General features: G+C 40.4%; 6 protein-coding genes across 6 annotated transcripts; 4 read left to right on the top strand and 2 right to left on the bottom strand.

The window, feature by feature from the left end:
• The first annotated feature begins 3,126 nt into the window (after nt 1-3,126).
• On the top strand, nt 3,127-6,392 carry LOC137274785 (uncharacterized). Its single transcript, XM_067808118.1, has 5 exons — nt 3,127-3,182; nt 4,158-4,315; nt 5,103-5,255; nt 6,169-6,215; nt 6,348-6,392. The coding sequence occupies exons 1-5, from the start codon at nt 3,127-3,129 to the stop codon at nt 6,390-6,392; spliced, it is 459 nt and encodes a 152-aa protein (XP_067664219.1).
• Nucleotides 6,393-17,455: 11,063 nt separating this feature from the next.
• Nucleotides 17,456-28,395, top strand: LOC137273083 (uncharacterized). Its single transcript, XM_067805532.1, has 4 exons — nt 17,456-17,537; nt 25,470-25,502; nt 26,029-26,191; nt 28,239-28,395. The coding sequence occupies exons 1-4, from the start codon at nt 17,456-17,458 to the stop codon at nt 28,393-28,395; spliced, it is 435 nt and encodes a 144-aa protein (XP_067661633.1).
• A 5,681-nt stretch (nt 28,396-34,076) lies between these two features.
• On the bottom strand, nt 34,077-41,186 carry LOC137272230 (surfeit locus protein 6 homolog). Its single transcript, XM_067804590.1, has 5 exons — nt 41,052-41,186; nt 38,658-38,842; nt 37,999-38,112; nt 37,463-37,588; nt 34,077-34,766 (listed from the first exon to the last, which is right to left on the bottom strand). Exons 2-5 carry the CDS (start codon nt 38,812-38,814, stop codon nt 34,123-34,125), a joined length of 1,041 nt encoding a protein of 346 aa, XP_067660691.1. The 5' UTR covers nt 38,815-38,842; nt 41,052-41,186; the 3' UTR covers nt 34,077-34,122.
• Nucleotides 41,187-42,452: 1,266 nt separating this feature from the next.
• On the top strand, nt 42,453-97,221 carry LOC137272231 (contactin-5-like). The gene is made up of 31 exons (XM_067804591.1): nt 42,453-42,637; nt 44,519-44,601; nt 45,239-45,505; nt 46,825-47,139; nt 53,024-53,305; nt 57,501-57,782; nt 58,015-58,168; nt 60,430-60,548; nt 63,195-63,308; nt 63,705-63,857; nt 64,338-64,453; nt 65,363-65,516; nt 66,385-66,591; nt 67,673-67,741; nt 68,668-68,797; nt 69,251-69,420; nt 70,169-70,318; nt 70,825-70,998; nt 71,269-71,339; nt 72,090-72,315; nt 73,079-73,149; nt 74,656-74,780; nt 79,295-79,407; nt 79,983-80,144; nt 87,835-88,005; nt 88,346-88,573; nt 92,175-92,232; nt 93,133-93,292; nt 93,592-93,694; nt 95,143-95,243; nt 95,873-97,221. The coding sequence occupies exons 2-31, from the start codon at nt 44,541-44,543 to the stop codon at nt 96,029-96,031; spliced, it is 4,665 nt and encodes a 1,554-aa protein (XP_067660692.1). The 5' UTR covers nt 42,453-42,637; nt 44,519-44,540; the 3' UTR covers nt 96,032-97,221.
• A 7,617-nt stretch (nt 97,222-104,838) lies between these two features.
• Nucleotides 104,839-109,794, bottom strand: LOC137272233 (BTB/POZ domain-containing protein 6-like). Its single transcript, XM_067804592.1, has 3 exons — nt 109,727-109,794; nt 107,928-108,185; nt 104,839-107,221 (listed from the first exon to the last, which is right to left on the bottom strand). The coding sequence occupies exons 1-3, from the start codon at nt 109,792-109,794 to the stop codon at nt 106,180-106,182; spliced, it is 1,368 nt and encodes a 455-aa protein (XP_067660693.1). The 3' UTR covers nt 104,839-106,179.
• A 24,291-nt stretch (nt 109,795-134,085) lies between these two features.
• LOC137274786 (uncharacterized) lies at nt 134,086-141,100 on the top strand. The gene is made up of 4 exons (XM_067808119.1): nt 134,086-134,149; nt 134,797-134,895; nt 138,233-138,367; nt 140,034-141,100. Exons 1-4 carry the CDS (start codon nt 134,086-134,088, stop codon nt 141,098-141,100), a joined length of 1,365 nt encoding a protein of 454 aa, XP_067664220.1.
• Nucleotides 141,101-144,179: the final 3,079 nt, after the last annotated feature.

Below are 144,179 nucleotides of genomic sequence, written 5' to 3' on the forward strand. Positions count from 1 at the left end.
TCAAGCTGCACCGAGCGACCACACACAAATATTGTTGTGCTATACGTCATTATCGTCAACTGGATTTGATGACGGGTTCAAGGTCATTTATCATGCATTTTACAACGACTTTGGGTGCTCTTAACTTACCTATTAAACTGTATCGGCTTACTATCTGAAACCCATTTGCGGAGATAGATGCTAATGATGTTGATCGCTGGTATGCCCAGAGAGTAGAGATTAGGTCACAAGTCACGTTAAGCAACGTAGGGACTGAAGAGTCCTGGAATAAGTGACTGTGTTTGGCAGCTTGAATGATGAGAGTTTGGGGGATTTCAGTCCTGCTCCACAACGAAGCACGTGTGGTCTCACTTCATTCAGGCAAGTGAGATTGTTCATAACTAGCTCTCTTCACCCAGCAGAAAATGGATACCCGGTGGGATACTATATGACTATAACCTACTAGCCTTTCACAGACAGAATGGTTATCTGGTGTAATACTGCATTAGCGATTTGAGCAAGCACAGGTGTGTTGGAACGGGCAGATTATGGATGGTCATTAAGATCATCTATTATTTATATACTACTACCAAAAAGTATTGGAACACCCTAAAACTTGATAGCCATATACAACCTTGATAGTGACGAGGTCTGCGCGATGGCGTGGTGGAGAAAGTGTGAGGTTTCAATACTGTCTGTAGTTTTGGTGGTTTTTTTTAGGGAAACATTGTCACAACCTGCATGGGAGGTCTGCGTCCCACATGCACTAGTCTGATGAATCAAACAGCACCCTTGTTTTGTGCTGTTTCTGACAATGTTTCGAACTCAACGAATATTGAATCGGTTGCTTAACTGCATGTTCTAGCGTGTCATTTAAAATGCCCATTAAGCACACAAAGCTTTGTATTTATATTAGAATATAAATGACCTCACCGCGAAGTTCCCATACTTTTTGTTTGCAGTATATTTGCTGAGCAAGGCCATATGACTGGAATACTGCTGAGTGCTGAGTGCTGAGTGTTAAACATCAACCAACCATCTGAAAACTCCGAAATGTTGCTTCATTCCAACACTAATCTGGATTTAAGAATACTCAGGCCTGTTTCTGAATTATGAGAACACTGACACATAACGCATTCCCGATGTTATCACTACACTACACCATCTTAACACAGACTTCGGAGGGCTATGGTCAATGCTCAAATTTTGCATTTCCATATACCGTTTTGTTTAATATCTGATTGGTTGGCTCGTTGAGCAAAAAAGCTCTAGCTTGCATTGTTTCCCACATGGTGAACTCATAGTCAGATGAAGAGAAATAGCTGTCCGTGGAGCACCTGAAATAGTGTTCCCAAGCAGTATAACTAGTTAGGTGATCTTCAGTAAACTATGCCTGACGTAAGAGGCGACTAACGAGATCGGATGGTCACTTTCGCTGAATTGGTTGACACTCGTCACCGCATCACGGTTCCGTAGATCGACGCTTATATTGTTGATCACTGGATTGTCTGGTCTTAATTACAGACCAACACCATATAATTTAGCTGGCATATTGCTGACTCACCCTCTCATTCTCCCGAGGTCAGACATGCGAGCGACCCGGAAGTCTAAGTTTTCGAACGTACGATATGGCCACACATGCGTGTGCTTTGGACATAACGACGACAGTCTCCAGTCTAGTTACGTTCTATATTTTACATCAGTATCGAATACCATCGAGGGTTGGTTGTTTGTTAATGCGGTTAGCAAAATTCTCACAAGAAGGATGCCGTCTGTATATATTTGAGTGACCACTGACGCTCTTCCTCAGTGAGGACAGAATGACGTTACGTCCCAGTGGTACTGACGCTCTACCATGAGACGCCATCAAGCAGGACTAGACCATTCGACTAACCTCGTCGCCTCCCGCGGCAGTTTGACACTGTTAAATTACTTACTTATAAAATAGACAGACTGGGGGACAGAATGTTTGTGTTGGTTCAAGGTAAATGGCCTTCACTTTCTTCGTCGTTTGAACGTTCCAGTCAATCCTCGATGATGTGAAGAAACTGGGATACACCAAGTGGTTGCTGATTTTAAATAAACGACTAACAACTGTTCAGATTTCTACAAAACACGTGCATCTTTTAAAATGGAATTCAGCATGACCCATGACAATCACATCACCAGTAACATGCGTTACTCAGCAAACATGAATTAAAGTACAGGTGTATAAATAAAGTCCTCCATGCACATGTCTGTATATGGGTTGTTTGGTCATGAGTCTTTTACTTACCTGGATTTACTTACCTGGATTACCATTTCGATTGATATTTTAAGGTTGGGTTTAAAATCTCTTATTTCAGTAAAAGCACCAAGCAACTGTACGTGATTTTCCCTTCTGTTTTAGCAAACTAAATAATAATTCAGGGGTTACACTGTATGTCCGGAAGGCCATGGTTGTGACAAAGGTTTTCGTGTTTTCCTTTAAAGACCGCAGACTGAAACATATCATGTCTGTAAATCACAGCCCGTCTTCGTCCCACAAAATGTACCGTTATTGTTGGACTGGCGTTCATAACATCTACCACTAGATTTCCAACAGCATTGTTGGCATTTTCTTGTAGGTCTTGCAGTTCACAAACTTACACAACCATTCTCCATTCCGACACCTGGCCAAAACCTACTCGTACGGCGACAGATAAAACTTTCACCTTCGTGGCACAGATTAAGGTCGACTGACAACCTGCTCATTACGTTTTTTGTCTGCCTTGTTTCCATACAGGACAGGTAGGATTTCCTGTATCAGTATATTCAACAAATCTCTATTCTCCCGATTTTTTGTTCAGAAAAATGATCAGTTTTAAGGAGTACATGGAATGTGAAACTACAAATTGTGATCCTGTTCCTGTGCTCGTTCCGGCGAATTGTCATGATTATGACCATAGGTTTGGTTTGAGCCAACTATAGTGATCCTTCAGAATGTGAATAGCAAGTATTAGAACACAGATACCATAAACATCACATGTTAGAACGTTAAAGTCAGTTATGACACACCTCATTGTACGTTGGTTTTTTTTGTTTTTTTTGTTTTGTTTTTGGGTGGGTGGGTGTTCTTTTGTTTTGTTTCTATTAACATATTGTCCTCATATCTGTCTTTCTTTCAGGATGTGGACGTCGTTGTGTCTCGTGGCTGGCCTCCTCCTCTGTGTGGGAGCAGCGAAGTATGTCATCTTCATCCCAGTAACTGTCACGTGTAGATCGACGGAAAAAACGCAATTGGCCATATTGAGGCTAACACATAGCTCTAGAAATAGAGTTAATTTGAACTAATTTTACAAGGACCCACTGGGTATCTTAAGGAACCGTCAAGTATCTTAATTTCAAGCATGAGCTAAAAAGGAGAAGCCCAGAAACTGTAAATGTTCTAGTGATCATACGCTCAGGTAAAGTAAGGGCCTACTGACTGGCCTGTCATTAGGCCTGCATGGTATGTGACTATAGGCACCGTCCTATACAAGTGGGTTAAGTTTCGGTAACGGTGACATTGTGCAGAACTGGAGTATCGAGCCTGATTCATCGTTATGACTAGAGAACAGTTCAACCACGAGGCTAATCAAACGTCCGTAATGGTTAGATTTCTTACTTCACACTTAAATGTCGTTTTCTGATTGGCTGAGCTCTCTTCTATTATTTTTAATGTAAATGTGGAAATTCATTTGGTACTTCCTGTCAGTACTTCTTTAACTCGAGTAATAACGTATGGTGTACGGAAATTCCGACGTTTTTCGAATGCAAATCGATGGATGGGAGATAACTCTAAACTTGGTGTTGGATAATAAATCCTTATCATGTACGATCCGGCACTCGAGCTTCGAAGAGTTCAAAATTAAGACTGAAGCGTTCAGCAGATAATACGCTGTTCACTGGCCCCTCGGGGAGCGGCTACTGATGCTGCCATCGTGAGCAGTGACCAACTTTTACTGTATTTTATATATCAATCCTCCTCTTCTCACTCCGACCCCTTCACATTCACCCGACGACGTGATACATCAAAATACCAGTGAATGCCATTTTGTGTTAATGGAAAGGAAAAACATAACCTAAATGGGCTGAATGCACAAAAATTGCATATTTGATACATTTATCACAAGGGGAAGAGGGTAACACCACTGATAAAATGTATTTATTTTGGGAAGACAACCCTCAACGACAACAAAACCAACAAAGCCGACGCCGACACCGTTGAGTCAGGAAAACTTCTACAGGATACTATTTCGCAGGGAGGACTGGAACGGTGATGGCGTACAAAGTCTGTCGGAGTTCGAGCGGCTGTGGAGACAGGCTGACCTGAATGGTAAAAACCACAGGGCCAGGTGTGGAAGCATTGGTGCACTGGCACAGGCATTAATTTGTCTTCTCTCTTCCTCATAGTAGTTATGAAATGATCCGGTGTGTGTCAGTATCATTCAGGTCCCATATTCTAACCTCCAGCTATGGTTCCACACTTAACTAAAACGATTTTTTTTAAATGTCCTATTAAAATCATCTTGGGTAAAGGGTTTTTCCAGGCTGAAAAATCATTGACATCACTGAAAAATCATACATCAAACTTGCTTGGCAGCAATACACGAATCTATATCGAAACGTTGCATAACCTGAAAACTACTACTGAACAGTGTGCGAATCTTATACAATCTAAATCTCAGTTTTTGAAAAATGATAGAAAAGAGTGCTGGATACTTCATGTCAACTTTACAGAACACTAAAGTCAAATGAGAGGCCACTGAGTGTAGCAGATGACAGCATGTTTTGAGGACATCTGTGTCGGTCCTACATTAAGTCCAAATTTGTCATTCAATATTGTGAACTATCACCATAATCTACTTTTGAAAATGTCTTCCAAGGAGACTAATCATCTTAATCAAATATCAAACATCTACACTGACAGTTGATGAGTAACAAAGATCTACTACAATTCTCCACAAAGAATTTCACCTTTCATAGCATAAAGGATGTAGTTTAACAAAATAGTTAAACCACTGAAATCTCCTTAGAAATGGTTCATCATTCATCCATAGTCCATGAAATATCTGTGTTAGTGATAAGAATTTGGGCAATGATGTTATTTCCCTTGGTTGAAGGTGATGGCTCTGTGAACCTGACAGAGTACACAAGCATAGGACCCTCCTCAAAGGTGTTGGCCATTGAGGTGTACAAATACCTGGACCATGATCATAATGGCGTCATCAGTCTGCAGGAAGTACCCAGGATGTTCACAGCGTTTGATACCAACTGTAAGTAAATGAATCACTCTCTGTCTTTAACAATTATATAAATAGTATTTCGATGTTGAAACAGTAAGGAGAAAAATATGTTTTGTTGGTAGAATTTGCATGTTTCTAAATCGAATGTGAACTCTCATAGATAGTTGGTCCCAATCTCATGATCACTCCTGGGGCGGTGGGGTGGTTAAGTGGTTAAAGCCTAGTGATGGCTACAATATGTGAAGACTATTTCTGATGTCCCTCCACGCGATATTGCTGGAATATTGATAAAAGCTCACTCACTCCCATAACCATTTTAATATACATGTACATCATTATTTGTTTTTGAGCACCATCTCATTTGCCTGGGGACGAAAGTCAAACTATATATGGTTGGTGTTTGTTTGTTATTCCTATTTATTTCTTTTTTTCTTTCGGAAGTGGTGTTCTTTGTTCATTCTACCTTCTTCCTTTTGGGTTTGTTTCTTTGTCGTTATTAATTGTTGTTTTTTGTTTGTATTTTATTGAAATTAGACAGACCAATTTACCGCTGTTACACTTTGTATCGTTAAAGATAACATTGGGATACTGTCAGGATTGAAAATATAAGACGATGAGTCAACAGTTTTCATCCTGGTTTCATTCTGTCATACGTGACACCGAATTTACTCATCGTCTACAAAACAGGTTTAAACTTTAACACAGCATAATGCCCGTGGAATGTCCAGTGCTGTATAATCAGAGGAAGGTTACCATAGTATCCTAGTAACAACGTGGGGCGATCCTAGGAAGAAATATTGGTTCAAAGTAGCTCCGTTTACGGGCAACGACAGTTGTGTACAGCCGTCATGTAGGTGGATTCTCTTTGAGATGCTGCTTAACCATAATTTATTTTTCTTACTAATAGTATGTTATACAATATCGCACATATTGTTATTTTCAGATGACGGCTCGATATCTGAACAAGAGTTTGTCAGGGAGAAGATGAGGGTTCGTATATAAACTGAAAACCAAATATCCACATATTTCATGTAGACATTGTTGTTTATATAAATGTTTTAACCATTTTGGCCAATCTAAATCTGTACTTCATTAACGATATATGTTTCTCTATACTTCCAGATATACAATCTCGTCAAGAAAGAGATAGGTCCGGACAAAAAATAATAAAATAATGGTGAGCCCAATGATAGTCCCCAAACTATTCAGTGAGACTTCTTTCGATGTGTACTCGTACATCCTTCTTGTTTCGGTGTGTACATCCTTCTTGATCTCGCGGATACAGCGTATGCACGGAGAGTGGGTAGGTCGACCACCCGCCACTGCGTTGTTTAATGCAACCGTATACCACCTTTTCCTTTACACACGTTTTCATAGCATCATCGCTCTAAAATGTTATATACGTGCTCACATATTCGTGTGTACTTCAATATGTATTTGAGTGCCACCATAATACGTTGATGATATAGATGACCTGATTCCTACAAAGCTCGTTTTTCTGCTCTAGTTAAATATTTATCAGCAATCATTCAGAGTAAAGACACAACAGGCCACTTTCGTCACTTTGGTTTGTGAATAATTCATGCCAGGTCAGTCACACTATGAACACGCTAGTTAGTTCTGTATGATGATCCAGATTACAAGGTGTTTCGGTTAGGCTGAATCATTCACTGTTGATTATCATGGAATGTTAGTAATGCTTAGCATAGCTTTTATTATATAAACATCACAATAATTGAAAAATGAAAATTCGGAACAGACCAGTAACAAAAAGGAAAAGATAAGACTCTTTCTTATCTCCTTTGTATTTCTATTTGTTTAACTGATATGGGAAACGGGACAATACATTTAACGATGTATTCATTCATATCAACTTGCTATATTGATCATGATTTACCATGAGACATTAACCGCAGAATAACAACGTGCTCTCATTGAATGTACACATTTATATATTAACCAATACATTTCAGGTATCCAGTGATTATGGTGAAATAAACGGCTTTGGAAACAGCGTTTTTATCACTTGTCAGTTTCGATCATCTTGTACGTGGTAAATACATAACGTCGTTGGCTAAACACCACCATCTTCACAATTTCATGCAAGCTTGACTCCACCGTTAAAGCAGTCAAACTGGACCAGACAAACCAGTGAATGATGTCATCCACATCGATCTACGGAAATTGATGGCGGTAACACACAACAACCAAGACATTAGGTATAACCCCTGTGCGACAAGTGCAGGCTGTCGAGGACCAAATCTGAACCGAATATCAACGGAAACGGTACCATATGGTCACAAGGCAGATGAAATGTTTTAAGTGTATTTGTAAGTGATTCAAATGATTGAAGCGCTGGTAAATGGTGTTTCTAGATTTGGACAGAGCGCTAACAGTAATGCATGCATCCCATATTTCACGCACATGGCAATATTTATAAACATTATTAAAAAAGTCTAATTGTATAGATCGATGCTATTGCTGTTGATCAACGGATGATGTGCATAGTGCTCGGGTCACAAATTAGTTGAAGTTAATGAAGGCTGGCTTGAAGAGTCCTTGAATGAGAGACTGTTTTGGTAGCTTGACACTTGAGAGTTTTCCACGAAGCTATGTGGTCTCACCTTGCGCATGTGAGTTCTTTCGTAACTGCCTCTGTTCATCCACACAGAAAATGGGTACCCAGGGGGATAAGTCACGTGATTATAACCTTCCTGCGATTCGAGCTCAGCTTGGTGATCCTGGCTAGTAGTGTGTTAGCGCTTTGAGCATGTACAAGTGTGTGGAAACAGGCGCTTTATAAATGGCCATTAATACTATTTATTATTATTATTATTTACAGACATCCGCCATGTAGCTCAAATACTGCTGAGTACGGCGTTAAAAAATAAACAACCAATCAGCTAACTGAAAACTCCGAATTGCTACCTCATTCCAACACTTATCGGAATTGAAGAATGCAGAAGCCTGTTTCTGAATAGTGTTGAGAACACATAACGCATTCATGCTGTTTTCACCACTCTACGTACGCCATCTTGACACAGACTTCGGAGGGAAAAGGTCACTTCTCAAATTTTACATGGGATAGATTGCTCCTTTAACCAACAATGCGGAAACTGCTTCATTGTGCTTCTCCCATGTAGTGAATTCCTCATATATAGTCAAATGTAGACAAAACCATCAATAGTTCTACGTGGGAAGCCAGAAATACTTAATCTATTGTATAAATTGTTTGCGTAACGACGCGGCTGAGATATTTGGCGATGTGACGTTAGATATTAACTCACTCACTAAAACTGAGGGACACATTTGGAGGACATTTCCAAATATTACAAAACAATATTCGAGGCAGTTCCCTGTTTTGAGAGTAGTACCATACATTGCAGTATTTCTTCAGGTGAATCATCGTCAGCCTTTGCATGTGTTTATGACGGGTGCCACGAGTGGAACAGGATACGCTCATCATTTTACGAAAACTACTTAATGTAATTAAACACATGAACTTTTGAAATATGTCTCAGAAGCCTGTCTACATTGCTCATTAAACTATACACTCATCTGATGATTCATACCATGCTGTTGACCGCTATGTTCCACATTAGTCAATTTTCCTTTTAGAGTCATTAGTCAGTTATTCATGAACTAGAACTATAGCATGGTCCCCTGACCTTGCAAGCAGAACGGTCATTCATTCATCAGCAATGATTCACTTATTCATGACCTGGTGCTGGAAAGATCTTGGTCTGACAATAGGGAAAACGGGTACCCTTAGGGAGAAGATTTCTCGACTGTACTACCTAAATTCGAGCGATCCAAAGATGGGATTGATTGGTAGGCTGGTTGACTGACCCTGCACTAAGCAATGTTCCAGCTATATGGCGGCGGTCCGTAAATAATCGAGTCTGGACAAGACAATCCAGTGATCAACATCATGAGTGTCGATGTACACAGTTGGGAACCGATGACATGTGTCATGCGAGTAAGCGATCCTGACCACCCGACCACCCATTAGTCGCCACTTATGACAAGCTTGGGTTCCTGAAGACCAATTCTAACCCGGACCTTCATGGGTCACGGTAGAAACGGAACGATATTTGAATTCGACTGCAGTAAGGTGGCAGGTTGTCGTCGTCACCAAGCAATGCCATGTGAGCAGTATATATATAAATCTGGACCAGCAACTCAAAGTGACTGATATTCTGAACAACTTCCTGAAGCACGGTGACACACAACTGTAAGTGTATTAGTCACATCAGTCCATATCTATAGCTTCTCCGAGCAATAGTTCATTCACTCAGCTCCCCATATATAAGTGAGTGAGTGAGTGACTTTACTTTTACGCCGCACTTAGCAATATTCCAGCTATATGGCGGCGGTCTTACATAATAGAGTCTGGACCAGACAATCCAGTGATCAACAGCATGACCATCGATCTGCGCAGTTGGATGCCGGACGTGTGTCAGCCAAGTCAGCGACTCTGACTCATATGTCATATATAGGTAGTACCAGGAGGTACTACTATTATCAAGAATGGTCGAAACCCAGCCTGGACCAGATAACCTCTCGATCTAAATCATGAGCAATGAACTACTTAACTAAGATTCGATGACATGAGGTCAACCAAGCCCACCCCATCTCGATCCCGTTAACTGCCGAAGACCAATTCTAAACAGGAACCTCAGGGATACCGCTTATTTGCCTGACCTATGCTCCATTATCTACAACACTGTGGCATACTTGGAAGAAGCCTATATGAGAATTTACTCGCTATTCTCCGGTAATAATTACAAAAGTTAATGGAAAACGAACATTTTCGAGTATTAGCCTTGGTTCCAGTAAACTAATAGAATTATAATGTGGTCAGTCTCTATATTCAGACATTAGCAGTAAATGTAAAGCTACGCAAAGTTAGTTGTGTTTATTCGTAAGCCAAACTACAATGTAGGGACCGGTGAGGTGACACTTTGACATGAACTTGCAATACATCTAACAAAGCCCTAAGACTAATGGTTGTGTTAATATCCCCTCCACGAACGATTCGAGTACGATCTGAACACGTATAACGTCTTCTCAGTACATTGATTGTCGTGTGTATTTTAACTAATACCTGACATCACTGGCTTCAAAGTGGTAATATAAATCCTGGGGACTTCAAGGTGGAAACGAAGCTGGGTCAGTGCAGATTATCACAAGATAGGTCGTCTTTTTCTGATACTGAGCGTCTATAATGGACCTTCACTTGATAAATCGGAGAATAAGGATGTGTCTTATTTTGACTTGTCATATATGTAATAAACTTTTAAGGTCATTTTCGAGAAGTATTGAGTAATACCTGGTTCCTTCTCATCGTTTTGCAATATGATGTATGGGAAGCGGTGGGCGAGCTGGCTAAAGCGCCAGGCCAGTGATCCAGCGAGGTTGAGGTGTCGAGATCGAGCCCACCTGTGACCAGTTGTAAAAACCTTGGAGTCAACTTTGTGTGCAGACTCTTTCCGTGTTGTCACAACCCCTAGTGTGCAGTACACAACCCTGCGCACTTACCCACGAATCCTTTGGTACATGACCAGATGGTGGTCACATGAATATATACATGTATTCACCTAGTTGCGGCTACAGTAGCATGCAGTAAACACGCTAGGATGAGAGAGCCACAATACACTCGGTGCGCCTAGTTGCATCAAGAGTTGGATACTCCCCAGGGAGGTGAGATTGATAATATGATGTGACGCTAAGACGGACATCCAATGATTGAGGGAAACAAATGCCAGCGCCTTGACCAAGCAATAGTTGCACTGATATGTGCGCTATATAAATATCCAATATTAAAATCAATAATAAAACTATTAATCACCCGTTAACTAATCTATTTAATAGGAGCGACAGAACTGTAAACGGCTAGCTAAACTTCCCAATAACAGACTTCACCTTTAAACCGGTATGTGCCATTTCAATACAAGACTTCGATCTGCCGAAAATGTCACAGTTGCCTAACCGTAAATGACCTATTGGTACCACTAGTGAACGGAGCGGAGTATAGGGACACATCGATCAGGCAGTCACGTGACTACTGTTACAGACAATTGATGTGCCACCAGCGGTTCGCTGCAGTGACAACATGAAACGTCTGTATTTTGTTTGCATCTCTTTGTCATGAGTGCGTACGAACCTGATTGATCGGAAAACTCGCGGATTGGTTGTGTGAATGCAAGGACGGGATTCAAAGACTTATGTCTGTACCAAGTTCAAGTGTAATCATTCTCGGCATATAGTTCAGAGACTTCAAGAGGTAGGGAATACATCATGGGATTTTTATAAATGCATCTGACTAAATGACACAGTGACTGTATGTGTGAGAGATGTGACTTTCGGTGCCTCTGCCAGATGCAATGGAAAACATGACGTCTTTCATCTCATTTGTGAACGTGGACACAACAAAGACGCCGCAGTCTCCAGGCCTCCTTGATCTCATCCTAGCAGTTGGCAGCACGACAGGTGATGCAGGTATGCTGGAATGGTTGGGCGGTGAGTACGTTTAACGCTGCTCGGACAATATTGTCCCAAGTGTTGCGGTAACCCTCCAATCTTGATTTGAAGGTTAATGCTAGATCTAATGCATCTATATGGAATAGGGAATCTAGCGAACAGCTGGGGCCTTGCAACACAAGCATATTATATGAGGAAGGTCTTGATTGTGTTGTTTGTCTTGTTCGTGTGCATGTTCATGTTCGTGTTTATGTTCTTGTTCTTCGTAGCACCCGCTCAGGGTTTTTTGGGTTTTTTTTGAAGAGGGCCAAAGTCAAAGACAGAGTCTTCCATCTAGAAACTCGAATATCGTGACATTATCAAATTGTGGCTAATCTATGTACCAATAGCGTCAGTTCATTATCTCATTACTGTGGTTGTAGCGATATATTTTCAATTGGCTCAGATCGGTTAATGTAGGACAAGGCCAGGCCAACTGTAGGTTTGCAAGAATTTCGTCTTCGGAGACAAGTTGATATAAGGACTTCCAAAGATCGTTATGTTGATCACTGGATGAACTGGTCCAGACTGAATTATTTACTGACTGCCTCGATATAGCAGAACGATTGCTATGTGCGGCTGTAAAGCAAAGCAAAGCAAAGAAACAAAGTTTACAAACATCTTCGTTGATATTCACGAATGCTGATCGATGACGGCCTCATTTGACAGGTTAACAAAAGCGATCATGAGGAAGACAAATTCCGCTATACCTAAAGTCAGGACCAGATCCCACCACCCCCGGTGCTCCATTGCCTACCAATGAACAACATCGTCTTTTGTGAAGGAAGTTATTCTCAGAATTTAATTACGTGACTTAATCTTTTTCATTGATTACAGGCTGAAAGCTGACCGTTTTATTAGGTATGTTGGTAACAGCTTTAAACATCAAATGAAGCGTTTTAAGTAATTACTGTTTTATTGCATAAGGGGGAATCACGGTGGCTGTGTTGGGCAGATACAGTCTATTTTCAGTTGTAGTGTCGCCCTTGTCTTCAGGCTGGTGTTGTGCTGGGCAGAAACAGCCCATCTCCAGTTACTGTCGCCCTTGTCTTCAGTTGCCTGTGTAGAGAATCCGTCAAGTCACTGGAGCTATAGACAGATGTAGATACAACACAACCCTTCTTGCAATCACCTTCAACAATATGAAAATTGACATAAAAATGAGAGTGTTGATTGTTCGTTGTCATATTTGTTTATACAGTCAAATCCTGATGACAATTTTATCATGACTTCATGCAAATTATATCTGAGAGAACTTACAAGAAGCAAATGAAGTGCAAATTAACATGAATCTTGATTAGCAGGAAACGGAATCGATTTCTGAGAATATACAAAAACTGGATGTTACGCTCTGACGTATCAAATTTACTTCATCTAGGTTTATGTTTGTTGGTGGAATGAAGACTCCTAGTTTCATTATAAGTTTAGAAGCAGTTAGTTATGTTGAGTCAGCCGCGAAGGAATCGACTGGTCTGAAAATTTAAATCTATATTTAAGACGTCCCTTGACTTCAGCGGAATCTCGACATCGAAGTTCTCTACCAGTCTTGACAATTGGATTTTCTAGCGTATCTGTCACTTGATCACAAGTTTTAGGCAAAACATGTGAATGGAGAGTGTTACCGGTAGTACAAGACGTGCGTACCCTTTCCATGAACACCTGGTGTCAAAACAGATTATCAGTGGTCGTTTGATGACAATTTTTCAGATGTCATGTCCTTGATTTACACCAAGCGGTTTATAAACTGACATGATTGTTATCTGGTATAGCACAATGTTACGAGTATGTACTTTCTGTATATTTTGTTATTAAGTAATTTTTGTTATTGGGTCACAATAATTGAAACTGAAAAAAGAGACCCGAGATTCAAATCTAAACCTGAGGAAATCTAGACTTGCTTCATTTAGGGCTTCAGCATTGCGGGAAGGGTTGGTAGTAGATTGAGCGACTGTGAGAAAGACTAGTTAGAGGACAAGACAAGCATTTAGAGTGAGTTACACTCCTACAACCTTCTGTTACACTCCTACAACCTTCTGTATGTATAAATATCAATCACCGGTCTGACACCGGTTTGTACATTGTCTCATAAACATGATCGCAACTTAAATAGAACCTACGGTAATTTTATATAAATATTTGTATCCGAGGTAAACAGTTCAAGGAGGTACAAGTGAACAATAATGTTTTTAACGTTCCCAAACCAGTTTTAAATGTTCCAGTTTGGGTTTTAGTTCAGTGTCCAATCCTCTTTGGAATTTACCGAATGCGAAATGAATTGTAAAAGAGTATGCAGTGTAGCAGTTAAAGGTCAGGTATTTTTTTTCAATTGATTGCCAGTGTCCTAAACTTGTATCACGGATGCGTCATCCTGTCGCTTACAATCCCAATATTGATCTTTCAAACACGTCGTCATCAGAGGACGAGACAGATTGTAGAGGGTTGTCGAAATTCGGAAGACCACGATCAGTTTCCAAATGTTTTCTCATGTCGAAAAAGACAGACACGTGTTAAAAATATCCATCTGAATACATCCGTCACGAAGGAAGGAAACTTGTTTGCGTCAGAAGCAGTGACCAAACACATCGTCATTTAAGGCGGTGATAGGATTGACCTATTAATTACAGCAGACGTCTGTTACTGTGAACACTATGAAGGCGGGAGTTGCGAGTTGAGTATTTTCAGTGGAATTATGCTTGACGTGCTGTCAGCAGCTGAATTATCATAAAAACGAACTTTATATTTTAATTTATTCATGTTAATTCTTAGGCACATCGTGTCACGTTTATTTTAGTAAGACAACCTGATATGTCTAGGCCTTCGTAAATCTGACACTTAAAGGTGAATTGTAGTGTTGAATGCCATTATCGCAGTAACATGGGCCATACAATATACAATATGTAGATTTCGAATAAATGGCACTCTACTAACGCTCAAAGGCTGTGGGCATATATCAAACTGATTCAACTGATCAAGAGATAGCCATGAGCAGTATGTTTAGTGGGTCTCAGTCTGTGGTTTGCAGACCTTAGAAATGACATACAAAAATCCGATTTTTCAATTCACTACAACTCTTTTCCATAGAAACGTTATTGAATCGCGAAATGCCTTTTCAGTTTGAAATGCAGAAGACACCCCCCCCCCCCTTCCCCCCCGCCAGCGCACTACTCCAACATTACAAGTCCAGACTCGGTAGAATCAGAGGTAGAATCAGAAACCAAGCTTTAAGAAACAGCGCATGAACCCAGTGTTTACCTGCGCCAGTCCACTTGGATGCCAGTAATTGCCCAGAATATTAGAAAGCTAATGTCTATATGTTCGGCCACCATGTGCTGTCTGAATGTTCACAAATCCGGACACTAGCAAGAGCAGCTGTTTTAAGGACAAGGACTGGTGGAGTCGGCGATGGTCTTGTGTGGTGGCCTTGTGTGACCAGAACAGATTCTCTCCAGCTTTAATGGACAGCTGTGACTGTTTCTGAAAACATTTCCTGAATAACGTCATGGGAACATCAACCGTCTGTGTAAGCTATGTTGTGAGTGATGAATGTCGGTGTGGATCCGCTACCATCTCACTGATGTGATTTGTTCCACATGAACGATCGTGAATGTTATCTATAGTGACATTAATGTCTATCATTTGAAGCGTATTTAAGATCACAAGCACACATTCCCAAAGGGAACTCAAAGTAAAAAATTTGGGTTGTATTGACTGTTCCCCTGTATTTTCTGAGCAGTTAAATTGTCCCTGCATGTGTTTTCGAACGCACGGTATAAACACTCTAGAGCTCATACGGATGAGTCCACGATAACGATGTTGAAAAAGGTTGGGAATAATTTATTTCAAGTAAACAAGTAAAACATGTGAACAGTACACCAGGTTCCGTCCCTCCTTTTCTCGCTCCGGACACTATTTTAACGATATGGTATGGGTCTGGACTGGTCCATATTGATTTATATGAGATAGATCTGTCTATCCTATGAACACAAGCTCAGAGGTGTATATCATATCATACACCCAAAATGACCAGCACATCTCATCAACAGGACCGGTAGACGACGTACTGCTCTGGATATTCATGGCCAGGGTACTTGGTGGTGATTTTGGAGATGACACAATCATATCATTATACGAATGATTAGTTGCATATGTAACCAGGCCTGGTCCAGATAATCGAATGCTTCTCCTAATGGGGATATTATGACTTCCGAACCAACAAGAGTGCAAAGTAGGGATTTCTGTTACGCTCCAAATCCTCCGTGGACCTTGATCAGCAATCAGACGTGTTATGTAAGTTGACCATGTAGGTCGACATGCACTCTCGTCCGGGCCAGTATAGAACGTATCCTCGAAGAGCTAAACGAAAGTAAATACTCGATGCACATACATAGATGTAAAACCGGGGAAAACCGCTGCAGTGACAACGCAAGTCTCACGTTTGTTTTTGTTTGGTTGGTTGATTAATACCTCACTCGGCAGCATTCCACCTTAATGGCGGCGGTCTGTAAATAATCGAGTCTTGATCAGACAATCCAGTGATCAACAGCATGAGCATCAATCTTTTTATTTAGTATACGATGACACGTGTCAACCAAGTCTGGCCACCCGATACCGTTAGTCTCGTCAATAATGGAGTATCATCATAGTATTTACTACAGGAAACACCTACATCATTGTTATCATAACATCGGCACACAGAGTAGGTTCATCACAATTACTTGCGAAATGGATGTAAATGACGGTTTAGTCAGCATGCCGGGTGCATACAGCTGCTTATGCACGAATAACAGCAAACATGGCAGTTTTGACAGAGTGAGTGAGTGAACTGCACATCCGTTATATCACCACGTGTCATCTTGTGGTAGAAAAGCCCGAAATGATGTGGTCTAAGAGGTTCACAATTTTGGAGCGGCCACCACAAATGTGACAACACGCGGGCATTGTGATGGAAAACCTCAAAATATAATATGTGTCAATCAGTATTCGAACTCAATCCCATGTGTCTAACCCGCGTTGGCTGGTGATGGACCACACGTGCCATCCGATAACAGCGGCAACTGCAAGTTGTTACCTATGTGACAACATCGCAGTATTTCCATTGTAGAATACAAGACGAAGTAGCAACTGACTATAAGCTGTCACTTCTTGTAGTAGCACACCCATTGATCAGTGCCATGATTGCCGGTCCTGTAAGTGGCAGTATTTATCGCAGCCGGGGTTCCACCACCGCTCCCCTCCCCTCCCTAGCCGAGGCTGTAGGTTTTAACTGACTCGCAGACAAGCTTGGCAATGGCTCGGCAACTGTCGCCACCACATACATCTGTAACTGTTAATTGTTTCTGCCTGCTGGTCTTACAGTTGCAGTTATCCTTCGGCTCATAATACTAAGAAAATCAATCCGAGATCCAAACGAGGTAATTGACTCAACAGAACGTTTGCTTGTGAAAAGCCGGTAAGTTGATAGCCTGGGAAACGTTGCGGTTGAGTAAGACGACAGATCTCAAACAACCAAGCGTCTGCACAGCGCTCAGGCAGTGTGATCTACGGGATTTCCAGTCGAACAGGTTGTTGTGCCTACAGTGTTGGTATCAATGGCAGACTATCAATGATAGCACCCATGCCTGAGGTTGGTATTGGTACTGGCGCATGACCGAGTATAGGACGATCCATGTGTACATCTGGGCTCATTCAGTAGGAGAGGTGTCGGTATCATGACTGGGAACTCGTCCACTTGGAACGCTAACTTTACAGTGGCGCATTTGGATATTCTCGGAATTATAAGCGGAGAAAGCGGTAAGTGGCTAATATATCTGATATGATTCATCGTCATGATCATCGTGAGGAGAGGCACCCGATGACCAGTCTCTATTGACCAGTCACTACATATTCCGTTTTGTATGTTGGCTTTTAGAATATATTTACTGGATATTGATGCTCCAAATCCTGCAGTATAGTTGTCGCTTGGTGTATAGATATAGTAACGATGTCGCGGGGTGGTGACCGTGGCATTGTGATATTTAGCTGTTTGTCGTGGCAACTACCATTTCACTAAATCGGCCGTTATATATAAAATTAGCACTCATTATATGTTCCAATGGGCATTTTGTGTCTGTAGAATGTAGTCATGTAATGACCTCGTGGGGTACACCATGACAACGTAGTTTATACATAATATGTTATGAATTCATGTAGTATTTTCGTTCTATGGTTTCACATATGACAAAAATGCGTGAACAAGGGGATATATTTTCAATTTGTGTTTGACAGTTGACAATGACTTAATATTGGATTCTATATTAATAATATTTCCGGTCCAGTGTTAGAGTCTCGTTTGGGTGATACGACGGCCGTCATGCGGACAACAGTATCTGCAATGTTGCAAGGATCATATACAGGATTGTACGTATCAAAACAATACAGATGATGGTTATTAATTTTAACACCTCACATGACTAATGACATCAAATGTCATCCGTCAGCGAAGTATATACATCGTTTGTTATAGTTATTAGTCAAATTACATGAGCCAAATTAAATTGAAAACAGCAGCTAATTAGACACATATGACAAACGTAGATATATGTTTGATCGGCATCACAGAGGTTGTGAGTCAATAACGAAGCATACTGCCTTAAGATGATACTAAGTGTAATGCTAATGTAATGTATGGTATGGCGTTCAACAACAAATAAACAAAGCAAACAAGCGAAAGAAAACCATCGCGGTGAAAAATGCAATTCACTTTTCACAAGTTGTATTGGCATTACATTATTTACCTGTCCATGTGTGAAAACAGCAAACATTACAGGTGAGCTACATGTATAGTAATAGGGATAGTTGACCGATATCAGACTAACGCTTAGTCTCTGAAGATATATATGTTGACAGGAACAAATAACCCATTTAAAATGAAAAAGGATCAGGGGCTGCGTGAATTTATTGGTCGAAGGCGCATACGATCGGAGTACCGATCTCTAATAGAAGCAAGTCTCTGACAGACTGAGGTATGGTCACCATGATGCACTTGAGATCAGCTTTACACCCGCACCCCTACCCCAACTCATCTCAAACCCTTCTAACTAAATTTCTTAATGTACTCAGGTATCTCCAACGCTGCCTTTTAAAAGGTTCTCCTTCTTTTAAACTTCACCCACGTCATTCTGAAGCTAACGAAAATTCGGGTGACAATACAGATCTGTTCGCGATCATCTTAATGGGAGACTACATGGATCAGTAGGCGATCAGATGACTCGATCTCCATATAACAAGCGTTGAAGTTTAGCGGTGGGGTAGCCTAGTGATAGCCAAAGGCCTGGGCTCCCAGATGGGTACATTGTGTGATGTCCATTCTATTGTCGCCCTTCCCCTCCTGGGTACAATATATGAAGCTTATTTCTGATAGGGTAGCCAAGTGACTAAAGCGTTGGCTCGTCAGGCAGGTTATTGGGGTTTGATTCACCCCCTGGGTACAACATGTGAAGATCATTTCTGATAGGGTAGCCAAGTGACTAAAGCGTTGGCTCGTCAGGCAGGTTATTGGGGTTTGATTCACCCCCTGGGTACAACATGTGAAGATCATTTCTGATAGGGTAGCCAAGTGACTAAAGCGTTGGCTCGTCAGGCAGGTTATTGGGGTTTGATTCACCTCCTGGGTACAACATGTGAAGATCATTTCTGATAGGGTAGCCAAGGGACTAAAGCGTTGGCTCGTCAGGCAGGTTATTGGGGTTTGATTCACCTCCTGGGTACAACATGTGAAGATCATTTCTGATAGGGTAGCCAAGTGACTAAAGCGTTGGCTCGTCAGGCAGGTTATTGGGGTTTGATTCACCTCCTGGGTACAACATGTGAAGATCATTTCTGATAGGGTAGCCAAGGGACTAAAGCGTTGGCTCGTCAGGCAGGTTATTGGGGTTTGATTCACCTCCTGGGTACAACATGTGAAGATCATTTCTGATAGGGTAGCCAAGTGACTAAAGCGTTGGCTCGTCAGGCAGGTTATTGGGGTTTGATTCACCTCCTGGGTACAATATGTGAAGATCATTTCTGATAGGGTAGCCAAGTGACTAAAGCGTTGGCTCGTCAGGCAGGTTATTGGGGTTTGATTCACCTCCTGGGTACAATATGTGAAGATCATTTCTGATAGGGTAGCCAAGTGACTAAAGCGTTGGCTCGTCAGGCAGGTTATTGGGGTTTGATTCACCTCCTGGGTACAACATGTGAAGATCATTTCTGATAGAGTAGCCAAGTGACTAAAGCGTTGGCTCGTCAGGCAGGTTATTGGGGTTTGATTCACCCCCTGGGTACAATATGTGGAGCCCATTTGTGATGTCCCCGTCGTGATGTTGCTGAAATATTGCTAAAAACTAAACTCACTCATCCCTGCTATTCTGAAGGGAGATATCAGGTATTGACTTCACACACCAAAGTGGCCTGATGATGAAACTTCAGCTTGGGGTGACGAAACGACCTTCCTGGTTGTAGGGCTAGCATCTGAAAGACAGCTCGAAAATCCCGTTAATCCCTTCATCCCCACAGTAGGAATGCACATCTCACCGGCTGACTCTAATGTAAGCCTGACCTGCATTCTCCACATGCAATGTCGGAGAGAAATATAAATTGAATTTAGGACAGATGTGAAAATCCCGACAGTCTTCTGAAGCAGCAGGCGTCCACATTTGTTTTGCGACTGACTGTGAAGGGCTTGCTGATCCGTGAGCGATCACACCAGCTTACTTACACAGTTAATCTGTTTCTAGCTACGCACATGGTCAATACAATGATTCCAAATGACAGCAGAATATTTCACAAAATTAGGATGGATTTCCTATTCATCAGACTGAATGCCACGGCGTTGGGGTAGCCTAGTGGTTAAAACGTTCGCTCATCCCACAGAGGATCCGGGTTCCATTCCCCAGTGGAGTACACTGAGTGGAGCCCATATCTGGTGTCTTTCACAATATAACTGGAATATTGCTAAAAGCGGCGTAAAACTAAACTCACTCACTCATCTGTATGGTACCACATAGTTCTACCTCTATTATATCGCTAACCAGGGGAATGCATTCGTGGTCGTATTGACATCATTGTACCGTATATATTGGAATATACATGGTCGCGTTATGCTATAAGAAGGTACTTGTTGTTGCGTAGCCTAGCGATTCCCTTTGAGAAGATGGAATGGCTGATTAGCTCGAGGTACTGTGTCTGAGTGGGGTACCTGTGTTCCGATGTGGTACCTCAGTGGACTATCACCATGGTATCAGCATTACCAGGAGCCCAGCCCTTTCCGCAATGCTAAATCCCTATATGAAGCATGGGTGGATTTCTGAATTCCCCATGTCACTGAGGTCACTTTTCAACTGAAAATGTTTAATTTTTTTTATTTTTTGCTGTTGTTTGTTTGTTTGTTTGTTTGTTTGTTTGTTTGAGACTACCCGAACATGCTTGCACGTCGCTGTTGTGCAACAATTATGAAACGCCATTTAAACTGGACTGACTTCAACCCACCTTATACCCTCGGTAGTTCAACCATCGTACTTGTTGTTGTCAATCCAGCTCTGACTCTCTCCATATGTCAAGACCGGAGAAACTCTTCCTATACACTGGGTACATCTACCTGGATATCTGCGGTACACTAGATGATATCAGCTCACCTGCAGTTAAACTCTCTTACGATAAGCATGGGTGGACGAAGATCAATTCTAAACCGTAATTAAGTAAAAATACGGAACAAAATATTAGGGGCACGATTATTATAAACATGACAATTTGTTGTTGGTACATAAGAAGGCCAAACCTGTTCAAAGTGACGTTTGAGGTGACAGTTCATAATCTGCATCCCAACACCCCATTGTATCTAGACAGCTATATAACATGTAACGGTCAACCTTGTGTCACACTTTACAATCTACTTATGTGATAAATACGCTCTCTAATTGTGTAACACCACACAATAACAATTACTCATACTTCGTTTTATTGCGCCAATAATTAACACTGACAGCTTTGTTACTGACACATTACTGGTCGTGAACTACAACGCTAAACGATTTCGTTGCAATGTGTATATCACTTGTGCGTGTGTACGATGGAGAAGTATATTTATTTGTATACTGTAACAGAAGCAATCTCCAGATAATATAACACAACGTTGAAAAAATATCTATAATCATATATAAGTGGCCAGATTTGGGTGAGTTAATACTGAACCGTGTATCGTCACTCGGCGAACGGAACAAATTTTTACACTGAAATAGTCATCTGTTCATAAAGTATGCAAAATACGATATGTCACTGACAAAGCAGATTTTTACTTCTGTTTATCACTGGAGCTATATGTCTCTGGAAAGAAATATTTTAAACCCTTGTAGGACTTAAAACGGAACAAAAGATTTAATGCCTGTCACTTGTCCATTTTCAGCAACATACACGCATCTGTTTCACTGAAATATCCTGAACTTATTATCTAAATGATTTAAAGATGGTTCCATTTTAAGCGTATAAGCGCTTTTGCTAAGATACCTGGGTGTCGTAGTGGAAATTAAGCTGAGAGTGATCTCAGCACTATGGTGGCCTTAACTCCAATACTTTAGCTTAGTCTTACGGACGACTTAATGCTAAGGATTATTTGTATAACGATACCCATGGCATAACGTATATATTTCTTTTTGTTAAACGGGCCACAAAAAATGTTAAAAATATAAAAAAATATAAAATATACACAGGAATTTGTGTGAACGTTTTCAAATTGCTTTATTGGTTTATTTATGCTCAAGCGCTGAATGATTCAAACTCCCAAAATATGGGACTTGTGCATGTCGATAAAAACGAGCGAAGTGGTTAGGGTCTGAGCTTAGGGTCAATCAGAAAAATAGCATATCTTATGTTTTTTCGTTACAGTCTAGCCAAGCGAACACATTAACCCACTTTACAAAATGATATGACAAAAACGACGCAACTGACAACCGAGGTTCTGTAATACGCCCTTACATCCTGACATGATGTAAATGAGATAATTCTTTCCTGGCGAATGTTATAACTGCAGCCATCCACCATGACCTTCACAGGAATAATTATGAAAAGTTATTCAGGAGAATATGCCACGTGAAAGGATCTGTCGCTACAAGCTTCTTTGTACCTCGTAGCACAACAATCCAAATAATCCGTTCGTATGCGTGGATTAAGCACGACCAGAGACCCCTTGAGAACAGTTCGTGCCAATTTCCAGGAGACGATACTCTATTGATCCAGTGTCTATCATGTCCTAATAATTACACAGAACATTTGTGTCCTCAAGTAAATTTGCCAGCTTTTGAACAAGGCTTTAGCTGGTAATTTGGATATCTTGATAAAAGCCAGATATTCAATTATCTCTTTCTGACACGGTTTCTTATCTTGTCTTGATGCCCTTTTTGCGACGATTCAAACCTGTTTGGTTTTTCTGCGTGATGCCATGTGGATGATTTCTTTGCTGTGAATCACATTATCCACGAAGGACGTAACTGGTAGTGCTGGATGTGTTCCTATGTATATGTATTCTATGTGTTCTATGGACCATCCATGTTGTGATCAGCTCTCAGAATCAGAAACATGTGTCGCAGTTTCGCTACTGAGTAGCGTCCAGGGATGACCGTTGGTTCGAATTTCAAATTCGACTCTTCTCTACTTGTCTTGATTATGATTCTTCTCATATTGTACCACTTCGCCCATGTCATGTAACAGCAGGAATGGAAGTGGCGGTCACTCACACAGTCCACCAGTGCACAGGCAAGATACATTTTTATTTGAGACATACGTGTTGCCTCGTCCCAGTAGCAACTGCAATAGTCTCTTCATAATACTAATTCCCTGAAGTATACATAGATTTGAACGTTTTTCAGATGTTACTTGTCCTTAACGGTGGGTCGACATTAACGATATTAAACCCAGCAAACAAGAGGCTACTAACTTGAGTGTTTATGGCACTGTGAGGATTTGTATAACACACAACCAGAGGAGCCACACAACATGTCCCTCATACACAAGGTGATCTCAGCTCTACCATATCCTCCATACGTTCACATAGACTTACAAGAGCCTTAGCGATATGACTACTTTGCACACTTGGGCCGTAAGAGCTATGTGGATGTCTCTTGTTAGCGAGACCTTCATGGAAGACAGAACTAAGGCTATTTGGCAATGAATTATTGAGTCGACCCCAACCGTTGGTTTGGATGGGGCTGAACGGACTTTGGGAGGCAGTATTCTTAAATGGAAGGGAAGGAATAAATCTGCCAGTATTTATATATTAGAGGAAGTCTAAATTGTGATGTAAATGATAATACGATCATGATGTGTAAAAGATGATACGATGATGATTGTAAATGATGATACGATGATGATACGTAAATGATGATACGATGATGATATGTAAATGATGATACGATGATGATATGTAAATGATGATACGATGATGATATGTAAATGATGATACGATGATGATATGTAAATGATGATACGATGATGATGTGTAAAAGATGATACGATGATGATACGTAAATGCTGATACGAACACGCTGCCACGTCACGTGTATTTCTATTTGTGTATGTTTTTTCTTCACACTGGTACAATAAATATCACGACGTCGTCTCTGTATCGGTCTTATTAGATTTAGATAGATGTAGCTCTACTCAACACTAGTACTCAACACTCTGGTAGGTGACATAGTGTTCGGATGCCAGTCTTTGACACTAACAAATCAGGAATCAAATGCAAGGGTCTCGAGATTCGAACCCTCAATCACATACATCATCCGGTATAAAGAAGGGATCCACATTTGTACATTAAAGACGGTTTTCTTGAAATATTTCTGGTAGTTATCATGGTTTGCCAGAAAATCAGTTCTGTCAGTAATTACAAGAATCTGACATACATATATGCTCGATAATCCTGACTTCCTTTCAGACCGTGAGTTATTTTCTCAGGAACGTCAACACCTACATTTAACCACATCACCCTCTGCAGCAACAGTAAATGATATCAGAGAATCACGAAGGTCGGCATTGTGCTCAACAGAATCCTGACTTATAGCCTACTCGGAAAGTTGGCATCAACAGGCCGTATTCTGTGAAGGACTGTATTGATCTGTGCCAGCATTCTAGTGCCAAGCGATATACCGGAAGTATCTAATGTCTTTGTGCCGTTGCACTTCTTGCAGCAATAATATATAGGTTCGATTTCCTCCTCGCAACAATTTTATATATTTGTGTGGAATTAAACGTGGTTGTCACTATTAGCCTTCGGTCCACAGGAACAAACAGGTTCTTGTCATCATGGTGCATCAATAGTTTGTATATACTAACTGGTAAAAACATTTGAGGCATTGTGAAAACATGTTTGTGCGTTCCCTTTGTTTGATTGTTTGTTTAAGATAATCTGAGATTATCAGTAGACATTTTATTTATTGCAATTGTAGTGAAATGCTTTAAGAAGCAAATATATTTTAAAAGGAGTCTAATATGCAGGTACTCAGGTTAATTTTGGGAGCCGTTTACCAGATATTTGCATACCTCGATCATTGCAAGGTAACGTGGTTATATTGTGGCTAACTACATAGTAAATGAATAGTATGGGACAAGGGCCAGATTGAATGTGACCTTCTCGAATATTATTTAAAATATGTATATTTTTTTAAAAAACTCCCCAGTTAAACAATCCTACTCAAGATCTCTTTTTGTTTTCAGGAGAAGGTGGTGGAAATCAGTCTACGATTACACGTAGGTATTTCTTAATCCCTCGCCTCCCATGTTGCATTAAACCTGGTTTGAATGCTTCTTGACCTATTCGTTTTCTCAACTATGAAATAGCTAGGGTTGATTTGGGTTCAAGTCGAATTGGGACATTTCAATTTAACGATGACATTCAACACCGCCTTCAACAATATTCATCAGTTTCAGGTGACAAAGATTATTAGTGGAGAACGGACTCACGCACACGCATGCGCACACGTTCAAACACACTGTCCCCAAACAATTTATTATCTATTCAATTTATTTATTATTTATTATCTATTTCCAAGACGTTCTTTGTATATTTCCTCTTTATCAGGTCATCAATGTCCTTGTACTGGCTACTTTCGCAGAGAGGCTGGGGACACCTCCAGAGGACCGACCAGCTACAAATGTAAATTATAAAGGCAGCACCAATAAACTGCTTTGCTGAATATTTTTTCCTTACTACTGCACCCACTCACGTAACTGGTAGGTTTAAAACATTCTAATACAGTACACTCGCTGATTGTAGTGTCCGACTTTAACCAACCCACCGCCGTCGCCAACTACATCATCATCCTCATCTTCCTCTTCCCAGTCGTCGTGATGTCCATCATGTGCTTTCTCCGGATCAGGTCCAACAGTATCAGTCGGAGGGACAAGGGCTACAGGAGTCGGATGGAATACCTGTACAGGTAAGAAGTGTTGGGGGTGGGTCGGTGGAGCTCAACGCGGAAAATCATCATTTCATGAGGGTAGGGATCCCGAGTCAACGCAGCCGTCAGTGAGGGTCGGAGGACATTGCTTAATGTTTGGGGAATGAGAATGGCCCGCATACCCCAAACAATTTTCACTCTGTCACCCAATATAATTTTCGGACATCGCTATGGACACTAAAGTCTGACCCGCTTTATAATGGCAATATAACGAGGGCTTTGTGTATTCCGAAAATGCCTGCAGAGACATCAATCACTACCTTAAGTGCCCCTGTGTCAGATGCCACAGGAACCACACAAGATATAAACACAACGACATCCTTTCATTGCTGCCTGATGTTTTGCGAAATTGAAAGAATTTTACTGTTAAGAAACTTGAACGGGGTATGGAAGTGGTTTTGGAGTCCTGGAATGTTATTCTGTCAAATTTGTAACGCGAATTGATACTGACTGTGATTGCAGTTTGCATACAATAAGTGCAACTGTACCACCGCTATATTCACGTCTACAGCTATATTAATGTCTCTTTGAATTTTAACCATAAGGGAACGGACGTACGATAGTGGTATAAAGTATATATGAAACTGGTTTGAGATACATTGTATATATTTGCAAATCGTGGACGATGGGATACTCAAGTGGTTGAGGTGTTCGCTCGTCACGGTAAGTATCTTACTCCCAACATGGGTAAACCCAATTCCTGTGTCCCCCGCTGTGATATTGATGCATAATTTGTTAAATGTGGCGTCAATCATAGTCATTCAGTATCGACATTATCATTATACGAATCATGCAAAAAACTGGAAATGATTAGATTCGCCAGATGGATGCTTCTTTCAGCAGACGCGTTGCAGTTTGTTGAATATGAGTGTCTCTGTTTTATTTGTTGAATATGAGTGTCTCTGTTTTGTTTGTTGAAAATGAGTGTCTCTGTTTTGTTTGTTGTTTTACTACGCACTCATCTGTTGAGCGACAGTCTGTAAATAATCGTGTCTGGACCGGACAAGCCACTGATCAAGTGTTTAACAGCATGAGGATCGGTCTCCGCAATTGGGATACGATGACACGTGTCAGCCAAGTCAGCGAACCGGACCACCGTAAGCCGCATCTTACGACAATCATTCGTTCCTTGAGACGAGGTTTACCATCATATCTTCACGGACAACTGCTTCCACAAGTGAAAGAAAAACCTAATACCTCGGATTCGAATCCCGGTCAGCCTTGGTTGAGTTTTCTAGGTTTGTCAGCGCAATATCACATAGGCCGCATGTAGGCTACCTCAATACCGCATAGGCCACACGTAGGCTGCCTCAATACCGCATAGGACGCACGTAGGCTGTCTCAATACCGCATTGGCAGCACTTAGGGTGCCTCAATACCGCATAGGTCTCTCGTAGGCTGCATCACGTGGTGCGCATTAGGAGTAACTATTGATGGGGAAAAGGCTATTTAGTTTATTGTGACGAACTATTGCAATAGTTTATTCGCCTTGAATTGTCTCACTTGGAACCATTCCCCCAAAGAAGGTACAGTATATATGAAACTAAAACAAGCTGGAGTCTTTTCAGTGTCTTTTAATAACTAATAAGAAACTTGAAACCCTGATCAAGTACTCGCTGAAAATATAAACATCTTCACACTTTCAAAGTCGGAGACGCGTGCCGTGTCTGCCACCATGGATATTTGGGAGGTAACAACTAACGAATCTGGTACTTCCTGTATTTTGCGCTGTGCATCTGCCAGCGTCAGTCAGTTACTAAACTATCGATATTATTGATAGTCATCAATATTATCGATTGCATCGATACAGTTGGTGTTGGGGTTTTTTTGTTTATTTGTTTTTTTTTATTTTTGTTTGTTATTCTGTCATGGATTAATTGCTATCGGTAACACATCCGCTGCACTGCAGAGGTAGTTCGAAGCATCATTACAGCACTAGTATATATTATATCACATTGGCCTTGTTTGCCAAAATTTAAATGACACGCCTTGATGCGTGTATAACCTAACTCACTCTATTTTTCAGAGTCCACTCTTTAGCCTCAGCAGCCCCGGTTGGCCCCGAGCTGTCCCAGCCACTGACCGATGGCCACGTGTCCAAGAGCGGATCCTGCAGTTCTCAGTTGTCGAAAAAATCCAAAGAATTGGAAAAGGTTGACGATGCTTCTATCAAATCTGTTTGATGAACACCTTGTGAAGATCCTACATGTATTCTCATGTGTGTAAATATTCTCAGCTGACATCACCATTCCTAGCGCCTCACTAAAACATGTCCTCAGCTGACATCACCATTCCTAGCGCCTCACTAAAACATGTCCTCAGCTGACATCGCCATTCCCAGCGCCTCACTAAAACATGTCCTCAGCTGACATCACCATTCCTAACGCCTCACTAAAACATGTCCTCAGCTGTCTTATGAAATGTAAACATGTTCTTAAATTTATACACTCACACGCAAAAGTAGCGCAAGTCAAGCCTAAATATATATGTGTGTAATTTTCAGCATTAAATACAAGGAATACAAACAGGGTCAAATTAACAAAAAATGAACATTTCATTGGCCACCAAGGCTGATGACATCATCACGTTTTCGAGAGGAAAAGGGGTTGACAAGAACAGATCTCGATGGTGCTGATTGGTAATATGATGATCGTGTCGAGAGGTGGTGACCCTAGAACAACCGCTTCGAGGAGGGCCATCTGTGGACTGTGAAGCCTTGTGTCGATTCTGGAGACGGCGAATCCTACTTATGTATGCGTCGAAATGATGGGCAACATCTTGGACAGACACCCCAGCCTCCAAACGTTCAATGGGCTGGTTTCTTTCAATTTGAGTTAAGAGTGGCATTGTTGAGCAAGGTGTGATAGGCTCATTTTTGTGCACAGTCTTATTCCAACTAAAGTTGGTGCATGTTCGATTTCACGATATGTGTGTGCACGATACCCATATTGTCATCGGCATGAGTTTAGGTGATCCCTTCTATCAACGTGTTTTTATTGGAGCCTTCCAAAACGCAACAAACCTTATCCATGCTTCTCTTCGGGGTTCAATCCCACACCAAGCAGACACGCTATGATGAACTGATCGTTAAAATTATGATAGTACTAAGTCAAATTCATTCACTATGTTGCATTTTGTTGACATACGTTGTGGAACTAAACAGTCAATCTTTGACTATATTAAGCAGTTTCGATAGGGTCGATGTAAACAGGTTCATCGCGAAATGAATTGTTTTCTATCATACGGACACAATCACACATGTTAAATGTGATCCTTCGTGTAGCAATCCTAGTCTGGAACTGCAAGTCATTTAACAACCCGTACGTGTGCTTTTCCTGGAGAATGCTGACTACCGCCTTGAATAGCCCACCATGACGAGCTGGCAGCTACGCGCGAGTCAATAGCAGAAAGGGTTATCTCCCTTACAATGTGTATGTATGAAATCCGTACGTTATCTACATAGTAGTACAGATGGACTCAAATGGCATTGACGATGCGGTTGTCTCGCAAGATTCCGGTCATTAAGATCTCTGTACTCTGGAAATAGTTGGCGAGACTCCAAAGGTAACTGCATGCGATGTGGATACGTTACACATAGAAACATGAAAAGAATTTGCCAGTACATTTTCTTGCTTTTTGGGCCAGTTACGCTTAACGAAACACGAATTAATCTATGGTATATCGAATGAAGTGTCGAGAAACGACTCAGTGCGAGAACTGCCTTTTGTCATGAATGGTAGAGACGTGGGATGAATATCCCTCAGATGACGGGGAGATTTACTCCGGCCATTGATAAGGTGTTGCTATCTGCAGTTAAAATGTTTCAGAATTGATTTCCAGTTTTACATCCATATCTGTGATAATCTAACTGTTTTACTGAGATGCTTTTAAAATGTGTTTTCAGTTACTATTAATCTATACCTTGCTATAGTCATGCTAGGGCTGAAATACTGCCGATGTGACTTCAAATGTTAACTCACTTCGTGAGTAAGGTCGGTGAGGTAGCATTGTGGTTAAAACGTTCGCTCGTCATGCCGAAGAGCCGGGTTCGATTCCCCACGTGGGTACAATGTGTAAAACCCATTTCTGGTGTCTCCCGCCGTGATATTGCTAAAGGCGGCGTAAACCTAAACCCGCCCACTCTCCATGTTGGTGATGTAAATATGTACATATTTGTTATCCATTTGTTCCACGAGTATGCTGGAACAGAGAAAATGGTACCTGTAGATTCAATGCATCAATGTTAATTCCTAATGTAAACTGACAGAAATGCGTTTGTACATTTACACGGCAGAGATTACAATGATCCATTTGAGTGACCCAAACCAACATTGTGTCACCTTCTTTCAATTTGTGTAAACACCCTTTGACCAAATAGTTCATATCTGTGGACTAAAACAGACCTACTTTGTCTCGTTCACGTTAATCTTGTACGATTTAGGGCGGCGAGGTAGCCTCGTGATTAAAGTGTTCGCTTCTCACGCCGAAAACCCGCGTTCGATTCCTCACGTGGGTACAATGTGTGAATCCCATTTCTGCTGTCCCCTGTGGTGATATTGCATGGATATTGCTGAAAGCAGTGTAAAACCCGACTCACTCACTCATTCAATCTTGCACGAGTCTGTGTGAGACTGCCAGTTTATTATCAGTGTTGACCTCTATAAATATAACTCACACAATATGGTTCACATAACATGTACATGTGGTGTTCATGCAAAATGCGCAATGTGAAATGCCTGTGTACAAGATGAAGGGCATGGCCTCATGTCAGGGAAATCAACAAATCAGAGAACATGCACATTTGTATATCAGCCTGCCAGAATGTGGTATCCCTGTTTGGAAATGACCCATATTATGATCTCTCTGCCTATGAACGACTAGAACCGTGGCCTCCCCGCCTATGGACGACCTACATTGTGGTCTCCGTGCCTATGAACGACTAGAACCGTGGTCTCCCTGCCAGGGAACGACCTACATTGTGGTCTCCCCGCCTATGAACGACCTACATTGTGGTCTCCATGCCTGTGAACGACCTAAACTGCGGTCTCCCTGCCAGGAAGAGAGCCAAGATTGTGATGTCCCTGTCGGTGAACGACTTAACCTTAAAGTCGCACTCAGCCTTGTAGATGATCACTTCAAGTACAGCAGCTGATATGTGCTGTACCGATGGCATGAATCAGTCAGGTCAGCGTGACTCACAACCCGATACCGTAAATCGCCACTTACGATAAGCGTACGTTACTGGAGATCTGTAACCCGGAAGTTCGCGGACTTCACAGTTCCGGGTGAGGAAAGCAGGGTATAAGGTGTAGGAGTATGACATTTTAGTTTTGTTTCCAATGGCCAGTTTTGGCAAATGTGAGAACAGGTGTCTTGCTACTGGAAAATACTCCAGTGTGTTTGTTTCAACATTTACTGATCAAGAATCTTGTAAATAGTTTCCTATTATTTTGTATTATGTACAAAAAACACTTCTGTACCGACTGAATAAAACATCCAGAATATTACTGAAACCTTTCCTTCATTGTAGATGATAATCTTTAGTTTGGTGGTAATCTGGTTACAACTTACACTGTGGTTTGTAAGCTCTGAGGGTGAAAAATCTCCAGTGAAGCAATCTTACACCTCCACAAACGGCGCGTAAGGATATGGTGCCGACAAACCATGAAACAAACATAGGAATGTTGGATTCTAGTGGACAAACACAGGTGCTTGGGTACTAAACGGACAGAGTGAAGGTGACTGAGCCACCATTGCAAGTCGGGGCGCAGTCCTCGGCACATTTACGGAATGAGAACTGGCCTATTGTTGTAATTGTTAATTACGTATTCTGCACATTTTTAATGTATTGCTAGTCTGGACTTTCGGAGCATAATTATCATATACAGTGAAAGCTATTCAAACCGGCATTCATCAGGACTGAAGAAATAGTCCGGTTTAGACAGCGTGCTGGATTGTAGAGCTGGTGATAAATGTACAAGTCACGGGTAGAATTGAGACTTTAAGCTGGTGTTGACAACTGTGCCATATTGGGGAGATACCGGTTCTGACGGCATCCAATCTGGATGCTGATCTCAGTGTTCCGACAGACACAAACCGTCATGGATTCACTCTCGTCTTATTATTACAAAATGACCCCCAAACAAAATTACTGAACTTGTGACAGAATTACGAATAGTAGGAGATACATACCTCTTAATTTTGTTTCTGGCCCCCCGGCCCATGTTTGAAAGGACAAATCATCTGACAGTTACTTGATGTTTTTTAAGACTAAGTTTGAATTGTTTCCATGGAATTCATGAAAAATATAAATGCCATATATCTGTAATCCGCAAAAGTCACCATTTCAAGATCTGTCTCATATATCTGCCAAGATCTGTTGAAAGATATGAAATGATTTTGGAGTTGTGCTCCGGAAACGAAGCCCATCCCTCCATTTTGAGACTAAGTCCGAAACGTTTCCATGGAAACCGAGAAAATAATAACTCACAAAAACCGATAAATACCAAAAGGCACCACTGTGTGGTCTGCCACAAATATCTACCAGGTTTTACTGACAGATATTAAGATGTTTTTGAGGTCTGCTCCGGAAACGAAAAACGCCTCTCACTTTTCATACTATGTCCGAAACGTTTCCATGGAAACGGAGAAAATAATAAATCACAAAAAATACCCCCAAAAAACTGTAAATAGCAAAAGGCACTACTTCAGGTTCTGATTGATATATCTACAAAGTTTTGCAGAAAAATATAGAATGGCTTTTGAGTTCTGCTCCGGAAACGAAACCCACCCCACCATTAGACTAACACCAAAATGTTCCATGAAAAAAAAAATAAATAAAAATGACAATACTCTGTAAATAGCAAAAGGCACAACTAAAGGCTGAGATTATTATGTCTATCATGTTTGGTCTAAAAATATTGAACGGTTTCTGAGTTAAACGCCAGAAACAAAATGATTATGGACAGGCTGACAGGCTGACAGACGGACAGACGAAGCGTCGACTATATCCCCCTGCATTACATGCCAGGGGGATAATAATGCAATCTGGACTAGACTTTCGATTGTGTGAAATCACGACCATTACTAAATCAAGTGCAACCACAATCCCTAATGAAACGTTGTGATTTACTGTAAAAATGTTGTCATCCATAATATTTGCCTTTTACACAATCTCTTGCTAAATTTATTCCCCAAGTGGTTGGTGAAGAATGTTTCTGTGTATGACCTTCATGAGGATCGTGATTAGTCAAACTAGTATCTGGCTGACAGCTGTCAAGGTTCAAATTATAGTTGCTGTTGTCTGATAGGCAGTGACAAGGACAGAAGAGTTATTTGCCAATGGTAATTTATCCAAGAACCATACAAACTCGTTCAAGTGTGAAAAGGTCCAGATTTTCCCTCATAACTAAAGGAAGGGTGGGGCAGCCTAGTGTTTAAGGGTTCGATTCCCTACACGAGTACGTCCGAAACTAGTGAAGACCAAAACCAAAATATACAAAGCATGGAGCAAAATATGACATCTTCGCACAAAAATATATCATGATATTCACTTCATCCAGTCTGCAGAATGTACAGACAAATACAACAATGCCAGTGTGTCTTCAAGTACTGACGAGAAATGTGGCATGGTCATAGCCAGCTGTCCAATATGGCAAGAAAGGCGGCCATATTGAAAATTGTATTCAACATACTTACAGATGAAGACATTCCTCATTTCTTGCACTGCTCACTAAAACAAAAGTGCCACTGTTTCTAGAAAATGTAAAAACACCATTATTTCCTTCACAGCCTAACAGAATGGGACTGACATTTCTGTTACATTTTACAGTTTCAAAAATAACAAACCAGAAACAGCTGAAAGTGAATATGTACAACTTATTTTTATTTTCATGTACAAATATACAATATCAAAACCCTGGAATGAGTCTGCCCTTCTTAACAGACTTTTTCTTTTTCTTTTCAAGCTTTTGTTTCTTCCTTGCGTCCAGATTGAACTTCCTCTTCTCTTGCCTCTTCTTCTTGTCCTGTTCCACCTGCTGTGTCCGTGACTCCCAGGATTTCTGACGTTTCTGTTTTTCTTTTTCTTTCCGTTTCACTGCTTTCTTCAGTAGTTTCTCACTGTCCTTAACTTTTTCCCCCTCTGCCTTCAACAAAGCAGTCTTCCACAATGTCTTGTCCTCCAATTTTTGGGCAGCATCAACACTTTTCTCACGCACCTCCTCCGCACTCTTTTTACGCTTTTCTAACTTTTCCAAAAGTCTTTTATAATTTTTGCCACGTAAATCTGTCTTTGGTTTTTCAACCTCCCCTGAATCAGTGAAATCAAACTTACTGAAGACAAGCTTCCCCTCCTTGTTATACACAGGTTTCTCAGAGACCATCACTGGTGCCGACAGGGATGGGGAGTCATCAGAGTTCGTCTGCTGTCTCTGTTCACCTTTGTGTTTATTCTGCTTCTGTGCATTTCTTAACTTGAGTTTCAACTTCTTATTCTTTTTCATGAGCCTTATCTTCTCCTTAGACTCATTGTCAGTCAGCTTGCTCTTCTTCCCTAAGGAAACAAGAACACAAAGTCAGTATTTCTGTAGGAAATATGTTACTGTATACATGAAAGGGAAGGAATATAGTGGTGTTTTCTTGGAAATTCATGTGTCATGAACTGTATCAGACATAGTGTTCACATGTCATGAGCATTCACAAAGTCTGTGTATAAACTTATTTGTCTCGTTTTTGAATTAACATTGAGTAAAAGTGGTGAAATTAGACAAAATGCTTTAAAATTCGTTTTGTTTTGATATTTGGTGCCAGGATTAAAGATTTAAGTATTATGATACACATCATATCACTGTTCCTACATCAAGATTCATATTGTATTGCAGCTTAAATGCACAATACTTTGGCAACATATCATAGTGATTAAAATTTTAGTATCCTGATATCACATCCCAGGTTGTATGACAATGGCAGCACTACTGGGTTTTATTGGAGGCAAAATAGTGCTTAATTTAGACTTTGGTGACACAAATTATATCATTAAACTTGAAACCATGTACACTTAAAGCAATACTAGTATACACAGCCAGCCTAGGGGGTCAAAACACTAGGTATAGGATACTCAACAATGAACAAATGTACTTGCAGTTTGTATTGCAGTTCGCATTTAAAATCAATACTTGTCAAAGTAAACACTTTAAAAATATGCATCTTCAATTCAGTATTTTTTAGAGACAGTGAGTGAGTGAGCTTAGTTTTAAGCCACACTCAGCAATATTCCAGCTATATGGCGGCGTTCTGTAAACAATCAAGTCTGGACAAGACAATCCCATGATCAACAACATGAGCATTGATCTGCGCAACTGGGAACCGATGACATGTGTCAACCAAGTTACCAAGCCTGACCACCCGGTCCCGTTAGTCACTTCTTATGACAAGCATAGACGCCTTTTATGGAAAGCATGGTTTGCTGAAGGCCTATTCTACCCCAGGTCCTTCATGGGTTTTAAGAGACAGGTACAATGTGACTATGAAACACATAGTTGAGTGAAAAGGAGATTAATGTCACACTTATACATTTCGCTTACAAGACCATATGCATGCATTTGTATGTGTCACAGCTTGAACAAGCCCAGATTTAAGCTGGTTTTATAATGATCGCTCACAGATACCATGCCACAGTTAAGCATGAGTGTTCCACCGAGACACATCCTAAAGATTCCATGCCGAACAAGGATACATTCCCTGACCCTACAGAATGGTGGACAAGGACACCTTCCCTGACCCTACAGAATGGTGGGCAAGGGCACATTCCCTGACCCTACAGAAAGGTGGACAAGGGCATCTTCCCTGACCCTACAGAATGGTGGACAAAGACATTTCCTGACCCTACAGAATGGTGGACAAGGGCACCTTCCATGACCCTACAGAATGGTGGACAAGGGCACCTTCCCTGACCCTATAAAATGGTGGGCAAGGACACCTTCCATGACCCTACAGAATGGTCCACAAGGACACCTTCCCTTACCCTACAGAATGATGGACAAGGACACATTTCATGACCCTACAGAATGGTGGACAAAAATACCTTCCCTGACCCTACAGAAAGGTGGACAATGACACCTTTCCTTACCCTACAGAATGGTGGACAAGGACACATTCCGTCATCCTACAAAATGGTGGACAAGGACACCTTCCATGACCCTATAGAATGGTGGGCAAGGACACCTTCCCTTACCCTACAGAATGGTGGGCAAGGGCACATTCCCTGACCCTATAGAATGGTGGGCAAGGACACCTTCCCTTACCCTACAGAATGGTGGACAAGGACACATTCCGTCATCCTACAAAATGGTGGACAAGGACACCTTCCATGACCCTATAGAATGGTGGGCAAGGACACCTTCCCTTACCCTACAGAATGGTGGGCAAGGGCACATTCCCTGACCCTATAGAATGGTGGGCAAGGACACCTTCCCTTACCCTACAAAATGGTGGACAAGGACACCTTCCATGACCCTACAGAATGGTGGACAAGGACACCTTCCCTTACCCTACAGAATGGTGGGCAAGGGCACATTCCCTGACCCTATAGAATGGTGGGCAAGGACACCTTCCGTCATCCTACAAAATGGTGGACAAGGACACCTTCCATGACCCTACAGAATGGTGGACAAGGACACCTTCCCTTACCCTACAGAATGGTGGGCAAGGGCACATTCCCTGACCCTATAGAATGGTGGACAAGGACACATTCCGTCATCCTACAAAATGGTGGACAAGGACACCTTCCATGACCCTACAGAATGGTGGACAAGGACACCTTCCATGACCCTACAGAATGGTGGACAAGGACACCTTCCCTTACCCTACAGAACGGTGGACAAGGACACCTTCCATGACCCTATAGAATGGTGGGCAAGGACACCTTCCATGACCCTATAGAATGGTGGGCAAGGACACCTTCCCTTACCCTACAGAACGGTGGACAAGGACACCTTCCATGACCCTATAGAATGGTGGACAAGGACACCTTCCATGACCCTATAGAATGGTGGGCAAGGACACCTTCCCTTACCCTACAGAATGGTGGACAAGGACACCTTCCCTGGCCCTTCAGAATGGTGGACATGGGCGTATTCCCTGACCCTAAAGAATGGTGGATAAGGACACATTCCATGACCCAACAGAATGGTGGACAAGGACACACCGGTGACGACTTTGCCCACACTCTGCAATAGAGGGATGCTGTACCTGAGAGTTCAGAGATACGAGCCTGCAGTCGTGATCTCAGCTCCTCAAGGTCATGGGTGATGCTCCGGAACTTTGGGTCAGTGCCTGGTTGCTTTTTCTTGTGTTTACTCTTTTTCAGCTTAGTGACTGCAAAATAGATTCAAAAATATATAACCTTTGACCCATGAGAGATTCACTAAGTGAATTACAAAAGAAATACTGAACATGACAAAGCTTCATCCAAAACAGTTCTGGAAGAATAAAACAAAATACATGTGTAGTGTACGTTCTAGGAATATACTCATTTCGCATAAGCAGCAATGTTTTGAGATAAAGTAACTTTCAAGCGGCATGTTTTCCGAAACTATTTTACATAGGATAACTACAAACAAGTGGTATTTGGCCCAGGAAAGGAAAATTCATTTTGGTCCTTTTATGCTTGTCATGACCTCTTGTCTTTATGTTCTTTTGTCATTCTAAAACTCCTTCATTAATTATTTCTCAACACTCCAAAGACTACATGAAAGCAAATCTGGATAAGGGGGAGTAACTCTTACATGACTGTCCTTCTCTCTGTTCCAGTTCTTCCTGCAGCTGGGTCACAGTTTTTCTCTGCAAAGGATCACATTTACTTTTCCTCCTTTTTTCCTGTTTCCCTTTCTTTTTTGATCCTATAAAAAAAGACATTGAAACTTCAACTTCCTCATATCCATTCTCCTTCAATAGTGTTTCAGATTTATGAAAAAGAATATTGCAGATACGCCTGCTGTGGAAAAGGACTTGTGGGTTTTAAATGAAGTACGTATCAGCATATGAAAGACCATGTATGTACTAATGGAAACTTTGACATCGTTTGGATTGAAAGCATGCATCTCATTGGTAAGGATAGTCTCACTGCACAATGCCTTAACTTCTCTGAGAGGCCTTGTGTCACTAATGCATTAATAATAACTTTTGTTTGGTGTTTAACACTGCACTTAGCAGCACTCCTGCTATATGAAATCAGTCTGCAAATAATTAAATTTGGACCAGATCATCCAGTGATCTACATGAACATTGACTACCTGGTTCACACCACCACATAATTAGAATGTTTCTGAGTGTAGCATAAACAAAAACATGCACTCAGGGTACTTATATTGATACTGAATGCTAAAGATAGTCCTGAGGCTTCATTTTTCATGTTTGTAGTTTTTAATTATACAGCAACACTGACCATGCTGACTTGAACTTTCCTCTTCATCCTCTTCCGTCTCTCCCCTTATCTTCCTCTTTGTTTCATCATCAAAAAGAACCCTGGCTGGTACCATATCCAACAAGTCCTTGAAGAACTTGTTGTCCTCCTCAAAACTGCCCATGGAACTCACAGCCATGATGCACAGTTAGAACATTTGCTGAACTCTGTAACAAATCAAACATGTTGTGTTCACACTCACAGTCTATTGAAACAAAATGTTCACACAATAGAGACCTAATGAAACAGTCAGTCAGTTTGGGTTGGCGAGTGAGTGAGTGAGTTTAGTTTTACACCACACTCAGCAGTATTTCAGCTATATATGTCGGCGGTCTATAACTAATCAAGTCTAGGCCAAACAATCCAACAGCATGAGCATCAATCTGCACAAACAGGAATATGACATCAACCAAATGAGTGAGTCTGACCACCTGATCCTGTTAGTTTCCTCTTATTACAAGCGTAGGTTTCTGAGGATCATTTCTAACCAAGTATTCACAGATCAATGAATACAGTAAAATGAGTATTACAATTAGTAACGAAGAACCTATTGGTGTGCTGTACAGTATCAAATCAGTGTCTGTTAAAATTGCATAGTGCCTTTCCCACCAAATTGGACAGCAATTCAAATAGTGCAATCACAGCTAAATCCAAATGGGCAATCTCCACCCATGAGAGATTGATGGTGAAGAAGACTAAAAATCATTCTGCTGTCAGATATTTATATTAGGGGTGAAACGGTGCGCTGTTATCACAGTACAGTATGTATTGCAGTACAATACCTTTGGTTTGGTCTGCTTCGGTATATAAAAACCTACTTCCGAAAAAAAACAGAAGCTGTCCAGCCAGGAAACAGATTTTTCTGTGTATTGGTCTCAATACTCATACCTTGGTTGGGCCTCTCATAGAAGCAACAAATAAATATGTGGCCGTCACACATTTCATCTGTGGATATTTGTATTTCAATACTATCAGACATATTCTACACAACCTTACCCATTTTTAAGAAATTACATGTTTTATTTTTAAGTTGAAATGAACAGAATTTTCAAAAACTTCATAAATAGCACTAAAACTTGAGTAACTTCACTGAAGAAAGCAGAAGAAACTTTCTAGTTAATCTAAGTAACAACAGAACAAGAACTGTCAACTGACATAACTGACAAGATGCAGCATAAATTTACTAAAGGCATAAATAAAACTTCTGATCATGTAAGTTGAAATGGTGAACACTGGTTACTCTGAATAGTCTGTTCTTATTCATGTCTTATCACATTTTATGTTAACTAAGCAGTTCAACCCTAAATACCAGGTTGGGGAAACCTACCAATCTGCCTATGATAGTCCAAACGGGATATAATAGGCAGTTCTGCCTATTTTGCTATAGGCCAATCGGACTATAGTTGGACTTGTTTCTAATTATTTCACAAACTACCAATTTCCGCACAATATGGCCCTATTTGATCACAGAGATGAGAAAACTTAATGGACCTGCTCAGCTTGAAAAAAAAAGGAATGTTTTGGAGCAAATTGAATATCGATGTCATTACGTTTCAGTGCAATTTCTCAGAAATATTGTATTTCTTACATTCATTTAGCAATATCCAAACTCCATTATTATCATGATTATGTGATGAAAATTCTAAAAAAAGTTTGAATGAAAGCTCTATCAAAATCTGAAACATATTAATGTCCTCAAGCGGAAATGCACCACTTCAAATTTGAGAAATCTCATAATTATCACTTGATCATTTTTTAGCAAAAATAGGCAGCACAGCCGTAACAGAATAACCTGTTTGGACTACTATAAGTCGATCGGTAGGTTTCCCCAACCTGTATACTGTGCTTAATTTGGGGGGCTTTTAGTCATTTATATGTGTCATCTGATAATTGTTATGTTAAGTTTTGATAATAATTCGAGTATATATCAGAAAATAAATATTTAGGATGGAGGAACGGGGGGAATTGTTACCCTCGGCAGTTCAGATATGACCTGACGTGACCATGTAATGATCAGTTTCACCACAATGCGGCGCTCGTCTGACAAGACAACCCGAACAGGGGCAGTTGGGCTCAAGTCTAGAGAGCAGCCTACAAACGCACGCTGTTCTATGATTTTTCTAAACGACACAAATGTGGTGCATACGTAACTTACTCAACGTGCAAGTCAGAATACTATTTCATTCACTGAAACGCTACAGTGTATTCAAACATTTAGGAAGATAAAAGGAAATCATGGCGAAATGTACGAGAAGCACGAGAACAAGGCAAGCCGAACGCATGGGTCATATGAGTCCGTGAAAGAAACATTTACATTCAACATTCCAAGATCATAAACACAAACTGGTACCGCCCTTTTTGTCCTCATGCCCTCACCTGCGTATTAGAGGCCGCTAATGCGGCAGTTTCTATATTCTGAAACACATTGCGAGAAAATGTCAACATCTGAAGAAATCGCACGTGGGGAATGCTGCCATGTTAACTCGGCTATTTCCAGTTCCGGTTTCCAAGAATATATTCGTCAGAACTATTTCCTATCATACAGACATGGTACAAAGTTGCTATCGTCTCATTCAATGGTGTTGTGGGTTTTTATTGCATGTCTGTGTGCCTTTACTATTCGGGATCTAATGCCTATTTCCTATCGTGCATTCAGATTGACCATTCAGATAATCCCAAGCACGTTTTAACTACTGAGTGACTGTTTTGACCGAATCACTAATAGAGATTATCAGTGACAGGGATTAAGAGACTTCATTAATCAACTTAAAATTTCGCTTGTAGACATTAGTATGGGTGAAGCCTTATTGTTGATGACGATGATGATTAACTGACCTCAGTTATAATTAACACATTTAGTATTTAGATATGTACACATTATTAACCACTTCAACTCACTGTCACAAAACAATACGCTTCATAAACTAAGTAGGCAGTAGCAGCCCACCATGGTGGTACTAAAGAATAACAAAGATGATGTCAGGTTAAGCTACGAGTATTGTTTATGTATGCACAGAAGAGCACTGGAAAGTCATGCATTACAGCGCAAATTAGTGCTCAAATTGTTATCTGCCCACTTTAGGTTAGTGGTCATTTTTTTGTCCTGAATTGTTCGGGTTATTCTCTTTTTTGTCATGGGGTCTCTTACCTACAGGGAGTTTTGTCTGCACACCGTGCAAGTTTATGTACTTGTTTAGAAATTTCGCCAATGACACTCATCATCAGTTAAACCATTTAACCAGCTTGTATGCCAGAAATGTAACTTGAATCTCACAGTAGATGAATATCATATATGATGTAACCTTTTTAAGGGTGTCCATTTTATATTTCGTTTAGACAAGAATTGATACCAAATAAATATCACATTTTCCCATCAAAAGAAAAATTCCACGCTCTTCTAAATGAAACAAGTTTTACTGTCATAAAAGTATTATGTATAATTTTAAACAGATGCCTTCGTTAATGTCACTATCGACCTTCAAGAGATTATCAGCTAATGTAGCTTTGATAGCTTTGTGTTCTCCACACATTGCTATTTTTGTAAAATTTGTTGTACTCTGGGCCACGAGGCCTTTAATTCTGGTTAAACAAATATACAGATGATGAAATGCACCCGAGTTGTACCGTCGTTTTCGACTTGCCATTGAATAATATTTACAAACGTCTGCTTAAAATTTTCCTAATAATAATCCTAATAATCCTTTGAAATAATTTCTCAGGAAAATAGCTTTGACCGGAATCCAACACTAAACGTCACAAATTGAGCGTATTATGAACATATCACGTGATACACACGGAAGGCGGTACCAAAATACATCACACATGGTACTGAAACCAGGTTGTAGATCATGCCTTCAGTGTAACTGTTGCCTAGGAAACGACATTTTCTGGTAGATGGACATTGTAAGCAAAACGTCAGTTTGAACGACAGTTTGATATGACTACCATGCATATACAAACTGGTAAGTATCTGTCATTTGTAGATCTACCTGTGCCTGCCTTCCTTCTTATTGATTGGATTGGTTGATTTAGGGGGAGGGTCTCTCCAAACACTCAGATGTTTCAACCATGTGTAAATTATTTCAATTTGCATCAGGGAATAAGCAAATTGATTCAACGGGCATCTTTAGATTGGACAAAACCTAATATTTGATCAATTGTTTATGTAATTTGAGTTTATAGACATGCATGCCAATATTAGACGACTAATTATGATAGAAGCTTGCATGACATAAAAGGAGAATGACGTAAGGTTCATAACTGTCATTTCATTTTTCACTGTGTAAGGTTAGGATAATACATATGTATCTTACAGGAAATATATTAAAGTGAGATTTTACTTTTATGCTCTAATTCCACATTTTCCATAAAGTATATATTTGTTTCAGCCAAATCAAATGTCTCATTAAGTTTAAATTATTAATTAATTTCATGTAGAAAAAATATTTTGCTGTGTTTTATGTTCTCATAATAGAAGATAATAAACATCCTTCTGTGTGATGCCATTTTTATTAAACAAGTTAATGAGTTTGATGCTACATCATTAACAAGTTTAATAAAAATGGTATTTCATGGAAGTGAGTTTAGTATTCTGTTTTTTGCTTGCCAACATACACTAATCGAAATTGCCTACAGTGTGAGGACTCTCAGCTTTCCGAGAGTCAAGCAAGGTCTAGTAAATTTGCGACAGCGACATTAGCATTGTGATGTCACAACTTTGAACCATTTTGACGTCACACGTCAAGCAGTATGTCACTACTGTAATATTGCCATGAAAATATTACTCTGCAGTACCTTCCATAATAATTATACTTATTATGTCCCTTTAAGTAAATAAGAAATATGAATGTGATGATGACATTTCCAAATATTTTTGAAGACTGAAAACTATTAATTTGTAGAAGAAGCATTTATTTGCTTAACAGTTGCCCTCTTTTGGTGCCACAGACATGTTTGAAGGATAGGAATGTTTGCTTTATGGATACACTCAACTTTTTCCATTTGTGAACCACTTTTTCAATGGTTATGATTTTCTTGTAATTCACAAGTGGGTATTTCCTGTTACCATGATTACATTGGAAATATGTGAATTTCAGGCAAATAGTATTAAAACTATGCATATTATATTTGATTTGTGAAGATCTATGCATGCTTTGATTGTTCACTCAACTCTCGTAGGCATAGCACACCTAGTGATGCTGAATAATTAATGGATGATGGAGCTCAGACTTGTGTAATTAATTTCCTGGGCAGATGTACTTATGAATCATTAAGGAGAGGAGAAGTATTGGCTTGATGGCAGATGGCCAGATGGACCCTGATTAATACTCTGTAGAAAGTTCCACAGTTTATTGATTGACTTTTAGCTTGTAACACCGGCACAGATTGTTCTCAGACTAACATTCTGTCATCATCCAGTGATTTTGTTTGGCACAATAAGTGCAAAATAATTTCAAAGTTTTGATCAACATTTGGTGGGGTGGTCTTCTGCTTCATTAGCATTCATCTTGAAGACATTTTCAAATGGCTGTAAGTAAATATCCTTCATCTGACTGCATGGTCATCAAGGCTTCTTTAATTACCTCATACAGGAAAGGACCAAGGTGGGATATATTTAGCATATGAATGAATAGGATTATTTCTTCATTTTGTTTGTATTTTATTGTACTGGTAAAACTATGAAAATATTGTAGATGTTTTACAGCAAATGAAAACCTTAAGCAAGAATGTTTTGAACAAAATACCCAGTTTCTCCGAATTTGTCTGCTGTGACTGTGTGAGGGCTTTTTTGAATGCAAAATAGTTAGCTCAATGTGTTTTGTTTATTGTCTTTGCCTTTACAGATTGCCAGGTAGTAAAGCGAGGATGAATCTTCAGTCAGCATTACTCCATCTTCTCCTGCTGCCAGTCGTTTCCTCTCAAATAGGTGAGTTAACAATAACATTAAGAGTCCCCGTGAAGATTCCAGTCAGAATAGATCCTCACTTGCTATGCTGGTGCCAGGGGCAAGGTCCCACGGGCAACCAAATGGATCGGGTGGTCAGGCTCAGTGCCTCGGTTGTACACACAAGGATCCAGGTTAGACTTGGACTTAAGCACCTCATGCTTGTCATGAGAGATAACTAATGGGATTGGATAGGCATAGATCAGTGGTCATGCTGTCGATCACTCGATTATCAGGTCCACTCTTGATTTTTTACTGACTGCTGACACATAGCTGTAATATTGCTGAGTTTGTTGTAAAAGAACATATAAACAAAATAGCTTGGTTTATTTGGTGATGGACAATGATGTTAGAATATCTGAGTCACTGTATTGTCTGGTCCAGACTTGTGTGTATACTGCTGTCGTATGGCCTTTATATTTCAGAATGCACCTTTGCTGAACAGTAAAAAGACAGCAAAGAAGACCAATGAGAGATGCATGTGCAATATTTTCTGGTTCACAGATTTTTTTCTTCTATAACTTAAGTAGAAATTAAACTGATTACTTGTAGTTCTCATTGATAAGGGTTGACATCTCTTGAATGTGTTTTTCTGATGGTTATTTTCCTGTTTGTGAAGAATGGCAGCACCGTCCACAGAGCCAGGCTGTGATAGAGGGCCATAATGTCCTCCTGGACTGTCAGGTCAAGGACCTACAGGGAAGGATTCTGGTCTATGAGTGGAGGTTCAATGGAAGCCAGATACAGACAAAAGCTGAAATATTTGGGAACAATTCACTGCTGATTCCCCAGTTTTCATCATCTGATGTTGGCCTTTATGATTGTGTCATCTCAAGCTCAAGAAATGTTTCACCTGTCTCACAAACCGCAACAGTCATTCTAGCTTGTAAGTATTATGTTTGTTGATACTGAAATGACCATGCTTTCACAGCACCAATGTCATAAGAATCAGATCTCACCCCTTTATGTGACTCCAAAAGGTCTAAGAACAATTCCACAGAAATCTGGAACAGGTCTACCAGTTAATCGGCCAATCAGGTCAACTTTTTGATCATACTGATAAGTCAAGGAATTTATGTCCAGGCTTCTAGAGTCTCATCTCAAAGACCAAACAGTGCTTGATTTGAGAGATGTTAACCTACCAGCAACCTCAGATAAAAACCTTGTTGCACTAGCCAAGTTTCAGTGTCGCTGCATTTGGTGCAATATATGAAAGAAATATGCAACTAAATTTTTGGAATTTTGGATGCTTCATTCTTAATTGACCGATTTATCTCTTCTCAGATTCATCACTGCTCCATGCTTGTTCTGTCTGTTCTGATTTAAGTATTTCTAAAAGTTCAAGCAATTTGGGGAAATGTGTAAAAGTTTTTTTCATTTTTTGCTGTCCAGTATGTCAACTTGATGTTCCAGCATTGTAGGAACTATCTTTTCCAATGGCATGGTTGTGCTAGTTCATGGGCCTCAGATGTGGGGTCAGCCTGACTAGTGTGATGGATTTCCATCACACTTAATCTTATAGACTTGCATCCACTCCGAAAAGAATTACTTCTTCCGCTTTTGTCATACTTTAGAGACATGCTATTTTCTATAAAAATGACTTGCAACTGGTACAAGTTAGACTAATAACTGTGTTGAACATTGTAATATTGGGTTGCACCTGGTGCAAGTTAGAGTAATAACTATGTCACACTTTGTAATTTTGGGTTGGACGTAACAAAGCACTAAATCTAGCCCTGCCAAAGCAGATCAGTGTTCATGATGTCAACCCCTGGTCCAGATTCAGATCTTACACTGAAAGTTAATGCAGTATAAACATGTCTTATTATGCTTATGTAAGTTGTCATGCCTGTGTGATAATTTAATTAATACACACATGTTTAAACCTTACTTATAAAAGATTTTGTTTCAACTTTTGTGTCTTCATTCATTTATACTTAGCAAAAATCTAGGCTTATCACATTTTGAAAGGCATTTTCCACATTCGCAATGTTCCAAGTCTCTGTCCATGACACTGGCCTGAATCACTGGTGTAATCATTGAAACATTTACAAGTGATGCCCATATAAGGAAAAATCTTTTGATATCAACTTTTGTATTAAGAGGAATGAGACATCATCTCATTGTGCATAAGTTCATACCCAAAGGTTTTCCTTTCTTTGTTTCTTTGATGTGATTTCAGAGATGTTTTGTTTTTAATTTTAGATATCAACAAGTTCCAGCTTAGCCCAGCATCAGTTGTAGTAGAAGTGAACACATCCGTGACGTTTGAGTGTGTCACAGGTTCAAGTGCCCCTTATCCTAGAGTGTATTGGGATCTCAATGGCAAGGAGTTCCTCGGTGGGGAACAGATAACTGCTTCCTATGGAGACTATGATACAACAGGTCTCAGTGCCCAGTACTCCATGAAGCTGATCCTCACAGTAGACAGGACCAATATTGGAATCATCCGATGCATGGCGCTAAACACGCTCTTGAAGCAGAATATCAGTAGCCGAGATGCATCAGTATTCCTGAAAGGTATGTGCTAGTATGTAATGTATACAAGTATAATTTGTTAATGTTCCAGCACTGATATAACTAGAACTGCTCAGGTTCTAATATTGAATACAAGAAATGTTTTATATAGGTTAACAACTTCTTGTTTATTCTTTATTATAGTTTATACAAAGTTTCAGAGCTAATTCTTACTCCGTCATCAGAAGAACTTCTAAATGCCTTTGAGCCCAATATTGGGCTCAAAGAAGTAAACGCGTTGTATAAGCATTATGATTGATTTATGACTTTATAAAGATGATGTAAAATTGTAATTTTTCCTTATCCTGACTCATGCTTATTTGCTTATTTCCTCCCTCTATGCGAAGATAGTGGAACACTTGAAATCCCTTGAAGTTCCTTTCTTTTGAAGAGGACATACAATCACACTCACCCACAGGAAACCTCCTCGTTTCCTGCCACATCGGTCACATGACCAGCCCTGTTTGTCACTCTCTCCTCCATTGCCCAACGAGACAGTTGGAGTCAACTTAGACCCTATAAGACGTTTGTTATCCTTTTACATTTCAGTTCTTTATACAAAATTTAGTGGTATACATTTTTATGAATGTATTAATTATTACGATATGTACATAAATTTACATATTTTTTTATGTTGTTGAACATGATTTTCATCATGTGAGATTATATTTTCACTGATGAAATCGTGCTCCTGGTGTAGGTTATGACTGTCTGTGGCTGTTACATATTATTATGTCCTGCTTGCACAATTGTTATTTTTTTCTTCCAGTGTTCATTGTGAACTTGTTAAGAATTTTGTTTGTATTTGTTTACTATTCAAATACGTGCTAAAACTTTATATGTAGGCTCTCTCAATTCACGAGTGGTAATTTGACTCTTATTGTGTCTGTGTGCTAACAGTACTACTGCTGATATTCAGGCTTATAGTGAATCACCTCAGGGGTGCCATCATGATAGCTTGGAGACTAGGACCTAGTCCCAGAAGAGGTTGTCGTCAGAATTGATGTCATCGCAACCAAAGAAGTTGAAGTCATCTACGTCCTCCAAGACTGTCCTCCAACTACTAGATACTGCTACATCACCACTGAAACAATGGACCAGCTCTTCTACGAAGTCCTACAGTGATGATATCGTCCCTCGTGACAAACAAGACATCTATGAAAAATCTCGTCTCCTACTACCTGAAATACAGACCTTCAGGGAATCAGCACTACAGCAACTTTCAGAGAGTCTACTTTCAACGCAGACATCAACAACGTCTACCCTTAACACGTGGATGCTTCTGCGATGCATCAGTCATCAACAACTATTACAGTTACCTTGTGTGACAATTCAACAGCTGCAACAGGTCTGTCGGATGAAGAAGATGCATACTTTGAGAATGCTCCCATTCACGAAGATCTTCACCATTAGCTGTATCATCTCAATGCAGTTAGAGGATGCACTGTGTGAACGCTTCGATTCATGTAGTTCTTCGCCTTTAGCTGCATTATTTCGACAGAGTTTAGAGGATGCACTGTGTGAACACGCCAGTTAATGAAGATGTTCACCTTTAGCTGTATTATCTTGACAAAGTTTAGAGGATGCACAGTGTGTACGCTCCAGTTCATGAAGATCTTCACCATCAGCTGTATCATCTCAACGCAGTTTAGAGGGTGCGCCCTTCCTCAACTCGTTGAGTGCACACATGCACGTATCCTGCTCCAGCTGCAAGGATTCACTGACTGCATCCCCCGATCCTCAAGTCGCCATCATTCATCATCTTCGCCGGATGTTGTCTGCATTGAAGCATTCATTGAATGACGACCACTCCACGGATGCATGCAGACATGAAGATCACTCCGATGTTCAGCGCTGGGATGATGCTCGCTGGGATGATGCCCTGTCGGACCACTTGGGAATGCATTTGCAGAAGAATAGAGATGACTCATCGGAGAGTTGCCGTCTTACATCAGAGGGACAAAGAAGTCATCTTCTAGGACTGAGATATTGCATCTTGTGTTACAATTGGACTAGACCTCACTTCACCATCGCAGGAGTCCAACAATGCCCTCACCTACAAGATGATCTACTTGACATCTTGACCTTCCTTCCAATTACGCTCATATCTATGGTACCAGACAACTCATCTGTGATTTCCCACACTGCAAAGAAGTATCAGCATCAATACATCCCTTCCTTCAACACTCAGGGACATGCCCTACAACTGACTCTGTGACTGCACTCAAGCACCTTAAGCATTTCAGCAGGAAGGGTTTCCCGCATGCTTCATCAGGATACTACAGTTTGAGAAACAGTTCGTTATCACCGTTGGAAATGGATCTTCATCCTTCACAGGGGCATGCTCTCATGCATGTCCAGATGCATTCTCAGGGAATGAGAACTATTCTGCTAGACCGAATCAGCATGCCATCATTTGCCATATAACGCCAGAAGTTTCCAACTTTGAAGAAGAAAAGATGATTTTATCAACTTACTTACTTCAAAGAGAGATCAACAATTCATCTGCAAGCATCTTGCACTAGCATCAGTTTTTTGTGCAGCAGCAGCGAAGGAATTCAACAAGATTTTTTTCGATGCTTCATGGAACCCAGTTACTAAAGTCAACCTGTACCAACATGGGGAAGCATGGGAATTTCTTCGCAACATCTGTACAAGCTGATAACGATGCAATAATCGTCAGTTGAAAAACACTGACACTGACACTAGATGGACAGTCTACCAAGTCAGTATTAAGTGGTGGAGTTTCACACACTTCTACTCAGTCATCTACACACATGCTTGCTCACATATCTCTGAGACAAGACTGAATGCTAGTCAGGGAATCACCGAATGCACAAGATTTCATTATGATCATTTGGCACCAACACCGGTGACGTCACATCTGGAATCTGATTGGACTTCGAAGGACAACACCTAGTGCAGAATGCGGCTAGTGTTCTTGTGTCAGGAGGTCATCTTCACCTATAAACAATCCTTCCAACTTGGGGAAGACGTTATTTACAACCCAGATAGCAGTCTACAGCAGCATTCAGTTGTTTGCAGTAGGCAGGAGGTCTTCTATCAGCAGATTCAACATTGTTTATCTGTAGGCTTGCAGCAATAGATAGCCGTTTTTTGCAGTGACAGCCAGCCAGCTATAAAGAGACTTCACATGAATGAAGGCTCGCTCACAACTTACAGTGCTGACGATCTGAAGACGAAGTGATTCCAGTACCAACATCTTCACTGCGGATGAAGCGTATGCATGTTTGTACTATCTCACTGACTGTCTTCATGTATATTCAGCTGATTGAAACGTTACTGCAGCTAAGACCATGGCATACACAGAACGGTATCACATGCCTGGAAGATTATTGATGAAGTCAGACTTGGATCTGATGCAAGTTCACAACACAAAAGTGTTGAGACCAGATTCAAGCAGTAATGCTGCAAGTTCTACTCTCTCTGTTACCATGACAGGAGTGGCAGTGTCATCTCGGCCTACTCACCTTAGCACAGCATTAGGCCTGAAGGAGAAGACTCCATTTACAATCATAACAACTTTCCACAGAGAATAATTTGACTGAGCTGAACTGCAACAGTCATCGCTATGTGGATGCATCGCTACAAGGTTGGGGTGCCCACCTGGACAACAAGGTTGCAGCAGGAAATTGTGCGAGCAACAAACTCATTCTAAAATCAACCTTCTGGAGATGAAAATTGTAATCAATACAGTTCAACACTGGTCTTCATCATTGAGGAACAAACTACTGAATGGTCCACATAGACAACTACACAACTTCAACATCGTCAGCTACTTGAATCTCTACATTTTAGGTTGCTCACTGGGCACAAGGGGTCGATGTACCCTCAATATTTGTTTAGCTTCCCTGAGGCTGAAGGGCAATAGGGAACATAAAAGAAAAACATCGAGGGTACATCAACCCATCGGCCTGAAGGGACCAGTGAAGAATGCTTTTATCTTATCAATCACCTCAGTATTAATTTTGAACTGTTTGAAGGATAGGTATCGGATCATGCACTTCAGTCAACCTGTGTGAATCAAACAATTCAAATCTGGCATCTTGATTTTTTCCCACAGATATTGTCTTAAAAAAGTCGCAAAATCCCCTTTTTAATATTCACAGGGACTAATTACATTTGAATGTTTCGTCAAGATTTGTTTATTGGAATGCGAGGCAAATCTTTTCGTAGCCATCCCTAGATTTTGCAGACAAAACAAGAAAACAAGTTTAGAGTTACCTCCCTTCCATCAATTTGCATTCACACAACATCAGTAATTTCCGTGTATCATGCATGATTCAATGTTATTCGAGACAAAGATGTATTACCACAAAGTACCGAATGAGTTGCCATTTGCAGCAGGGTACATTGCAATGTACCTCGCTTGTAAGTGGGGTACACTGAAAATAATAGAAGAGCGCTTAGCCAATCAGAAAGCAACATTTATGTGTGAAGTAAGATGAATAGGCATTCCACATCCTAGGTGCATGTAGCATCATGGCAGACACTATGTTCTGTCCTCTACAACCAACTTAAACAGAGTGGGGGAATGGTTTACTGTACTCTTCGAGGAACTGGGACAGTCATCTTTGAGACTCCAAGAGTGCAAGAACCTACTCGTCCATCCGCACATCAAACAAGCACTCGGCAAACAGACATCGTTCGAACTACACGCAAAAAATGATTGTGATTAGAGACATACACCAAGCAGAAGGGCTTCACTGCAGTGAAAACCACACATCCTCAAGTAGTGGACTACTTATGTCACTCATGGCGTACTAGGGGACTTAAAGGTTCTACGCTATCAACCTTTTTAGTGACTCTGAGCTTCGTCATCACCATGAGTTCTGGTATCAAGCTGAAGAAAATGCCAGAATTAATCACCCTACTATGCTAGTACAAGATGGAAATCCAACAACACAGATTAAAGGCAGCAGTTTGGGACATGAATGTTATTCGTAGCATTGACTGCAATTCTCATGTCGGGCTTATGGAATTACAAAGAGAGTGACAAACAGGGCTGGTCATGTGACCGATGTGGCAGGAAACGAGGAGGTTTCCTTTGGGTGAGTGTGATTGTACGTCCGTGTCAAAAGAAAGGAACTTCAAGGGATTTCAAGTGTTCCACTATCTTGGCAGAGAGGGAGGAGATAAGTAAATAACCATGAGTATAGGTATATGATATGTCTGGCAAGTATTCAATATGTTTTAAAACATTGTTTAACAGTGAGTTTTGAACTGACTTTTTAGTTAAAATGTTTTCAAATTTGTTGGTTACATCAGCTGCAGCAAATATATATTAGGAGACTGATGGAAACATGCAAAGAGTATTTACTCAGATTTGAAATATGTAATAAAACGTTTGGGTGAAGAAACATTGGCAAAGTAACATGAAACACAAAATGTGGTTTTCTTCTTTTTAATCATAATAGTGTAAAACAAACATAGCATCCTCTTTATCTTCATTGGTCCTGTTATCAGTGAAATCCAAGCCATGTTGACCAACCCATCACACAAATCAATAATACCACTGACCGAAGAATACAGTGTGATCCTTTGTTGCTTTTGGGAATTCTACTTGCACATGTTGTGGATCAGTTTGCAATTTCCAAGTAAGGCTAGATAACGCATGTTATATTTGGTGTTGAACATCCTGGTTCAGATTCTTGTGCTGTTATTGAAGTCCCAGTCAGACACCTAATCACCAGCACACAAAGTCGGATGCACATAAGGTATCATGATGCATTCTTGGTGATAGCATGACTCCTATCATTTAACATATACTTGCGACTGTTGTAGATCGCTACGTGAAATAAGCCCCTATTTAGTATAATTTATTATATATGTTGATTATAGATTGTGTGTTTTTCATCTGCTTCAGATGTTGCCACACTGCCAGTTCTGTTGGTTCCCCCTCCGACCGAAGTTGTTGCCCCCGTCAACACATCCCTGGTGTTGGACTGTCTCATACAGGGCAAAGGTGTTCTTGTTTTATGGTTCAGAAATGATGCCAGTATCAATGGAACTTCTACAAGTTACATATTTTACAATGGAAGCCTGATATTGACGCGAGTGTCACTAGAGGATGCTGGGATATATTACTGTCAAGGTGTTAACTCTGAGGGAACTGTCACATCACCCCCATCAAATGTTACGGTCACAGGTAGGTCATTTTATGTGTTTAATAGAATGTGTTGAGTCTTAGGGAAAGTCCAGTCATGCATATTTTGTGAGTAAATAGTATTTATCTATATTAAAGATGTCATGATACATAAGTTTCATGACTTCATACGTATCACAATACCTTTTTAAACAATGTTGTAATTAGTTATTTGTTCACAATATGCTAGTCAATAATTAGAGGTCAGAAATCAATAAATAATTGATCAATAGTCCATCAAGAATTTATTGTAGTCGTAACCCCATCACAAAACTCATGAGGACAGTAACGGGACACACTCATAACATTGTGCAAACGAAACAGGCACCAGTTAATACAGCTGAAGATACTCACAGTTTTATGAGTCAGAAAACTGCATCAGTTCATATCTTGAGTTATCAAACATTACAATGAGAAACATACCTTGTAGAAATTAATCTGATGTTTTTCTTTTGTAAATATCGATCAAACACGAGTTGTAATTGTGTTACATTATTTCTGTCAGGATTCAGCTCATGTATATATAACTAGCTCAAGTATATGTAACTATCCAGTGTGTACAGAGGTGTCGAAGTTGACGTATTTTCATCCTTTTGACATCAGGTAGCATTTCAAATTCAAGCAAAGGTAGAAACTATTTCTAAGTATTCATTTTATACTCTACAATGTAGAAATCCTGCAAAGTTACAATAATCATGAATCATTTTAATTGCATAGCTGATATATGATAGGAAATGCTGTATGTTTTATTTTGAAATGTCAAGGTGTGCGAGATTGTTATAAAGAAGCATCAGGCATCCATGGCATAGGAGTGTTAAAACTAATTTATGTGTTTGGCTACAGCTGGTTCTCCTATATTTGGTCAAAATTTCATTCATGTGACAGCCCTTCTCCCAAATGTGCTGTGTACAAGATAGACGTTTTTCCTCGGATCAGCAGATGTTAGCCAGTCTCCAGCTTTTGAGAAAATTCTCATATATTTTCTTGTTCCTCAAGTATTTAGAAATATTGAAAACCCTTCTGGCAGTCGGGTGCCAGCATTAGTTATTGTTTATTAATGCCTTTGTAATTCTTGTTTTGATGGGGACGGATTTATTACCACCAGCCTTCCACTCAGTGGGTTACCTCTATGTCCACTCGGTATGGCTTCTCCTTTTACAAATTTATAATTACCTCTAATTAAAAAAATATTCTTAAATTTCACTCTCAGATATGCTGTAGGAGAGAAACGCTTTGGGCTCCTCAAACGCATAGCCCAAGAATCTTGCGTGTTTGGGGGTTCAGGGTTATCCTACAAAATTGTGAAATTTAGACAGCATTTCCTTCTAATTTAGAGGATGTTGTCATCATTCTCAAATCAAATTAGTTGACAGAAATCTTTTTTCATTTTCTTTTTGCTGTAGGGAAAATATGTTTTTCAGTTACTTGTTCCCAGAAGACTAAATGCTTTGCATGTACAGACTATCATGCATGAAACAGTTGTATTTACATGAAACGCATGTTTTTGCATTAACATGAATACTTTTTTCAATAACTAAGAGGGTTTAAAATGACATAGAAATGTTTATGCAGAAATGTAGGGAATGTACTTCATTCCGAGAACACACAATAATACTTGTTGCACCTACAACTCATCAACAGCAGTAATTTGTTTCATGCTGTTTCATCCATCATGCATGACCATATATGTACATGATCACTGATTCATTGCAGCACTCTCGGATTCAGTATAAGAACCCTTAGAATTTATCATTCAGGGTCATCCTGACCTATAGTTTTGTACATCGTAGGACAACACAGAATGTGAAACATGAAAAACTATCATGAATCACAACAGGAAACAAACATTTATATTTGAAGGCAAATGTATTTATTTATATGTTTATCAACCAAGCCAAATATCTGTCATCCCCTCAAAAGAATAGGTCTGGCATGTTTCCCCTTTGAAGCCTAATCTTTGCTCCTATCACATCACATTAGATATTAAAGTTAGGGAACATACGGTTGAAATTATTTAGCATGAATTTAAAATTGGTAAAATTTTTAACTTGTCAGTGACATTTGAATCAGATTTAATCTTTTGCCTAAACATACTCATGGAAACAAATAAGGGAACACATGAAAGTACGAGTGTTCCTGTATTCCTTTCCAAGTTTCTTCACAAGGTTTGCATTGCACTGTGGCTGAAATTCTGGAAAGAAATGTGCTCGCTTATCTGTTTCCATGAGTATACATCCTAGTGATGAGTGACACTTGAGTTATAGAGGTTTCAGTGATATCAGCATTCGGTTTTGGATTTTATCAGTATAAAACATATTCAAATATCCTTGTTCAGCTTATCTCAGATGACAAATCATGCTTTGTAAAGGCGGTATATTGATCTTCAAAGGATGAAAAGTGGTCCACAGTGGATTGATTCATTATTCCCATGCTGCCTTCGGCAAGCTATATCTTGGAATCCACTAACATTGCATGAATGAAAGTCACTTGTCTATAAAGTACATATCAATAAAAAAGAAACATTATATGTTGTTCAGTGGTCATGAGGCAACCATGGGTTGATGTTAATTTTGAACTATTTGAATGAAGCCTGGGTATCAGATCATACACTTCAGCCAACCTGTGTGAATCAAATGATTCGAATCTTGCCTCTTGCTGTTTTGTTCCAGTAAGTATTGACTTCGTAAAGTCGCTACAACGTAATTATTCTTCTTAATATTCGTAGGGACTACATTTGAACGTTTTGTGAAAATTTAAGTATTGGAAAGAGAGTCAAATGTTTTCAGAGCCATCACTAGATTTTGCGGATGACACAAACAAAAAAACAGATTTAAAGTTATCTCCCTTCTATAGATTTGCATTCGCAATTTCTTTTCATCATGCATCATTTAATGTTATTTGAGATAACTACCACAAAGTACTGAATGAGTTGATATTGGCAATGGGGTGTATTGCAATGCACCTCGCTTGTACATGGGATACATTGAAAATAACAAAAGGGCGCTCAGCCAATCAGACAAAGACATTTATGTGTGAGGTAAGATACGGTGCCATATATCATTCTTGAACATCCATGGTTTAAGACACAGTGTCTAATCAGTCCAAGTAAACTTATCCTCAGTACTTTTCGTTACACTCCACTTTTGAGTCTATCAAACCTTTAATAATGGGAGGTCACATCAGGTAACCTTTGTGATTAACCAAACAGAACACAGCTTACCAAATCGCGAAAGCAGACATTCGCACATACCTTTTGAACTGTTTATCTCGAAAAGGTTCACACCCGAACAATTCCAAATGCTATGTAACGTATGATCACTTATGAGAGATGCACACTGCGCACGTTACAACCATGACAACAGTGAGTAAACAGTCGCTGAAAATAGTGTTCTTGACAATATTCAAGGATGTCATCTTGCGGAAATATTAGATAGTGGTTCTCATGTCAACAGAAACCCCAAAGCATATATACTGCAGGTCAAATAACTGTGTTATATGCAGATTTTCGTTTGTGGAGAGATCTGTGTCAGTGATCTGAATATTTTGTAAGTCCCTCTGATCCCTAAGTAGCAGCCGTTGTCTGATTGGTTAAATCTGTTTAACCATCTCACTATTGATTGGACGGTCATTGGTCACTTAAAGGTTCCTGATGCGACCTTCTACAAGGGTTTGTTAGACTCACTGGTGGAATGTAACGAATAACACTGAGACTAAGCTTACTTAGACTGAGTGTCTAATGGGCAAAATATTCTCTGAAACTACTAAAGTAACTGTTAGTTAATTAACTGAAAGTAACTAAGTAACTATGTAACTAAAATCGATTAGTGAAGCCTGTGGTGCAGAGAAAAGTTTCTAAATTTGGTAAAGACTGGTGTTGACATTCATAGCACTGAAATACCAGAAACTGTAAGTTATCGTAACATGAAGGATCATGGATGATTCCGGAACGCTAAGACAGCAAACAAATATGTGAAAGATTTTAGTTGAAAAAAGACATAGATAATTTACTGGATGCCACAATATATGAAACTGACTGCCTGATATAATAACAACCGGCGCTAGGCCTCTAGACCAGCGATTATTTCAAATGCTGAGAAGGGGCCGTTTTATATCGTTCATATTAGGATGTGAAGAAACTGAATTCTAATGTGACCAATGACAGGAAACAGAGACGTTTTCTTCTTCACTGTGATTTCAGTGTTGAATGTACACTTTCAAGCTGAGCCAAGTGATGCCACCATCTTTGCTGGTCAGTCCTTGACCTTGAAGTGTGTTCCACCAATCAGCATTCCTCCTGCACAAGTGACATGGTACAGGGACTATCAGCCATTACAGTCAATATCAGCCAGTGCTGGAGTGTGGGATCTACAACTTCAGTCTGTGCAAGCTGACGATGAGGGTGACTATTTCTGTGTGGCTGAGAACTCTCTCTCCGTCCCCACCAGTCGGACGTCCAGAGTGGCCACAGTTACAGTACAAGGTGTGTATAGATTTATGGTGTTTCTGGAGCAGGATCAGTCACCTTTCAACAAGCACCTAGTGTGTCTGCAAGTGAGTTGTGATGCATGAAAATATGATTATGATATGCATGATTTTGTCAGAACTACAGTAGTGGCTGACTGTATTGTGATTGCTGACATGCTGCTGGGATCCATGTGTGACTTTGCAACAATTAGAAATGTTCACTTTCTCTTGGTATACTTTATCCATAGGTGCACCAATATTCACTGAACCTCCATTGAACCAGAGAGTTATCAAGGGGAGACTACTGCAGTTGACCTGCAAAGTTCAAGGTTCGCCCACTCCGACAGTCTCTTGGCTGTTTGATGGAAGGAAACTGTCACCGTCCAGTCAGATTAGTTTCAGGTTAGTTTGTCATTCAGTATCATACTCAGGGATATTGCTCAGTCACTTGTTTGTCAGGACCGAATTTGTTATGTATACCTTGAACATACCTTCCATTTACTCATTTAGTGCTTCAAGGGCTCATTGTCTGCTGATGACGTACTTTCAAGAGGAGTGGTGAGACTGATTGATTTATTTGATAGCATGCAATCTTATCTGTCCTGACACAAATATTTAAGGACTTCCTTCTTGTGACTGGAATATCGTAACTAGTATCTCTCATTTTCTTGTCCACTACTGCCTCCATGCTTTAGTAGATAAAGCATCTGACTGTTTAGTGAATTGTCGTGGGTTCAATCCCCAGCAGCGTCGTACCATTAAAATATGGTATTTGCTGGTCCCTGTCTGGCGCTCATAGGTACATCAAGGACTGTCAGCTCAGAGTCAGTGTGATGTGTCTGAATGAGGTATTCATGGTATCTCACAGAGCTCACATACACATGCATGTGTAATGGCCATAAAATGTCCAAGTCCTGTGCTGGGATTCAAACCACTGACCTGATCCGAAGCTGGACACCTTGTCAACATGACCAAAGAGGTCAACCCCGTCAGCCGGCTGACAGGTGAGGTTGTATGAGCATAATGTTCTGATGTACATACGAGGGTTGGCTGAAAAGTTCTCAGCCTGAGTGGTTTTTCCCCACCAGGTAGAGACAGGTGGTTTCCACCAATGAGGACAATCATTTAGTGAATCATAGACACAAGAACTACAAACGTACTAATAGTTTTATCTCAACTACAGCTCTTTTGGTAAACCTACCCTCTGAAATCATCAGAAATGGACAAAACTGAATACAGGGCAGTCATCAAGTACTTGCAAAAGAAAGGGATGTCCCCAACACAGATACATGCTGACATGGTCTCCACTCTAGGGGATGATGCTCCTTCAATTTCCACAGTAAAGAAGTGGGCTGCAGAATTTAAGAGTGGCAGACAAAGCCTTGATGATGACCCACGCTCAGGAAGGCCTTCAACAGCAACCACTCCAGAAAACATCACGCGAGTGCTCAATATGTTGATGGATGATCGACGATTGACTACTCGACATATTGCTAGTGTAGTGGGCATCTCTCATGAGAGGGTTGAGCATATTATCACCAACGAATTAGGAATGACTAAAGTTTCTGCAAGATGGGTGCCAAAGCTCTTGACAGCAGAACAGAAACGTGTCAGGTTCCAGACGTCCCTTGACAATTTGCGTCGTTTTGAAGCAGATCCCGATGATTTTGTGGCACGATTTGTAACCATGGATGAGACCTTGATACATCACTTTCAACCACAAACAAAACTACAGTCAAAACAGTGGAAGCATCCTGATTCACCAGCTCCGAAGAAAGCCAAGTCTGTTCCTTCAGCTGGAAAGGTGATGGCATCAGTCGTTTGGGATTCCAGGGGTATTCTGCTCATTGATTATCTTGAAAAAGGTCAAACTATCAACGGCAGATACTATGCTGATCTACTGAACCAGTTGCGAGAAGCAATCAAAGCCAAACGACGAGGGATGATCCAGGGATGAGACATTTCCACGGATCCACGGAAATCCGCGTTTTTTTACATCCCCAGGGTCATTTTTCTGAAACGTCTAAATATATATACAGTGTTAATATTGATTTTAGAAGCCATAGTTAGTGTGTAAAATGCCAAAATCCCAGGAGCTTCCGGGGGGCTTCGCCCCCCTGGGCCCCCGACCAGGCTCCGCCCTGGACCTGGCTAGACCCCCGACTAGTTTTCAGCTGTAAATGAAAATTTCCATTCTCATCCCTGATGATCGCTAAAGGTGTCCTCTTCCACCAAGACAATGCGCCTGTTCACAAATCGGTGGTGGCCATGTCAACAATCCGCGATTGTGGCTTTGAACTCATTGACCATCCTCCTTATTCACCTGATTTGGCTCCTTCTGACTTCCACCTGTTCCTCAAAATGAGAAAGGAACTCGCCGGTCGCCATTTTGCAAGTAATGATGACGTCATTTCCGCTGTGACTGATTTTTTAGGGTAGCTGAAGAAGATTTCTTCCTGACCCGGATTCGGGCCTTGCAGCATCGCTGGCAAAAGTGTGTGAACTTGGAAGGGGACTATGTAGAAAAATAAATTACAAACGTGGACTTTGTAACTTTTTTTCACAGTGAGGCTTAGAACTTTTCAGCCAACCTTCGTAGTTTAACCCATTTCATCTTACTTGTCCACTCATTCACTTTCTCTCTTCTTTCTTTGTGGTTTCAGGGACAGTAATCAGGAACTATTCATCAGCAATGTTGACAAGTCCCATGAAGGAAGGTACACCTGCATCACACACAATATGTTCGGAACCAAGACTGTGAATGTTTCCATCAGTGTCACAGGTATGTATGTATACAGTTAGTAAGTCGTAGGCATACAATATATTATTACTTGCCCGTTGAAGATACTACAGTTACAGTGTAATATTTTTACGGCAATATTACGTAATACCGCTTGACATATGACGTCAAAATGGTTCAAAATTGTGACGTCACAATGCTGATGTTGCTACTAGACCTTGCTTGACATGCTGAAAGCTGAGAGTCCTCACACTGTAGGCAATTTCGCCACAGTTTCTGTTTCCATTTATGTTGGTGAGTAATAAACAGAATGCTATACTCGTTTCCGTGAAATATCTTGTTTATTAAGCTCATGAAAGATTTAGTGTCAAACTCACTTTTGCTTGCTTGATACCAAATCATTAACTCGTTTAATAAGAATGGTATTACACAGAAGGTTGTTTAGTATCCTCTGTATGTGTCAATGTGCAGTAGAAAACCCAACAGGTCCTGTTCCTTCACCGCCCTTATTACACACAGCCTACTACTGTATTAAAGTGTTCACCATGGTGCTTCAGTGACCTTCCACCTTCAGCAAATTTAAACTAATATCATGTCCTGCAACTATAAAATTTGGATTTACACATTAAATATGGAAATGAAAACTGAGGTTTCACCATTGTGGATAAATATTCTGATCTTTAGTCTAACCCTACACTGCAGTTAGGACATCTGTGTATGGTTAAACTGCTTGTATAGTGCAGTAAACTCCCTGGATCTTGAACCCCATGAAGACAGGTTCAAGATATTGTATCATTCGAGATTGAAACACATTGTATATTTGCACAGTGTGTACATATTACTACATACACTTTGACCCTGTATACGACAACACAAACAAAAAATCTCTAGTTTCATTTTTTTTCTCTTGACGGTAATCATCATAGCTATCATACACAAGATCCATAGATAGGGCGTAGATGGATGTTGGGTGGTATGACAAAATCTTCAGCGGCTTTATTCTGGTGTCCCCACTCTCGGCAGCTTTGATAGCAGCCAACTTATATCTACGGAATGCACTGTTGATTTTCTTTACCTTGTCCATGTCGATCTAGCAATCCTACTGTACGATTACTTAGACCTTTACCAGATTGCTCACAATCATCAACACTTGACATGATACAAGAAAATGACCGACATAACAAAGAGGGCACTTTTATAGCCCCAAAGGTGATTCTCAACCAACTGGCAGTTGACTTAATCCATATGTATCAGCGTATGTGTTTTTGATGTACCCATACACGGCGAATGAACCTGGTTAACTGCTCACGTGTCATAGCCTCACAACAAAGTGGCAGTGACACGGTGAACTCAATTTAACTAATCCTCACTTTATTTAACCATGTAAGTACAATTGTTTATGCAACTAATTGTTTGTTTACAATGCATTGAACGTGTCTACAAAATGTTTCTTATGGTGAGTACAGTTTGAGATTGAGATACAAAATTTATATGATTTGGTGATCTTGGGACTAATTTTCAGGTTCGAGATATCATGTGTACGTGCGTCTTGAACGTAGAGATACAAATACAAAAATAATGATAAATATATAAGAAGATGTCGGTCTGGAGATTAGGTTTCTGATATGTGGAGGATTTGAGATTCAGGGATTCAAGATCCAGGAAGTTATCTTTATATACAAGCTAGTATAGCAAAACAAAAACAACATAAAACCAGATAACATGTTCCAAGGTTATACGTAATGCATTAATAAACATCAATTACACACAAAAGACACAATGCATGCAGAAAATATATTCAGAGGGATGAACAGTGATATGTTTTATTCGTAATTCTTTACAGGCAGGATTTCTGGAAAGATTTCTGTGATTATACTAGTTACTAGAGTTTACAGTTTGGTACACAATACTATTGAACTAGTAGCAGTGGGTTATCTGGACCAATAGTTTGTAGGTCAACGTGAACACCTGGAGTTCAGAAGTGAAACACTCTAAACACTCTCACCTTAATCAGCTCTTCAGTCAGGAGAATGTATAAAGTGTTTCATACTTTCAGATACAAAAATATGTTGAAGTCAGTTGTTTTTACTCAACATAAACAATAACACCCCCATATGCTGCTTCTTTATCATTAATACGAAAACACTGGAGACAACAAGAGTAGACGAGGGTGATAATTAAAGATGGGCCTTGGCTATGAGTAGTATTCCATGATTAGGTGCAGCCTAATATAATTTTGTTCACGGAAATATATATGCAAAAATGCAAAAAAAATTCTTGGTTAGCCTATCAATGTCCTCTTCAATGGTTAAAAGGCAAAACTGAAGATCTGGGTTAAAATTAGTCTTTGACAACCCATGCTTGTCGTAAGAGACGACTAACAGGATCGGATGGTCAGGCTTGCTGACTTGGTTGACATAAGTCATGATATCCCAGTTGTGTACATAGATGATCTGCTGTTCATAACTGGATTATCTGGTCCAGACTCTATTGTTTGCAGACTGCCGCCATGTAGTTGGCATATTGCTGAGTGCGGCTTAAATCACGCCAAATCCAATGTTCAAGGCAGACATAACAGAATCAATAACAAATTGCTGGATCAGTTATTGTTCACACTATCGCTCAAATTCTTGTGTATTGTTTTGTTATTGTAATATTGTTTTTCAATTCAGAAGCTCTTTTTTCCAGTCCCACCCGTGACTTTGAAAGATTTTGGTACCATTGTTGTGACATCTGGTGACACAGCCATTTTGCCTTGTGAAGTGTATGGGGATCCCAGACCAGAAGCTCACTGGTTCACAGGTAGGTCAGACATACATCTTCAGGTAATATTACTGGTACATATTTACACTAGACAGAAGACCCCTTAGTTCAGAGACCCATGAAGGTCCCGGGGTAGAATAGGCCTTCAGCAACCCATGCTTGCCATAAAAGGCGACAATGCTTGTCGTAAGAGGCGACTAATGGGATCGGATGGTCAGGCTCGCTGACTTGGTTGACACATGTCATCGGTTCACAATTGTGCAGATCGATGCACATGTTGATCACTGGATTGTTTGGTCCAGATTTGATTATTTACTGACCGTCACCATATAGCTGGAATATTGCTGAGTGTGGCGAAAAACTAAACTCACTAACTCTCTTCGTTCAGAAATGAAAAACAAGGCAAATGTTAATTTTCTGGGATATTTGTTCCAGATGGGAAGCAGATTAAGGAGGATGATCGCAGGTCCATAGTGGACCTGTCACTCTACATAGAAAATGTGACGTCTGCCGACCAGGGTCACTATGCCTGCAGAGCTGAAAATGAAGCTGGTGCAACATGGGCTAACGGGACACTCTCTGTCCAGGGTAGGCCAGTTTTGTGAGATATTGATGTGTTTTGCATGCAGTTGTGATGTCTTTTAGATCTGTATATCATCAAAAACAAAATTTGGTGTCAGATTCCACCTATATGTTTAACTGTCCTTATGTGTCCTATTTTTGGTGTCCACTGCTTTGATACTTGTGAAATAAAAGCTTAATTGTCATAGAACCACACTCACTTACCTGAGGACTTGTAAGTATGAACCTCTTAAATCACAGACAGGGTCTAGCAAAGTAATGTGAATGGAGTTATGGCAGTTTGAATATATGACACGTTCAACAGCTTCTTTTTATCCTCAACATTTCAGAGCTAATTCGTGCTCCTTCCTCAGATGAATTTGATAAAATAAAAAGAAGTTGTTTTCCATAAAAACGTGTCATTTGTTCATGTTTGACAACTTCAAAATGCATTTCAAGAACTTCATGGCAGTTTGTCAATGGTGAAATACCTTCTTGATGCTCTAGTACCTCCCAAGATCACTGAAGGCCCTGTGGACAAGGTGGTGGTGATTGGTCAGCCCGTACTCCAATTTTGCAACACTCAAGGTGTGCCCTCCCCTGACATAAAGTGGTTGTTCAATGTGAGTATGTGAACATAGTGAATCTAGTGTATCATCATACATATGTCTTTACCAAAGAATGGGACTAATGGGGCTCAGAGGTAATCAGAGGTACTGTATGGTAATCAGAAGTACTGTATGGTAATCAGAGGTTCTGAGTGATAATTCAAGGTATACTGGCGTCTCCTATTCTCGCGGTACTTACGAATATCAGCTGAAAAAATAATATAAACAGTTCTTTTCGTATGTATGCCTGTTGTTTTAAAATGAAGAGATTCCCCCTCTAACATCTGCACCTATCAACTGCTTGATCCATCAAGTGTATTATCTCATTTGAGCTCGATGAAAAACATGGTCGTCTGCTGCTGACTTTTCGAGGCGTCTCCTATTCTCGTGGTACAACGAGAAAGTAACATTATTACGTGTAAGGACGGGGAATCTTATCGGGAAGGGCGGGGAAAAGTTATGATTTTTCCAAGTTGGTTAAAACTCACGAATATTGGTTACATTGCAAAATTTTGATAATTCACAGACTTGGGCCACTTCCTAGTTACTGGTCAATGATGTAAACAACCGCAAAGTATCACACATCGGCGACCTCGGCAGAAAATGTGTTTACCGCGAGAATAGGAAACCCTCGAGAATAGGAGACGGCCCTATACTGTGTGATAATCAGTGTATTTCATTTTCGTTCTATAAGGAAGGAATGAGGAAAGAATGTGACCTTGTCCCTATTTTTGTCATGCGTTGTAGTAAAGCTATATTAAATCAGCAAAAACTGTTTCAACATTCATCTGTCATGAGAATGATGTTATGAGATTAGTACCTCTAATATCATGATGATATTTACATTGCATAATTGAACTTAGCTAACAATCTGTGTATGTATCAAAAGCTGCCAATACAGGATTTATATTATTTATCACACAGTCTACAGGTAATCTGCCAGAGGGCGTGTCACTGTTGTCGGACCGTATCACTCTGAAGATATCCTATGTGGACTGGCTCCATGTAGGCACCTACGCCTGTGTGGCCACCAACAGTGTTGGTCTGGCAAGTAAATCTGGGACAATCAAGCTCAAAGGTGAGGGCATGCTGTATCACAAGACTCGGTATTAATATTCTTCGAATTCCTTGGCATTTATGATCATTTATGATGTTCTGTAATAGTTCTTTGCAGCTAATTTTGCAATCAATCTTATTTGAACACTCGCTTTGGGATGTCTTCCCAATTTATTCTGATTGGTCAGGAGTTATTATGCAATGATACATTGACCTCTACAGTGTTTATGCACCTCTGAAATTGTGAAAATAGTAACAGATTTACACCAGTTTTGTAATGTACTTGCAAACGCACAGATGAACTACAAGTGATGTTTACCAGATAGCTTCATCTACCTTTGTAGCATGATAATTTTTTTATTAAAATGTATTGTCAGAGCATGTATACAAGCTTGTATTTCATCCATGAACATACAGGGTCATCTTCACTAGCATTAAATAACCTATCATGCTTTTTCCTAGTAATGTGAGCAGAGCGGCCATATATGCTGAACAGCAAAAGAAATGCAACTCTGGCTTTTTGTCAAGTTTTTAAAAATACTGGAGAAAAGAATTTATGGATGTTGGTATTTTTATGATTGATATTTCATCAGTTTATCAGTGAATAAATAGATCATTATTTATAATTTCAAAATTTACATATATTTCTAACTATTTTTGTCCAGTATGGAAGACATAAACATGAACACTTACCTTTTTAAGATTTCTCTTTTTTTTAAAACTTGTGTTCCTTTTTTGTTGTTCAGTATATGTTCGAGCTTGATGAAGACAGTATTGTACACAAACCATCCACATTGGACAATTTTGAATGTTTTTTTTTACAGTAAGCTTCAAGGTTGTCAGTATTTTCATAAAACTTAACTACATCACCTAGTATGTATCTGCTGCAGTTCCTCCATCTATCAAGAACGTGACTGGCCAAAATGTAGTAGACAAAGGGGAGACAATCCTCCTGGACTGTGTAAATGATGGGACACCAACACCACAGGTTGAGTGGACTCACAAGGGGGAGGTAATCCAGGAAACTCTAGATGGGAGAGTTACTTTTCCTTCTCGACAAAGACTCAGGATAATGTTCTCAACAGTACAAGATGCAGGTAAGTAGACAGACAGATGTGATGGATGAAGAGTGAGTGAGTGAAAGTTGCTGCGTCAGCAATGTTACAACTGTCGGGGCATGATGGGAGAAGTAATTTGACCAGGGTTATGACTTCTTGTGTCATGATACCAGTGTTCGCGCTAATGCAGAAACCTGCGTTTTCATGCAACAAATAATAAAAAATCGCAAAAAATATTTTTCGGGTATGTTTTGGGTGCATAAATTCAAGAATTAAATTAATTTTAAACAGTACCATAAAACAAATAGATGTAGAAAAACAATAATTTTGAAATGATTCAGTATTGTAATGAAAATTGGTACAGAACCTACTGCGAACACTGGATAGCATGCATGGTTTTAGTTCCCTCAAAATAGGCTACTTCACAGTGCGAGCATCATGATGAAGCTAAAAATGAGACACAAAGCATTCAAGAGGATTTAAATTGGATAATCTAAAACAGCATTATTGAAAAAATCTATCAAATTCATTACCTTGCGTTTTGGGTTCTAAATGCAAGGAATTGTTTTGTTCAGTCTGGAAATATTTCAGTTGTTTTACAGTATTTATGAAAGTTTGTTTTCATCTTGCTCTAAATTAACAGAAAAGATATACTTAGGCAATGTGACTTTCCTTGGATTGGATCAGGTTTTGTTTATTTCAAGAGATTTTGATATGATAACATATCAGTAATGATTCAGAATGGTTTGATTGTCAGTGCCCACACCAGCTTTTTTCAAGTCTGTCTTTGTTGACATCTTAAATTGTTGACTACATTAGGAGGTCCATCCAAGTACCGATGATACATTTCTGTGCCACCAGTGTATAACTTGCCATGGCCCACAAATATATATGAATTAGATATATTTGCAATATACAAGAAATATTTTGTATGTTTGAGATAGGCAGAAGTCCACCAGAATCAAACTTTGGTTCCTTCACAATAACATGGAATCATTACAAACATTGGACATGGAAAACATAGTTAGACTGAGTATGTTTTGAATGTCCCCTCACAGTCTTTATTGTTGTTATTGAATGTTACAATGGTGACAAGACAAGTGATATATCCTCACTCCAGGGTTGTATGGCTGCCGTGTGAGCAACGATGTGGGCAATGTCACCAGGACACTTCACGTGTATGTTATAGGTAAGACCTGACACTGACTACACTTGTTTTGTGTTGTATTCTGCCTAGGGAGCTCATGAAAGAAAATTGCTTGAACACTGATAGTGAGTGAATGAGTGAGTATGTGAGATTAGTTTTGCACAGAGGACACCAGAAATGGGCTTCAGACACTGTACCTGGGGAATCAAACCTGACCTTTGGTGTGACGAGTGAATGCTTTAAGCACAAGGCTATACCATGGTCTCTAAACACTGAAACATTCACTGGGGTTAGTAGTAATGTTGTGTTTTCAACATGTCTTTTTTGTTTTGGAAACAAAGTGCTGTATGAATGTTGGTATTAGACATAGTAATCATCTCCAATGACTTTTCAGTGATAATTACTTATTAGAACTGGTCTCACAGGTTTTCATTAAGTGTATACCTGTGAAGATCTGGGTTAATAGCGGTCCTCAGTAACCAATGCTTGTCATCAGTCTTTCTGACTTGGTTGACACATGTAGTCGTATCCCACTTGTGTAGGTTGGTACTCATGATGTTGATCAATGAGTTGTCTGGTCCAGACTTGATTATATAAAGACCTTTGCCATATTGCTGGATTATTGCTGAGTGTGGCATTAAACATCAAACTGACCAACCAAAAATTATAAAGTCTTCTAGCTGGTGTTGGCAGATGATGAATAGTGGACACTGAGAAATATATGTATTTCCTTCCCCTGACTGATCACTGAATTACTGAATTGTTCTACTCCTGATACACCTGATCCCAAAAAACAGTTGTTACCAGGCCTTTGTGAATCAAAGACATTGCAGACCAAAACATAAACTTATATATACTTATGCATGAAATCCTACAAGTGTCAGTTTGGTCTGTATATTGAGCATCAAAACGTAAACAAACAAGGAATAGAATGATGTAGTGGTAATATCCCCCTTATGTTACATCAGAGCCCCCAAAGCCACCGGTGCTGTCAAATGCAGTTGCTCTGTCCAAGTCTTCTGTGGAGCTGCTCTGGATCCCCAACTCACAGGAGCCTCTCACCAACGTCACCAGCTATGCTGTCAATTATAAGAAAAGGTGGGGCCATCACCATCAATGATACAGGAGAATTAGAGGATAGTGTTGTCAAGAGTTAACTCTAGCTACAGCTAGCAACAGACTCTGATGACTAGTGAAATATGTTTCCAGTTGTCTTCTGGACTAGTTTTAGAAATCGGTAAAGCTAAGTAATATGATCTTTCACAAAGGTATTCTTTGGATGTGTGAATGTTTTCGATGGTCTGTTTTAGGAAATACTTGGAGAAAGTGTGAAATAGCCAGTAGTGTTCTGTGTTGCACACCAGTGAAATGTATCTGTCTTTTCTGAACTGTATGCTGGAGGTCCACTGTGCAAGTAAAATGATGAAAACGTTAGTTAATCTTGCAAGCTTATATTTTGACAGTTCACGGTCTTAAGGTGTAGCCAGGTATTTGATAAAACATTAGATTATTATACGACATTGATACAGTGATACTATACTTATTACTCAGACTGGAGACACAGTATGTGACATTCCCTGGACGACTGCCTTCAACCCTGAACCATTACGAGGTGGAGAACCTCCTGCCAGGCACTGAGTACACCTTCACCATCTCCGCTCAGAACTCGGCCGGCTTGGGGGTTCCCAGCAACGCACTAACCGTCACCACACTGGAAGCAGGTGAGAGTGGTCAGGGTCATTTATTTTGATAGGTTCAGTGGTTTATAACATTTTTCATTTCTGTTTGGTGGAAGAAAACAAAAACTGCTGCATATGAAAAGTCAGTCCATCACATTTCATGCAAATATATTTGTGTTGGCACACATTGTTAACCTAGATCAAGATATTATTTAAACATATTAGTAATTACTATGTCGGTCCTCTATTGGCCTTTGGTGAGATAGTATTTGGCCTGTCGGCCTATCCCTGTTTTCTCTGAGCTAATGTTGAAGTTGGTGACTTTAGAACTAAATTATCAACTGCTTTCTGAAGAGTTTTGCTTGGTGTGAATTGTTCCACATTTGGTAAATATTTCTGTCTGGAATCACATTTATGAAATGATAATGCTTCAGAATTATTCTGTCTGTTACAAAATATTGTTCTTATTGTTAAAATGGTTTTATTCTGTGATAGAAGGCTCTGTTTTGTACCTGTGTTTTGGTGTATTTTGAAACAGAGTCACAGTTTTAAAAAATTTCTCAAGTCTCAAGAAGAAGGATAAGTCCGCAGTGACTAGTAGTATCTGATGGTTGTTATTGTCTCATAAACATGTTTGTCTTCTCCAAGTAGGGCCAGAAACAAACTAGGATAATAACAATAGTCACACTAGATTTAAGTAAAATGATTTTCTCTGAGGCTGTGTAACAATTATTGTGAGAGAGATGTGGTAATCTTGTGCTAAGTTTGTACATTGGATGATCTGTGTCAGGGCCGTCTGCACCACTGAGGTTACGTCTGCTGTCAACGTCTGCTCATGGTGCCAGGTTGTCGTGGGAGGTGCCAGCACAGCAGAACGGGAATATCCGGAAATATCAAGTGCAGTACCGCGAAATGCTTGAGACAGATGCTGACATCACAGGTGAGTTGTTTGCATAATGACTGATGACCTTTTATATTGTCTGAATATGTGGATTCTAAGAATCTTGGTTTGAAGAATTGAGTCGGGTTTTATGCCTCGTTTAGCAACATTCCAGTAATATCATCATTGGGGGACACCAGCAGAGTGCTCCACACGTTGTATACTTGTGGAGAATTGATCCCAGGTCTTCAATGTGACGAACAAATGCTTAACCACTAGGCCATCCCACCGCCCCTGGTTTGAATGTGACTGAAACGAATGGTATTGATGTTTGACATTTGGGAATGAGGAAACCAACATATCTTGAACAGAGGATCAAAGATGTAATAATGAAGCAATTCAAGTTTAATTATCTTTCACCTTTTTTGCATGATTTCTCAAAAGTTGATATACACACCACACACTTGCTTAAAAGTGAAAATGCAAGTTTTTGTCCTCCAGCAGGCCAAATGAAGGTTAAGTCAAGCATAATTTTCAATAAACTGTGAAAATGTTGTTTTATTCAGAATATGATGTTCAGGAGATCTTAGACCCAAGCCTACCAAACCAAGAGTTTGATCTGCTTGACCTTCACCCCTACACCAAGTACGAGATCAGAGTGCGCGCAGCCAACCGTGAAGGGGAACAGGACCTATGGGGTCCCTTCTCTTCATCTCTCACTCTACAGACACACCCGGCGCGTATGGCTCTTTTCTGTACCTACCTGTTTTAAAGTAAACAGTTCCTGTTTTCAGACTTATGTCTTTCGAGTATTCGATGTCAGAGCCTGACATGTTCTTTTGAACCAACAGCATTAGCAGGAGATTTCCACCATTAAGTATCCTGTAATCAAATGCTAAGAAAAACCACCAAACTTTTGAGTGTTGGAATGTTATAAATTTTTCTTTTTCTCCATATTTACTATCCTCAAAACACATGACTGCAGATGGACATTGCTGTATGTGTTGTAGCTCCTGACTCAGGTCCTCGACACGTGTCTGCTGTAGCAGTTGGTTCCTGCATTGTAGAGGTCACCTGGCAGGTAAATGAAGAACAACATGGTCCTTTGGCATGTCATGATAATGTCTTTCCCATACAAGGTTTAATTATGCCCCACCCATACAAGGTTTAATTATGCCCCACCCATACAAGGTTTGATTATGCCCCACCCACACAAGGTTCATCTATGCCCCGCCAATAAAAGGTTTAGTTATGCCCTGCCCATGCAAGGTTCAATTATGCCCCACCCATACAATATTCAATTATGCCCCTGTTATACAAAGTTTCATGGGGGACCCATTGATCATCTCATTTAATGCCCTAACTCATAAATAGTTCAAAGATGCTTTATAAGACTTTCTACATGCATTGAACTTGTGTCTGCTTCTTTCTTTTTCTTAAAACAGCATTGCTTGAAGCACAGAAACCTATGCTGTAAGTTTAGAGACAAAGAAGTGATTTGGGTGGCCAGGCTGTCACATTTATGCAACTATTCAAACAAATTACCAGTGACATCAAGTTTCAGCTATGAAAAAATATTTAAAACTGTTTTCAGCATCATGTTTCTATTTTCATACACTTTAGAAATATTCCATCGTTATCATAGTGGATGACACAGGAAATGAGTTTCACACATTGTACCCTTGTGTGAAATAGAACCTTGGCTTTAAAGTGATGGGCAAACGCTTAACCTACAGGACTACCCACCAGCCTGAGCTGTCGTGGTGATAGGTTCCTGAGTAGTGATCATAGCAAGACATATCAGTGATGGTGATGAACTCCTGTGTTTTAGCCTCCCCCAGCTGGTGATGAGAATGGCCCTATCACCAGGTACACATTGAGGTACAGACAGCTGCTGTATCACACTCTGTACCTGGAAAAACACATCCTCAACTCCACCGCTGTCAACCTCACAGAGTTGTCTCCCTGGACAAACTACTCTCTGGTGATGGGGGCTGAAAACTCTGCTGGTCACAGTCCCTTGTCTGATCCTGTGTCTGTTCAGACACTTCCTGAAAGTAAGTGCTCTTAGCTCTGAATGTATACCAGACAAAAATAGTTAGGGATATATGCAAATTTTGACATTATGAATAAATATTAATCATAAAAACACCAATATCCTTAACTTATTTTGTCCAGCATAAATAACACTGATGCGATGCAAGACACTTGTTATGGATGTGCAACTTATTATTTACTGATGATGTTTCTGGGCTACTGCTTGTCGCTTAATCATTCACCTGAGGAAGGGGAAGTATTAGTCCACAAAAATCATGCATATTCATAACAAGTGTCTTGTTTTACCCTACCAACTTCTAAATGCCTGTCAAACATCTGAACATTGATGGGGTGTGACAAAATCAAACTAAAAAAGTACTGGGTACTGGTTTCATAGGTATGGTCATATTAAAATGTAAAGACAATAGGGAGCCTGGTCTGGTTTCTGGTCCTTGGTGCAATTTTCATTTCTCTGCGTCAAGCTGTTTTCATGTGACAAATGGCAGATAACTCTAAAGTGATTTCCCCAGAAAGGTTCAAAGTGCATATGACTTTGAGTCAGTATAATGTGTCTGCATAGTGTATACCTGTTCAACTACAACATGGTACCTCTGTGAGGTAGCGCCATAAACCAGCTTTGGTCCAGTATGTACCCACTCTTTATATATGTGCAGTAATCTTGAACATGATGCTGAACTGTTTTCTCTGTCACACAACCACAAAAGAACACAAAACTTATGTGTAGTAATAAGATTGTCACCAACTGTCATGTATGTTTTTCAGCTCCAACAAATTCTCCTGTAAACCTACAGGCTGTTGCCAAGACTTCTAAGCAAGTGGAGATCACTTGGGAGGTCAGTATGTGTCCGTTAAGGCATTTCATTTGTAGTCACGTTACAGTGACAGAATTGTTAGTAATACCCTTGAAGGTCTATGTTAGAGCTGGTCTTCAACATCCCATGCTTGTCTGCCAGTGAAGATCTGGGCTAGAACTGGTCTTCAACAGCCCATGCTTGTCTGCCAGTGAAGATCTGGGTTAGAACTGGTCTCCAGAAACCCATGCTTGTCTGCCAGTGAAGATCTGGGTTAGAACTGGTCTTCAACAGCCCATGCTTGTCTGCCAGTGAAGATCTGGGCTAGAACTGGTCTTCAACAGCCCATGCTTGTCTGCCAGTGAAGATCTTGGCTAGAACTGGTCTTCAACATCCCATGCTTGTCTGCCAGTGAAGATCTGGGCTAGAACTGGTCTTCAACATCCCATGCTTGTCTGCCAGTGAAGATCTGGGTTAGAACTGGTCTTCAACAGCCCATGCTTGTCTGCCAGTGAAGATCTGGGCTAGAACTGGTCTTCAACAGCCCATGCTTGTATGCCAGTGAAGATCTGGGCTAGAACTGGTCTTCAACAGCCCATGCTTGTCTGCCAGTGAAGATCTGGGTTAGAACTGGTCTCCAGGAACCTGTGTTTGTCTACTACCAGTGAAGAGCAGGGTTAGAACTGGTCTCCAGAAACCCATGTTTGTCTACCAGTGAAGATCTTGGTTAGAACTGGTCTCCAGAAGCCTCTGTTTGTCTACTACCAGTGAAGATCTGGGTTAGAACTGGTCTCCAGCAACCCATGTTTGTCTACTACCAGTGAAGATATGGGTTAGAACTGGTCTTCAGCATCCCTTTTGTCATAAGAAGCGAATAATGGGATTTGGAAGTCAGGTTGTGTAGATTGATGCTCATGATGTTGATCACTGGCTTGTAGGGTTCAGACTTAATTATTTTCATACTGCTGACATATAGTTGGAATACCTCTGACTGCAGAGGTAAATAACAAACAAACAAACCCCAATATGTTACTGAGAATTAATAGTATTGCTTACATTTTGCATAATCACAGACCCCAGAGCCCAGTGCTTGAAATATATTTACATTTGACATACTGCCATGATTACCCACAGATATTAGAAGTTTCAGGTCCTGACAAAACTCTGAAGACTCTCATTTGGAATGTTGCATGTTATGACAAACTGATCAGGATGTAAATTTACTGCAGTCCTTAGTCCTCTCAATGCTGCAGCCCAAACAACAGGAGAGTAGCATAATGACATCCTAAAATAAACTGAATGAAATCATCTACCTCAATTCAGCTGCGTCTTATGCTAAATGTAATTCACCAGACTAAAGGTTAAGCACCCATACAAATCTGAAGCAGATGGCAAGGACGTATGGACCTATTCAATTCAACCTAGATCCGACTGTCGATCTGATTACACCAGGCAATGTCACCATCAGTTCTGTATAGTATGTACCATGCAATAAATAATTAGCTGACTGATGCAGAATACTGATTGTGAATTGATGTTGAATGTCAGGCCCCTGGAGTGAGAGAGTGGAGTGCACCCTTGTCAGGTTGTGTGGTGCAGTACAAGGATTTGGCTTCAACAACGTGGAGGAACATCAACGTCACCAACATCTCCATCATCACAGTCAATATCAGGCTAGTTCAGTAGGATTTCCATGTATCTTAGTTTTCCTTATCCTGACTCATGCTAACTGCTTATCTCCTCTTCCTGTTGTAGGTAGTGGAACACCAGAAATCCCTTGAAGTTCCCTTCTAAAAGAAACGGACGTAAAATTCACATTCACCCATGTATTACCTCCCTTGCCACGCACATGGCCAGCTGACTGCCATGATACTTCACTCTCTCCCTATCGCCTGACGAGGGCAGCTGGAGGCACCTGGGGTCAGGGATACGGCGATACGTTTTTCATTCTTTTGGCTTTTTCTAACTAAATTTGTATTGTATGCGGTTTTGGACTTGTATATGTTTATTATTGAGACTTAGTCTCAGTTGATGAAATCGTGTTTTCAGTGCAGGTTACGGCTGTTGGCGTTTGACCCACATGTACTTTGGCCGGCGTGTAAACCTTTATGTTCTGCTCATACTCGTTTTAAGTTTTGCATTAATTTGTCTGAAGCAGAATTCTTACAATATTTACGGTCTGTTCACAGACAAGCTAGAGATAAGCAACATTGGCTCACATTAGCCATGTCTAACCTAGTGAAATAAAATCGGGTAACTGTGTAATTATTGATGCTGAGATTCATTCCAGCGAGATGCCAGCCATATCTCTGAGGTTGTGTCCAGGGTCGGGCGCGTCCCCTGCCAAGACTCAGAAGAAACCATCTGTTGAGGCAGGGCTGTCACAGACCAAGAAAACGAAGTCATCAAAGTCGAAGTTTTCATCTGTAAGATCATCGCAGAATCATCCCTCATTGTTGAAGAAATCATTCAGGGAGGAGAAGGTCCATTTTTTACGAGAGTCTCCGTTGATGATACAGAGTGAAGACATCAGTCGCATGATTGCAACCTCGGGCATTATAGACAACTCTTCAACACAGTCGTCAATGTATGAACCGCATGCATTCGATGCAGGCACTTTCATGCAACAATTTACAACACAGATGATGAACTTAGAGCGATGACTGGAAGAGGAAAGACGACTGCCCTCGTCAACGATGTCGACCTCAATTCAGCAAGAGGATTCATCTAGACCTGCACTCATGTCTGAGGATGAAGAGGAGGCGCACGCACGCACTCCAGAAGATCCAGGTCCTGTCATCGGGTCGCAGCAGAGAGAAGGATATACCCATGCTGAGTGAGTGCACTCCCACGAGTAGTTATATTTGGGGGAGTGACATGACGCGTTTGCATCAGTGCACTCATGGATGGACTCATCAACGGAGAAGTTCTCCTTCAGTCTCCCCTATTCATAAAAGACTTTGTATGCAGTCACCCTCCCCTTCGGTCTTAGATTCACTGCACTCAACGCAGCTGTTCGACGCAGACTCATGCATCCAACATGAGCTTGATTAGGTCATGTTGAAGAAGAACGAAGACTACAATCTTCAACCACGTCGACAGCTGCTCCTAGATCTACCAAGACTGCATCGTCACCTCTCTAGGTCGTCACACAACGCAGACTTCGTCAGCAACCTCTGTCATCACAGCAGACACCTCTACGAGTGAGCACTCAACTAGATCTGCACTCACTCTAGAGATGAAAAGGGGGTATATGCACGCAACTGCTCAGGAGGATCGTCATGGTACAACGGTGACGTCACGTCTACTATCTCATTGGTCCCCGTGACAACACCCTGTAAAAAAAGCCAGTGAGGTTTCATCTACAATCTGTTTGGTCCTCCAGAGACAACACCCTGCGCAGAACGTGATGTTATTTTTCCAGTGTTAGGAAGTCATCTACTTTTGACCTACAGTCATTCAACAATTGAAAGATGTCGTTTACACACTAGATTAGCAGTCTACAGCGTCATTTGATTGTTCAGACGGCATAGAGATCTTCCACAGCAGACTCAGTGCTGCCTATCTGGAGGCTTTGCAGCAATGAATGGTAGTTTCTGATCGGTCAGCCAACCAATTTTAAATAGACTTCCTTGGAATGTCAACATGTTCAGCGTTGATGATCTTAAGACGAAGAATGACACATCTTCACGGCATACGAGCTCATCATGGAGAAGTCAGCTCAGTCTACAGTTGGATTTCACTATCAGGTTATTAACTCAGCTCGAATGACTTGGGAATCTAACTCCTCAGGATTTGATTCATCACTATGTTGAGATACATCGCTGTCCCAGGATCGGTGGGTCGAAGTTCAAGCCGATGATTACAACAAGTTCTACTCCTCCGTTATTGCTATATATATGTCACTGATAATGTCTACTCGATCTGCTCATGTCACCTCAGGATATGACCAGACGAAGACACCTACTACTACTACGTTTACGTTAGTGGTTCCTGAGTCACGGTTGCACATCTTGACCTGTTTACGATGCTAGACGACTTGACAACACACCCGCTATGAGGAACTCATAAGTTAAGTGTCTGCGCGGGAACTTATATGTTACAGTCGGCATTCAACAACCATCTCTATGTAGACACATCTCACCAAACTGACTAATGTACCCGAGTTACTTGCCTTGCTACGCTGGTTCAAGTTGGAAGATCGACAACTTAGATTTAGAGCTCCAGCATCAGATCTAAGCCTCGTACTCCAACATCTCACAAGTGATGCGTACGAGCCGATTGATTGGACCTCATTTGAACTGCTATCTCAGAAGACGCTGTTTTTTACTTGCCTTGGTTACAGCTGCACAAATGTCAGAAATTCATGCTCTAGACATCAACCACATGAGCTTTGATGCAAGTCATCATCCGACAGCTCATCTGGGTCTACAATGGGATTTTGTTGCGGAAAATCAACTGCCAGATCAACTGGATAGGCAATTCCACATAACCGGCACTATCTTCAATCCCTAGACCTCATAATACTCAAGATTTATCATTATGTCCAGTCAGAGCATTGAAGATATGCATCACAAGTACCAAGTCTAGAAGGCAACATTTCAAGCGCCTTTTTATCCCTATATCTACTGAGACACGTACGGAAGTATCACTGTCTCAATGTAGATCAGAGCTGTTATATTGAGAGCTTTTAAAGCAGCAAGATTGGAACCTCCACGAGGCTCCAACCCACATGAAGTCAGAGCCTTGGCCTCTACATTAGCACTACATGGGAAATGCTCGCTATCAGCTATAATGGAGGGCTGCTTTGGGAAGTCAAACACAGTGTTTGCTAACCACTACCTATGAGACATGTCCACAGGGGACATCTCTGGCATTCATCAGTTTGGTCCTCTTGTCGTTGCAGAGCAACTAGCAGTTCCCCGAAGGCGCTGAGTCCACTCACCGTTTTATCACGTGACTTGTGGAAACCAGACGCTCTGCAGAGTATAATGATGGAAAGTCCATGCACACACGAGTGATTATGACCCTGTACTTGTAATGAACATACTTGTACAAGTGAGGGGTTGCAACTAGTCTCGATTGCTATATCTTTACATTTAAATGCATCAGAAACTAGCAGAACGCTAGTTATTTTCGATGTCATCACGTACCAGTCAACGAAGTCGTCTACAGAAGACAAGTTCAACTGGATGTGATTCCCCCAGAATCTATAATGAATATTGGAAAGGACAGGACAAAATTATCGCCATTATAAGTTCCCTTTAGTTGGAGAAATTATTGGATGTAATTTTGAACAGCCAGCAGAATCTAGCGTGGTCTGACCCACCACCTTTTTCATCGGATTCTGTAGGCACTTAAGCATGAGTCAGGATAAGGAAAAATATCAATTTTATTCAGAAAATTACATTTCTGTCTCACAGTGGTGGGTCCAGTTAAGAACTCAAAATTGTTCCTCAATTAGAGGAGAGAGTGAAGTGTTATGGTGGTCAGCTCACTGTGCATGGCAAGGGAGGTAATATATGGGTGAGTGTGAATTTTACGTCCGCTTCTTTTAGAAGGGAACTTCAAGGGATTTCAGGTGTTCCACTACCTTCGCCAGGAAGAGGAGATAAGCAAGTAAGCATGAGTCAGGATAAGTATAAAATATCAATTTTATTCAGAAAATTACATTTCTGTCTCACAGTGGTGGGTCCAGTTAAGAACTTAAAATTGTTCCTCACCAAACTTGGCATAAAGATAGATCTTGTTGTGTACAGGCACCTGCTGGTACATTTGGATTTATGAATAAAATTGTTTTGTGTGTTCCCATGCCAATGAGCTTCAGCTGTATTTAGTGTTCCTTTCTGGAGCAGAACTTAAAACCCTTTCAACACTCTCCTCTCCTTCCACTTTGTCATGTACACACTAAGACATTTGACATCATCACATATTCAATATGAGTATTTTGCTGTTGTAGGGGATATTGATGACTTTGTCATTTTGTTGTTGTAAGCATATCTGAGTTTACAGATATCTGAATACTTTGCAAACTGACTTAACAGCCCTACTCAAACATACTAAGGTCTAATAATCCAGGTTTACTGATATGAAAGAGCATAATCAGCATTTACAGACAAAGCTGCATTAGTATTGTCTTTCAGTGGGTATATATTTGTTGTTGACACGATTATGGTCTGTATTTCAGTGAGTTGACTCCATGGACTAGCTACAGTATTCGTGTTGCTGTATACACTCTTCAAGTTACACCAGGGTTAGGTCCATTCTCAGCTCCAGTAGAAGTGAAGACACTTCCTGATGGTAAGTATAGTTGATTAGTTGACAGTCCACGAATGACAGGTAAACACTACCTGATTATTTGACAGTCCAGGGGTAATAGGTAAACACTACCTGATTAGTTGACAGTGCAGGGTGACAGGTAAACACTACCTGTTTAGTTGACAGTCCAGGGGTGACAGGTAAAAACAACCTGATTAGTAGAGAGTCCTTGAGTGATAGGTAAACACCAGCTGATTGGTTGATATCCAAGGGTGACAGGTAAACACTACCTGATTGGTCGACAGTCCAGGGGTGACAGGTAAACACTAGCTGATTGATTGATATCCAGAGGTGACAGGTAAACACTACATGATTTGTTGACAGTCCAGGGATGACAGGTTAACACTAGCTGCATAGTTGAGAGTCCAGGGGTGACAGGTTAACACTAGCTGATTGGTTGATATCCAGGGGTGACAGGTTAACACTACCTGATTTGTTGACAGTACAGCCCACACTACCTGGGCTGACATTTATCTCTGTTCCATCAGTTTTTTGCCATAGTTTTTATATGTATTTTCTCTAAGGCTCAAGTCCAGCTTACCAGATCTGTGTATCAGTTCCAGGTCCTGTGGAACAGTTGGAGTATGCAGCTACCAACTCCAGTATATCAATATGGTGGCTCCCCCCACAGACGCTGAACGGGAAGTTGAAGCATTACACTGTCACAATCGTTGCTATGATGAACACGCCGATGGGGACACCTGGGGAGACAGTGCAGGGTGGGTATAGGCTGCTGCCTGTTGACTGGTCAAACGCACAGATTTGATTCATTGGCAGTAGTCCAGCTGGCACTTACCCCAGCTGATGTTGTAAGACCATCCATATTTTGGCTGTGTTTTCCATCCTCCATCACTACCACCAGGAGAGCAGACAGCCGAAAACAATACATAAAAATCTAAGAGGTCTATAAAGTAATGAATACAAATTCTAGTTCTTTCTGAGGGTGACTGCCATCCAGGATTTGAACTCTCACTGAGAGGCAGATCATCGCCACATTCCACAGTGGTGTGAAAATTGAGATTAGGATTTTTTTATTAGATTTTGTCAGGATGAAAATTCCTAGTAGGAGATTTGAAACAGGAACACATATGGACACCTTAAGTTTCTGTCTAAGCTAGTCTGCTCAGCTGTGTACAAAACTCTGTGATGGAGACACATGGATAAAATTTTTTAAGGCCATTTCTGGTGTCCCCACTGTAATATTACTGGAATAATAGTGTAAAACCACTCATTGTGATGTAGATTGTAATATTGTTGAGTACTCCAACAACAAACAGACATTGAAAATAGCAAAATTGACTATGATTGTGTGTGCCCGTGCTCACTGATGTCTCTTAATTTTGGGAACGGGAATAGCTCTGGAGGAAATTTACTATTGCATACATACAGTCGGACCCCATTTATTTAGATCCTGCATTTCTGGAAACCCCGCCTTCTGGATGATTTTATGTGAAACCAAACTTACATTCAGAAATCGTATTGCTAAACTGGACCCAGCCTTTCTGGACCCAGCGTTTCCACACGGATGAAGAATTTTCATACCATTCCCATAGATTTCCTTTGAAAAAATAATCCTGTTATCTGGATGGAAAGATCTGTGCATGTTAAATGTTTACCTCATGAATATTTGTATACATTCTTAATCTCTCGGAAGGCATTTAGCAAAATAGTGACTATTTTTAACTTACCTTACCATAGGTCTTATGCATATTACCTCTAGCTTCGCTAAACGAGATCAGACAGTCGTTGATTCGCCATCCCCTCGATGGCTACCTCATGTAATCTACGAATGTAGTCACGGAAGTGATGTGATCTCTCCACTCGCGCGAGAGCGCAGAATCCAAAATTCACTTTTACCTTTAGCGTTCGTGCGAACGGACGTGTTGGTTTGCTGTTTTTTTCTACTATGTGTAGTTTCAATAAAGTTGCTACTCCTTGGTAGGTATGGTTTGTATCCCCTCATTTTGTATTAAAGTCAAGTCATACAAGCATTTAATGTGCTTACCTTGCTACCTCGTGTTGTTCTTTTCTCACTCAGGCATGGCCTGTCCGTGCCGTATGTGAGAACGGCATGGCGTCCATGGGGGTAGTACATCTTGTTGATTGTTTGCCCGTCATGTTTCTGCCCCTGCTTGGTCATTTTCACTTGTGTTTTCGGTATTTTTCATACCATTTTCTGCCATGAATTTCAGCGTAGCGAAGGCAGCCATTGTGGTTGTTGTTTTTCGCTGCCCCGCACTTATGGGTGTGTCTATTTTTTACGTAGGGGTGCAACTACTTTCTACATTTTTATGTAGGGGTTTTTTCTCCTAGTATTGTATCAACATGTCGTCAAGTCTTGGTTTCTTGTCTGTTACAGTTTCTGTGTATGACTCGACACTTTTGTGCTGTCTGCAAGGGGCAGAAGTCAGCCAAGGACCCACATCCCTGGTGTCCGGATTGTGCGTCCGCTGTTTGCTCCATCAATAATCGGTGCCTACACTGTCAAGCGTTATCTCTCGCCGATTTCAAGACTTTTTGGCGGTTCGGAGGAAACGTTTTACACAACGTAAGAGAAGAATGTCGTCGCCAGCGTCTTCCTTGGGATCTTTACCTGACGACCAGGATCTACCACCGCCTTCAGTGCCAGTATCAACGCCTAGTGTGGGGCGCTCATCTATTACGCCGGCGTGCTCCTCTCCAGAGCCTACGCATTCGGACGCCTTTGTAGACTTATCTCACCCAGATGCCTTATCCCATCCTGAAGTTCAGAGGCTTCTGCGATCTCTCTTGACACCGGGCGCTGCTGTACGCCCTACCTCGTCGTCTACATCTTTACCAACGACAGCGCCTAGACTTACGCCAGCGCCGTTGCCTGTACCAGCGCCTCTGCCTGTCCCGGCGCCACTGCCTGTCCCGGCGCCTTTGTTTACATCAGCACCGGTGTTTTCGTCAGCGCTTATTCCGACGCCAGCGCCTATTCCGACGCCAGCGCCTGTACCAACGCCAGCGCCAGTGTTGTCGCCGGACCCTGCTCCTATGCCTACTTCTTATCGGATCCCAAGAGTGTCTCATACGCTGACTAAAGAAGAAATGTTACAGCGCCAGTTGGATGAAGAGCGCGCTCGTCGTTTAGAGGCTGAGCGCTCCCGGCGCAGATCTCGTTCTAGGTCCCAGAGGGGTCGGCACTCTCGTTCTCCACACCGTAGCCGGCGCCGGCGCTCCCGGTCTGTTTCCCGCTCTCCAAGGCGCTCCTTAGAGGAAGACTCACGTACCAGAAGTAGACGTAGAGTGCGATCTCGGTCAAGATCACCACGGCGTCTCTCTAGATCCCAGCGTTCGCGATCGCCGGACCCACTGCGGACTTCCTGCAAGGAATTTAACACTAAGAACTCTGTTTCCAACTCTAGTCAGCGACGAGAATCAACCTCTGTTTCCTGGGAGGATCACGAGGAACAGTTTTTTTGTCCAGATTATGAGGAGGACCCTGGCAATGATGGTGATAGTGATGGCACCTATCTTCCCTTAGCTGCTGTCTTTGAGTGGATTGCCGACAGATTACCGGACTGTCCTTCCCCTTCTTCAGATTCAAGCAACCCGGCGTCGATTCACTTGTCTCCTGAGTTACTTATTCCACCACACCCTATGGTGGCGGATGCTGTTGCTTTGTTGGACTCGGACTTTGCGAAGTTATCCTTAAATCCAACCATCAAAGCGTCGAAATCTAAGAAATCAGATTATAAAGTACACAGTCTGGATTTTGCCGACAACGGGGCGGTGTTAGACGATTCAATTAAGAGGTTGTCAAGCTCAACTCCGTCATCTTACAGAGTTCAGGATTCAAAGCTAGCAGCTATTGATACGGAACTGAAACGTATGCTTAAACCTATCTCGGCGCTTGCGTCAGCCACCTCCGCTGCAGCCTTGGATTTGTCAGAGGATAATGCCTCGAGGGTGGATCATTTAACTACCATTTTTGCTTGGCAAGGCAGAGTACTCCATGACCTGCTTGGACATTTACACGCGGCGCTAGCCATGACTACTACTATGCGCCGATCTGGATTTTTAGATGCTTGTTCTTGGCAAGAGGAATTTAAACGACAACTACTTCGTGCACCATTTACGTCTAAGTTCCTCTTTGATGAAAAGATACCAACGGTGTATAAACAACATGCCGAACTCACTAACACGGAAGTGGCGCTGTCAACCTTCGAGGCCTTGGGCTCTGCATTTCGTGGCCGAGCCAGGGGTAATGCCAAGAAAAGATATGTACCCAGGAGAGAGTCTATCCGTTCCTCGTTTGGGAGGGGACGAGGTCGTACCAAGGACTCAGATGTCCAGCGCAAGCCTCGAGAACGCGGCAGGGATGCCCCATCTACGTCCGGTCGAGGTAGGGGCAAGCGTCCCTACTCCGGCCGCTGAAGCCATGGACTACTACGAGTGGGACCTCCCACCCCCAGTCGTACCAGTTCATCCGACCCCTGTAGGTGGGAGACTAGGGATCTTCTGGGCCAACTGGACATTCCTGGAAGACCCGTTTGTTTGCAAGATCCTGAGAGCCGGCTACAAGCTACCACTAGCCAGAGCTCCGCCGTTGACTACCACTCCCCTGTCACGAGTGTACTCAATAGATCAACAGGTACTTATACTAGAGAACATCAACATTTTATTAACAAAACGTGCTATAGAGATAGTGTCAGAACCCCATCACTCCCCGGGGTTCTATTCACCCATCTTCCTGATACCCAAGAAAGGTTCCACCAAAATGCGGATGATTCACAACATGGCGACTTTCAACAGCCTGTATTTAGCCGAGCCCCCGCATTTCCAAATGACGTCACTGGATCAGATCCGAGCCAAGTTGTCACCCGGAGCTTGGATGGTCAGCCTAGATTTACAGGATGCTTACCTGCACGTTCCTATATTCCCCCGCCACAGGAAGTTCCTGCGTTTCATATTCAACGGAGTACACTACCAGTGGCGAGTGCTGCCGTTTGGAATTTCTACGGCCCCGTGGCTTTTCACTCGGGTCACACTGCCTGTCACCCGGTTTCTGCACCTCCGGGGGATAGACTTCGATCCTTACATCGACGATTGTTTGCTAAATCACTGCAATCCTCAGTTGCTACGCAAACAACTGGACTTCTCCACACGCCTACTTCAGCAGTTGGGGTGGATTATCAATATCGAGAAGTCGCAACTGGAACCAACGCAGGAGTTAACTTTCATTGGGGGGTTGTTCCTGACTCGGCTCAATCTGGTCAGGGTCCCTCCCGATCGATGGCAGAAGATTCTCGCCTTTACGGATCGAGCTCTGTCCCTACCTCTCACCCTCAGAGAATGGCAGTCTCTGTTGGGCTTGTCGACGTCGGCGCAAGACCTCACCCTCAGAGGACGGCTTATGCTGCGCCCACTACAGAGGTTCCTATTACCATTCATTCGGGAGAACGACCTCCAGTCATCATTTCTTCTACCCCCGCACCTGCATCAGTACCTCAGGTGGTGGACGGTAGAGTGGAACGTCTGCGCCGGTGTTTGTTTGACAAGCTTCAACCACGACCACGAATTGTTTGTAGACGCATCCCTCTTGGGATGGGGCGCTCACTTGAACGTCCAGACAACCTCAGGGCTGTGGTCAGACGCCGAAAGGGAGTGGCATATCAACAACCTGGAGATGCAGGCAGTCATCCTAGCGGTCCGCCACTGGCTACCGGTTCTAACAGACTCCAGACTCCTGGTAGCGTCCGACAATTCCACGGTCGTGTGGGTGATTCACAATCAGGGTACAACCAGATCCAAACAACTTCTGGACCAGATGTTCCTGTTAGCGGATCTGGTAGACAGCAACTGCATCGTGATCGCGGCTCGTCACATTCCCGGCTGCAAAAACATTCTTGCAGACGCCCTGTCGCGCCCCGGCAAACCATCCCCGACGGAGTGGATGCTTCATCCGGACGCATTTCACCAGATTTGCTGGCAACTCGGGAGATCACTGGTAGATCTTTTTGCCACCAGTTTCAATCACCAGTTACCAACGTATGTATCTCCCGTGCCGGATCCTCAGGCGTGGGCAGTCGACGCGATGTCTCTGTCATGGGAAGGCCTGGACGCATATGCGTTCCCTCCTCCAGTCCTTCTCTCGGACATAATCGCCAAGATCAGACTGACGCAGAACCTCCGACTGCTTTTGATCGCGCCTTGGTGGCCAGCCAGGTCGTGGTTTCCCGATCTTCGACGGCTCGCCAACGGAGACCCTTACAAACTTCCAGAGTGGTTGCATCTGCTTCGACATCCACACAGTCGACAGCTGCATCCGGATCCACTGCGATTCCATCTTCACGCATGGGTCATCTGCAGAGGGCATTAAAGGCTAAGGGCTACTCTGCGCACGTGGCAAACGTTATAGCCCGCGCACATAGAGTTTCTACCCGCTCTTTATATGACGACAAATGGCGCTCTTTTGAGAATTTTTGCGCAGGAAGATCTCAAGATCCCATGGCAGCATCTCCTCAGTTTGTGGCACAGTTCCTTCTCTATCTACGGAACTCTAGACATCTCAAAGGCAGTACCTTAGGCACCTATTTGTCAGCTTTGAATTCTGTCCTCGCTATCAAGTCAGATACACAGATCTCCAAGATACCGGAACTTATTGCACTTCTCAAAGCTTTCAAGCTGGAAGACCAGAAGGCCAAGTTCCGTCCTCCAGCTTGGGATCTCAATGTTGTCCTTCAACATCTCAGAGGGCCACCGTACGAGCCATTAGAGGAAGCCTCCTTTGAACATCTTTCCAAGAAGACGGTTTTCTTACTATCATTGGCAACAGCGGCTAGAGTCAGCGAGATCCATGCTCTTGACGTTACTCAGATCCGATTTGAACAGTCAAGACACGGACGTGTTCATTTGGGTTTGCTTTGGGATTTTGTGGCTAAGAACCAGCTTCCCGGGCAGCCTAACAGGCTATTTTCCATCCCTCCTTTGTCTACGATCCTGGGTCATCATGACGTGGAGGAGGAGCTGCTATGTCCAGTCAGGGCTCTCAGATGCTATATTAAAAGGTCAGCCTCTAGGAGACGATCCCGCAAAAGATTATTCATTCCCTTTGCCGTGTCCTGCAAAGGCGAAGTAAACAGAAATACTATTGCCCTCTGGCTCAGATCGACTATCCTGGCGGCCTATGACGACAAGCACCTGCCTCATCCGGTAGCAAGTAACCCGCACGAGATCAGGGCCTTGGCGTCTACAATGGCCCTCCATCGGAACTGCACAGTACCGCAGATCATGGAGGGCTGTTTCTGGAGGTCATCAACTGTCTTCGCATCCCACTACTTGAGGGACTTGGCAGTTGAAGACGTGGAGGGGTTACAGTCATTTGGTCCATTGGTGGTTGCTCAGCAACTTACCCGACCATCCGCCCATTAGGTAACTACACTTCTACTTACCGTTGGTCTTAAGATTAACCTCACCCCCCGGGTGCGTCGGTTTTTCTTTGGAGTTCTATTGGGTTACTCTTTGTCCTGTTCCAGGTATTATCCTGAGACCGTTGACATTGGTTTTCCCGAGTTCTCCTAATGCATGTGCACTGTTTGCTGAGGGATGGTCCTCCGGAGTCCACACCACCATCCATCTGTCGAAGCCATATGCATAAGACCTATGGTAAGGTAAGTTAAAAATTTATTAAAATCTAAATATTTTAGATATTTAAATACTTACCTTACCATAGGGCGGTGACTCCCTCCCAACGCTGGATGCTCCTCCCCACTTTGGACTCTTCGGACCTTCTGGCTGACGGTAAAAGTGAATTTTGGATTCTGCGCTCTCGCGCGAGTGGAGAGATCACGTCACTTCCGTGACTACATTCGTAGATTACATGAGGTAGCCATCGAGGGGATGGCGAATCAACGACTGTCTGATCTCGTTTAGCGAAGCTAGAGGTAATATGCATAAGACCTATGGTAAGGTAAGTATTTAAATATCTAAAATATTTAGATTTTAATAATATTGTCATGGATTATGTTTTTTATCTAACCTACCACCAGATGCTTCACACGTCATGTGATTACATCAGAGACAGCCTGACAGCCTGCGTTCAACCTGTACACTTATATGTTATGATGATTCACTGTTATTACTATTGACTGTTGATTTATTGATATTCGTACATGAATGAATTTTTACTATGTGCTTTCACTTAACTTTCACATTTTGCTTGTTTGATCCAGTTAACCAGACGTCTCATTATCTGGACAGTTTTCAAGTGAAACCAAAATGGCCGGTTCAGTCGAGTTTGACTGAATAACTACACACACAATCCTAAAGTTGACACTCCAGGCCTTATTTAGTGCCCCATATGTAATATGCCTGCAAGAATGGTATACAAGCATAGCCATTGTCCTGTGCATCTCTTTGTCAGTTGACATTTGTCTTTCACAGTCTTGCCTGGACTACCAGTCGGTCAGCAAGGTCAAAGACAGTCATATGAGACTGACCAGCAGAACACGACAATCTCTGCCCTGATGCCAGCTACTGTGTATAATGTGTCAGTTAGGGCTGCAACTGATGCTGGGGATGGTCCGGTCCAGTACATTGTCATCAGTACAACCTGTACGTATCTATTTGTTGCAGATTACCATGTCAGTGCAGAGTAACATTCACAGATGGCTTTTTCTTCTTGGAAACAAAATACACCCTACAAATAAACAAACTTACAATGAATATGAAATCTGCAGGACACAAGACAGTGCTGATGTTTTAAGAGTTTATTTTATAAATTTATTGTAATTACAGCAATTATGATGTGTTTCCTCAGTTGTGTAGTCTTAAAATAAGCAATTTGAATGCTACGTGGTTATTGTGATTTGGAACTTCTGATCGATTATCAAAAATCAAGAAAGTTCCAATTGTGTATTATTTTAATCAGTGCCACTTATTTATTGCTGAGCAGACACAGAGACTGTGACCGAAGATCATTCCTTGCCTACTACTGAGCTATCAACAGATGCTACTGTCAACACAACTACTAATTTGTTGACTGATCCTGGTGGGAACTCCAGACGGAACCTTCCAGTCATAGTGGCTGGAGCTCTCACTGGGGGGATTTTCCTCCTCGTCCTGCTTGCAATCATCATCTGGAGATGCCTGAAGAAACGCAAAGCTGGGAGGGACCAATATAGTAAGAGCAGTTGTCCTTGTTTGCCTCATAAAATGGAAAAAGTGCTATTCCAAGTATGATGTATGTCATGTTCGACCTGTCTCTAAATGGCATGGTTTTTTAGGCCATGGGATCTGTGCCAGTTTATACTTGTCAGAGGAGGGGCTCTAGGGTAGCCCAGTGGTTAGAGCATAACTCTGAAGACCCGGGTTCGATTCCAGACATCGGTATGACACCATTTCTGGTGTTCCATGCTTATATATTGCTGGGATATTGCTAAAAGCAGCAAAAACGTACACTTGCACTCCCTCTCTTGTCAGAATTGTATCTGATCAAGACTACCATTTGTCAGACTTCCTTTTCATGGACGCCCTTGTGGCTGAGTCGGTTAGATCTCTTACTCTGTGTCCTGTGATTGCAGCCTCACTCTGAGAGTGAGGGTTTGAATCCATGATGGGTCTAACCCTAGAAAATACCAGAATCTATACTTTAGGTCTCAGTTTTGTGGGAAGTATACTCTCAGTGTAAAGTTTGAAAAAATATCCTTGAGTCAGGGTGTCTCACAGGGAATCAAGTTTATAACTAAACCCATGCTGGGTGTACTAGGCAACTTACGGGATCAGAAGGTCTTGGTGGTGGTTATGTTAGTTGTATGTCACCATACACAAACGGGGACATTTGCCATAGCATCAATCAGTGGAAGGTTCAATCCTGATTTTATAGTATGTCCATTATCTGGTCCAGGTGATGGTTTATGAAAATATGATCCAGTCCATGTGTAAAATCTGAGGTAAATCCTGTTAACCTTTCTGATTACATATATCTTGTAACTTGCCAGTCTGTAGTGACATGTGGGTTCCAGGTTAGAATTCATTCATAAGACATCATATCATGTGGTACGGCCTGCAGTCTTGTACCTACACAGCATGACCTTTCAAGGACAGTATCAATCACTGGAATATCTGGTCCAGACTTGTTCATTTAGAAGCAGCTATCATAAAGCTGAAATATGGCTGAGTGTGGCATTGAACAACAAATAAGAGTAACATCTGCTTGAACAGCGGAAAGTCAGTGGTTTTATTCCCTGGGTGCATCAAAAGGTGCTTCATGTTAACCTGCCTGACATTGTATTCATGATACAAAAGCTGGTAATAATATGGGGCATCACATGTCTTTGTATACAAAAGCTGGTAATAATATGGGGCACCATATATCTTTGTATACAAAAGCTGGTAATAATATGGGGCATCACATGTCTTTGTATACAAAAGCTGGTAATAATATGGGGCATCACATGTCTTTGTATACAAAAGCTGGTAATAATATGGGGCACCATATGTCTTTGTATGCAAGAGCTGGTAATAATATGGGGCACCATATGTCTTTGTATACAAAAGCTGGTAATAATATGGGGCACCATATGTCTTTGTATACAAGAGCTGGTAAAAATATGGGGCATTATATGTCTCAGTGGTTGTATTGGTGGTGCTCTGGTACATGGGTTTCTCTGTTGGATACCACAACAATGCAGATGAAGTACAGATGAGCAAGTTGTCATATAGTTGAAATATTGCTGAGTATGATATTCAACGATAAGTGTCATGAATGCAAGCATGCACTGACATGTATTAGTTGATGGTTCTCCTGCCATGATATTGCTGGAATATTGCTAAGAGTGGCATAAAAAGAACTCACTCACTCACTGACTCACTAGTGGTTGATCAGGTAGACTGCTTGTATTTACAACCTGTGGTTGGATAATGCTTGCGTGTATTTACAACCTGTGGTTGGATAATAGTTGCTTGTATTCACAACCTGTGGTTGGATCATGCTTGCTTGAATTTACAACCTGTGGTTGGATAATGCTTGCTTGTATTTACAACCTGTGGTTGGATCATGCTTGCGTGTATTTACAACCTGTGGTTGGATAATGCTTGCGTGTATTTACAACCTGTGGTTGGATAATGCTTGCTTGTATTTCACTCTTTAATTCCTCAGTCATACCTGATGCAGTTATAACCAGACTGTATGACCAATCAGATATGTAGACTGGATAACAGTTGATAATATTTCTCTCCTGCAGCATATGAGGCCTACTTTAACAGAGGGTTCACCTCTGTGTTGGTATGTTGGTTTTGTGTTAACTAGTTTTTGTGTAAACAGTTCCTTACCACTTTCCAGTAGATTGTCGGTTAAGGTTTTAGAGACTGAGTTTCATTATCTCTTGATTTGTTTGCTGAAGTTTTTCTTTATGATTTCTTCATTCATTTCATTTTTGTTTTGCTTGTGGTGAATCATTGGTTACACTTCCCGAACTATTACTTAGAAGTCACTACACCATTTTTGTTTTCTGTAGTCATGAACTTGATCTCATCACTTGGCTCTGACTGATTCCTACTTGTGTTGGACATTTTTGCATGTACTCAGAAAGCCTCATGTTCATCAGCTTTGGGTGATATGCAGCTTGTGTCATGTTCAGACATTTATGAATAGAAGGGTAGTGGTTACAGTAGTTGTTTATCTCACCAAGGTCCTAAGTTGATTCCTCTAATGGGTATTATGTGCACAGATCATTTCTCCACGTTCCCTGCTGTAATGTTGCTAGAAGCATCAGAAGGAACTCATTTTGTGACTTGGTAACCCAGGAAATTTTAGTCTCCAGTGGGAGGGGAATGTAGATACATTTCACTGTTGAGTACTGCAGTGTGGAGTGAAGGTTCCAGGATCTGGTGCTTAGCTTACAGTGTTGTCCTGGTAGTGAACCTTGGTTTGATTGTACTAAAACTACCCACTTGGTCTAGACCATTGGGCCAGACAGCAGAAATATAGTGATGGCTATCAGTACTAATCACTGCGATCAATAATCAATAACTAAATATGGATTAATTATTGAAACATATTGCAAAAGTAACTTCGAGCAAAATTGCCAAAGAAGGTCCCAAAGAAATGAAGTTTTTAAAGCACTAGTGAGTGGTGAAATGTTTAAAAATGGGTCAGCAACCAAACTAAGCAGCCATGTATAAAAGCCTAATTTTGTGTATTGATTGAGGAAATCACATAATTTTAAGTTTGATATTGTCAATGACACTTTTTACATATGGATAATCACTGATATATTTTTCTACAATATTTCTGAATAGCAAACATTTCAGCCAGACCTAGCAGAGGATCACAGGTTCAGTGCAACACAAATCCTATGAAAACACATAAAGAGAATTGATTTTTGTTACAGTAGGCATTTTTGTGATGCAACTAGTTGGCTTAGAGTCTGTATAATGTGTTTGTGGATTTCTATATTAGTCTGCAACATGTTATATTCATCCAGATTATATAAGCGTAATTAGAATGGACTTGTACACATAGCTACAGTTACACAAACAAACATGCACATGCTCACACTCATATGTGCATGTCCATCTTGAACAGATTTGTCGTCAGAAGTGATATGAAAGGAACATGTTAAGAACAGTATGCCATTTTGAAACATTCTTGAAATATTTTGAATAAACGTGAAAACCATTTCATCTTACACAATACCCCAGACAGTCTTTTCCGTGTGATGTATGAACCTATTATATGTAATCTGTGTTTGATGTAAAGACAATGTGATGTTTATTTTCAGTGAAATCCATGGTGTCCGGGGTCCGCATCACAAAAAGAGAATCAGGAAATTTTGATAGGTGAGATGTGAAATTGTGTTCAGCAGCACTTTAATCAGAGCTTTTGTCCAGTACTGCTCCACTTCTGACAGTCCACAATGAGATGTCATGTCTGATCACATTTGTGATCAGTAGAGATCATGGTTGATTCTATATTCTTGGAAAGAGTCTATGAATCTTCCAGTATCTCAGAGATACTCTCCCAAAATAAGTGGTGCATAATGAATACTCATCATACGATCTAGCTGTGTATTCTTGAAACAGCCTTTCCCATTCAGCTGCTTGACTCATAAACCCAAGATGGAGTAGAGTCAGAAGAATATTTGGGTCCAACTGGAAGTTTTGTTTTCATAGATATGAAATATCCAAATGGTTCACAAATGAAGTCAGATTGTGTTGACATCTGGTAGTACAAGATGGAGTAGAGTCAGAAGAATATTTGGGTCCAACTGGAAGTTTTGTTTTCATAGATATGAAATTTCCAAATGGTTCACAAATGAAGTCAGATTGTGTTGACATCTGGTAGACTGAAGAACCCACAAATCTTTCATTTTGATGGCCGGTCAAGTTTTCTCAGTGTTCACATGCTGCAACCTAAGAGGCTGTTCTTTGATGTAAACATAAACAGATATTGTATCAGATTACAAGATCTCATTTAAAGACGATTGTGTTCAAATTTCAGTATACCTGTAATTCATGAGCAGATTTGCATCAACATGACAAACAAGCATTGATGATTTTGAATTGCTTGGATTGCAAAAATGTTTTTCTGACCCAGACTGCTGTGTGTGTGATGTTTTCTGACACATGCAGGGATCATGCTGACTATAGAATATCACTGTCTGTAGCATGAAATTACTAGCTTACTCCTTGCAGTGAATCAGTGTGAATGTATGGCATCTGTTCCTATCTGTGTTGTAGACAAATACTGGACCCTGCCCACACTGGAGATGATGACATGGCCACACAAAACGATGATGACAGCAATGTGCATGAAACACAACAACGCTATGGCAGCTTTAACTCCCACGACCCAATCCCACAGTCACCCAACTCCATCAATTCTGTAGATATCAATGGTGTAAGTAGGAACGTCTTATAGTTGTCCAGTTTGAGCTCAGATCAAATACGGCAACAGCACTGTACCAGTCTTTGTGTGCTCTGGATACTCATGTATCACTTTGATCTTACAAGTAATACTCATGTGTAATATATTGAACAGCAAAAGAAATGCAAGTTTTGAAAAAATGAAATCTCATAAAAGTAAGCATTCGTGTTTGTCTTCTATATGAAAACAGGACGTAAAAACAGTTGCATTTCCTTTGCTGTTCAGTATATATGTGACCTGCATGACCCATGACTTAACCATCTTGTTCACAGGATCCACCTCCTACATCACCAGCATCGGACAAGAAGTCAGGCAGCTTCTTCCGTAGCTTACGCCAAAGCATATCAGGCGACTCCGTGTTCGCTATCTCCTCAGGTACAGTTTCCACCAACTTATAAAACTTGGATTTGTACTTATCATGACTTGCACTATTTGCTTCTGTCTCCCTTAACCCTAGCTAGTGTAAACATTCTGGGTTGTGTTCCTCATGTGTCCGGTCATGTGGAGGATCAATGAGTATAAGCGTGGGGAGGGTGTTTGCATGTGTGGTGGAAGGGTGTCTGTTCAAGGCAAATGTTTTTACTGTTCTCAGGCACCATAACACAGAATGTTTCCACTGCTGTTATGGTTAAAAATTGCCTTGAGAAATCTCTTCAGAACCAGCGAAATACAACACTGAGAAGTTTGATATTTTCAATAATTTGGTATTCAGCAAAAACAACAAGATACAAAAGATTCACAAGAGTGGTTTCGTGTACAATACTACTGAGTCAGATCTAATTTAATGGGTCATGAAGATGTCATGAAGTCAGTCAGTGAATTGTCTGGTTCAGATACGATTATGTAAACGTTGACAGGGTCGTAGCTAGCATCATACAAAAAAAACCCTGAGTTTAGACATGATTGTTGCTAAAAAGGTGTTACATGAAAACACTGGCTTGCCACACTCCTGATTTGGTCAAGGTATGGTTTCAAGTTCTAAGACATTTACCTTGTTCAGCTAAAGAAGAGTGTGAGAGATACTTCCGTCAGATAGCTGGCATGGTGGTTAGTGTATACACCTGTCTGGATGATGAATCCAAGTTTGAATCTAATGTTATGGAAAAGATTATGATTTTGTGATTTTGTATTTTTGTGATATTCACTGATGAAGCATTTTACCCTTTGCACTATGTCTGTCACGGGAGCCAACAGACTTAGTTATCCAGGGGTGAAGAGGTGTGGCTTGTGTCACATGTGTCATGACATAAATCGTGTTCTACCTCTGGTCTGTCTGTTCTAAATTATTTTAATTAATAATAATTAATAATAAGCTGTTGAGATATGACTGTTGTGTCTGGCATAAAACAACATTCATTTATAGTATTTTGATGTTGAGTAAATGTATGATATTTCCTAAAACTGTGCCAGTTCCTCAACCCTCATTTATAGAGACTGTCTTTGTGGTCTGGAATGCGGAAGGTCGCAGGTTCTATTACCAAACTGTGTCATAGCAAACAACGTAAAAATGTGGTAATTGTTGGTCCCTGCCTCGGTGTCAGCATTAATGGGTACAACAAGGACAGATTGGCTCAGAGTCAGTTCATCTGAGTGGGGTATTCATGCTTAACTGCGGCATGGTATCTCGGTGACCTAGCACTACATAAAACCACCTTGTCTGGGCTAGTACAAGCAGCCACATGTACACATGCATGTAGACCATTATACCACTGAAATATTCTTAAGTTCGACGTTCAGACCCATTTCACCTCATATCACGTCTATTTACACAATGGAAGATTTTTTTGCCATTCCCAGATTTCAGTTTCCATGTTTGTATTCAGGTTCAGGCTTTGAGAACCCGTCCTATTTTGATGAGCGCATGTCAGCAACTCTCCCCCGACATGGCATTCCATCGATGACAGCAGACCAGGTGTATTCACAGGTGAGAGGAGTTGTGACTGTCACTCTCTACTTTCATGTATTATGTACAACTACTTCGTGCAAGTATTACATTTCTATCTGTGATAATCTAGTTAGTTTGCTGTCCTTCATTGACAGGACTTATTGTCACTTTTATTACTTTTTAAGTCATGATATGGCTACAATATTGCTGATATGACTATAAATCTTAACTCACTTACTCTTGTAAATACATCCCATTTCATAAGTGTTACCACAGTGATTCCAGGTGAGAATATTCGTTCCATGGATCAAAACTAAGTGCCATGATATATACATCACCTTTACTACATTTCTGGGGGAATGGTATGGAGAGCGATACCAAATGTGACATTAATTTATGTGACTTGTTTGAGTAACATTCTAGAAATTGGTGGTATAGTTTTGGCAATGGCGATGTGAAGATAAATTTATGTATATGTATGTAATGTCCCCTCTTGCTTGAATTCTACTGGTAATTCTTTCAGATGGGTTGGAGGGTTAGCTTAATGGAAAGAAAACATTTTTTGTCACGCCGAGGACCTTTGTTCGATTACCCAAATGGATACAATGTGTGCAGGCCATTTCTGGTGTCCCCCAATTGAATATTGCTAAACTCACTCATTCTTTCAGACGGAGAGAAGTCAGCGCAAGAACAGGATGCGCAGTGAGAGTGCCGCAGCTATCGCCATCATGAGGAGCAGTGGTAACCTAGCAATACCATCTGACGACACGGACTCACTCATACACAATGAAGCTATCGTAGTTTACAACGAGAGAACTGCTCTGTGACACCTGACATTTCCAAGGTGATCAAACCTACATGAGCTTACAAACAAATGTGATATGTGTATAGTGCTATTGATGTACAGTTTGATGATGAAGAATACTCAGCTTTCAGGTAGAAACTTACATGATGAAGAGGATGCTTGACTTCTGAATAAAACACACACACACACACACACACATATACATATATATATATACACATGTTATGACATCAGTTTGTGAGGATATTACATTTTTCATCCCAACATGGCCTTTGATTTATTACTTGGATGATATCAAGTCGTATCTCCCAGTCTCTACTTTCTCTGCCAGTCAAAGCTGTAGTGCTAACATTAATAGTTTAAAGACTGACCTTGACACTCATGAATTGAAATTCACGTTTTCTCTTGGGTCAGAGGTCAGCTGATAGTAGTCGTATATCTACTGAGTGTTGCTAGGGTTTCATCACCACCATCTTCAGGTCACATGGTCTTGTGTTCATCTGGTCCTATGTCTGATAAAGACGCCAAACTAATTTGGGAGTATAAAGTTTCAAGGCTAGTTTGTCAAGTGTAAGATTTAAGATCTGGACTTGTTGCAGGTCTATGGCAAAAACAGGACATCCTTCACTCATGTTCACGATATTATTTTGAAACAACATTTAAGGGTAAATCTTTGTTTCTTGTGAATAGTTTTTATTGAAGTTTAAAATACAGTCTGAAACCCATGTATAATGGTTTTTTTGTATGAATCATTTTTGTGTATATAAAGTGTAATTTTTGTTGGACTGGACCAATGTCAATTGCAATTGCAGTTGCAACTGTTGATGCAAATATTTTGAGTGTTTGAACTATGATACAATATATTAGTCTGTCCATGGAATAGTTGTTGATTTTGTTTGCTAAATAATGGTGAACATCAGTAAACAGCCCACAGATTAATGAATAATTCAATGAACAACAGCTGATAATCATATAGATATTATACAACACTGATCTTAGTGATGCCGATGGGTGATTCTCCTCTGTTACTGAACATCATAAGCATAGGTTATTGGAGTGGTTTGGAGACATAGGAAATGGTTGATATATCTGTTATAAGCCACATGGACAGACATGTCTCAGATATATGGTGTTCAGTGATAGCAACTCTAGAATTGCTCATTTTCAGATCAAATATGTTGTAGATTTCATGATGTCTGCAAGCCTTGGCTGTAGAAAAGCTTTAATGTCATGAAGTGTAAGAGATTTGACTAGTGTCTTTGATCCTACTGCTGCCATGCATTGTTGAACAAACATGCATCATATACATGGGAAGTGTCAACATAGTGGAATGCTGTCTCTAGACGGCAGGTAGATGTCAGGTTATACTTCATAAGGTCTCCAGCCACATAGCTGGCATTCATGTCATGTTAGACATACCACTGTATGAAACTCTGTGATCACGTTTGTTAGTATATCCGTCCCAAATAAGGCTGACTGATGAACAATCAGATCCAAGTCACTTGGCATGTCACATGGTTAGTGGATCACATGTCCATTGTTCCCTGTCACAGATCTTCAGACTTAACACAGTGGATTATTAGGCACCTGTTTCCCGTCACCAATCTTCAGATCTGTGACAATGGATTATTGGGCATCTGTTCCCTGTGTCACTGATCTTCAGACATATGTCAATGGATTATTGGACACCTATTACCTGTCAAAAGTCTTCAGATCTAACAATAGATTATTGGTCACCTCTGTCCTGTCATGTCTTGACATTTAACAATGGATTATTGGGCACCTGTTTCCCATCACTGATCTTCAGATCTAACGTTGGATTATTGGGCACCTGTTTCCTGTCAGAGATCCTCCAACAAAATTGTATCACAGGCTGATATTAGTGTTGTGCCTGCCAGTGTATGAACACTACATCAGGACTACTCAGTGATTAAAACTCAGAGGACAATTGTCCCAAATACTAAGTAGTAGGTCTGTATGGTGAACAAGATATATGTCTGTCATTGATCTCCAGAACAATGGAGGTTGTGGCAACTGCTACCCACAGCACCATACTGTGAAGTAGATAGTTGTTGTTGGTATTGTACTTGATGTCTTGTTTTACGTTCAATGTTCTTGGCATTAATTTTCCCCAAATCGTGTGTGATCTTATGGAATGATTGCACCAGCTGACTGTTATTTACAGCAACTATTGCTATGGATGCCTTGGAACAAATCTAATTTGACAGAGAAAGGATTATATATGTCATTCATGCCATGCTTTTACTCATAAGATGTCATAATTGTTCAGCTGTTATATATGTCAACTAATGTTTCTCACAATGCCTGTGATTGATCAAACTGTTCCCAACGTAACAAATATCTGGCAATACCAATCAAATGTAACAACGTTTTTTGTTCATCTGTGTTTTTGTGTATATCATATTTTAGTGAAAATTGAAGCTAATAATATGTCATACAAAATACATTATGACTTGTTAAATAACAGCTCCAGAGATTATTTCTTCTGCTGTTTGTATGAACTTATTGTATGATATGTGGAATTGTATTTCTTAAATGAATCATAATGAGGACCAAATGTGTAAATAACTTATTGCTATTTCTGTACAGTGATGTTGTTTTGCAAATTTCACTTGTTTTTTTACCAAGTTTGTTATCACCTCTTTGTTTAGCTGAAGAGGTTTGAGGGGAGGACCCCTTGTCATTGAGACATAGTATTGAGACACAGGATGTCTCTAGTCATTTCACATTTGCTATACTTTCAAGATATTCAGTATGTCATAGTCGGTCCATGGACAGTATTGTGGAAATATTTCTATATGTGTATTAGATAAGGGTAGGAGATCATCTGGGCAGTATTATGCCTAGAGGTCAGCTTTTCTAAGTGACTCATCAAAATAACTTGTGGGTTCAGTTCTCCAACATTAGTTGTAATATTCATCTGGTATTGCCGTAGCTCTGATTTTACTGGAATACTCTCCCTACCTGATATTTGGTTTCAGTCTGCTTGGTATTGTGCTTCACCCAGCTTGTGATTCTGCTTCATTCCAGTTGGCATTGGGTTTCAGCCTGCTTGTAATTGGGCTTCTCCCTGATTTGGATTGAATTTCACTTTGCATGTCAATGGGTTTCATCCTGCTTGTCATTGGTTTTCACTTTGCTTGTTATTGGGTTTCAGCCTGCTTGCAACTGGGCTTTACTCCGAATGGGATTGGTTTTTCACCTTGCTTGTCATTAGGTTTCTCCCTGCTTGTGATTGAGCTTCACCTCAGTTTGCATTGGGTTTCACCCTGACCAATATTGGGCCTCACCCTGCCTAACATGGGGCATCACCCTGATAAGCACTAAAATCTCCTGTTCTTAAATCTCCATGATATAATTGAAATAGTGTTAGAATATTCTTGAATCATATGATGCATCTTCTAATGTGTTTATCCTAGTCCTGTAGATAAGATATGCCGGTATATTTATCAGCTGTGTTACATGGATGTACATATACACCATACAATGAAGTGATGCTACAAATGCTAACAAACTTGTGATAAAGGCTTTTTATTGTATAGACTATTGAGAACATAACACCATTGTATATAGATGTTGTACATATCAAGCCTGTAACTTGCAGACAGACACAACCACCAGAAATTATTGTTCCAAAGCAATGAGGAACAATGGCTGAATTTGCAACATGTAAACAGCGTTTCAAATACCTGCTTGCTCAAGATTGGTCATTTTCCACACAGACTGACAGATTCTCAAATTCTCCTGCCCAACTGCCGGGCTAAAATTTAAATCATTAGTACTTAGAAAGTTTTGATTTCATTGTGCTAAGTAAATTAGTATCTTTTCTGGGCAGATGAGTTTTGGTCAGGGCTGGCAAGGTTTGTATCTAACCTGCCCTGTGGTCTGGAGGAAAGTTTGGGGAGTTTCATACCCTGACATAAACAAACTTGTAAACCAACCTGGGCTCAAGACATGTCTTTGTCCCTTTTTTTAAATTAACATGTCTAAATATGATAAGTGATCATTGCTGTTAGATAAAATTAACCAAACTAGTGTGAAAAGTTTAAACAGCATCTCAAAACCGACGCCTAGATTTTCGAAGCTCTCTTAGTGAGAAGAGAGCTTCAAAAATGTAGGCCCAGAACATTTAAAATTGGTCCTGTTTTCATATTTTTTGTTGTACATTCTGTGAAGGTCATATCAAATGCTCATGATGATTGACATAGCTACTTTGCACTATTGAATATGTTTGTACAAACATACTCACAATGATTGACACAGCTACTTTTCACTATTGAATATGTTTGTACAAACACAGCTACTTTGCACTATTGAATGTCTTGTTTATACAAACAAGCTCACAGACTCACAATTTAGTATTGTTTGTGATATGGAATTTGGTTTTTTTTGAGTGAATGAGCTGTTATGTGTGACTGTCACCAGGTAAAGAACTGTATGGTGAGGTATGAGATGCTTAATAGTGAGGTATGAGATGCTTAATAGAGGGGTATGAGATGCTTAATAGTGAGGTATGAGATGCTTAATAATGAGGTATGAGATGCTTAATAGTGAGGTATGAGATGTTTTATTGTGGCATAATGGTCACTGTGAGTCCCTGTCAGCACTAAATCTGTGCACACACCCTTTTTAAAAGTGACACACCCTCTATAAAAGTGACAAGGCCTTGTTTGTGAGAAGCCTAGAAGTGGAATAAGGGCAGTAGGGTAGCCCAGTGGCTAAAGTGTTGGCTTGTTACATTGATCATCTGGGTTTGATTCCACACATAGGTACAATATGTGAAGCTTATTTCTGGTGTCCCCGCCTTGATATTGATGCAGTATTGCTAAGATTGATGTAAACCCAACTCAGTCACCAGAAAAGCAGTTGTGTTTGTGTACAGTAGTTGTGGTATGTCTTTGTGCTTTGCTTTACAGTGCTGTCCTGTGATGTGCTATTGTACGTATGTATCTGTAAATGTTAAAAAGTAATATTCACCCTTTGCCCATGATTACACTTTATGCTGTTCATTGACATTGTACGTATCTTACACCTATTGAACAGAGTAATGTGCCTACTCATAAACATTTCAATTCTTCACAGGTGTGTGTAATACTCTGTACTGCTCCAAAGTGAGGTGGTGCGATAGCCTAGTGGTCAGAGCAATTGCTTGTCTGGCCAAAGACTAACGTTTGGTTCCCCACTTCGGTATAATGTGTGAAGCCCATTTCTGGTGTCTGCTGTTGTGATTTTGCTGGAATATAGCTAAAAGCAGCAAAAAACAACTCACTCATCATTTTCCCCTCCAAGAAGCTGGCCACAGCCTTGATTCTTTGGTTGGAACTGGCTACTGGCTACTCACATACTAGCAACAGTTCTTGTATACTGAGTGTACATGGTGTGAAACATTCGAAGCATTAATGATGATGAACAAAATGTATGCTTTCCTAATACTTGACCAGTATGCACTGTTCTACTAGTGTGTACAGAAATTGCTGTTCAGAGTCCTGTTCCACAATGTGTTCATAACGTCACAACCTGTTACTATAGGTTTAAGAGTGGTGTATGGCTAGCAATGCTTTATGGATTGGTCCCCAGCACCACAACTGTGTGTATGATGTCCTCTAGTCGGCTCCATGCCTCTTGTGTACAATGAAAGATGTTGAGCAATGTGCCTTTTTGTACAATAACTGCTGTTCAGTGCCATGCCTTTGTGTGCAATGTCTTCTCTCAACACTATGCCTATGTGTACAATGTCTGCTCTCTACATTATGCCTACATGTACAATGTCTGCTCTCAATGTTATGCCTACATGTACAATGTCTGCTCTCAATGTTATGTCTACATATACAATGTCTGCTCTCAACACTATGCCTACGTATACAATGTCTTCTCTCAACACTATGCCTATGTGTACAATGTCTGCTCTCTACATTATGCCTACATGTACAATGTCTGCTCTCTGCATTATGCCTACATGTACAATGTCTGCTCTCAATGTTATGCCTACATGTACAATGTCTGCTCTCAACACTATGCCTACGTATACAATGTCTGCTCTCAACACTATGCCTTTTTGTGCAATGTCTGCTCTCAACACTATGCCTACGTGTACAATGTCTGCTCCCAGCATTATGCCTACATGTACAGTGTCTGCTGTCTACATTATGCCTTTTTGTGCAATGTCTGCTCTCAACACTATGCCTAAGTGTACAATGTCTGCTCTCTACATTATGCCTATGTGTACAATGTCTGTTCTCAACACTATGCCTACATGTACAATGTCAGCTCTCTACATTATGCCAACATGTACAGTGTCAGCTCTCTACATTATGCCTACATGTACAGTGTCAGCTCTCTACATTATGCCTACATGTACAGTGTCAGCTCTCTACATTATGCCTACATGTACAGTGTCAGCTCTCTACATTATGCCTACATGTACAATGTCTGCTGTCTATATTATGCCTACATGTATAATGTCTGTTCTCAACATTATGCCTGTACCTGTATTTCAACACTATGCCAATGAGTACAACGTGCTCTTCAACACTATGCCTATGAATACAGTGTCTACACTTCAGTGCTGTGCCCATGTGTACAATGTATACTCTTCAACACTATGGCCATGTGTACAATGTATACTCTTCAACACTATGCCTGTGAGTTCATTGTCTTTTATTAGTGCTTTGCCAATATACATTGCCTCAGCTCTACAAGTACTATGACTGCCATGCTGTGGTATGTGTATGTTAGACATCTGTCATCTAGCTGTGCCCCTGTACATATTATCTGTTGCACAGTACTGTACATGCATGACCACAATGTTTTGCCAAGCACTGTGCCTATGTGTTATGTTCAGTGCCATAGCTGTAAGCCAGTATATGGTGTAACAACAGTATACTTATTTACACAGATATATTTGGATCCAGTTTTCATTCCAGAAGTCAGTGTGCACACATATTCTGTACATTTTATCACTTTACACAGTTTTAATAAAACATCTTTTACTGTATTTGATCAGCTGTACTTTATGCTTTGCCTGTGAAGATCCAGGGTAGAAAAGGTCTTCAGCAACCCATGCTTGCCATAAAAGGCAACAGTGCTTGTCGTAAGAGGCGGCCAACAGGATCACGTGGTCAGGCTTGGCACAAGCCATCTGTCCCCAAATGCGCAGATCCAAATGCGCAGGTCGATGCTCATGCTGTTGATCTCTAGATTGTCTGGTCCAGACCCGATTAGTTACAGACCGCCGCTATATATCTGGAATGTTGCTGAGTGAGGTGTAAACTAAACTCACTCACCCACTGCTTCAACTCACCCTATCACCCTTGACATTTTACAACTTTCCAAGGATCTTTCTACTGGCCAGTGTTACACCTCCTCAGCTGGAAGCCGGGTCAAGTCGGCATAACAGGTAACACGAAAGCCGAGACTGCAGCTGAGGCAGCATTTGTGATCGTCACTAACTGCCCGTGTATAAGCTTACTATGGAAGTGTCATGACGTGTTGACTCCTGAATTAATCTGTTGGGGTTCTCTGATTTACCTATATTACCTCCTGAAGCAGCATAGGTTTTATGTTTTATATGGAAGTGAAAATTCGAGAATGTCAGTTGTATGACATGTATAAATATAGGTAAGAGCTCAAACAATACTGTTGATGTGACTTGAATTACATATTACCGGGATCGATTCCCACATGGATGCAATGAATGAAGCCCATATCCGGTGTCCCACGCCGTGATATTGCTGGAATGTTGCTAAGGTGACGTAAAGCTAAAAATAACCACCCCGTACGGTGGGCGAACCTGAACATAATTCAGAAAAAGAGTCAGTTATGTAATATGACGTCTAATCATGACGGTTATCAAGTCCCAAATGTCAAGCTCTCCCAGAACCACCAAAGTGTGAAATAACTGTGGACTTATTTTGTTTGTTCCAAAATGTCCCTAGCTACACGAATATTGTCTGACAATTGCAACAATAAAGGACAAGCAAACAACAACACTTCTTGATCAGTTTTGAAGCCAGTTTAGAGCATGGTTGTGCTAGCACGAAATGACAGATTTGTTTTCTGGCTTATCGCCGTGCCTTTCTACAGAGGTGCCCAGTGCAGCTAAAATGAGTGAGTTTATTTCTAGCAATATGCCAGCAATATCACGACACCACATTGTAATTACGTTGTGAATCGAACCCGGATCTTCGGCTTGACGAGCGAATACTTCAACCACTTGCCTACGTCGCCGGCCTTTACGTTATTAGGAGTCTTGTAGGTGCGTGTGTTGTCAAGGCAATATGCTGCAGCACGAGCCTGTATTTATGTATTGTCTGAATCTATACGTGTCATATCCATGTACGTCTCGCCCCTTAATATCATTCTTCTCAGCTGTGACTGTACATATCGGCATTCAAACTATTAGTTCATGCATTTAACTGATCGAAACTAGTTAACGGATTTATGTCATCGAATCGACCCTAATCTTACTTGATGGTGAATCTTTCCTTTCTACTTTGAGGCTTGTAAGTTTATACAAGTTACGTTGCCAATATCAACTTAAAAGTACTTTATACACACGTTGGTGTTATCTTAGCAAACTATTTCTTCTGGTAAGGGACCCGTGAAGATCCGGTTTAGAATTAATCAATAACGCATGCTAGTCGTAAGAGGCGACGAACAGGATCGGGTGGTCACACTTGTGGACTTAATTGACACATGTCAGCGTATCCCAATTGTGTAGATCGATACTCATGTATCAATTATTTACAGACCGCTTGGATATTGCTGAGTGGGGCATAACACTATAATACTGTCGGAAATAGAAATAGAACTGTTTAGTGATTTATTTTGAACAAACCATGCATGGCTATAACGTACTTATTAGTGGGCAATGATATTATATTACAAAGGACAATTTTCAATGTTCGTTTTGAAATTAGACTTAGCTGCATTATACAAGACAGCTGACGTGAAAAAATGTTATTTTTAAGTCTGAAACTATTAAGCATGCAGCTACTATGGAGTCTAACTACCACTATAAAAACGGGGTGGGTCGCATGGGTCGTCTCAAAAGCAAAACCAAGACAGGTGTCGCAGACAGTGGTTGGGGTCGGGATGGGGGAATACAGATATAAGCTAAGATGGCAACTGTTTATGGCAGTTAAACTTGTAATTAACAATTTACACATACTATCCTGCCAGCCATACATTTGGAGACATTTAAGACGATGTCTGATTAAACCTTTCTATTGGTATGATTCTGTTTTATATAACTCAAGATATACCCTATGAAAGAAAGACATGTTAGATGTTAATCAAAAGACGGGACATAGTAAACACATACGAAGTCGCACAGAGTATCTTTGAGATGATCACCTTGTGCACGTCATACTTGGCTGAGCGAACTAATTGTCATCTATATTCTAATCTATTGTTTTCAGCAGCTATTCGTATTTTTCTCACAAGAGGCCTTCATTGCAGACAGATGCGGCCAATATAACTTCTAAAACAGCCGAAAAACGAATAAAAACACATACAAATAAAATTCGATCGCAGAATTCTTCTGGTTTCTATCGGACACCTTTACAAAAATGCTGTAGAAGAGCCACTTCTGGTTCATTTAAAATATCACGTAGGGTACAGGCGATAGGTCTTTCCCATGCCTTTACTAATTCCTAGAGATAAACCGTCACTCCTAGTGGTGTCTGTATTCGTTACTGCAACTGTGTACATAAACATATATATATTCACTATTGTAACATGGAAATGAATGTAAAAGTATGTCATCGAATTGGGCTTTGCCCTGGTCATTGATCGGGAAGGCAACCGTACGTGATGATGCATCACCAGAAATGGGCCAACATCCGTATGTTGCATATTAGGCTGCTATACAACACATCGAAACTGGTAAAAGATTACAAAAATACCCAGGTCGTAATATTGTCATTCACGTAAGTGTGATAAGATTTCATAAACACACTGTCATGATCCGCAGGTAGTCTCGAACCACCAAATCTGAAATAAGTGGTTCTTCCCAAGCCATGTTCCTGCATTCGTCACTCATATACAGAGACGTAAATGTTGACAGGTGAGTTGCCCTGTCAACCTAATCACGTCAAAGAGATCAGTTTGTGAAACGGTGCCCTGGGTAACAAAGTGCTAGTATATACACTATGCCAAGTAGATGAACCCAGTAAGGAATCCATGTTCTAGGCTGTTGCTAGAGTTACTCTCCCGGCAGTGTTCCAGAGTCCACGCAACACCAGATGCTTCATGCGTCATCAGTCGTTGACAGTTCATTTTACAAGTATATACGTCGCGTTTCTTTCCCGTCCTTGTGACTTTAAGTTTTAGCCCCTCTCCTTTGGTAACAGTCAGGGGTGATGGAAACATCACCACATCGGAGAGTTGTGCCTCTTTCACCTCCATGTCGTGGTGATGTTGCAGCAGGGTTGTGCCCTCACTGTCAGTAACAACTACGTAAACAGACACACTGTCCGCTTTCTCCCCAGCATACATGTTTAGCCCGGTCAGGAGAACTGTGGTATCACAAGACAGGAATAATGCATCATGTCGACGTTTATCAGAGTTTACAGTTCGGTGATACTTTTGGTCAGGAGGTAAGCGAGACAAGGTATAGACAGATGTCCGAGATCTGTCACAGAACGGCCGTATATCCAAGTCCGGTATGGAGTATTTTCGGAACAACATTATGATATGGGCATCACTTAAGATACCTTCATTGCAGACGGCTGTGGCAAATGTAACTTCTGAAATACCCGGGAAGCGAATAAAATACAAACACTCTCCTAATACGTCTCTTTTCTCTTCCGGGGTTACCTCCCTTTCTTGGCGTCTACATTCAGCTTCCGCCCACGACATCACAGATCGGAAGATGCAAATCTCGTCAACCCTCATGTCATCTGCCTTCAGGATAAGTGTTAGACATTTCTTGCTTAAATCGCAAAATCCCTCACTGGAAAGACTTCTTTCGGCATTAGATTTAATAACTTCAAGAGCTCGTTCTTTAAGGTCGTCCTTATCAAACAAGTCTGATTGTTGTAGAAATACACATGCGTTGCTAGGCGACAAAGACTGTAAGCAGAACTCCTCACATTGCTTTTCCAGTTCTGTGATGTTGTATTTTCTCGCAGCATACATCATGTCAAGAACAGTGTTGGGGGCTAACGCGACCTCCCCTGAGTAGAGATACCTAGTAATGAAATGTTACATTGTTTTATTCTGATGAGAATCACACTTGTGTGTCAATAATATAAAAAATAGAAGAACAAATAAAAGATAGAGTGAGTTGGGTTTTACTCCACTTTTTTAGCAATATTTCAGCAATATCACGGCAGAGGACACGCAAAAGTGGGCGTCACACACTGAGACCATATGGGGAATTGAATCCGGGCCTTCAGCGTGACGAGCGAGCGAGCAAACGCCTTCAGTAATATGAACCTTGCCAATCCAACAGTCTTAACTGTCTGTTTGATTCTCAGTTTAGAAGTAAAAGAACCTATACCGAAAAGTCGCATCATACTGTACTAAACTTGTCATCCATCAACAATTCTACCTTTCTTAATCCAAATTTTCATAAACCGGTGAAGATCCCGATTAGAACTGATCTTCAGTAACCCACGCCTTCTCGTAACAGGAGACTAATGTGATCGGGTGATCAAGTTCGGTGACTTGCTTGACACATGTCATCGTATGAAAATTGCCTTGATCGATGTTCATGATGTTGATCACTACATTGTCTGGTCCAGACTCATGTACAAACCACAGCCATATAGCTGGATTACTGCAGAGTGCGGTGTAAAACTAACCTCACCCACTCACTGAATTGTGTGTGTGTTTAAGTTCTATCCTCCTGCAGCGGTTTGTTTGACATTTTTAAACAAAGAATCTTAACTAACCTCAGGAAGATCGTGAAGTTGTCTTTCTGTACGTCAGGTATGAGTACCTGACCAGTCTCGGGGACTGATCCACAAAACATGGCGTGAAACACGGAACTGCGACTGACTAAAATGAACTTATGGGCCTGGATTGTCTCCCTGTGTTCCCCAACTAGGAAGGTCACATCAGCCAGTAACGAACTCTCCAACATGTGCAGGTTAGTTTCTGGGAAGGGTTTCCCACTTTGCCAATTTTCATCCTCAGTTGTCATGATGCGTCTGAAAAACAAAAGAAAATTAAACCACACTGTTATAGTTGTAATGAAAAAACTGTAACGAAATAAAACATTTAAACCTGTTGACTAGCTCAAAGTGTTCCATGAAGCTCAGGATCTCCTGATGTTATGTGCGGATCCCGGACTTAGTGATCTTTTGTTTGACAGCAACTGAAGGAAGAGCACAGTCAAGGAATGGATCTCAATGACGAGCAATACTCACAATTAATAGGTCCGAAAGACCGGAAAGGATCTCAATGAGGAGCACTACTTCAAATTAATAGGTCCAAAAGACCAACTGTATAGTTAAGGAATGGATCTCAATGGCGAGCACTACTACCAAGGAATGCGAGCGGGAGACCAACTGTATACTCAAGGAGAGGATCTCAGTGACGAGCGGTACTCCCAAGGAATGGGTACTCCAGGAAGGGATCCCAAGCACTAACAGTGAACTGAAGGACGGATCCAAGAGGCCATCACTGAACTCCAGGAAAGGATCAGAGACCAAAAGTGTACTCAAAGAATAGATCTCAGTGTCGAGTACTCCCAAGGAATGGGTACTCCAGGAAAGGATCCCTGAGACTAACTGGAGGAAAGATGTAAGAGACCAACACTGTATTCAAGGAAATGATCCGATACAAAGCAATTGGCCATAAGAGAGTGGTTATGTAAACAAACACACATGCATGTATTTCATTATCCTTGTTAAAGACTTCTCATTGGACAACAGTTTTGTCAGCTACGTTCTTTGTACTTACACTGTGATGATATATATATGGAAACAATGGCATAATGCGATGCACGATTTAAGTGCCCGACCGGGGTTACATGTTTATACCTTTATCAAAGCCCCTCTATCATTACTCGCGTTCTGATTGGTTTGTTATATTTTTACATAGAACATAGAAGCCTCGAGACGGAAACGTGTTTTCTTGGAGGTTACGGAAAGGGGCGAGTAGTGACGAATGACAAATCTCTTTATAGTGTTTCAGATGTTTAGAAACCTGTCACTGACTACTTCTGAATTGGTTTCTGTTGTTTCTATTGTGATTTGAAATTGAAGTAAATAAGTACCTAGTATTTGTGACAATAGAAAATATATGAAATAAATGATAAGTGAAGGTAAAACATAGTGTGGATAACGACTGTCGACATGACTGCAACAAACTATAGCCGTCAAAGAAGGCGAGTTGGAGAGTTCCAACAAGGAGTCCCGGTTGAATGGTGTTATTGCATCGCTGCGACAGCAATCACATGATCTTCTGGTTATTTCTCAGTTATTTAGTTCAGCTCCTGTTTCAATATTAGTGTGAGTAGAGTCGAGCGACATCAGCTATGGGTATAGCATGTTCTGGCGAAAACTACCATCAAAGGGAGATAATATGCGACAGCCATAAGTTTCGCTTTCCAAGTCCTGCTTTCATTTCTGCTAACCCAACTAAGTGAACATTTGAATTAACCAGTTACACGTAGGTGGACATTTGAATATGAATGATCTTTAACAATTTCATTCCTCTGAAATAATCGGTGTAAATGTACTCCCACCTGCTTCTCCTGTGCGTGTAACCTACAACAGTGCCTTGTCTTGTTTCCTGGTTGACGTCACGTGACATCTACAGTCTCAACGCAATAAGAAGGCCGCACGTCTGCAGTGTTTTCCTTTCATATCAATCTCATTTGTGTTTGGAGCAGTTACGGCTCGAATAACTATTACACCTCTGTATATTTACTACTGTAGCGGAAGTACGCTCCCTCATACTATGGAACATATAATGGTGTATGAAATTTATTATAATTGAATTACACGCTCGCAGGCATTTCTGAACCCTCCACACAACACAGCCGGCCTCTAGCCAACAGTGAGGGTGACAGCCACACACGCATAGTGGATAGGACAGTGGGTTTAGTTTTACGCCGTTTTAACAATATTATCACGGCTGGGAATACTAGAAATAGGCTTCACACATTGTGTCCATGCGGGGAGTCAAACCTGGGTCTTTGACGAGAGACGTCCTTAACCACTAGGTTATCTCACAGAGCTTACCGTAACTCTTATTCTCCTTACATATACACCCATTTTTTCTTTGTGGGGTGTGTCGATATTTTAGGACTGACGTTTCAGTGTTATATGTTCAACAGCTTAAACAGCAGGCAGCCTTAAAGTGGTCCATATCACCACAATGTAAACAACCCAAGGCTAGGAGACCATGGTCTAGCATTTCCCATCTTTAAGCCTGCCCGAATCTTAGCAGCAACTCAGCTGTGGTAAAGAATGTGTCTTTTGCAGATAAGCATGTAAACAAACAACGGCTTGTAGACCCAGTTGCTCGTCCTCAAGGTACTAAGGACAAGACTGAGGGTCTGACTCCCTGACCACCAGATAACCAGGACAGGAACAGCACGCTGAGTGTGTCTCACAGCAAATCACGTTTGGATGTTCAAGGCTTACCACCGTGGCCACAACATGGCAGGGATGGTGGTAGCACTACAGAGACGTATATAAAACATCACCATAATTTACATAAATTATGCAGGTCTCAGATTTAGTGCTATCTAATGATATACACACATGACACATAACATGGCCATGACGCCATGAACATCGATCCTCGCAAGTGGGATACGAGGGCACGCATTAAGCAGGTAAATGAGCACGACCACCCGACTACATTAGCTCCATCTTACCACAACACGGGTTACTGGAGATATTCTTTTTACTCAGACTGTTTTACGGATCATACATAGTTGTGAACCTGTGAAAATGGTTTTTGAATATCTGCATAGTCAGTCATGATATGCATTGTAGGTGATTCGTAACACTATTATAGACAACGCAATGTATATCGCCAATATCAACTGGTCCCTGCATAAGTCGTACCTCAGAGAGCATATTGTCAAGTTGTTTATAATCACCGTCAGCTATTCAGATACACTCACAGTGAGTGAGTGTAGTTTTACGCCGCACTCAGCAATATTCCAGCTATATGGCGGCGGTCTGTAAATAATCGAGTCTGGACCAGACAATCCAGTGGTCAACAACATGATCATCGATCTGCGCAATTGGGAACCAATGAAATGTGTCAACCAAGTCAGCGAGCCTGACCACCCGATCCCGTTAGTCGCCTCTTACGACAAGCATAGTCGCCTTTTATGGCAAGCATGGGTAGCTGAAGGCCTATTCTACCCCGGGACCTTCACGGGTAGATACACTCACATGTTGTCAGTCAGAAGAGTTGTTTGCGCATCATGGAATTTGCTAACGTGAATCAATATCTTTAACAGCTGATGAACGTATAACAATGAAACGTCAGTCCTAAAACATCGACAAACCCCACAAAGAAAAATTCTGCAAGGCTGTAGTCAATTAGATTGTTTCAACATGATGTCACCACCTGTGGTCACAAGAGTGTGTTTCAAATCAATATAACCAGAAGGTGTATCAAATCAACATCACCACAGTGGGTTTCAAATCAACATCACCACAGTGGGTTTCAAATCAACATCACCACAGTGGGTTTCAAATCAACATCACCACAGTGGGTTTCAAATCAACATCACCACAGTGGGTTTCAAATCAACATCACCACAGTGGGTTTCAAATCAAAGTCATCTTCTGCTTACACAGATATATTTGATTATTTTCCAAAGTACGAATTCTAATATACTTGGATTATTTTTTAAAATGCGTTTCCTTCCTTGTTCCTGGCCTTGTTCCTGGCTGTTGTGGCCTTAGACATGCCAGCAGTCTGTATCATACTCGATACTGTCCGCCCAAGCACTCCTGCTGGTTCCTGGTTCCATATCTCCGAACTTACAGGGGGTAATCTAGTACAAACGTGGTTATGTATTTCTATCTGAATTTCCTAGTTTCAGAGACTTACGCTTTGTACGAAGTCCCAAGAAACCTTAAATATGGATCAAGACATGTCCTGTGTATATTTGTTGGTTTGTCAAGACCATACTTATATTTCTGAAGTATCAGAGTATTCTGAGATTCAATTTTGAACTTACACGTTATGTAGTCATTTTATGGCATTTGCTTGGGTTTTGTGCGCGTGTTTGTTACTTTGTTTGTGTCCTGCTGTATTTGTATGGGCTGGGGTTATTCAAGAAGAAATTCATCTAAGCAGGATAAATTGTATATACTCTGACTAACCCGGAAATAGCGAATGAAGTGACGTGGTTTTAGTTTGTTTGTACCATAAGCTCCTGTTGTTTTTTTCCGGTGACTTGAGTTTGGGTGTATTTGTAAGGAGAAAAAGAGTTACGGCAACATGTGCTAACATTTTCTGCAAACAATTAAACGAAGACGGTTGTCTCCTTGATATCTTGTTTTCCTCCCTCGAAACGAAGCAGCCGCGATACTGAACCCAGACAGAGCCGGGGGATGTGCACTCTAGTCTAACGCAGCTTTTTCATTGGCCACTGGTTCATTTGCCGATACGCTTAGCCGTCTCTTTGTTTTTGGCTTATAAAGTGTTAAGTGGTCAGTGCTTGAAGTTGTGCATTGCATACTGTCATTAGCAGACAGACAGGCAGACATGTAAGTGTCAATAAACTAGACATTGTGTTTCCTCTGTGACAGATTCTACTTATCACATTCTACATGATTTTGTTTTTTATTGTCTTTTTTGTTTGTTTGTTTTTTATTTGTTTTTAAGGTAACGTTTATGTACACAACTAAGATTAGACTACGGCTCACAACCTCACACAGCGGGGCAGTCATACTGTTTAAGCTCCGCGAACCTATTCACTGCGCATGCGTGATAAGCGCAGCATAGCTGTTGAAACCACTTTTTTTTCCCAGCGCTGGGGAAAAATGACTATGTTTTACAAAATTGTTAATAACACTACACCAAGTTATCTTAGCAAAATTGTTCCGCGTAGAGTATCAGATTCCGCTCGGTATAATCTGCGCGATAATTCAGACCTTCAGACTATAAACTGTCAATCTGTAAGTTACGCTAGGTCCTTTCTTACTGTTAAATTGTGGAATTCTTTATCAGGCGAACAAAGAGAACAACAGAGCCAATCGATATTCAAATATGCAATTTCACCTATTTCACCGATTCACCTATATACCGCAATTTTGAATTCAATTTCGGAAGCAGATTCTGTTAAATTATGCATTCTGAATGTAGTGACATTAATGCGCACAAATATATATTTTACAACATCATCTTGCTCTTGTGGCCATAACTTTGAAAGGCTCTTGTGGCCATAATTTAGAAGGCTCTGCTCATTATTACTTCTCACGAACTCTTTTCAACGATATACGTCAAATTTACACTAAAGGTTTCGACCTAAATTCAATTTTGGTTGGAAACAAAAACTGTTCCTCAATACAAAGTAAAGAAATTTTAATATCAGTGCACTCGGTTATAAATTTAACACACAGATGTGATCCAAAATAGCTTGCCTGTATGACATACATACATGTATACTGTTTGACAATGATTGGCATCAAATCTCGTTTTTGCAACATTGTACATAATTCACACTGTACATCATTTACACTGTACATCATTCACACTGTACATCATTCACACTGTATCACACTGTACATCATTCACACTGTATCACACTGTACATCATTCACACTGTACATCATTCACACTGTATCACACTGTACATCATTCACACTGTATCACACTGTACATCATTCACACTGTACATCATTCACACTGTACATCATTCACACTGTATCACACTGTACATCATTCACACTGTACATCATTCACACTGTACATCATTCACACTGTACATCATTCACACTGTACATCATTCACACTGTACATCATTCACACTGTACATCATTCACACTGTATCATACTGTACATCATTCACACTGTATCACACTGTACATCATTCACACTGTACATCATTCACACTGTATCACACTGTACATCATTCACACTGTATCACACTGTACATCATTCACACTGTACATCATTCACACTGTACATCATTCACACTGTATCACACTGTACATCATTCACACTGTATCACACTGTACATCATTCACACTGTACATCATTCACACTGTACATCATTCACACTGTACATCATTCACACTGTACATCATTCACACTGTATCACACTGTACATCATTCACACTGTACATCATTCACACTGTACATCATTCACACTGTACATCATTCACACTGTACATCATTCACACTGTATCACACTGTACATCATTCACACTGTACATCATTCACACTGTATCACACTGTACATCATTCACACTGTACATCATTCACACTGTATCACACTGTACATCATTCACACTGTACATCATTCACACTGTATCACACTGTACATCATTCACACTGTACATCATTCACACTGTATCACACTGTACATCATTCACACTGTATCACACTGTACATCATTCACACTGTACATTCATCAAGGCATGTTTACTCCTCTGTCAACTGTATCCCGGAGCGGTATTTAAATAAACTTATGCTTCTTTACCGATCCGGTTCCTTTTATTGGAAATAAATATGTGTAAATCAAATACCATGGTGGAAACAGTATCTGCAGTTGAAGTGAGCTTCTGATGAAATAACATGAAACACTTTTCCCCTTTCTGTACAAGTTAACTTGTTCATGCTATCAAAAGCAACAGCGATAAGAGTGTATGTTATTGTTAAGTTTATATAATCGAAACAGGAGATCGATGCGTATTTATGTGCGCACAGCAAAAACGAGTGTATATCTTTAGCTGTGATACTAACTATAGATGAGAAAAAAAAACCAAATAAAATATTTACATAGCATGTACAATAATACATACATAACAATAATACACACATATGTACATGTACATGCATATACATGCTTATACATATATACATACATACACACCCATACATACATACACACACATATACATATATATACTGATGCTCACATACATACATACACGCACGCACGCACGCACAAACATTGCCCTGTAAACTGATCAACATGCGTATGTATTTATCATATTGAATATCTGCTTGATTTAACTGACATGATTATATTCCCTATTTATCCATGGAGTATTGAAAATAGGGAAAAGATGGGAGGTATATGTTCAAGGCGTTAATGCGTTGACACGTCTCCAGACCTCCAGGTACCCTGTAGCGTTGCTTGAAATACTAAATTAATACATTTTGAAACAACTTAAAGAACTTTGAATGATATAAGAACGCTGTGTGTAGGTAACTGGGAATAATGTAGTTTTAAGCAGGTTTCGAGCTCAATTATGTTTACAGATATTTTGTGATTGAGCGAATACTGGAATCGTGAATCAAGAACTGTAGTGTACAATGCACGGATGCGAAATATGTTGCAAATTGCAATGTTGTCGTCAGTTAATACCCACTAAACCAGAAGAAAGTAACAACATATATATCGCCTAACTCAAACTACTAACACACCCCAGTGTGAATGACAACAATCTATAAACAAGGCTTGGGTTGTTGGAATACTGCTGGACGTGAAAGGGAAGTTGACTGAAGCTGAAATCATCCCGCTTGTCATACACACATATGGGAGTTGTTGCCGTGACTCTCAATGTCTATGCATGGCTCTAAATATGACGTCTTTGAGATATTGCTGGACATCACTCTGTCTCAGGAATTATAGCAAAGTGAAGCCATTGTATCAAACGGAAGGATATCTAACGTGTGAGGAAGAGTTTCGCAAGAGCACATTGTACATTCAGATTTTTCAGAAATTCTCTGCATAATTTGTATGTAAATGTCAGACAGCTGTTTGTACTCACTGTCCTGCACAGCAGAAGCAGAGAATGATCACCATGTCTTATTGATATTTGGAAACTGTTCTAATTGAAAGCATATACTTCTTCTTGTGGTGTGGGATACATTTAAACACCGCCAGCTGACGATACATCTTTCAAACACTGATAACCCAGGTCTGATTCATGCTGTTGCTATATTTTTTAAACGTGTTTGCAATTGAGGATTTGTTAGCGATTAGAAATGTGTTTGCAGTTAACAATGTGTTTGCAATTTAAAATCGGTTTGCAATGAAAATGTGTTTGCAACTGAAATCGTGTTTACAATTAAAAATGTGTTTGCAATAGAAAAACATGTTTGCAATTAAAATGTCTTTGTAGTTAAAAATGTGTTTACGATTAAAACATGTGTTTACAATTAAAATGTGTTTGCAATTAAAACATGTTTGCAATTAATATGTGTTTGCAATTATAAATGTGTTAACTGTCATCGAATTTCAGTATGTACATCCCGTGGCAAAAATTTAATTGTCATCTTCACTGACAATAATACCTATCATTGTACGATACTGACAGCTATCAGACAGCACCAACAATAATACAAGCACAATTAAATATTACCAAGCTACACATGTTGTCCACTATGAGATGACTTGATTATAGCTAATAGCCTAAAGCCACATTCGGTCATTCAAAGCCCTCTAATTAAACTGTGCCTTGACGTCGTTCCCGACGTTTATATGTACTGTAATTGACTGGAATGTAATATCAGATCCCGATTTAACTGGATTATTCACACACGTGACACCCCCAGTGCAACTTTGGCCAGACCCACGTGTTCAAATGGGCGGTTATTTCTAATAAGACGTGTCTTTGAAGCGGGTGTGTACCAAGCATCATTTTTAACACACATTTCGAAAATTGAATCCCCGATCAAAGCTAGGGGCTCACACAAATCCCTCTCCTGTACAACACAGAGAGAAGAATTCTGGTGACATCATAAAATAATCATTTGAGTTTGTTGGAAAGTGTAATCAATATAGCAGTGATAATGTCGTATACCAATCAGAATTATAGCACTATATTAAAAGGTATATGGCAAAGTAGGTTTGATATCTTTGCATATTTTCGAAATTATCTGTTTTATATCTTAGCATTTACGAAGCAGGAAGTCTATATCTGATGAAAGTACGAAGCTTTGCACTGATTTCGATTTTCGTTTTTAAGTTTGATCTGGAGTGACCGCAAGCAGATTTTAAATCAAACCCTTTAACAAAGTAATACAAATCTTGTCTGATGAAGTCATAATCGGGACAGACAAAGAAATAATGAAGCTTGTCTTCAGAGTAGTAGCCACAGTTAGACAATGGTCTCTTAGCTATATATCTATTTCTATTAAATTTGTCGGCGTCGGCATCGCTGCAACCAAGTCGGAGGTGAGAATAACTTATTTGACAGAAACGTGAACAGTAGTTAAGATCGAAGTAATGTGTCATTGTAACATTGCCCTCTTTAACCTCTTCCTGAATTCGCAAAAAGGAGCGTTTGTACTGTCTGTGGGTAGAGTATTCCAGCTATTGATTGTGTCAAGAAGGAATAATTTGGCATAGGTACCGGTTCCACAATTAATACTTTGGAAGTTTAGATGCTCTTTTAAATTATAAGAGGTTGAATCAAATACTTTAAGTAAGGAGGCACGAGGTTGTTTTTCATTTTATAGAACACACGTGGCTTTCGAGAACGTCTTTCATCCACAGAGGTCAGATTTGTTTTTACCTACACAACTGGTGCCACGGGCAGCTCCACATATGATTCTCATTACATCGAGGTGTACCTCTTCAAGAATCGGTTTCTGTTTACTTGTACAGTTGTCTAAATATGGCTGTACCTACTATGTGAGCTCGAATAACAGATGTTTCATCTGCCTGCCTGTGGTGGTGGTAGCCCAATTGACTAATCGTTCGCTCGTCATCTCTATATGCATATCTACATAGTAGTGAGAGAGTGTAGTTTTACGTCGCCTTTAGCAATATTCCAACAGTATCATAGCGGGGAGCAGCGGAAATGCGGTGCACACACTGAATCCATCTACACGGCAAAACATAAGCACCATCCGGAAAAGTTGCAAAATTCAGTTTCAGTTGTCATGGAAACCCAAAAAGACAAAACTTAGAAACCAAATTCAAAACTACAATAAACTCAAAGGTGAAAAACAATTGGTTCTTGCTTGGAGGATTGGGTAATGAATCGCACTGGAAATCATCCGGAAAAAGTGCAAAATTCAGTTTCAGTTGTCATGGAAACCAGAATGATGCTAATGGAAACTACCTGGATGCCAGCTGGAAATGTTGGTTTTCATGACGTTTCTTTTCAGTTTTATTGTTCCGGAAACCAACTTACTTTTGCGGAGATTAGTGAGATCTTGAATGAAAGGACCCTAGAAAAATAAATTTGACTCCATATGCATATATCCAGAAACCTAAATTAACCTAAGTTAAGCTATCTTTGTGTTATATGGTTTCAGTTCGTGTTCTCAGTGTTTCTCTACACCAGAATTTAAAAAAAAAGATATTGTCACCTAAAATAAATTTCAGGATAAAGGAAACCTAATTGAAAGAATATGGAAACTTAAGATTCTTCACGTTCTGTTTGGTAAACTTACGGAAAACTTAAATTTAGAAGAGATTTGATGGTATATTTAAGCAGTATAAATCAAAGGTAGTTTAAAATGACTACAAATTGATCTGGCCTGTGTGTACCATGGGCTCCCTTTTAGTTTTTTTTATCGATTTTATTCGTTAGATTTTTTTCTTACAAGAACCCGTGGTGAGGCAGACATTGATCGCGTTTTCGCAAACATCTGTTACCATGACTATTTCAGAGCAACTCGTATGTCAACAGAAATGTAGTTAGGAATGAGAATACATGCAGTCTTTGAAGACAGCGATGTTTATCCATAGTCATGAAGAATATCTATAATAAACTGTTACGGTTAAGAATTTACCGTGACAAAGTATGTAAGAAATTCCCTGTGAACCAGCAAAACAGAACAAAGACATGTCATAAACGTTCAAATTCTGTATTATTATGCAACGAGAGCAAGGTATACAAAGTCACAAGTCAATTTCACAGTGCTGATTACAAATACAATTCAAGAGAGACAAAATCTAAGTCAATGGGTCACAAAAATATAATATATCAAACTCACCAAAGTCTCAGTACGAGAGGTAATTAACTATGCAGAATGTCAACACAGCGATCGGTCTGACAGCGGATAATGTAGGTCAGGTGTTGACGGGTTTTGATGATCAAGCGTTGGCAGTAATATATCCTCCAGTTAATATGAATTAGTGTGTCGCCCTCAACACATTCTCTTCCCACAGAGGTTACTCCTGTCATATCTTTCTACGTAACCTCTGTTCTAATACGGCCACATTTCCCGTTCATCGAGAAATCCCCTTGCGGCAAAAAATCGCAACAGGAATTATCTCCCTTGTTACTATCCAATCAGAACACGCGTTAAATAGACTTAGCTCCAATATGGCGTTGGTTCATCAACGTGCGAAGGAAAGATTCAGTATTTCATGTTTAACTGAAAATCAGAAACTGGCAATAGGGAGTGCAGGGATCAATCGCTATGGTGTGTTTGTAGAAACAAAAACTGGTAGTGGCAAGTTTTCCCCATGCATTCGGAAATTACCGAGATCTTGCGAATGATCACTCTTGAAACAACGTCGCTGATTGCACAACTAAATCTGAACGCCTTCAATCGCGAATCTTGAACACTCTTCCCATGAAAGGGCCGTATTAGAACAGAAGTTACGTAGGAAGATATGACAGGAGTAACCTCTGTGGGAAGAGAATGCCCTCAACGCGGCAACCAGCCTTTATATATATACTAAGTCATTTCCCGAAAGTTCGCGCACAAACGAAGATCACCACTGTAGAATGCCCTAGAATAAGTCTCCCGGAAGTAAACACATAGAAAACTAGGGGCAGATAAATTCCGGAAAACCAGAATCCTAAAAGTGTTGACCAGCTATTAAAACGAAATGTGACCCATCATAATTAATATTCAAAACACTAAATGTTGTGACCCAATAATAATTATTACTTAATTAATAACAGAATATACAGAAAATACACACTCTTAACTAAACATTAGCGAAGTATTTTGAGATAGGTTTCTGTCATAACGTGGTTTAACATAGTTTTTGTATGTTTAATTATAATCATAGCATAATTAAATTATTATTATATTTATATGCCCGTTGAAGAATCATAAAGACGTGTGCGATCTGTTTTAGTGAATTTATCAAATGGCTTTAATTTCTAGATATGTTATACTGTACCTAATATGTAAGTGAATCATATTTCACACACATTTGCTTTAATTGTGACTTAGTACATGTTGTCTGTCTCGCCTAGAACTTCACAGCGAAACAAACTGAAGGGGACTGAATTTGTTGAATGCTACAACAAATATATAAACACAATACAGATTACAACCTATCGCTACAACAAAACTGTTAGGCTATTATATATATATTATATATATATTATATATATGATTATATATATGATTATATATATGATTTATTTATTTATACCTTATTCTTTCATCTGCAGCTGACAAGAAGCCTGTTCCACGTCACGTGCTACACATTTAGCCATGAGATGCGACGAAAGAAGACATAGACAAGTATATGTGTCCACAACTTCTTATTGCACATCACCACAGAAGAATAAACCGTCATTTTGATACAAACAGTCCAGTTACCCAGCCATCCAAGTATCACATTAAGATCATTCTCACACGCATATCCTTTGTGACATGGAAATGACTGATACTGATATTAAATGTGACAAGGATCACCAGCTCACAAACCCCTTTCCATGCCTCTTCTAAAATTTATATGCATGTTAGATAATAGTTGTGCCATGTACACCTTTATATGCATATATGAAATGAAGAAATTAACTATTTAGAATCAAACTGAACTATATTTGTACTTATGACATGAACAAAACAACCCATGTAGATACAGAAAATAAATCACGTGTTGATAACATAAAGGAAATAACGAATCTAGATACAGAGAATAAACCACGTACTGGTACATATTACAGGAAGAAAGATCATGAAAAGTGAAAAGTTAACATCACACTTTGAATAATCCCATTTTGCAAATAAATAGTACATGGCATATGTGTGGGTCATGATTAATTTGTGTATTGAGTTGGGTGAACCTAGAATGTATAGTTTCTATGCTATGGTCAAGTAACCATCTAACACATATTGCACCAAGTCGGGTTTCCATGGAAATAAACAACAAATCAAGTTCTGAAAGAAAAATAAACAAGCAAAAGGCACATCAGTGGGTAAAGTTTGACATGTATGTGAAGTTTGGTGAACCTAGCTTGTTCCGGAAAACACATCAAGCACATTTGGCACTAAGTCGTGTTTCCAGGGAAACAGCAAAAACCAAAATTCTGAAAAACTTCAAAATAGCAAAAGGCACATCTATGGGTAACGATTAACATGTGTGTGTGATGAGGTTACGATATACGACATACAAAGGCTAGGATAAGATACTCAGGCTAGGGTAAGATACTCAGGCTAGGATAAGATACAAAGGCTAGGATAAGATACTCAGGCTAGAATAAGATACTCAGGCTAGGGTAAGATACTAAGGGTTGAGATGATCCTGTAACAGTGGCTTAAGAGGTGATTGGTGAAGCCTTGCGTCTGGGTAGGTAAACCCCTTGGTCTCTGTTCATCTGTGGCGCTAATCTCTTGATGTTGATAGCTTCTGAAATTTTGCGTCGTCGCCAATCATGGATGTTCGATGTTTTGATGGTTGTTGCTTGTCAGTGGAATATATGTGACGGACTGTTCGCAATGTGTTCAGAAAGGGCTCACTTTAGATATGATTTCTCTAGTGAAGTTTTGTGCTCTTTCAGCCTAATGTCAATATGCCGAGATGTTTCTCCTTCATAGCTGCTGCTATCAGGTGTATATCTGGTAAACTTCTCTCGGCCCGAGCCGAATTTGGGAACCATGGAAAAGATTAAAGTAGATTCACTGGTGTTGTGTTGTCTTAGTTTTTTTGTTTGTTTGTTTTTAATTTTTAAATCCCAAAGAGTATTGGTGTTTACGAGTGGAGTCCTAATCAAAATGGCCACACGTCAAAATGGTCAGAAAAGCCTAGTGAAAATGGCTGTAGAAAAAAGTCAAAATGACCACACACTGTTTTATATGTTTTCAATACTGATATTTCCCACGTTGTATTATTTGATATCGAGATGTGAAAATGACAAGAGAAGTTATATCATACAAAACTTGTATGTGTTCTTGAACATAATATATCAACAAATATCAAGGCATACAGTCGACTGAAAGCCAGAGCGTTCTGTGTCACCTAAACCTATCTTGGAAACGATACACCTCAGCTTTAGTGAGCTTTTCATAACTCAAAAAGTGAACTTGGAACACTCTAGTTTTCAAGCGACGATATGTAAGTAGGTTCTTTCTACATGTATCTGCTCTTTTGTACTGGGTTTTCGTCTATAACCTCGTCGGTCAGCTTTTCAGCAGTGGGGCGGATTGACTTCTGTAGATTTGCCACCTGAAAAGTAAAGAGCTATTACAATAAACACAGATATTAACAATTAATTTATCAGTTACTGCTCATTTGGTTAACGAGGTTTACACTCATTCTGCCTACATCTCATTCTGCTTACATGTAGGCAGAATGAGAAAAAAACGACCGCCTCCTAATTTACAAATGGCGAACGAGAAACAAGTTTGTTTTTTGTTGTTTTTTTTTGTTTTGTTGTTGTTGTTGTTGTTTTTTGTGTTTGTTTTTTTTTTGTTTGTTTTTTTTGGGGGGGGGATTTTTATTTCAGAGTTAATGCTTCTTGTAACTACAACAATTCAAACATATTTCAATGCATGTTGATCAATACTACACTACAACTATAACATGTAATTAGTGGGACATACTTATCTGTCAGTACCGTGCTAACCAAGAGCGATGGTGTGAAAGGAACAAAAATAAACACACAAAACCTAACTCATAAAACCGAAACATTCTTAGTTCGTACACGGGTACAGAAAGGGTGTTGCTATAAATGCCGCACATCTCCTACCTCTTCCACATCGTGCCAGCTAGAGGTGAATACAGCCATATTTCGTCAATACCCACGCTTTTTGCCTTTCCACTCTGACAGTTATCAAAAGCCACGACACTAATGTAAACCGACAATCACTGATTACTGAGCAGCTGTTTTTGACACGTCTTGCTGGAAATTGATGTTGTTTAATATATGTATCATATGCTTCCATCGATCACCTCCACCATCGAGTCTCACCGCTTAGTTCGCTAGATGTAAGAACACTTGCAGTGGCTCTTTCGTTTGATAAAACGGATCCTCGGTTTGGTGGGTGTTTTGATAAACCTTTTCCTGTTGTTTTAGAAAATGTATATGTAAGTGTAGATAGTGCAATCACATGCTTTAAGGCGTTGAATTCAATTTCTTGTCCCTGTATGTTCCTTCGTGGAACAAGTATTTTTATTTTTTTGCGTGGCTACATAGTTGTTTGTTTTTTATTTGTTCCCATGATTGCGTACAAGCATATAGAGTGAAGCCATACGTGTACTCATTCATGATCAAAGTTCATCAGCTGGTATCCTGAAAAACGATTATAATAAAAAAAAACAAAATATATTCAAGTTACATTGCAGATTATATCAGAGCTTGAAACTTGAGGATAAAGGAAACTATTTGTCAGAAAATTTATCAAAACCATTGTTCCTTCTGGAAATGAAGTTTTCAACAATGTAAATGTCTTTTAATATTTTTAAGAAATTATTGACCTTTGGAATACGTTTCTTTAAAGTGCAATGTATATATGTCTTTTTGCAGAAAAGATTATGTGATTCTGCAATGATTTATTTCCAAAGACTCCAAACCAAACCAGAGTCTTTGTTATTTCAAAATTTGAAATTTTGAAATAACGAGGAACAAGTTCACGATAATATCGACTTCTGTCATTCGGTTTACCACCATGGACCAGTTGAAATCTCTTCTCCCTGTTCGATGATTTAATCCATTCAACTTGCTGATAAACGCAACAGGTTTGGGTGGGACTTGCCAAGGGACCTGTTCTATCTAAAGTGCAAGCCCTCCAAGTGATTGTTGGTGCGGGGACCATCGTTATCATATTGGTTCCACATGGACTTATGGAATAAGGCGTCATCGACCACCCAGGTATTCGTGACGTAGTCACAGAAGTCGTGTACGAAGGGGATGTCAAGTCTTCGTCAAGGGTTTCACCCCAATCTTCCTGAACCTGATCCACAGGGAGCAGCGGCAAACAGGCAGCTCCTCGGACTACAGTTTGGACGGCGGGATCCTCTCTGTACGCAGGATACACTGACTGTGACAGTGAACAACACACTTGGAACAGCTGGTTCCAAGGGCTGGGACAGGAATATAACGTACCATCCATGAATAGGGTGGTCGCCATTCTGCATAGTCCTCATCATGTCTTCTGTAAAGAAAACCAGGATTCTGTCGTCAACACCATCGTCTATTGTTATAAATATAAGTAATTAAGCAGAAGAACATTAGCATTAGAGAGAAACCAGTCTAGTCAATTTTTTTTTTTTTTTTTTTTTTTTTTTTTTTTTTTTTGTGAAGATGTCAGCTACGGGCGCCGATAAACATAACTTCGACTCGCTTTTGAGTGTCAATCCGTTTATTTAGATATATCGTGGGAAGACGAATACCCTGTAAACATTGTGTGTATGTATAAATATCGCAGTATATATTTTTATCACAAGGGTATATCACAGATTCATTTATACCAGTGAACAAGGGAGACAACTGAATACATATAAATCATGATCGCATTAAACGATAAGCACAGCACAATAAAGTGAAATAAATACATCGATACCAGATAACATTCCTTTAGATATCTCACAAATATCACCATACTGAGGTTGAAATAAAAACTTGTACACATGGGTTACACTATCTCCAGGAAAATAAATGTATATTTTCATTGTGCTATTCCGACATCTGTGCGTTGTCAGTAAATTTGTTAGTATTATCGCATCTCTTCTAATACTCTGTTGGGAAGGCGTACATCCTAACCCCGGTCCTGTATTAAATGCTTTAAAGATAGTCCACTTAATGCAGTCTCAAAAACAAATTGGATGTTGAATTCATATCTTTTGATGCCATTTGCATAGCTGAAACATGGTTGCATAACGATGATATTCATGTACCGGGATTTCAACCTTGCTTCCGTATAAATCGAGGGAGACGCGGGGATAACGTGGCTATTTATTTTAAAAACAGTTTGTATGCGGAGCATATGCACCAGCTGGACATTGCTGGACTTGAAGCTCTATGGGTTCGTGTTAAATGTAAACATCGCACCAACCTCGTAAGTACCTTCTGCAGAGCTGACCGAAGCGCACAGGGAACTAATTGATCAGTCAATTGGAAATACTATCGATCTTCATTTATTTACCGTTATTGCTGGCGACATTACTGAAAATACTTTAAATGAAAGTAAATTTAAAATTCAGTTATTGGCATCCTTACACGGACTATCCCAAATTACTGACACACTGACTCGAATCACCCCGCATTCCAATACTTTAATTAATCTTTATAATTTATTGACATTCATGTCTTCTATGCACAGTATGCAAGAATGCGGTGTGTTAGACCTTGTTTGTAGTTACCATTGTCTAATATATGTTGACGCCAAATCTGTTAGACCCAGGTGTGATACATTTAAACGTAAAATGCATTATTATCAACATATGGACGATAATGGCATAATTTCCGAAATCTATAAACTTGGCACTGATGACTTATTCTCAAACAAGAATGTGGACGATATAGCGAATACATTATATAATTAATGACCATATTAAGGAAGACTTGTGACAAGAATATCCCAAATAAGATTGTTACTATTCGACCATCGGATCCACTTTGGATGAGTAACGAAATTAGATAGCTAATACGTAAGCTCAATAGACACCATCAGCTGGTAAGAGTAAAAATTCTGGTACCCACTGGGCCCAGTTTAGACAGAGAAGAAATAGAGTAATCTCGACGATTTCTTTTCCGAAAAGCGAAAAAGGCGTATGCACATAAACTAGATGAAACGTTAAATCGATCCACTACAGACAAATGTTGGTGGAAGTTAGTTAATAATTACGTGAAGAGAAATAATAACAATTCTAATTTTCACTGGCTGATTTTGAACGATGTCGTATGCGGTGATTTATATATAACTGGTTCTTTAAATTATTATGTTTTACAGATCAGAATTGAAATGCAGCAGAGAGGGTTTGGGTGATCCTGGCACAGTCAGGCTGGTAAAGCTCAGGGCCCTCGCCCCCTCTACACGCAGTCCAGACAGCGAATGGGACTTCTCCCTTGAAACACTGTCCAGTCGAACCCACCAAGAACTTTCCGGAGAATACGGAGGCTCCCCAACACTGCAGCCTTCTGCATTACCCAGATTGTCAGAAGGGCTGTGCTCCCGGTGGAAAACCCGGACACTCTCCTAATCTGCGCCACGGTACCAAACCAAGGGCACCGAGAACAATATGGAGCCTGACGACAGTGTACTTGGGATGCAAGCGGGACATTTCAAAGGCGAGGTCCGCATATTTATCATGCTTTCCCGAATCTTGCCAATCACATTGCTGTCAAAAGGGACAGAAAATTCTATGATATAAATAATTTCATTGGCTTTATCAAAAAGGACAAGATCAGGTTTGTCGGCTGGAATATTGACCTATTCCAGAGAAGCTTAAAAGCATCATTTTCCATGACGCCCTGGACATGTTCAGGGTCGTACCATGGAGGGACCTCGGGGTCAAAGCCACAGGCATGGCGGAGATGATAATAAAAGCAGCGAGCCATACGATCATGGCTTTGACCTTGTTTCGAGCATTTAGCTCTGAACTCCAGATTTTCTCTAAACGAGATTTATACTCGGCCCGAAGTTTATCTCGAATCTGGGCAATCTGCAGCTTGACTCGAAGTTGCATTCCAAGATAGGTATAGGCCTGATCTTCCACAAGCTGCTCAGTAACTCCTCCCCCTGGTAACCTGACCGATCCATCATTAGTTACCTTGCCACGTTTCAAATGAAGAGTAGTCCATTTGTCGAGTCCAAATGTCATACTTATATTACTAGAAAAGGACTCGACAAGGAGAACCTGTTCTTTCAAATTGGTATCTCCTTTGGCACGGAGCTCGATGTCATCAATGTAGAGGAGATGGGTAAGAGGTGTTGGGGACCTGTGCTGAGAATGTTCAGGATGATAACCCTCCTCCCTATTGAGCTGAAAACTCAAAGGATTTAGAGACAGACAAAAAAGCAATGGAATAAAGGAGTCCCCCTGAAATATTCCTCTTCTGACTGGAATAGATTTCGAAGTCTGCACCTACCCTTGCGAGTACATCTCAAGTTGAGTAGACCAGCAACTCATTAAAAACTTGAATAAATCAAGTAGTCTCTCAGGGAGGTCAATACACTGAAGATACTTTAGAATCCATTCGTGAGGGACAGAGTCATATGCCTTTTAGTAGTCTAATCCAGCACATAGAGAGGTTGCGATGATATGTTTAAGCCTCTTCCAATATCATTTTCTTTACAAGAAGTTGATCCTTGCACCCCCAACATGCCTTTCTGGCCCCCTTCTGCTCTCTGTAAATTATCTCATTGGAAGAGCAGTAAGATGACACGAGGTTTGTCAAACACCCTGTGAATAATTTGTACTGAGTATTTAAACATGTGATAGGGTGGAAGTTTTTGGGATCAGTCAAGTCTCCCTTTTTGGGAAGAGTATTGTGCGACCTTTGCAGAACCATGGAAGAACATCACCTGTGTCCACAAGAGAACTGAAACAGTGAAGAAGTGGTGCTTGGGCACAGAGAAACAGTTTCCAATGCCGGTTTCGAATGCTATCAGGTCCTGGAGCTGTATTAGATTTGGACTATTTAATGACACTTTTCAGGCAATCTGACGAGATGTAACAGACAAACGACCTGGTTAATTTCTCGTGCATTGCATGGTCGTAATCTCTGACCCATGGTGCCTCCAAGTTACAGTCACAGGTTATATAGACCACAACTGTTTCCAGAACCTTTCATTGGCAGCCATGGGAGGCCGTTTATCATGCTCATCAACACCACTTGTCTTGAGCTGCCTGTAGAATTGCTTTTCATTATTTCTAAATAGTCTATTTTGTTTGATAAATTTGTTTCTCTTTTCCCATTTTTTCTTTCTTTCAGTCCAAATTTTCATTTTTGCCTTAAAGAAATCGACACTTTGGAGAAGTGCCTTTTCTTGTATTGTACTGTAATTTTAATTTTCTCCAAATTGCCTTTTGTCGTTTTGACATCGGATGGTCCCTGATGGTCTTAATTTCAAGCACAGCTCTATCCCGGAAATATATTTTCTAGTTTCTGTTAATTTTACTTGAAACCGGTTTTCCTTGGTTTATTGTTCTTAGTACTAAAAGATTTTTCTTTGGAAACCGTGTGAAGTTATTCTTCTTCTTATATTACTATTGATTATTTCACTCGGCAATCGCGAGGAGAAAATCCGGAGTCAATAACCCCAACTATCAATACGGAGACAAGCAATAGATTATCCGAAATTAATGAAAGGAAGTATATGATATCGTAATGAATGTTAACATCATGAAAGCATTTAGTTTTGTATCTAAAATATTTGAGCGATGTATATTCAAACATGTTTTCAATTGTCTTACAGGCAATAAAATCTTATCCAGTTTAACCCAGGGGACTTGTGCGTGAATCAGCTGACATATTTGTATTATTTCATCGCCAAGGTAATGGACGAAGGTAGGGAAATACGGGCAGAATTTTGCGATATCAGTAAAGCTTTCGACAGAGTGTGGCACAGAGGTCTGGTACATAAGTTGTTCATTATGATAATGGTATAAAAATTATTTAGAATATCGATCCCAGCGTGTAGTCATAAATGGTTATAGTTCAAATATGAAATCGGTAAAAGCTGGCGTACCACAGTGTTCTGTTCTAGGACCACTTCTGTTTTTGGTCTACATAAATGACTTTGTTGAAGACATTGACGGTAACATACCATTATTTGCCGATGATACTTCTATTCATGTGATACATAGCAGCGGTTAATCTGGATAATGACCTACTCAAAACAGCAAACTGGGCACAAACCTAGAAAGTCGATTTCAACCTTTTAAACACTGAAACAGTCTTATTCAGTATGAAATCTCATTCAAATAATCATCCAAGCTTGTTTATCAACGACGTTCAAGTAGAGGAAACTTCGAGCCATAAACACTCAGGCATAACTCCTCAAAACGATTGTACATGGAATATTCATACAAAAGATATCGTTAAGAGAGTCAGCCCTGTGATAAACTGCTTAAGAAGCCTTAAACATCGATTAACGAAAAACATCCTGAATCGTATGTATCTATCGTTTATATTTCCGATCTTTGATTACTGTAGCCATATTTATGACAATTGTACAAAAAACACAGGCAACAACCTTGGAAAACCCGCACTTAGACGCGTTAAGTACGACATGTGGAGCTGTTCGCGACACCAGTCACGATAAAATCTACGCTGAAACATCTTCTGTTTCACTCTGCGAAAGAAGAAGAATAGGTAAACTAGTCACTTTTTTACAAATATATCAGAACAGGTTGCCCACTATCTGAATGAACTCGTCCCTCCCTTTGTCTCTCAAGTCAGTACCTATCCATTACGTAGCGCATCAAATTTGCAAACTATTGCTTGCCGTACTGCTCTATATGGCAATTCATTTCTACCGGACGCTGTAAGGTTATGGAACGCTTTACCGAAAAATATTAAATTTTACAGATGTCGATGAATTCATATTTAAGTCCCAGGGCCAAGGATATTCATTTCGATTTGGTACAAGAGTTCCAAATCCCACACTGTCGTTTAAGGTTAGGTACGACATGTCGTAGCGATCTCAATGTCGACAAATACTACAGACATTAATCTGACAGAGCGGATTGTCAGTGTGGCCACCTTACTGAAGATGAACGTCATTATTTCTTTGTATGTCCCAGATTCTATGCTATAAGAGTAAATAGATTTTATTATATCAATGGCTTTTCACTAGAAACAATCTTATGCGGAACGTCCTCCTTGAATCCAATAAACTCAATCAAATATCTTAAAATCAGTCCATCTATTTTTAATTGAAACTAGGCGTTTTAGCTGAGCAAACCATATACCACAATCTCTAATTATTAAAAAGCTTTACTATGAATCCCGACTGCACACGACATAAATGTATAAAGCCATCATGATTATAATTTTCTGACTACGTGTCATACATACATACATACATACATACATACATACATACATACATACATACATACATACATACATACATACATACATACATACATACATACATACATACATACATACATACATACATACATACATACATACATACATACATACATACATACATACATACATACATTGGAGCGGTCTTCATGTAAGTGACCCGTGAAGGTCCCCGGGGTAGAATTGGCCATCAGCAACCCATTCTTGTCATAAAAGGCTATACGTGTCGTAAAACGGCGTAAAACTAAACTCACTTACTCACTCATATAAGTTCTCTTGAGCATGTTGACCAATCCATTTCATGAACATTCTGTCGTTGCTTTTTCATGAAACAAATATGTTTAAACTACATAATATACCCAACCTTTGTGTAGTACATATTTTCAGATACCTTTTCAGTAAAGCATATACCACAATTATTACTTGTTACTTGCTTTTATAGATGGTGAATGTTATAATCAAGATAATGGTTGTCGGATTGTAATAATCTGTTATTGGAAAAATATGAAATTAACTCATTTGCTTTTATAAGAAGCCCTTGGAGAACCTGAAGGAGCAAGAAGAAAGACCGACTTCGGCAGATTACAAGAAAGAAAGAGACACACAGAGACAATATCGACCCTAAAAGAATCCGATCTGTGAGTTCTTGAAACTGGACTATATAATACCATTTGTACCGGTTTATTCACCCTCTTGATACCAGAGTTTGAAACATTCCAAGTTATTTAACTGACATACATATTATTACAACATATCTGTAACAGAATAACCTTCTCTGGATCTAATCTTAGCGTCTTCAGGCCTGTCAGTGAGACTGAGATCAAGAGATTTGTTCAAATGTTCAAGCCTACATCATGTCAAATAGACACGATTCCAATAGAATTCTTGCTTAAAATTCTTGATGTGCTTCCCACAGTTACTGCCTTTGTTTAAGTACAGGTGTCTTTCTTAACATGTATAAACATGCTGTGATAAAACCACTGCTCAAAAAGCCGGCCCTGAATGCTGAGGTGTATGGTAATTACCGACCAGTCTCCAACGTAAACTTTGCCTCCAAAGTACTTTGACACTATAGATTACGGTCTACAACGCGAGTATGGTTTTCATGACACAGTTCTGGACTGGTGTGAATCGTATCTCACTGGGAGATCTCAGTTCGTACACATCCAAAATGCAACCACGTCTGATAGTGCTCTTTTGTACGGGGTCCCACAAGGATCCGTGTTGGGTCCACTTCTGTTTGTACTCGACACTCGTTCGCGCAGTCAAGTCATCTCTCATGAAGTGGCGAAGCATTTCTATGCGGACGACTCGCAGTTCCTTGATGTAGATCCTACAAATCAGTCTGTGGCTGTTACATTTATCAATGCAACAATATCAGATCTTTATATACGCTCACTGTTTTAAACAGATAATTGAATTCCTCATCAACTGAATTAGTTACCGACAAAACAGAAAATGCCGAGGGATTTATATATAGTTCAGATAAACCGATGATGTCAAATAATTGTTTTATGTAGTGTAATCAAGGGTATGCCGTAGGATGTTGTTCATAGACATGACTAATGTATTGGTATGAAACATGAGATAGTTTGACCGTCTCAGCGAATTCAAAAGGAAAACATGTTGACATGGATTCTTATATTTAATGTTGAATTCAATAAAATGTATAATGACGAAAAGAGGTGAAAATGTATTAAAGGCTTTATTTATATTGTTATATGAGCCAGAATTAAAGAGTGTCCACGTTAATCAGTTTTTCTTTGTAATTTGTCAGAGCCTCCGTGTTCATTCAGCCATGGCATTGCATTGGAAGTACCGCGAAGACTAAGCTTATTGAAACGACAGCCGTCACGATTTTAGCCTTCCCGGCCATGAACCGTTTCCATAGGGTGAAATATTTCCTACATTCATCCAAATCTTTCGGGAGATCGTGATGATGTGAATGAGGTTTAGCGTCGTATTTGAGAATATTTCGTGCATGCGTGTGCATATTTGACTGTATGTAGCGCCGGTGATCTTGCGATGTGCCTGCATATAAGCGGACTAATATTATTATCTTTTTTATTTTACCAGCCCAGATTTAAGCTGGGTTTCATAGTACTACCTCACTTACCATGCCACAGTTAAGCATGAATACCCCACTCAAACACATTATACTGAGTCCGAGCCGACCAATGCTTTACTGTACCGATCAGTTGGTCCCAGCTCCAGACAGAGACCAACGTTAACAACTACCATGTCTTAAAGTCATTAAATACCCAATTTCATTTCGTTTTGTAACATCAGTGAATTTCTTGGTATCGTTTCTTTTGATCCTCAGTGTGTTATTTTTGTGTACAGACTCAAATCAATACGTGCAATAAAGAGGGTTCTGGTGATTTTCCACAGGTTATGAGATTTTCTTTCAAGTGCAGGTAGAGTCAGCCTAACGCGACCGTATGTACAAGTACCAAACCCACATATTAACCAATAGAGATGTGAAAGGAATCAGAAGTCAGCCTGTTTAACTTACATGAAATGATTGTAAAGGTACGTCCATGGAAACCCCTGTGACCCCGAACCAATGAAACATATGCCTGTATATTCTGTGCCAGCTGCTGTCAGGATCGACCAAGAGATACATCTAAGCTCCCGGGTTTCTCAGCAACTTGATTAGCAGCAGCCTGTATCAGACAGCTGGATAATAACAGCGGAGTGTGCATAGGAAAGACGGAGTGACTGCATAGGATACAGACAAAATGATACAAGGTTTGACCTATTCTTAAAGCTATATATTTAAACATTAACTGTTGGCGACCAAGGCCGATTTGGAGATATTCTTTGTAGTGAAGGCAGCTGACGATGCTGACATGCTTATACAATCCGTCAACAGTTTACACTTACCAGTAAAAATGTAGCCGCTTACCTCAGTCAACGTTCTAAACTAGATTTTACAAAATATTTCATTCTCTTTAACAGTACTGTTTGCATATCAACTGATGCATTGTAAAACAAATTCGTAACGTTGAAAAGATCACTGTCTTGGATTCATTAAATGATGGAAATTAGTGAAAATTGGCAAAACCATACCGAAGATTTACACACACACACCCCACCACCCCACCCCCCAAAAAAACGCAGCTGTTCACATGCATGATATTTCCACATGGTTTTAGCAATTTGTTGCATGATCCTCGTGCAATTCATATGCATAACGTTAGCAAGAGGTTTCCTCACGTTAGTGGAGGCACATGTGATGATCGCATTAAGTGTGGCTAAACTTTTGATGGGTAGTACATTTCTATTTATCGATGTTGCAAACGTATTTTTGACCATTCATCTTTTCATGTTTAAATTCATGTTTACTTTCGTTAATATTTTAGAAGTCACTTAACCATGTACTTACATCATGTACAAGCATGCCACTAGTCAATGCCAAATTGAATGGAAAAAACCCCTAAGATATATCCATGTAGATAAAACATTTCCTTAATGTCTCTCCATCATCTCTTTACTCCTTGGCTTCATCGTTTGTACTTAATCAATCTTGTAAATCAAATATCCCCTACATTTTTCTGAATGGTATGTGTTTTGTCTGTAAACGTCCAACAACTAATACTCTTTGTTTAGCCCAATTCTGGCGCTATTGCTGGAATATTGCTGAAACGGCGTAAAACCATATTTACTCTCTCGTTCTTTAATTCTCTACAAGTATCGGCCCGTCGATATGTCCATAACAATGGTCATGTTGAATAATGGAGGAGTAATATTACCTATCAATATCAAAGCAGGTAAATGGAGTTGTTGCGTGCAATGCTAAATACTGCAATCTTTGCCCATGTTGAACATCATAACCTGTTTGTCGTTCTTTCTTTCAAGTGCCACATGTCTGGTCTAAACACGGTATTCGTGGAATATTCCAGTTTCATTATCTAAGCAGCAATAACATTTACTTAGTCAATACGTATAAGAAGCAGTGATTGAATGAGTCTAGTTTTACGCCACACTCATCAACACTCCAGCTACATGGCGGCGATCTGCAAGTAATCAAGCATGGACCAAACAATCCAGTGATCAACATCATGTGTTTTTTTCTACGCTGGGATTTGATGACATGGCCAAGTCAGGGACCCAGACCATCAGATTCCGTCAGTCGCCTCTTATGACAAGCAGGGGTTGCTGAACATCAATTCTGACACGGATGTTCAGTTGTTGGAAGCTAAGACTCCTTCTGACAATGCAGTTCCAAATATTTCCTTGCTTGCTGTAAGCAATATTGAATTCATGTCAATAAATAATACATCTATTCATCCACGAGATACGATGACCTCCCAGGACTGAAGAAACCCCGGAATAAGTGGATAAAATACAGTTAAAGTCTCTATGTGTATATGAGCTTGTGTAATCCCCCTCATTGATGTGCTCCTCTTTACTTCAGGTATGAAGTACAGGTTCTGCCTTAAAATAGTTTTTACTGTCTGTGCCGTCATAATGATGATGAAAATCCTGACTTCACACGAGGTGTTCAGAAACGAAGGTACGTATCCAAGTATTTAACTCGGGTATATCGAACGACCTTTGCTGGACACTTTTCAGTGAGTGTGTTGTGAAGGAAATACAGCGGAAGCTGTCTGAACCGGCAGTCATTGGGACTGAAGACGAAATCCGGTTTAGACAAAGTGTTTGACAACTTCCACTGTATATGATGACTGAACCATGTGTCCCACTATTCGATGTGCCTCCTTTGACATGACGTACACTGTACTTGCTATAAAGAAATGCATTTTGGGGTCAGAGTAAGCGTACAACTCCGGTCTTTTGTTTTGCATTTTTCTTGGGTGTATGTGGGTGTTGGTTTAGTTTTGTACTTGTTTTGTTTGTGTCTTTTTGTGTATGTATAATTGTATTATATATATATATATATATATATATATATATATATATATATATATATATATATATATATATATATGCACGTGCATTGTATGTGTGTAGTGTGGTGGGTTCTCATTTTGTGAATTACATTTTTAGAGTGTTTGCTCCATGTGCGTGTTCTGTGTGTGTATGTGCGTGCGTGTGTGCGTTTTATTAAAATTAATATTTTGCCCTGACAAACGGTTTACGGAATACCTTTAAACCGGCAAAATATAACACAGACAAGTCTAAAATATTCAATAATATATTGCGCAAACGACGAGAAAGTTACAATGAATCACAGTTGAGTTACTAGTCTAAGGTAACGGGTCATAAATATAAAATATTCACTCACCAGAGTCTTGGTATGACAATGAGACCTGACATACTAAATGAAGCTTAACAAAGTCAGTAGTCAGGCAGACATTGTCAGACGACGGTGATGTAGACGAAGGCAGACAATCAGTGTCAACAGACAGACGGTGATAGGCACAAACAGAACTCCAGATGAAAAGTCGGATTGTAAGTTCGAGTGTAAGTCCGTGTTTGTCCGGCAACACGACAATCAGCCTTTATATACTGAACATCATTGAAAACGCACCACCCCTAAAATTGTGGATTTCTAAGAGCAGAAGTGAGCAATCTATGTAAATTTTACATATTTGTGTAGACCAATGTTTGATAAAGAAAAGAAGCAAAAAACAATCAAGCAAAACAGTGAAGATTTAATGCAGCTCACAATGAAATAAAGATGGGGTCAAAATGGAAAGTCAGTAGCGTGTATGACCCCCGTTAGCAGCAACACAAGCTGTGCAACGTCTCCTCATTGAACGGATAAGTCTCTGAATAAAGTCCTGAGGCACTGCATTCCACTCTTGCTGCAAGGCATTGTCGAGTTCCCCAAGGTTGTTGATCTGCGGACGACGTGCGAGGCGTTGGCCGATGTAATCCCACAAGTGTTCGATGGGTGACAAATCTGGTGACAATGCAGGCCAATGAAGTAGAGGAATGTTGTTGTTAGCCAGATACTGTATCGAAACACGTGCAGTGTGGGCTCGTGCATTGTCATGTTGAAATGTGTGCAGATCTTGATGCTGGTGAAAGAAGGGAACGACGTTGTTCTGAAGAATGTTGTCACGGTAGTTATCGGCATTCACTCTGCCACGACAAACAATCAGAGCGGTTCTGTGGTGATAACTTATCCCTCCCCACACCATAATGCTGCCTCTACCCCACCGATCGGTTTGCACAACACATTCCTGATGATAACGTTCACCCCGTCGACGCCATACCCGTAGACGCCCGTCAGCATTTCGCAAGTGAAAACGCGACTCGTCGGAGAACACCACACCATGCCAACGTCGTAACAACCACACACGATGCTGTTCAGCCCATTGTCGGCGTTCACGGCGATGCCTGTCAGTCAGGATGGGTCCAACGTAAGGGCGTCGACAACGTAACCCTGCCGCACGCAGACGGCGTCGGACGGTGGAAGCGCTGATCAAACCACGTCGACCCTGGACAGCGTTGGCGGTTCTGGCAGCGGGCAAGGTTCGATCCCGAATATGGCGCCGTACAATGTCTCGATCTTGACGAGGGGTGGTAACATGTGCCGGTCCCTGCTGGTTCCTGTTTGTTGGTATCTGTTAGCAAGCCTCAGAATGGATGACACCCAAATCGTCGTGCAATGTTTCTGCTTGAAGCGCCGACCTGCAACATACCCAAGGCCTGTTCTCGTTCCTCTGGTGACAATCTTGGCATGGCGAAAAAACTTTACTTACGAAAGTACTGCGAAAATGAGAACGGTTTTGTGCCGAAGGTCATTTATACCCCTGAACAGCATGCTTTCTGCATGCAATTTGTGCCCTTCGTGTGTGATGTGCATGAATTTTGTTGTTTTCATGTGATGTGTTCGATGATGTGTTCGAACGATCCGTTTTTAACTGTAGAGCGTTATTTACGATCTAGTGTGTTATTATCAAAATTCCCTCCATTAATTTTCCATTTCCAAAAGATTCTATTGCCTTATTTCAAAATTTACAGGTGGTGCGTTTTCAATGATGTTCAGTATATATATTGACACAGTATCGGGAGCATTCGAGCCCAGCGCGGCTGTATCAGTATTCAATCGGAGCCACACTCCGGTGATGACTTTGCACAACATGACTGCCACAGGCTAATTTGCATATCACGTGACGTGATGCGCATATTCATAAGTACGCTGAGACTGGCACAACGGAAACGAGTGGGCGAGATTATCATATAATTTTACACTGTTACATAAATATTCTTCTACAACTGCGTCAGTAAGGTTTATGATAAAACATGTATATATTACATGTTTATATTGCATCGTTTGTTCTCCACTAGGGTTTGATGACATAACGCGGAGCCATGCAACCCATGCAAAGCAAAGGATCGATACGCAAGTCGAAATAGTGTTACACGTTTTAGGATAATTTCTTAGTGAATCTGAACCATTTTAAAAACGATTTTTGATTAGATGTGTTGACTCATAAAAACTAAACGAGTTATGAAATGTGTACATTATATTGAATGAACTGTGTAAGATGTGACGATTTCTGGCTTGTGGCAGAGGTACTATGCTGGCTCGTCGCAGGAGAGTGAGTCAGAACGTTCACGAACAGGAAGTAAACAGGTAAGGCCAAAAAGGCCTGTTGCTAAACATATTATTACGATTAAACATGTATGATACGAAATGTGATCCACAACTCAAGCTCAAAACTCTGAACATTGTGATCCAATGAAAACGATCACCAAATCAATGATTATACAAATTACTAAAAACACAATCCCTTAGCAGTGGTTACTGTGTGTATGTAGTGAGTGTCTGTTTTCCCGGCAGTGTTTCCATATGATGGTTTCGATGAGATCGCGCTTCTGTGTCTGTTAAACTCTAAATCATTATAACTTTTGGTGATTGTCATTTCATTTTTCAGTTTCATTGCTTGGGGATGCAGGACAGAATCATACCGGGCACAATCACATAGGAACAGCAGTTGCTGGAAAGGAGCACACGCAGGCCTCGGGTAATTCAGTAAGAATGGCGTCACCGCCAACACAACAGCAGCAGCAACAACAACAACAGCAACAACAGCAACAACATCAGGTACTGGCATTATGCTTAAAATACACGATAAAGTCTTGATCCTTAAATTGTATAAAACGTTATTTGTGGTAAAAGTTATCTCACACAAAACTTAGACATTCAAATTTGACTCCATGATAGCTGTATCAGGTATTGAGATCCATATTACAGTATACTTCCGATATAGTTGTGTCGCTAAGCTTCTTTGTAGTCGTGATCCGTGAAGGTCCCGGGGTAGAATAGGCCTTCAGCAACCCATGCTTGCCATAAAAAGCGACTATGCTTGTCGTAAGAGGCGCCTAACGGGATCGGGTGGTCAGACTCGCCGACTTGGTTGACACATGTCATCGGTTCCCAATTATGCAGATCGATGCTCATGTTGTTGACCACTGGATTGTCTGGTCCAGACTCGATTATTTACAGACCGCCGCCATATAGCTGGAATATTGCTGAGTGCGGCGTAAAACTAAAACTCACTCACTCACTCTTTGTAGTCGTGGAATATCAACTTGAAGTCTCAAATGTTTAATGAACAGAGATGAAAGTAAGTTGAGACTTGATGAAACATTTGTGAGATAGACATGCGTTGAAACACCAAACATTATGTGAAACTATTCCTAGTGAATACAGACTTTAAGCTGTTTTGGGCTGCAAAACAAACCTTAAAAAATACTGCTTCATGACGCAGACGGCATGGCTTCCTTTCAACCGAGCAATCCCCTTGGTACCAAAATTACTGTGAGCAGCGAGTTGCACTCAGCTTAATGTCCCTGAATATCTGATTCCAATACAGAAGCCCATCCATGGGACCTATCCTTAGTTTTCGGATATTCAGCTGAGGTTAAGATGGTCATACAAAAACTTAATTTCATAGCATTAGTTGTTGTGAAGCAGATCATCAATACAAGAAATCCACCAAACCACATATCAACATTCAATACTTTTTTCCCCTATCGTTCATCATAAAAAAACACTGTAAAAGGAGTTACGTACAAGACATGCCTGTGGACAATAAATCATATATTTCTTGCAATGTTACTGCAATGTTCTTTTCAACTAATCCTCAGCCTGCTTATCAACACCTGTATTCTACCAATACCTTTTATTCTACACCTGTATCCTAGCATTAGCCTTAGGTACACCTGTATACTAGCACTACCCGCATCCATAACTGCATTCTAACACTATCTTCACCAATACCTTTTATTCTAACACTATCCTTATCCATACTTTTACCATAATCTAAACCTGCAGTCTACCACCGCCTTCTTCAGTACATGTACACTAGCATGAAGCCAGTCCATAACCCTATTGCAGCCTAACCTAATCTGCAAATGTATTCCAGCTACGCCTGTATTGCAGTGCGAAATGTTGCCATCCTTCCTTATCAACACTCTTGTAAGTCACACTTGTGTTCTGGTGCTGCCTTGTGTTTCATCCTCGATCCGTTATTGAGCAGTCCTTTAGTCCGCATTTACATTACAGTCGTACCTTGTCCCAAACCTGTATCATCAGACTGCATTATCAACACATGTATTCCGGTCTATAGCTGTAATCGATGCCTTCATTGAAGACAAACTCAGAGTTGTACACTTAGGTCAGCTTAATAACTCCTTGTATTCTGACAAGATCAGTATGAATACTTTTTCAGAAGACAGACGCAACAGAGGATGACTTCACCAGGAGACAAAAGCATTACATGGGCGCCTGTGCCTCATCAAATTCTGGTTCAAATCTGGAGCTATTCGTATACGAGCCAAGTCGTCTCGCTGTCTGCCACACACCAAAAGTTGGGTGTACATTTTGGAAAAGAATCATGAGTTATCTGCTACACGAAACAGGAAAGACTGTTCAAAACCCATACGAAATTGACAGGTATTATGTCCATCACGGTTCAAAACCAAACCGATTTGTCCATAGATTCAAAGACCCACTATTGAAGGCTATGTTACCAAGCTTAACACGTGTGGCGTTCGCGCGTGATCCCTATTCCCGACTGTGGTCAGCCTTTGTTGACAAAATAATATTACCAGATTCCTGGGAGGATCATGGACTCAGTATTTATAAACACCGGAGACTTGGTAATGTGGAATGTCCCTTAAACATAACTTTTGAAGACTTTCTAATCTATGCAACCAAAATAAGAAGCGATGCGCACTGGGTCCCACTCCACACCGTGTGCAACCCTTGCACATTGTTTCCCCAATATATTGGAAAAATGGAAACATTTTCAAGGGATACAAAATACATTCTAAATAAAGTTGGTCTTGGATATTTGTTATCTAACAAGAGTCAAACGAGCCATGCAGAAGATGAAATGCAGATGCTGATTGCCTATCACTTTGAACTGCAATCAAGAAGAGGCATTAATAAGAAATGTCTCACAACGACAGACCTCGCCAAGCGATTGTGGCAAGCCTTTCAGTTCAACGGGTACATCTCACTGGATGACATCTTTCCAAAGCAGAAAGTTCAGGATGTATTGGCTGGATTAACTGTTCTACAAGCTAGAGATGAAGTCATCAGACTGATCCTTCAACATTATCGCGATAGCAAAGCAACTAATGTGAAGGAACAAAGACATGCTGTTCTGGTGAATGCATATAAACAAATTCCACTTGAACTTCGGGAGTACATCCGCAACAAATATGAACATGACTTCGATCTGTATGACTATGAGCCCTATCCAGCACACATATTTCCCGAGAAGAACCACTGACAAACTTGAGATAACTGTATCAATACATGTTGGCCAACAAACGACATAACAAAGCTTCAACAGAAGAAAAGAGAAAATTCAGATTCAGGGTTTGTGTAGAGTGCTTCTAGCTAACGGCATGTCAAAGTGAAAGGGAGCTTCAACATCTCTTTCAAAGAGAGTGAACAGTGATTAGCAATTGAATGCATCCTTACCAAATGAATGCTGTAGTTTCTTTATGTACAACACAAATATGACTCTATATGTGGAAACGTTACGTAGTTTCTGACTACATAAAGACGCGTACATATGGTCGCAGAACTAGAAACAGGCAAATATCTATCTAAATTCAGAGCAAAATCACCACTGGCGTTCATTTTGGCTCATTATGAAGGCAGCGTATGAATAGAATTACATGACAACATTATGACTTACATACATGAAACGATGATGTATGTTTGATCAACAAATATCTCTTGAAAAGTACTTGTCTTTACTGCCTCTAAATGTGAATGGGCAAATTTCAATTTTTCATATGCTGTATTTCTTTCACATTATACTATATATAAGATAAGAATAAGGTTTATTCAAAACTGGAAAACATTCTTAGCATTGTCACAGAATATGTTCACATAACGAGAGCACAATTGCCGATGACATTCTGCTCGGGCACTAGGGTGGCAACATGTGTCCTTGAAGAATACTGAATAAAATTAAATGACACCTTTCTGTCTGACCAGCAAAACAGCATAACACGATGATGTATACTTCATCAACAAAGATCACAAAGAAAAAATACTTTGGGCTTTTCTATTCTCTGTCTGAATGTGAATCCGCAAACTTTAATTTGTAACATGTTGTCGGAGTTATAAGTCTTTTGCATTACCTTAGGTATCAGATAAGCATAAGGCTTAGTAAAAACTAATGGGAAAACATGCTTTCTTGGCCCTGGACCACAGATGACGAGACGTAAAGACGATGCTCTGGTAAAAATCTTTTGTTACCGTTTTGATTTATGTAGTTTAAGGTACCTTTCTAAAACCGTAACAACACAACCATTTCTGAATGCATAAAAAATGGCTTACCTATATTGATTACCAAACCTGAAACACAGGTGTCACGAAAAATACAAATTTACCAAATTCTTGTTAACATTTGTGATCTACTGAAAGGACTGGTTTAGACTGTCAGTGCTTCCTGAGAGTCCCATTCGCTGTCTAAGGGGGGCAAGGACCCTGAGCTGATGATGGGCTATACCAGCCTGAAAGGATCACTCGAACCCACTGTGCTGCATACTTTCTTCATAATCTTTGAAGCATAAAAAATATCATTTTGTTATCGAAATCTGAAGCAAGCTGGAAAGATCTGAATAACAATGGGACTGACCTACAGTCGTCTCAGACACCGTATGAGGTCTTAAATGTGTCAGCTTTAATAGTTTCTGAGGCACAAACATTTGATAATTCACTCTCGATACAAGAAACATTTTGCCATACATGCCTTGTGTATAAGTTGATATGAAAATGAAAATGTAGTCCTATCAACAGAATCAAAAACATTTCAGTAATAAATATGAACGTTTTCACAAATACATTTAGCATTGGATGCCCGTTTACATACTGGTATCAGATTTATCTCCATTCTTAAAAAGTAGCAAAATAATACTTTTGTGTATATTCGGAGGTTGCCATTAGTTGAACATAATGTGCGTCTGTTCTATGATTTAAAATAACACTGAATAGCGCATTTGTCTTTCCACTGTAGATACCAAGGTATATCGTAACTTGCGGAGAGAATATCATCAGATAAAAGTGACAAAACTCTTTCCACACTCAACAGGAATCTACGCCAAAAAAACTGAGTCAGTTGTACAATTGTGATTATATCATGAGCAGGTATTAGTTTCAGCAGTATTACAGCTGGGCACCCGTGGCGAGCCACCTCCTCCTGGTGGGTGCTGGGTAATGCTAAGGGCAATAGGGACAATTGACAATTGAGGGCAATAGGGACCTGTAACCGTGTTCCTGTTGCTCAATACACCTCTTTGGCCCTGACTTCGCCTAGACGGGTGGTCGAATGGGCCCGGTTCGACCAATCGGCTGGTCATGCCAAGCCCTGTGCATGGAGTACTATTTATATTTATCAATGCACACATGTCATTTGGAATTGTTGTAACTTTGGACTTGGTTTTATTATCTAAAACATTTTGGATTTTGAAATATGTTGTTCTGTAATTTGCCTAGAGTCCTATGCCAGAAGACGGTGGCTCATGGGAAATTCTGGTGGAATTATTAATCTTTTAATTCTTCTGCTGGAGTATATCATCCGGGTATCCTTGGTGCTGCAAGCTGGAGGCCCGCTTGTTTTTAGCATTGTCCTTGTGATACTCCGTGGTGGGTGGGGAGCTCGGATGATGAACCAAAATAAACTAACCGTGGCTTATGAAAACCCAACAAAAAAAACCCAAAGCGTCCACTTGATATTGACCCTGTTGATAGTGACCACAGACCGTCTGCATCGATTGAGTATTGGCCGCGTTTCATCGTGATTGAGACTCCTGACAAGACACCGTTGAAGTTGAACCCGTTTGCTGTATCCAAGGGTATTCAGGGTATTGCAGGGGACGTGAAGAACATAAGACGCTTACGTTCAGGTGGCCTACTAGTAGAGTGCGGGAAAAAGCAACAAGCAACTAATTTGCTGAACATCAAATCTTTCGTGGGCATTCCGGTCACGGTCTCTGCACACAAAACCTTGAACTCTAGCAAAGGTATAGTTAGAGATCGCGACCGATTGTTTGATGATATGTTGGAACTTGATATAGGATCTGAAATGAAGGATCAAGGTGTACTCTACGTCAAGCGCTTTTCAACTCGCAGAAACAACGAAACCATCAAAACGAACACGTATCTGTTTACTTTTTCATGTCCTAATGCTCCCAGATCAGTGAAGGCAGGCTACTGTAATATTCCAGTTGATACCTACATCCCCAACCCGCTAAGATGTTCTAAATGTCAGAAATATGGACACGGTGTGAATACTTGCACATTGTCTGTTGTGTGTGCTCACTGTGGTGAGAAGACACACACAACAGAAGATT

This window comes from Haliotis asinina, chromosome 2 (assembly GCF_037392515.1).
Source record: "Haliotis asinina isolate JCU_RB_2024 chromosome 2, JCU_Hal_asi_v2, whole genome shotgun sequence".
Taxonomy (NCBI): Eukaryota; Metazoa; Mollusca; class Gastropoda; order Lepetellida; family Haliotidae; genus Haliotis; species Haliotis asinina.

What these genes read in the sequence shown, in the direction of transcription:
- LOC137274785 (XM_067808118.1), top strand. Translation starts at nt 3,127, where the DNA reads ATGTGGACGTCGTTGTGTCTCGTGGCTGGCCTCCTCCTCTGTGTGGGA. An exon ending in CACAGCGTTTGATACCAACT is followed by an intron (nt 5,256 to 6,168) that starts GTAAGTAAATGA and finishes TGTTATTTTCAG; the next exon opens with ATGACGGCTCGATATCTGAA. An exon ending in TTGTCAGGGAGAAGATGAGG is followed by an intron (nt 6,216 to 6,347) that starts GTTCGTATATAA and finishes CTATACTTCCAG; the next exon opens with ATATACAATCTCGTCAAGAA.
- LOC137273083 (XM_067805532.1), top strand. Translation starts at nt 17,456, where the DNA reads ATGACTGGGAACTCGTCCACTTGGAACGCTAACTTTACAGTGGCGCAT. An exon ending in AAATCAGTCTACGATTACAC is followed by an intron (nt 25,503 to 26,028) that starts GTAGGTATTTCT and finishes CGCTGATTGTAG; the next exon opens with TGTCCGACTTTAACCAACCC. An exon ending in CGGATGGAATACCTGTACAG is followed by an intron (nt 26,192 to 28,238) that starts GTAAGAAGTGTT and finishes TCTATTTTTCAG; the next exon opens with AGTCCACTCTTTAGCCTCAG.
- LOC137272230 (XM_067804590.1), bottom strand. Translation starts at nt 38,814, where the DNA reads ATGGCTGTGAGTTCCATGGGCAGTTTTGAGGAGGACAACAAGTTCTTC. An exon ending in ACAGAGAGAAGGACAGTCAT is followed by an intron (nt 37,589 to 37,998) that starts GTAAGAGTTACT and finishes TCTATTTTGCAG; the next exon opens with TCACTAAGCTGAAAAAGAGT. An exon ending in TCGTATCTCTGAACTCTCAG is followed by an intron (nt 34,767 to 37,462) that starts GTACAGCATCCC and finishes TTGTTTCCTTAG; the next exon opens with GGAAGAAGAGCAAGCTGACT.
- LOC137272231 (XM_067804591.1), top strand. Translation starts at nt 44,541, where the DNA reads ATGAATCTTCAGTCAGCATTACTCCATCTTCTCCTGCTGCCAGTCGTT. An exon ending in AGAAGCTCACTGGTTCACAG is followed by an intron (nt 63,309 to 63,704) that starts GTAGGTCAGACA and finishes TATTTGTTCCAG; the next exon opens with ATGGGAAGCAGATTAAGGAG. An exon ending in TGTTCAGACACTTCCTGAAA is followed by an intron (nt 72,316 to 73,078) that starts GTAAGTGCTCTT and finishes TATGTTTTTCAG; the next exon opens with CTCCAACAAATTCTCCTGTA.
- LOC137272233 (XM_067804592.1), bottom strand. Translation starts at nt 109,794, where the DNA reads ATGTCACGTGACGTCAACCAGGAAACAAGACAAGGCACTGTTGTAGGT. An exon ending in TACACGCACAGGAGAAGCAG is followed by an intron (nt 108,186 to 109,726) that starts GTGGGAGTACAT and finishes TTTGTTTTTCAG; the next exon opens with ACGCATCATGACAACTGAGG. An exon ending in AACTTCACGATCTTCCTGAG is followed by an intron (nt 107,222 to 107,927) that starts GTTAGTTAAGAT and finishes TTTCATTACTAG; the next exon opens with GTATCTCTACTCAGGGGAGG.
- LOC137274786 (XM_067808119.1), top strand. Translation starts at nt 134,086, where the DNA reads ATGTCCATAACAATGGTCATGTTGAATAATGGAGGAGTAATATTACCT. An exon ending in ACCTATCAATATCAAAGCAG is followed by an intron (nt 134,150 to 134,796) that starts GTAAATGGAGTT and finishes TCTTTACTTCAG; the next exon opens with GTATGAAGTACAGGTTCTGC. An exon ending in CGAGGTGTTCAGAAACGAAG is followed by an intron (nt 134,896 to 138,232) that starts GTACGTATCCAA and finishes TTCATTTTTCAG; the next exon opens with TTTCATTGCTTGGGGATGCA.